Below are 144,179 nucleotides of genomic sequence, written 5' to 3'. Positions count from 1 at the left end.
GGCCGTGCAAAGTGCACTGATAGTATTGCTTCCAAGAGCCCATATTAACCACTTCGCATCCAGGCCAATTCTGACATTTCTCTCATACATGTAAAATTCATAATTTTTTTGCTAGAAAATTACATAGAACCCCCAAACATTATATATGTTTTTTTTAGCAAATACCCTAGAGAATACAATGACGGTCGTTGCAACTTTTTATCTCGCGCAGCAATTTTTCTAAAGCCGCGTACACACGGGCGGACTGTCTGGCCAACTTAGTCCTCCGAAACACATTTCAGCGGACAGTCCGCTCGTGTGTGGGCTTCAGCGAACTTTTTCAGCGTGCAGTCTGGCGGACTAAGTATTTCGGAATTTCCGTAATACTGTCCGTCAGACTTTGGTTTCAGCGGACAATCCGCTCGTGAGTAGGCTAGTTTGACGGACTAAGTATGGCGCATGCTCAGAAAGGATTTACACGGCGAAAGGTTGCATTGCAGTGTATTGGACTTCCTATTTCTAGTCCCGTCGTACGTGCTGTACACGTCATCGCGCAAACTTTCGACGGACTGTTTGTGCATCGTGTGTGGTCAAGTCCGTTCATTCGAAAGTATGACGGACTGTCCGTCGGATTGTCTGACGGACTAAGTTGGCCATACAGTCCGCCCGTGTGTACGCGGCTTAACACTTTTTTTTCAGAAAAAAAACAGTTTCATGCTTAAAAAAAAAAAAACAGTCCAATTTTTTTGCATAATGTGCAAGAGGAAGATACGCCGAGTAAATAGATACCCAACATGTCACGCTTCAAAATTGCACGCGCTTGTGGAATGGCACCAAACGTTGGTATTTAAAAATCCCCATAGGCGACGCTTTAAATTTTTTTACTGGTTACATGTTTTGGGTTACAGAGGAGGTCTAGGGCTAGAATTATTGCTCTCGCTCTAATGTTCGCGGCAATACCTCACATGTGCGGTTTGAACACCGTTTTCATATGTGGGCGGGACTTACGTATGCGTTCGCTTCTGCATACGAGCTCACGGGGACAGGGGCACTTTAAATGTTTTTTTTTATTGTTAATTTTATTTTTATTTCTTTAGTTTGACACTTAAAAAAAAAAAAAAATTTGATTACTTTTATTCCTATTACAAGGAATGTAAACATCCCTTGTAATAGGAATATGGCATGATCTAACCTATTTACAGTGCGATTTGGGGTCAATAAGACCCCACATCTCACCTCTAGGCTGGGAAGCCTAAAATAAAAAATAAAACGATTGGCTTCCCAGCCAAAGCGCGCCGTTAATTTGAATGCAGAGGCCAGGTGTGACGTCATAACATCGCACCCGGCCTCTGAATGATCATAGAGGCTGCCGGAAATCTCTATGGTATCATCCGGGGGCCGGTGGATCCTGTGTGCAACTCACCGATGGAAACGGTGAGTCAGTACAAGAATCGGAGGCCGGCTGGAGGGGGGGCGTCCCTTCCCGCCGCCCGTAAGAACGATCAAGCGGCGGAAAAAACAGCCACTATGAGCATTCTTATGGTATAGGGAATCGCCAGCTGAAAATGCCGATATCTGAATGATGTCTGTAACCTCCGGCATCATTCAGATATACCACCACAAAGCCCACAACGTCATATGACGTAGCTTGGGCGCCAAGTGGTTAAAAAAGAAAGGAAAATTGTAACTCATTATGATACAGCATTGAGAAATAATGTTTTTTTATTTTATTTAATTTTTTGCAGAATATTGCTTGATCCATGTAAAATTTTATTTAAATTTTGCTCCTTAAATTTGTCTGTCTGTATAACTTCTATCAAGCGAGTGCCTTGCTTCCCACCAAGCTGATTCCTTGATCATTTTAGCATACTTATGAGCAGCAAAAGGGAGCTGCTGTATATTATTGGTTAGGCGCTGGGTCTTGTATTGGATGGTCAGCAGTGGAGTAAAAGCCCACCCATGATAAGGATATAGACTCATTTAGAGCAGCATGTTATTGCCATCATCCCAAAATATACATAATATTGGAATACCTCAAGAGGGTGGGATTTTAAAGGAAATGTCATTGGAAGTTATATAAAAACAATATATTTATTGATACAAAACAAACCATTTTTTCAAAATACATACAAAAATGATACATAAATATTTAACACAATACACCATACATTATGTACAAAAATACTATTTTTGTACATAATGTATGGTGTATTGTGTAAGCCCTTGTACACACAGTCGTAAATTCCGACAACCAAATCCGTCGGATTTTTTCCGACGGATTTTGTCCGAAACTGTTGTTTTTGTTAATTATAAATTATGTACTTTATGCCTTTTTATTTAGAACCTTGAAGGTTTCTTGCTCCTTCCCTTTCACTTGGGATGTTGATAACATGTGTTATACATATCCTAGGTCCACGTACACTCTTTTTGGTAATGAGTCTTAGCCCTTGTACACACGGTCGGACAATCCGACAACAAAATCCGCTGGATTTTTTCCGACGGATTTTGTCCGAAACTGTTGCATACACACGGTCGGACCAAGTTGTCGGAAAATCCGATCGTTCAGAATGTGATGACGTTATTTCGTTACGACGGGACTACATTCAGGCTAGTAGCCAATAGCTTTGGTGTAGGAATTTGATCTGAGCATGCGTGGCACTTTATCCGATCGGAATTCTCTACACATGATCGGAGTATGTCCGATCGGACCAGTTTGTCGGAAAATATTTTCAACAAGTTGGAAAATTGGGTCCAACGGATATTCCGACGGAAACAGTCCGATGCATACCACACACAGTCGGATCATCCGACAAAACGGTCCGATAGGACACATTCCGTCTGAATCTCCGACCGTGTGTACAAGGGCTAATACTTATCCTAGGTCCACGTACACTCTTTTTGGTAATGAGTCTTAGCCATTGTACACACGGTCGGACATTCCGACAACAAAATCCGTCGGATTTTGTCTGACGGATTTTGTCCGAAACTTGTGTTGCATACACACGGTTGGACAAAGTTGTCCGAAAATCCGATCGTACGTAACGTGATGACGTAATTTTGTTACGACGGGACTACGTTCAGGCTAGTAGCCAATAGTTTTGGTCTAGGAATTTGATCTGAGCATGCGTGGCACTTTGTCCGATCTGAATTCTCTACACACAATCGGACAAAGTCCGATCGGATCATGTTGTCGGAAAGTTTTATAGCCCAGCTCTAAAACGTTCTCCGTCGGATATTCCGATGGAAACAGTCCGATGGAGCCCACACACGGTCGGATTATCCGACAACACGGTCCGATCGGACATTTTCCGTCCGAATGACCGACCGTGTGTACAAGGGCTTACGTATGCTTAAGTATATGTGTCAACAGCAATACAAGGCCTATACTACAATTATAACGTGATCTAGCTACTATTACAGGTTAATCATTAGTGTTGAGGCAATTACGATGTAACTGTAAAATGTATGAATACTATTTTGAATACATCTAATTGTAATATACCGTACTTAACAAATATAAATGAATTCATGGAATAACATTTTACATTTAAGGAACTTTGCCCTCTGAATAAACAAGCATTTCACACATTCTTTTCTACACATGCCACACTCCCCTTTCAAGAGCTTCAGTGTGATCTGTGTGATTTAAATGTTTTCAGTTTGTTTTTCAGAGAAGGTTTGTGTGGATTTATCTCTCTTTAATTGTGATTCACTGTAAAGGCAGCAGTTAGTCCCCACAGAGATCAAAGCACCAGGACATCAGATAAAGGACCAGAAAGTCCAGTTGTTCTTAGGTCATATCCATCCACTTACACAAAGATACAACATTAGCCAGCCAGACAGGCAGCCACCTCATCCTAAGTGCACTCCCTCCTCTTCCTCTGTCCCTCCTGAAACTATCACCCCATTCACACTTTCATTTGGATTTCAAAAGCTGGCCTCTCCTCTGTGTTGTGATGTTAATGGCACCACCCAATGTCCTGCTGTCATTAAAGGCTAGGGAAAACATTTTGGGTGAAGAGCAGTCTTGCTGGCTGTTGTAAGGTGAGAGCCAGCAGTGAATTAGACAACCTTTGGCCTAAGGCAAAGGGTTAGGTTTATGGGCCTGCCACAAACAAACAGGAAGTGACACCAATACATCTATTGTGCTTCATATCAATAGTCACCCACCTGCCTTGTTTGTTGTCTGTCTCTTTTTTTGCTCTCATGCCTCTGTTATATATATTTATTGCTATGTTCTCTGTATTGTATCAATGAAGCGACGTGGGCACTTACAAAATCTTTGTTTATAACACATTTCTATTGTGTTCTATAACAGATCTCTGTTGTAAGATCATACTCTCACATGATGATCGTAAGTGTTCATGGCTGTAAGAAACTGTAAGCCCTTGTACACACGGTCGGACATTCCCACAACAAAATCCGTCGGATTTTGTCCGACGGATTTTGTCCGAAACTGGTGTTGCATACACACGGTCGGACAAAGTTGTCGGACAATCCGATAGTTCAGAACGTGATGACGTAATTTTGTTACGACTGGACTACGTTCAGGCTAGTAGCCAATAGCTTTGGTCTCGTAATTTGATCTGAGCATGCATGGCACTTTGTCCGATCGGAATTCTCTACAAACGATCGGACAAAGTCCCATCGGATCATGTTGTCGGAAAATTTTATAGCCCAGCTCTAAAATTTTGTCGGTCGCATATTTTCCGACGGAAACAGTCCGATGGAGCCCACACACGGTCGAATTATCTGACAACACGGTCCGATCTGACATTTTTCGTCAGAATGTCCGACCGTGTGTACAAGGGCTTAGACAATTACTGTATTATTATCTAACTTGGTATTTGAGAAAATTGGCATCCATTTAAAAATGTAAGATTAAAAGCTATTTATCATGTAAAGTTTTCTAACTGTGGCTAAAATGTCTTTACGTAGTAGACAGAGGATGACATGCTCAACTGTATCATGATTAAAGCGGAGCTCCACCCTAAAGTGGAACTTCCACTCAGCAGATTCCTCCCCACCTCCAGTGCCACAATCGGCACCTTTCGGGGGGGGGGGGGGAGGTGGGTTGCAGATACCTGTATAATACAGGCATCTGCATCCACTTCCAGGCATAGCTAGCCGCAGAATAGCCGCAGATGTCTCCCCCCCCCCCCTTGTGTTCTGGGAAACACACAGTTCCCTTAACACAACGGGACCAGTGAAATCACGCAGAGTGACTCGCGCATGTGCAGTAGGGAGATGGGCAGTGAAGCCGCAATGCTTCACTTCCTGATTCCCTGACCAAGGATGGTGGCGGGGGCAGCCGAGAGATGAGTGATTGCTCGTCATCTTCTGCCGACACCGTGGGAACCCTGGACAGGTAAGTGTTCATTTATTAAAAGTCAGCAGCTGCAGTATTTGTAGCTGCTGACTTTTAATAATTTTTTTACAATCCTTCTTACATAGTTCCATGTCATAGGTTTTATATTGTACACCTAATCTCTTTAGCTGGTGTCAGTTTTGTTCATCATTATTAAAGGGGTGCTTCAGCCCTCCCATGGAAAAAATTTAAAGTCAGCAGCTACACATACTGTAGCTGCTGACTTTTAATATTAGGACACTTACCGGTCCTAGAATCCAGTGATGTTGGCACTCCAGCCGATGTTTCCATCGGCTCTCGGGTGCTGCCGCCACCAAAGCCTTGTGGCTTCACAGCCAATTTGCTACTGCACATGTGGGAAGCGCACTGCACTTTCTAAAAAGCCCAGAGGTGGGGAAGGAGGGGGGGGCGAACTTCTGATGTACCTCGTCGCGCCAAAGTCCAATGGAAGTGAGGGCAGGTACCTGTCAAAAACAGGTACCCACTCCCCCCTGAAAGGTGCTAAATGTGGCACCGGAGGGGGGGGAGGAGACAGATAAACGGAGTTTTCACTTTTGGGTGGAACACATTTTATACTAATCCATATTTAGCGAGTGCAATTGTCAATGTCAAAGAACTAAGTAGAAGTAGAACTATTGATACAACTTTTATATTTGGGATAGAGTAAGTTATAACCCCCCTGCCAGGGTTCTTTTTTTTCCATCTGTGTCCCATTGGGGAGATTTCCCTATACATCCTGTCCCATGGCCAAAAAAAGAAAGTGATAGAAATTCCCTTTAAAGTGAGGGAATGCCTTGTTGTCACCAGGGTCACCAGAACTACTGCCCCCATAGGAAGACATGCCCTCTTAACCCTTGTACACACGGTCGGACATTCTGCAAACCAAATCCGTTGGATTTTGTCCGACGGATTTTGTCCGACGGATTGTGTCCGAAACTGTTGCATACACACGGTCGGACCAAGTTGTCGGAAAATCCGATCATTCAGAACGTGATGACGTTATTTCGTTATGACGGGACTACGTTCAGGCTAGTAGCCAAAAGCTTTGGTGTAGGAATTTGATCTGAGCATGCGTGGCACTTTGTCCGATCAAAATTCTCTACACATGATCGGAGTATGTCTGATCGGACCAGTTTGTCGTAAAATATTTCCAACATGTTGGAAAATTTGGTCCGACGGATATTCTGATGGAATCAGTCCGATGCATACCACACACAGTCGGATTATCCGACAACACGGTCCGATAGGACACATTCCGATGGATTCTCCGACCGTGTGTACAAGGGCTAATACTATTCCAGTTGGGATTTTCGTTCACCTTTGATTATAACATTAACCTAGACAAATAGAGAGGGCAAATCTCCCCAACGGGGGGCATAGACAGCAATAAAACCTTGACAGGTGTTCTAATTCCTCTTCGCTCTATCCAAAACTTTAAAAAAAGCTTTGACTTTAGTTAGACTTTAACGACAATAGTAAATTTAATAAAAAAATAAAAAAATTGTTAAAAAAAAATATGGCTAACACAAATTTGCCCACAAAGGGGTGCCTGGGATTTAGAGTCATTATAGGATTCCCTGTATTTATACTGCATCAACATAATACACCAGACTTTACATAGTACAAACAACCAGTCACATTAGCCTCCAAAATCAAACTACAATTATTGGTATTCCTGCCAAGTACCCTTCTAGGTCCAATTTGGTAAGGGTTCCTTTAAATTAATCCTGTTTTGGGATTACAATAGAAAACCCACAAAGCACAAGTTCTAGGTGTACAGTGGGGAGAACCGAACCCAAGACCTGAGCACTTCCAGGTCACAGTCAGTAATAACCACTGAGCCGCATTGTATATCACCATCCTATCTGTAACCCTCACTTAATCGGCCAATATTGACATTCTACAATCTGTGACAATTCTGTAGAAAGTGGAAAGTCCACGGTAGCCTTCATGTTCTATTAATTATGCTGCAGCCTGGGTTCCATGTATCCTAAGGGGTAAGAAGCAACCTGCACCCATGGTAATTCTTGCAAGAGCTATGATAACATCTGGTAGGTCCTTCATTTACAATGGAGAGGTAATAAAGCTTAAGGAAGTTATATGTATGGATCAATACAGTCAACTAATGGTGTGGTCATTGTTATTCAACCATACTGTGACTGCAGATTGTTAGCCATAGACATCAAAGGACAATTGGATCTTTCTTTTGAAAATATCTTTTGAAAACCATGTACACATTGCTCACCTAAGCATACGTGTTTATGGCTACAGCGGATGGACAGGAGAGAGCAGAATGATTTCCCCAGCGATAATCTATATGAGGTAAAAACAAACAAACGTTAAGACAACAAAAAATATGAGCATACCCAGTTGCTATTTTCCCTCAACTCGGTTAGCCAGGGATGTCCACTGAGATCTGCTGGAGTCCCCTAGGCATTCAAATAATCAACAGCAGCTGCAATTGACCAAATTGGGCTGCCATCTCATGGGCACTTCATCCACTGTATACACATTCAGATGAATAACCTATTACAGGCCACAATTTGCCATCCGGTACATTATTGTTTAATAAACCTAATCCACCTAATCCTGCTAGTTTTTTTTCCGTTTAACCCAGTGGGTTGAACAAAACAAACAAACTGATAGCTCAGGTCAGAGCCACTGTACTAACAATCCGGTATTAGTACAGCAATCTCCCCTGCTGTTCTATTGTGTTCTGACAGGGGGACGGCCCGCCAGAACACACTGGTAGCTGGTTGGCAGACCTTTTTCAGTTAAGCCTTTTCAACAGAGGCGTTCAGCCGGCTCTGTCGGACCAGCTGCAGTACATAGGGCTGAATGTCTAGTTTATATTGAACTGGCTGATGCCACCCAACATCCGGCCAGTGAATACGGGGCTTAAGCATCAGATTGGATCATCAGATTGGTTACATTCAAACATTTTTTTTTTTTTTATAGTAGATACAGTTATGGAATAATTTAAAAAATAAATCCGCTTTTCTACAAATACATTTTTATTTAATATTATTATTATTAATATTATATTAATATTATTTTATACTTTCATTTCAGAAAAATAAAAGCTTATTTACAAAATACAGCATGTGAAGTTTAGTTTTACAGAAAATTGTATATAATACTTTACAGTGAATATCCATAATAAAGATTAAAACCAAAATGTACCTAAAGTTATGTTCAAGAAAAGAGCAATTATTCTCACCTTTCCTTCCTACCTGCACTGTAGCCCATGTCAGTTGCCTCAAATTATTATTTATTTTTTTATAGAATAAGGATGATCAGAATCCTTTATCAGGTTTTATTTTCTGAGATTTATATGCATTCAGTGTCCCCAGAGATACAACATAAAGTAAGGGGAAATTCAAAATAACATGAAGTGTGATAGTTCTCAGAAGATATTCGTTCTTCTCCTGTTTAGAAACTTAAAGCGGAGCTCCACCCGAATTACAACTCCTATGCCCTTAGGATTGTCTTGTTGTCTAATTGCAAGATATCCCCCTTACCTTGCTGCTGGCATCTTCTGTCTTTTTCTCTTTTTGAATTTCCTGGTCCTAGAGATTCCGGAAAGGGGCGGTGCGGCTGCGGATATGGGCGGGGCTTCAGCGGCAGGCCTGCGCTTCCTGTTGGCCGCACTGTCTCCTGGGATAGTTTTTTCAATTTCCCAGGAGTCTGTGCGGTGCCCTGAGTTGTTGTCAGCGCTCGATTTGTTTCATCTGCTCATGTGCGAGATCGGCGATTGAACGGGCAGTGCATGGTGGGACATCAGCATCACTGTGTCCCGGAAGACAATGCCTGTGGGCTTCACATGCCCACAGGCAAGATGGAAAACGTCAGGAGATGTTTTTATAAAGTGTTTACAATACGGAAAAACGGCAGCAGGAGCCTTAGAAAAAAGCAAAAGTAAGTAAAACAATTATAAAACGTACTCCTTGCCATTTCCCCCCCCCCAAAAAAAAAAAACGCGGTGGAACCCCGCTTTAACAGGTAACTTTATCTGTTCTATCCAAAGCCAGAAAAAAATATGGTGGCTGATAGTAGAAAGATTACATCATCAGTCTTTTGCTACTCTTTCACTGGCCAATCACAGACTGGGGGCAGGGAGGAGATCCAACTCTGTTACCAACTTAGAGATAAGTCAGATCACCAGGCTGGCTGTGCTGTGTGGCAGGACTTTCCACAATTTAGGACTGAAATATGAACAAAAATACAACTTTCTTGGCATGCATGACAATTTCCTTATAGGTGTTCATTTATCTGTTTGCCTGGAATTCAGCTTTATGCATGTGATAACATTGCTTTTATAACTTTAAATATCCTGTGGTACAAACAGCCCCACAGGTTGTTAAGATTTTTGATCACCTTTATCAAAAAAATAATAATTTGAAATACAATAATGAAAAACAATATTTTCACATTACAGCAATATTTCAGAAGGTGAATACTGTATATAATATTTCCAGCTAGAATCTGTTTGTTCAGTCATATGCTATTAACCTAGAGTGGTGCGAGGGGTCATTGAGGGGTACTATTCCCAGAAACCAACTGAAAAAGCAATCTAGAAATTTTTCATGAATAGAGAATATATAAACTCTCACTTCCTTTTTTAGCTTTGCTTTATGCCAGTTTATATGGAAAATGGATATATTATTTTCTGAGATAAACTACTGGCTTCTTTAGAAATCTCAATGTTAATTTTGCCACATTATATAGAATAATCATTTCTTATTTTTATGTTTTAATTATAGAGGGAGCACATGTGCAGATGCCAGAAACATCCCATTCTGGGGTAAATGGAGCTAAGTTAATGTGAAGATTTCTTTTGCATAGAGGATGTTTTGCTTTCTGTTGCCCAATTAAGAAGATCTTCTTGTCTGAGTGACAGCGTTGTTACCGGGACAGGAAGTGAGGGAATAGCTCTATAGAAAATTATTTATTATAACAGATGTTGATATACCTTTTTTTTTTGTCAATAATTTTTATGCAAATTTTCACAATAAAGAGTACAAAAGTGTTTGCAATGAATATGTACAATATCAAATATAAACATAATGTATAATTATCCAAACATTTGCAGATCAGAGTATCATCTCTTTTAATGTATGTTTCTTCAATTTGAGGTCTCGGCTGAAGATATTGTTGGTATTTTCCATATCTCTATGGGGTGACCCCTGTATTCATTTGTTATTCTAAATGTAACTTTATCAAAATGCTTCTCAATCTTCATGTATTTTTTATAAATAAACCATTATCTCATATAAATTCAAATTAATGATCAGCTTATGACACTCAGTAATGTACAGATATGCTGAATATCTATCAGATTTTTCCCTGAAAGGAATCTACCCCTTCAAATGAAGAGATCCCTTCCCTTGGCTTTCCGATTGAGGACCCCGGCTAGGGTTATAGTCCCCAATCTAGGCGTGTCAGGGAGTATGTAAGATGGCCCTCATTATTTTATATCAGAGTTCATATAGGGTTAAAGAGAGAAAGGATAAAGAATGAGAGAATAAAGAAGGAAGTAAAGAAGTAAAGAATGACCCTGCTCTCCAATTCCCGCCACCCTGAGGCCGCTCTACCTGGCATAGATCGGGGGTCCCCTGTCAGATACCGGACCCATGGGTCCCAGATTTTCTTGAACATCTGCATTCTATTGTTTAAGCTTGCTGCCATACATACATTCATTGAGCATAATCCAGGAAAGTTTGTATTTGAGCTGGTCGAATGGCACTACTGCCAATTTCCCAAATTTTGCTATTATAATTTTTGCTGCTATGAATGTAAACACTATGAGAAGTCTCTCTGGGGAGCAGTGCCTGTCTCGGAGACTTGATAAGGTTTATTTGGATGAGAGTGTAAATAAAGTAATACACCCTAATCCAGTACCGCTTCACCTTAGGGCACTGCCACTACACATGGTGCATCGTTCCCTCCTGCCCGCATCCACAGAAACATAAGGGAAATGCCCCCAGGGTAAAGGTAGCCAGTCTTGCCGGGACCATGTACCATCTAATATTACTTTATTAATTGCAGCAGCTTCCGGCTACAAGAGTGACAGGGGGCACGATGATGTCATGCCATTTGAAGCGCAGGTTCTGAAGGCCCGGCACTGTATGCCAGACCTTCATAGCACATGCGCCGGTGACATCACTGGCTCCACACTGCAAGTTTAGGAGATATTCACAGGACCTACATGTACCTACCTAAGGTAAGGGTTACCTGTAGGTATAAGTGGTAGAACAGCATTTTCTACAACATTGAAAAAAGGATATAGTTGTTTGGCCATATTGAAGGTCAATGGCTTCATAGATTATACATTGAGTAAATATTTTAAAATATTATACCCAAGGTATATAATTTTATATGAGGATATTTCTGTCCTTAAAAAAAAAATCAGCGTTCTATTAATATGTCCTATTAACCCCCCTAGCGGTATTCCCGTGTCTGGCTCTGGGTGAAAATTCAGTACCATTAGCGGTAACCCCAAGCCAGACTCGGGATCACATCTCTGGATCCAGGATGAGCTTACTTACCTTCTCCCCTGGATCCAGCGATGTCCCCCCGCTGTGCGAGCGGCTCGTCTTCCGCTTGATCTATCACGGAGTCGAGCTCTGTTCCCTGGGAGCGCTGTGACGCACGGGGACAGAGAACGGCGCCAAATTTAAAAAGTGAAAGCCCTTGTACACATGATCGGAGATTCCGACGGAATGTGTCCGATCGGACTGTTTTGTCGGATATTCCGACTGTGTGTGGTCTACATCGCACTGTTTCCGTCGGAGTATCCGATGGACCAAATTTTCCAACTTGTTGGTAAAAATTTCCGACAAAATGCTCCGATCGGACATACTCCGATCAAGTGTAGAGAATTCCGATCGGACAAAGTGCCACGCATGCTCAGATCAAATTCCTACACCAAAGCTATTGGCTACTAGCCTGAACGTAGTCCCGTCGTAACGAAATAACGTCATCACGTTCTGCACGATCGGATTTCCCGACCCCTTTGTCCGACCGTGTGTATGCAGTATACAGTTTCGGACAAAATCCGACGGACAGAATCCGACGGATTTGGTTGTCGGAATCTCCGACCGTGTGGACAAGGGCAAAGACACACATTACATATAGTATAATGTAATCTTACAGATTACATTACTGTATGTAATTATTTCACATCCCTTTTGTCCCTAGTGGTCTGTCCAGTGTCCTGCATGCAGTTTTCTAATATAAAAACTGTTCTTTCTGCCTGGAAACTGGAGATTGTCCATAGCAACCAAAATTGTCCCTTTACATCAAATAACAATTACAGCGATAATAAATTAGAATCACTCGCAGAAATTGAGCGATAGTAATTCGTGGGAAGATCCGTCATCAAATACTGAAAAGTAATGACAGCGACAGTTCTGCAACTGAGCAAATTTCTGTGTTTTTGATTTGATTACATTATTGAATATTTATTATTATTATTATTATTATTATTATTATATTATTATTTGGTATAATTATTTATAGTTATTTATTATATTGTAATTTATGATTTCATTTTTCAAACTTTATTATACCCGGGTTGTCTACTAGACTCTGGTTTGGACAGATTTAAGTGAGTTATTCCTAAGAATTACAGGACTACAATATAAAATGCCAAATTTCCATGCAAAATAATTGTACCGCTCTCAGCACCTAAAATCGGAAATAATCATACCGCCAGGGAGGTTAATATATATATATATATATATATATATATATATAAAAAATCTAAAAATATCAATTATGTCTAAACAGTCCCCTGAAAGACAATCTGTTCTGTAGTCTCACAGCTATACTATCTGCACCGAAAATGTAAGGTAAATGCAAGACTGCAAGTCTCTTGAGATATAGTGATGATGTTACTACTGCACTGTTTACTGTTCTTGCTAGGGAGAGGCTGTATCTAAGGATTTGGAGTGCAAGGATATCCCTTCTTCTGTTTCATAAATTCTGTGAATCTCCGCTTTTTTCCACCTCTCCTGTTACTTTTGATTATTCCTCCACCAGTCATCAGATCACCAGTCATCAGGGGAACCTCTTCCATGAGTAAACGAATTCCTGTCTCTACAAAGATGGAAATCAGTCCAAAAGAAGATATAATAGATTATAAACTTGGTAAAAGTTTCCATATCCAATTTCAGCTCACTCTCACCAGCCTGTTCATAAGACAATCAATCAACATCTGCACCTCTGTCCAATAAGCAGAAAGTTGATATGAGAGGCAGCAAGGTTGTCTGGATTAATGGTAAAACTTGTATTAGAAATATTTAAAGTGCTCATCAGACTTTCGATGAGGGCTCACTTCCACATTCTATGAATGAAGCAGTGATTATGGTGATCCCCAAACCCAGGAAGGAGTTGCTTCACCTAGACTCTTATCACCCAATCTCTCTTCTCCCTTTTGATAAAGATTTTGGCCTGGGCTCTAGCAAATAGACTGGCTAAACTTATCCACAAATTGATACACGTAGACAGATCTATTTTTTTATCTACGAGATTCACAGCAAATAATTTAGATGTCTCTTTCCCATACTTTATGTCAGGAACCATGAAACAGACAGAGACAGAAGTACAATCAAAACACACTTGTTTATTAATAAAAATAAAAAGGTAAATAATAAAAAAAAGCGTAGTCAAGCATAGCCAGAGTCCAGTAGCCAGATCGGGTAGTCAGCCAGTCCAAAGTTCATAAACCAGATTGGGTAATCAGCCAGTCCAGTTGTCAGGGATCCAAGGAGAGCAACTGCAAGCAGGATAGAAGCCAGGAGGGATGTCAGCAAGCCAGTCTTGAAACAAACAGCAGGGGATGGTTCCTAGTGATGTGACCAATGCGAAGGCAAAGGAAAGAATGAGCTGGAAGGCTTTAAATAGGTAGGTCAGACGAGCATCATCGGGAACAGCTGGTAACTGTGGAAAGAGAAGAAAGCTGGCAATTAGCCGACAGCTGAGCGGCCAGCCCAGAGGAGGAAGGGCTAAGCCAGCCCTGACACTTTAATCCTGTCAGATAACGCAGGCCAAATAACTATTTTATCATTAAATGCTGTTGAAGCATTCAATAGTGTTGAATAGCTGTATTCTTAGGAAGTGATCACTGCCTTAAGGCTGGGGCAGAGCTTTTACTAGATGGATTCAAATCTTGTATTCACCTCAAATCATGTGTATGAATTAATCATGTATCTGATTCCATTGCACTCCATCCAGGGTAAAAGGCAAGGGTGTCTGCTGTTCCCACCGTTTGTGCTGGCAAAGGAGCACTTTGCAGCAGCCATCAGTAAGACTTCTACCAATATGGCTTTACCTGAAATTGTTCACATTAATTGACTCACTAATTGACCTAATTTGAAAAACCTTTTTAAGAAACTATCCTTTTTTTTAGTTGCTTAAGGACTTGGGAGGACTCCAAAATGCAACATTTGGCAACATTTGGCAAGTTGGGGAGAAATGAATAGATGAGTTCCTTTTTAAGGCATATTGCTAGCACTCTCCTCTAACTACCCGCTTCCTTCTCCACTGAAGTACTACTTTTTTATTTGTATAGAATTTCTGAGTAGAACTGAAAGGTCTCATGCATGACAAATACAATTCATATACCCCATTCCAACACAATACCCAATTTTAAGATGTATACAAGCTGCATATATAGATATTATTTATATCATGTTTCTATATCTCTGGATCCCCCTATATGTGCATATATTTTGTGAAATTTGTATAGCTTGTGTCCGTTGGGCAGCCGAAATCCAATAGCTTACTACAGACAACTGAAGCCTAAGCTTTTCAACCTACCATGAAGATACAGAGCTTCTAAAGGCAAAGATGAGTTACTTTTTATAGTTCTATGCTTAAGTTGGTTTAAACGTAAATGCCATGGCAAGATGTATCTAACTTGTAAGTTATGGAATGACTGCCTACTGTTGTATGTTTTCTATACTGTAAAAACCACAATAGAAACAACTTTATATAAAAATAAAAAAAAGAACTAGCAGGGATTGGCTAGCTAAAATTAAAAATCCTATGGTATGTAAAACAGTAAACATATACACTATATTACCAAAAGTATTGGAATACCTGCCTTTACAGGTACGTGAACTTTAATGGCATCCCAGTCTTAGTCCGTAGGGTTCAATATCGAGTTGGCACACCCTTTGCAGCTATAACAGCCTCAACTCTTCTGGGAAGGCCGTCCACAAGGTTTAGGGGTGTGTCTATGGAAACGTGGATGAGAAGGCCTGGCTCGTAATCTCGGTTCTAATTCATCCCAAAGGTCTTCTATCAGGTTGACTGTGCAGGCCAGTCAAAATTCCTCCACCCCAAACTCGCATGCATGTCTTTATGGACCTTGCTTTGTACACTGGTGCGCAGTCATGCTGGAATAAGAAGGGCCAACCTCAAACTGTTCCAACAAAGTTGGGAGCATGAAATTGTCCAAAATGTCTTGGTATGCTGACGCCTCAAGAGTTCCCTTCACTGGAACTAAGGGGCCAAGCCCAGCCCCTGAAAAACAACCCCACACCATGATCCCCCCTCCACCAAATGATTTGGACCAGTGCACAAAGCAAGGTCCTCAAAGCAACAAACATATCTGCCTACTGCTTATTCATAATCTTCATTAGAATGTACAGTGAGCTGCTCATGCACAGTTCAGTGTACATTCTCTGCAAAACTTGGTGCCAGAAGGAATGAACTCCTGGTCACATGTTCCCAGAGTTATGTCATGCTGGCCCCTTCCAATAAAGATGGGCAAAGAAACTGAACCTGGAAGAAGGTTATAAACATGCCATTTTTCTTCTGCAATAAATAGCCTGTCTGCTTACAGGTTTTACATTTTTAAATTTGGTGCCACTTTACAATTCTGTTGTTTTAGTACTTACCTTAGTTAAAAAAAAAAAAAAAATAATAATACATATGTATAAAACAACTATACATTCATTTACTATAAATATGTGCTAGTGTGTACATTTAAGATGCAAAATTACATTAAAACAAAAGGTTAATAGAGATGCGGGTAAAGCAGCACCTGTGAAAATCTATTATAGCAGTATTTATTATTTTTCTGTAAAATTATCTTGCGATTACAAGGTACTGCTCCTAAGTTAATTACTTTGTAGCAGAGTCATCTCTTCCATTTGTACAAGGCTACAACTAAATCATGTCATGTAAAGTTCAGAAGATTAATCTCTTCTAAAGAATGTAATGGTTTGTGCAATTTAGAGTCAATTTAGATTTCTGTTTGTCCAATTTAGGGCAGGAAATGTTTTTTTTTTAACAAATAGCGAACACCTGCAGCCCCCCTTTTCCTTGGGAAATTAATCCCACTAGAAAAACTACATAACAATGTGTTGTATTCATAACGAAATAATTTTTAAGGGGTTTCATCTGGAAAACAGACATGGATGATGTAGCCTGTGTTGGCCCTGGAACTCAGTAATTTACAGGTGAAACATTCATACTCTAGCGTCTATCGGGTCAAACTTAGGGTTGCCACCTTTTGTTCAAGCCAAACCCGAACACTTTAGTGGCACATGGCAATTTATTTATTTTTATTTTTTACGGGGGAATGCTGTGGAAGTCTGATGTAAGGGGGATTCACCAAAGCCTCCACTTGCATCAGAATTGCTAGCATTCCCCCTTAAATCATGGTTCCCAAAGCCCCCCTTACATCAGAGTCCACAGAGCACCCCTTACATCAGAGTCCCCCTTACCATAGTGCACTCACTCGCTCAGAGGCAGGAGATAGAAGGGAGGAAGGCAGCCCATGCACTTGACGGTTGTCGTACTTGGTTAGTCAAGGAGCAAACTGTAGGTGTGTGCAACCCAGACAGCAGAGAGAACCACACTGGGTGATTAGGGTGTGCCCAGGCACGCCTAAGTTGGGGGCCCACAGTCTAGTCTGAATAATGTGTTCGGGTTTCAGGGAGTCTGAATCCTGGACAGGTGGCAACCCTAGTCAAACTGGCCATACACAGATCGAATTTTGGCTGATTTCTGCTGCATCATCCAAAATATGAGATTTAGGGGGGCCTTTTTCGGGCACTACTCGTCAAAGACACATTTGTAGGACTATTTTTCAATTTAACGTTTGTCAAAGGAGCTGGGCGGAAGATTGTTGGCCCAACAGTGACTGCATTCAGATGCAGTCCCTGTATGGGCATTCAGCAGGGCAGCCTGCAGGGGCGATTCCTTCATGCATCCCATTTTATCATAAATGGCAAAAATTATTAGATATCTCTCATTTTGGCCACACGCTAAACCTGGAAATCTAAATGTGCATGGCTAGCTTTACAGAGACAGAAATGGGACCTAGACATTCTTGAGGCCAAGTAAATAAATTTTCATTGTTGTGCAATAAAGTGAATTGTATCTGAATAATGTAACGGATCTGTTAAAAAAAAACTCCTAGGGCAAAATTTATAGAATTATTGTAATACTGAAACAACCTTAAACAAGCTGTATCGGCTTGATGCTATGAAATCTAAAGTGTACATAAATGAGTAGATCTTAACACTTCACATAAGTGTTGAGGTGCTGGAGGACTGGATGGTCGGTGCTAATGAGTCACACTAAACCATGCAAGGTAATAAAATGTATGATGGTAGCATATACCGATAGATCATCCAAATAGAAAAAAAAGGCTTTGAGTAGTATCTGCAGAAATAGTCATCCTTTCATGGGGCACATCATGGATTCCTGTATATTTATTAAATTATAAGTACTTTAAAGAAGCAGAAGAATAACAACTAGAAACTAAGATATTAATGTTCTAGTATATGGTCTCTCACTTACAATAACGTGTGCACAAGCTAAGCCCTTGTACTAGGCTTGTGCAATTCGTTTCGAAACTAATCGAAATTCGGCCGAAATTTGCATCTTTCGGACATTCGGATGCATCCGAATGTCCGAATAAAAAAATAACAAATAACAACGAATACGAAAGAAATATAACGAATGAATTCGACATGATTCGGTAATTCTTTAAAGATCTAATGAAACAAAAGGTCAGCTCAAAGTAAATCTTATAGTCCAATCAGCTAATAAATTTTGTGCTGGAGGTTGGATTACTGGCAAAGTACATTCCTGAGAACTGAGTGAGAAGGGTGTTGTATTGTATTTGAGCCGAGGAGAAGAGACGTTGTCATTGTGTGTGTTAAAAGATTCAATAAACAAACGACTTTCCAAACTACGAATCATTATCACGAATGTCTATACATACATAAATAGCGAATTTCAACTAATACGAACGAATGAATTTGACACTCTACGAATAATAACGAATTATCCAAAAATGTATTAACGTAACATAACGAATATAACAGAGCGAAATGATGTATTTTACGAATGACAACGAACCGAAACTAAACAAAATTTTCCATTGTGCACAAGTCTACCTTGTACACACGGTCGGAGATTCCGACGGAATGTGTCCGATCGGACCGTTTTGTCGGATATTCCGACTGTGTGTGGTCTCCATCGGACTGTTTCTGTCGGAGTATCCGACGGACCAAGTTTTCCAACTTGTTGGTAAAATTTTCCGACAAAATTCTCCGATCGGACATACTCTGATCATGTGTAGAGAATTCCGATCGGACAAAGTGCCACGCATGCTCAGATCAAATTCCTACACCAAAGCTGTTGGCTACTAGCCTTAACGTAGTCCCGTCGTAACGAAATTACGTCCTCACGTTCTGAACGATTGGATTTTCCGACAACTTCGTCCGACCGTGTGTATACAACAGTTTCAGACAAAATCCGTCGGACAAAATCCAACGGATTTGGTTGTCGGAATCTCCGACCGTGTGTACAAGGGCTAAGACTATACAAGAACCTATATTAGTATTATCATCATTATAATTTATTCAAATAATTGTCCTAGTTAAAATTTGTTTTTCAAAGTTCAGAAAATGTGAGTACTTTCAACACATTCTAATTCATTTAACTGCATATTATATGTACAGAGTAAATATCATCCATACAAGTTTTAAAAATCCATTCATATTACAGGAAAGCTTACAGCCTAAGATTAGACATTGCATATTTAGGTAAAAATTGCTAGAAATGGGAAGTGATCATTTGTGCTGGTCTATTTAAGTTGGCCAATCACAGAGATCACTATATTTGTGTACTATAAAAATATATAATAATTCATAACACCATAGGTAAATTATGCTCCTGTGCTGGTACTTAGGAAAGTTTAGGTGGCCGCTATGAATGAAAAAGTAATTTTTCAAGGTCATAGAGAAACAACATGTTTTATAGGTTATCTGCTTCAAAGACAAGCTTGAAATGGATGCTCACACTGGGCCCTCCTGCTAGGTCTTTGGTATTATGGGAGTCTGCCATGTAGCCGATCCTGGGGGGGTGGATAATTAAAGCGGCTGCAGTGGTTGTCCTTGTGACTATCATAACCTTTCTACATCAGTCATGACCTTGTGGTGACCTATGAGAGGAAACAGGGCTACTCTGCTTCACAATAAAAGAGGAGGAACCACTCCCCCAATTTCAATGCACCCTGATGTGAATAACAATTGAGAGTTGGGAACATTACTGGCTCCTTTCCCTCCCAGACATTGAACAGACATCAACACAAAGCTGCAGGATTTCCCTCCATACTTTAGACCTGCTTTACAACCTGACCATCCCATAGCTCCCAACATTTTAATATCATTTCAAGGGGAACCATTCTACTAAACAGGTGCATCGCAGTGCGGCAGGAGTGGTACAGACTAGACTGTACCTTAATTTAACAATTATACTGAATGGATTATTTATAGATCATGTCTTATTTGTTCATTTAATGAATTCTTAACAAATATTCAGTTTAAAGCACAGAGGGTAAAAAAAAAAAATCACAATTCAGTCTTATGACTCCTTAATTTTCTAACTTGTACTACAGAATCGACAGAATTGGTTCCTATGGCCAAAACTTTTCTTTTCAGAGGGTATTAGACCCTGTGTAAACGGACATTAAAGGTTTGTGCTCAATTTTACCTGCCTACAGGCATGTACTGGCCATCGGGACTACCGGGAGTTTCCCAGTGGGCCGATGGCTCAGTGGGCCGGTTTCAGTGTCAGCCTGTCAAATTAATGGCTGCGCGAATCGCGCAGCTATTAATTTGAGCACCACTGTATTGCCCACGGCTAGGTATTGAGCTTCCGAATGTAGCGCGGCGCACTTCGGCTCTTTCCGCAGCCGTTCGGCTTTTTCCGGACATGGCACACATCTTCGGCCACCTCCGGCCCATGCTTGTCCTTTTCCACCCCCGCTCAGCCACCTTCGGTCCACGCTCGTCCTTTTCCGCCCCATTCGGCTCTTTCCGGATACGGCATACATCTCCGGCCCGCGCTCGTCCTTTGCAAGTGCACAGCATATTGTTTTTGTGCGTGTTTGCAAAATTAGAGTGGGCCGGTCTGGATGAAGTCCAGGGCCAAATTTTTGTCCCAGTCCAGCCCTGCCTGCCTATTGTTTGAAAATCCCTGAACAAGATTGTATCAAATTGAATGGCTTGCATTTCCATACACTGTATCAACGTGAACATTGTCTACGGTATCTGTCCATGTTTGAAAGACAGACTCATTCATTTGATTGCCATCTTTGATGGATCCTCTAACTATATGTGCGTGTAAACCAAGGTATCCCCAGTTTTGATATAATAAAGATGACAGTCTAAATTTGCATCCCATCATTGGAGTTAAAGCAATATTAATCCCCCAAACAATCATGAATGTGAACCCCTACAGTCTTACTTTCACTATGTCCTATGATTGCCACAAAGTCACCTTTTTGGATGTGGTGGCTGAGGTTGATGACAATAAATTTTTAAAGAGTAATCTATATAGAAAACCGACAACTGGAAATACAATTCTGCAGGGCCCAGAGTTTCCATCCCAGACCTTTAATACACTCCATCCCTCAGTCGCAGTACTTGCGACTTAGTCGCAATTTCTACGATGAAGAAAAATTCTAATTGGCACCTGACCAACTCAAACTTTGTTTACTTGAAGGAGGCTACTCCAAATCATGTCTATGGAAAGCTTTCAATCGGGGGATTGAACAATCCAGACCGCAATTCGTTTTTGGCTCTTGTCTTACTTTTTGGTTCTTGTCCAACACATAAGGACAAGACTACTTTGTGAATTATTACACCCTACAATACACAACATAAAATGGTTTGTAAACATATAGGAAAATAATGGCATCTTTTGACATCTGATCCTCAAATAGCTGTTTGTGACTATCCCCAAATGAAATCAAGTGGGCACCCTCTTTGCGTGACAAGCTAGTATCCAGTAATTATATATCTGACAATCAATTTGTGGTTGGAGATGCCCAATTGGGTACTTTTCCTTGTGGCACTAAGTTTTGCCATTATATTCGCACTGATTGCACTCCTCTTCTCCCTAATGGATGTATCTTTAGGGCTAAACTATGTCAAACTATGGGCATTATCTACATCATGACTTGCCGTTGTGGTGCCTTCTACATAGGCAAGACCATCAGGGACAGGGCCAGTGCTGCCACTAGACAAACTAAGCAGCCGCCTAGGGCGCACTGCTGCCTAGGGTGCCTGGCCATTGGTGTGGCGACATGGGGGGGAGGATTATGTCTGTGTCCTGACTCCTGAATGAATGGAAGCAAGCAAAAATTCATTGATGGCCACTGGTAGGCTGCACTGATAGGTGCCGGTAGGCTGCATTTGATGGGCGCTGGTGATGCTGCATTTGATGGGCGCTGGGGAGGCTGCCTTGATGGGTGCTGATGAGGCTGCATTGGTGGGTGCTGGTGAGGCTGCATTGATGGGCGCTGGTAGGCCGCATTGATGGGTGCTTGTAGGCTGCATTGATGGGCGTTAGTGAGGCTGCATTTTATGGGTGCTGGTAGGCTGCATTTGATGGGCACGTCATTAAAAAGGTGGGATATATATGAGCAGGGCAAAGGGGGTAGAGTCAAGGGGGGGGGGGGGGGCGGGGGCTGCAAAATTAGGTTTTGCTGCTGAAATAGGCAATATATATTCCAATATAGAACGACACATCATCCAAGTACACAATTATCACGTTCCAAAGCTAACTTTTTGGGCTTTGGAGCATGTTGAACAAGTCGAGGATTCCCCCTGGCCTGAATGAAATTTTGGGCTATCGATCCTTTTTGGAGGGTTTTATCTCAGGCAAGACCAAACACTTAATGTAATACTTTATTTTTTTTTTTCTTTCTACTTCTTTCCCCTTGGTGGTTACACTGATGTATATATAATTTTTTGTGTTTATCTTATATAATTATTTTCATCTACTTTTGTTTTTGTAAATATTTTTTTTTTCATATTTTGTATTTCTGTGATTGCAGTTAGTTGACACTATTCAGATCCTTCAATCTGGCCCAGGAGACTATTTCCAGGACAGGTAGCCCCCCACACAGTATTCCTGGAGTGGGGGACCAACTTCTTTCCTTGGATGACTGTGGCTCAGTCTGCATCCACCTCTGGTTTAGGATAGTCAGTCCAGGAGGTTTTTTGTTGTGTGATTTCCATTTCCGGTGTCACGTCAGTGCTTCTAGGTGTGTGGATTGCACTGTATGTGCTGCTATCACTGCATCATCTTGATGCAAACACTTAGGCCGCGTACACACGCGGGGACTGTTTGCTCAACTTTGTCCGCTGAACAGTGTTTCAGCGGACAGTCCGCTCGTGTGTGGGCTTTCAGCGGACAGTTTCAGCGAACAGTCTGCTGAACAAGGTTTTTCGGAATTTCCGAAAAACTGTCCACTGAAACCTTGTTTCAGCGAACAGTCCCCTCGTGTGTAGGCTTGTTCGTCAAACAAAGTTCCGCGCATGCTCAGAAAGAATTTATACGCCGAAGGTTGCATTGCAGTGTATAGGACGTCGTTTTCTAGTCCCGTCGTACGTGCCGTTCACGTCATCGCGCACGGTTTCAGCAAACTGTTCGTACGTCGTGTGTGGCCATGTCCGTCCATGCTAATTTTGAGCGGACTGTCCGCTGAAACTGTTTGACGAACAAAGTTGAGCGAACAGTCCCCGCGTGTGTACGCGGCCTTACTGTTTTGCCTATGGGACAGCAAGTGAAGGAAAATTTCCCCAATGGACACATGAGAAGGATTTTTTTTTTGTATTTGGAGGCCTAAGCCCTTGTACACACGGTCGGACATTCCGACAACCAAATCCGTCTGATTTTTTCCAAAACTGGTGTTGCATACACACGGTCGGACAAAGTTGTTGGAAAATCCGATCGTTCAGAACGTTCAGGCTAGTAGCCAATAGCTTTGGTCTAGGAATTTGATCTGAGCACTTTGTCCGATCGGAATTCTCTACAAAGTCCGATCGGATCATGTTGTCGGAAAATTTTATAGCCCAGCTCTAAAACTTTGTTGGTCAGATATTCTGACGGAAACAGTCCAATGGAGCCCAAATACAGTCGGATTATCCGACAACACGGTCCGATCAGACATTTTCCGTCGGAATGTCTGACCGTGTGTACAAGGGCTTAGAGTAACTCAAGTTCTTTCAGATTGGACTGATGGATTTAAGTAAAAAGAAAAATGCTGTACGCAATATCAGTCAACGATTGTTATGTTATTTCATTTTTTGTATTAGCAGTGTCCTTTGTGTGTTCATAATAAGTAGGCCTTTTAATCCACTGATATTTTAGTTATAGATGGAGTCTGATGAGCTGAGACACATTTGGATGGACACATCAGATAGTCAGACAGTTTGACTGCCTAGCAACTTAAATATCAGTTTTAGGTGGATTGATCTTTTAAGTTTATCTAACATATGACTGGCAGTCTTTCCATAAACTCTAATGGGTCTTAGCAAGCCCACTTGATGATGCCCACAGTACCTGGTATTCATTTCTTAGGTGTGGTGTCATTTCATACACAATTATTTTCTTGTTCATTTGGAACATGGCCATGTAACAGAGGATTGACCTAAATTATTGGTTATGATATTTGTAAAAACCGCCTTGTAAGATCATAATCAATGCATACAGACTTTATGAATGTAAGTATTGACAGAGCGCCATTTGTCCTTCAAAGCACTTTTGTGGACTGTTGCTTTTGTAGAAATGGCTGGCTCTGGAGACACCGTGTTATAATTGGTTATATCTGTCACAGTGAGGAAACAATGTGACACTCTTATGGCCTTGGCTGTATCCTGTCCACCATTGTTTGTCTCCGCTCTGTTCCATTCCCATCTGTACACTCTGTCATTAACTGTATATCCCAGTAATGTGGTGGTGGCGGTGGGGGAGGGGATTTATTGCCCCTTGTTTTCAAATCTGCCCCAGGTCACTGCAACTAGGAAATGTATGGCAAGAATTCAGACTGAGGCCCATATGTCACACAGTATGTCACTCAGGAGATCAAAGCCTTAACCCTTTCACTACAGGCTCAGGCGATATTTATGACTAGCTGTGGGAAATTTGAATGCCTTTTGTCAACAATAGCAGTTTAACTTAAAAAAAAAGAGACTAATTTTGGATCATTGCCCCCAAGGGGATTTTATTTTGTAATGCATTATATATACATGGATGAGTAATGAATACACTAATAAAATACAGCTGTTAGGAGGAACGCATGTACAATCTACTTCTTACTGAATATACAAAATAACCAGATATGCCGCTATCCAAGGCCTCTGTTACTGGTTATATCCTAAATACAGTAACTTTACTAAATGAGTGACATACATAATGTTGAGTATGTTTATGACATTAACTACTTCACTCTTGCTGTACGCCTTTAAATGTTGAAATGGTGGGCAGCTATGTGATAAATAACACTGGATAGAGCACTGTTTCGCAGCCATTGCGCTTGCTGATGTCTGTGAAATGAACCGTCACCCCAAAAAAGCTGCATCTGTCTAAAAAAAAAAAAAAAAAAAAAAATATATATATATATATATATATATATATATATATATATATATATATATATACACATTTATTTGGGTACAGTGTTGCTTGACTTGATTAATTGTCAGTCAGAGTATGAAAGCACCGGAAATTTAAAAATGGCCTGGTAACTAAGGGGTAATAGAGGCTGGTGCTCAAGTGGTTAATAATAACAGCAGCATGAGACAGTATGGACACTTTTCTGGCGTTAATCTAGAGCTGGGTGATTTTCTCCAAAAATAAATCTGCGATAAAAAACAAACAAAAAAAAAAAAACTTGATTCGCGATTCTAATCGAGTTTTTCTTTTTTTGATGGACACCACGCCAGTCCTGAGTAGCTACGGGCATGAATTTTTAGGCGAGGCTGCAGCTTCAGACAAAATCCGACGGATTTGGTTGTCGGAATGTCTGCCCGTGTGTACAAGGGCTTAGGGTTTGTTCACACGTAAAACCCTGCGGTTGAGTTGCGGCTTTACCGCCCCCCAATCCCTACCCCTTTTGGCTGCTAAGGAAGCAGCCAAAAGTGTACACATGCCACAGCAGGAATTAAAGTGGAAGTAAACTCTCCTATCGTTTTCCTCCACGGAAGCTGCCATCTTTGCCACAGTGCTGCACATGTGATCCGTTATGACACCAGCCATTGGGTGGTTTGACAGTTTGGTTGAGAGCACAGCCAATGTGCAGTTAGCATTCCCGGCATGCTGTTTTTTGAAACTGTTTAAATCGATGGGTTTACTTTCACTTTAAGCCCCCTGTTGCTTTTGGTGCATGCTACCAAATGGGGCCACGCCACATGGGGCAGTAGCCAGCACTATAGGAGACATCAGCTTATGCTCCCTACTACAACTCTAAGTAGACCCTCTGCATTGCACTCTGTTTGATGCTTTGGGATGGCGGGTCAGCAAGTCCAGACTGCAATCTACTGGTTGCTGACCCCCGCTCTAGTGAGTCCCTATGATTGGGGGCTCTAGTATTTTCAGCTAAAGCACTTTTTGTTTCTCCCCTGATTATCAATTAAACACAATAACACAATAAACACAAAAACACAATAACACACAATGATACGATTTCCTATAACACACATTGATAAGATTTACAGCTAGTACAAAATAGCTTATGAAGTCTTAGCCCTTGTACACGCGGTCGGAGATTCCGACGGAATGTGTCCGATCGGACCGTTTTGTCGGATATTCCGACTGTGTGTGGTCTACATCGGACTGTTTCCGTCGGAGTATCCGACGGACCAAGTTTTCCAACTTGTTGGTAAAATTTTCTGACAAAATGCTCCGATTGGACATACTCCGATCATGTGTAGAGAATTCCGATCGGACAAAGTGCCACGCATGCTCAGATCAAATTCCTACACCAAAGCTATTGGCTACTAGCGTGAACGTAGTCCCGTGGTAACGAAATAACGTCATCACGTCAGATTTTCCGACAACTTTGTCCGACCGTGTGTATGCAACAGTTTCGCACAAAATCCGTCGGACAAAATCCAACGGATTTGGTTGTCGGAATCTCCGACCGTGTGTACAAGGGCTTACTAGGAAAAAAATTGGATTTTCATAAATTCTCTATTATAGTTTTGATAAAAGCAGACCATGGGTTTTCAAGTAAGGTGTGACCTTTTTTTCACCAGTGCTCTATATTCAGATGTGTGAGGTATGGGTTTTGATCCTGCTTGCATTGTCCTGTTGTTGCGATGCCTTGTTTGAAGCGGTATCAAGTGAGGCATCACTGTGTTGTAAACACGGGGGGTGGCCTAAAGGAGACAGACAAGTTTTAAAGGTGTCAATATTTCCTTATCTATGGAGTCACCATGCAGACAATAGGCAACATACTATAAGTCGGGTAAAATCACCCAACTGCATGATGACTGATTTGGAACTAAATTGCAGATAAGGTATGGAAGAACATAAAAGATTTAAAGCCCATTTTCAGCCAAAAACATTCTTTTTTTATTTGGATACAGTGGAGATGGGCTAGAACATCTGCTATTGCTGTATGTGACTCCTCTAGAAAGATTTACCGCCTCTCCCTGTTTAAAAAAATGAAAGAAACAGGTGTCACCAGGACGGTAAGACACAGACTGCAATAAAATCTTACAATTTTCCCAATCTACAAAAGGCATTTTTATTCCCTTATTTGTCCCCCTTGAAATGATTTACCATCACTTCCTGTCCCTCAGACCTCCTGTTGCTAGAGCAGGAAGTGACGGGAGATTTCCCCGAAAGAGACAAACACAACAATACAAATTGATAGAGGTTATAAAGCAAGCTATACATTTTTAGATTTCTCTTGTTCAGCCTGCTAAATAGCATGGACGGCGGAATCTGCAATGTCATCTATTGTATCTGGATAGCTGAAGCATCCTGATAGAATACAGGCCTGTTTAAGCTCATAAATTTCTACCTATGCCATGCTATTTAGCAGGCTGAGCAAGTTGAAAATTGTCCTGGGCAGAAAGGGGGTGAAAGTGCCCTGTAATGAAGTGGTCCATACCTCCCAACCTTTTGAGATGGGAATGAGGGACACTTATCAGCAAAAGCGTGCCGGCATAGGACACACCCCTTGCCACGCCCCCTTAAAGGAGAGTTTTTGAGAGAAGAAAAGTGCATTTTCTATACAACTATATAACTCAGACCAAAATGAGGGACAATTTAGGAGGAAAGAGGGACAATCCTCCAAATCTGGCACAGTCCCTCAAAATCGGGGACAGTTGGGAGCTATGGTGGTCTATCTGTGTACATCTTTCCAGTATTTATTGATGAGATATAAATGATAACCTTCAAGTATGTGAGCTGGTTTTATTTTTGGTTTTATTTTTGTTAGAAAACCAAGAGAGAATGCAAAGTTTAGGAAAATGTAATCTTGACAATCGTGTCACCCTTTTAACAATAGTGGATCAGTGCTGGAGCTTCCAGTGGCAGGGTCAGTGGTGACAGCAGGGCTCCGTCTGTGACTTCCTGTTGCCTCTGTTTGTTCTATACCTGTGTCCACTCAGTGGGAATTCCTCCTACTCCTGCTGTGCCTACAACCCTACCTTCCTCTTCACAGCAGTTCTGCCTCTGTAGTGTGCATAACAAGTCCTACTGTTTAGAGAAGCTACTGTTTGCAACAGAATGGAAGGGGGAGGGGTTGCAAACTATAGCTTTACACTTATGTGCAATTAAAGGCCTTCATAGAGGACAAATCAAAAATAGTTTGCTCGTGTTGTACTTTAAAAGCCTCTTATGCCGCGTACACACGACCGGACTTTTTGACAGCAAAGGTCTGACGGAACGACTCCGTCTGACAATTCGATCGTGTGTGGGCTCCATCGGACCTTTGCTTGCCAAAAATCCGGCAGACTTTAGAAATAGAACATGTTTTAAATTTTTCCACCGGAACTCCGCCAGACCGAGAAATCCGTTCATGCGTATGCTAGTCCGACGGACAAAAAACGACGCTAGGGCAGCTATTGGCTACTGGCTATGAACTTTCTTATTCTAGTCCGGTGGTACATCATCCCGTTCGAATCCGTCGGACTTTGGTGTGATTGTGTGTGGCCAAGTCCGTTCATTCGGAAAGTCCGTCGTAACTCCGCCGAAAGTCAGTTGGAAAAACCGTCGGACCTAGTCCCTCGAAAAGTCCGCTCGTGTGTACGCGGCATTAGGCTTAGAAGTAGTTGTCTACAAAAAGGTTGCCATTAGACTTGTGCACAATGGAAAATTTCGTTTAGTTTCGGTTCGTTGTCATTCGTAAAATACATAATTTCGTTCTGTTATATTCGTTATGTTACGTTAATACGTTTTTGGATAATTCGTTATTATTCGTAGTGGGTCGATATTTGTTATACTGAATCTCGAATCATGTTGAATTCATTCGTTATATGTGCTATAATTTCGTTCGTATTAGTTGAAATTCGATATTTATGTATGTATATATATTCGTGATAACGATTCGTAGTTTGGAATGTCTTTGTTTATTGAATCTTTTAACACACACAATGACAACGTCTCTTCTCCTCGGCTCAAATACAATACAACACCCTTCTCACTAAGTTCTCAGGAATGTATTTGCCAGTAATCCAACCTCCGGCACAAAATTAATCAGCTGACTGGACTATAAGATTTACTTTGAGCTGACCTTTTGTTTCATTAGATCTTTAAAGAATTACCGAATCATGTCGAATTAATTCGTTATATCCGCTATAATTTCTTCCGTATTCGTTGTAATTCGTTATTTTTTTATTCGGACATTCGGATGCATCTTGATTCGTTACGAAACGAATTGCACAAGCCTAGTTGCCATATAAGTCTATCAACAATGAATATTGACACCTTCATTATAAGGAACCTGAATAATATAAATAGTGAATTATGATATTTTATTCAACCACACATACATTTGAGGACATTGAAGGGCTTCTTGCAGCACAATGAGCATAATACTCGCACAATTTTTACAAGGTAACACCTGTTGAAGGGGTCCAATAGGATTGAAAGTTACTATGCATTTTGATGGCATGGTGAAAATCTAATTTCGACTCCATCTTCTTAACCACTTTCAGACCGGACCACTTTGCTGGCTTAAGACCAGACCACTTTTTGCGATTCGGCACTGCGTCGCTTCAACTGACAATTGCGCGGTCGTGCGATGTGGCTCCCAAACAAAATTGACGTCCTTTTTCCCAAAAATAGAGCTTTTTTTTGGTGGTATTTGATCACCCCTGCGGTTTTTATTTTTTGCGCTATAAACAAAAAAAGAGCTACAATTTAAAAAAAAAAACACATTATTTTTTTACTTTTTGCTATAATAAATATCCCCCAAATATATATATAAAAAAAAATGTCTCCTCAGTTTAGGCCGATATGTATTCTTCTACATATTTTTGGTAAAAAAATTTGCAATAATGTGTGGCCACTTGCCGCGCCCTGCAGTTCCCGGACACTCAATGTTTGCAGGTGGCCCGTGATCCTGGCATGGAGAGGCAGAACGGGGAGATGCCTATGTAAACAAGGCATTTCCCTGTTCTGCACAGTGACATGACAGGTATCTACTGCTCCGAGTGATCAGAAGCAGTGATCTCTATCATATTCTAGTGAGCCCATCCCCCCTCCAGTTACAACACACTGAGGGAACACACTTAACCCTTTTATTGTCCCCCTAGTGTTTAACACTTCCCTGCCAGTGCAATTTATACAGTAATCAGTGGCTATTTTTAGCTTTAACCGCTGTATAAATGACAATGGTCCCAAAATAGTGTCAAAAGTGTCCAATCTGTCTGCCTCAATGTCGCAGGCATGATAAAAATCGCAGATCGCCACCATTACTAATAAAAAATAATAAAAATGCCACAAATCTATCCCCTATTTTGTAGACGCTATAACTTTTGCCCAAACCAATCAATATACGCTTATTGCGATTTTTTTTTTTTACCAAAAATATGAATACATATCGGCCTAAACTGAGGAAGAAATTTGTTTTTTCATATATTTTTTGGGGATATTTATTATAGCAAAAAGTAAAAATTATTGTTTTTTTTTTTTTTTTAATTGTTGGGCTTTTTTGTTTATAGCGCAAAAAAAGAAAAAACGCAGAGGTGATAAAATACCACCAAAAGAAAGCTCTATTTGTGGGGAAAATAAGGAAATCAATTTTGTATGGGTGCAACATCACACGGACGCGCAATTGTCAGTTAAAGCAACGCAGTGCCGTATCGCAGAAAATGGTCTGGTCAATAAGGGGGTAAATTCTTCTGGAGCTGAAGTGGTTAATTTGGATAGAGCAGTGGAGGGTTTTAAATAGAGGTCGACCGATATGGGTTTTTCTCTGGCCGATGCCGATGCCGATATTTAGAAATCATGGCAGCCGATAGCCGATATATGATGCCGATTTTTTTGGGCCGATATGTTAGGCCGATTTTATTTTATTTATTTATTTATTTATTTTTAATCCCCCTTAATCTAACACACCTTTCCCACTGGGGCGTTTTTCAGGCGCTTTTGGGCTAAAAATAGCGCCTGTAAAGTGCCTGCAAAATGGCTCCCCTGCAGTCTGTGTGAAAGACAGAGTGCTTTCACACCGAGGCGATGCGCTGGCAGGATCTTAAAAAAAAGTCCTGCAAGCAGCACGTTTGGAGTGGTGTATACCGCTCCTCCACCACTCCTGCCCATTGATATGAATGGGCACCACTGCCGAAGCGCATGCAATGCGATTTGGCAGCGGTGCTTCATGGGTGCATTTAACCTCTTCCTTGGCCGCTAGCTGGGTTATATGTGCCCCACTAGCAGCCAAATAGCACCGCTAAAATGATGGTAAAGAGCCGCTAAAACTTGCGTTTTACCATCAACACCTGCCCGCTCCAGTGTGAAAGCGGCCTTCATAAGTGATACAGAAAATTTCTTACATTTAAACATTTATTAAACAAAACAAACCTCCAATCAGTTTACTTGTATGTATGATTTAGATAAAAAAAAAAAAACCTATATATTAAATAAAAACAGGTAGTCAAAACTTTTGGACAAAAAAAAAAAAAAATGGGCTAACTTTACTGTTTTTATTTTATTTTTATTTTTTTAAATAGTGTATTTTTTTCCCAAAAAAATGCATTTGAAAGACCTCTGTGCAAATGCCGTGTGACATAAAATATTGCAACAACCGCTATTTTATTCCCTAGGATCTCTGCTAAAAAAATATATATAATTTTTGGGGGGTCTAAGTGATTTTCTGGCAGAAAATACAGGATTTTTACTTGTAAGCAACAAGTGTCAGAAAAGATTTAGTCTTTAAATGGTTAAACTGAGAACTTCTACACACGGAGAGATGACTTCATTCATTCAGAAGTGTAAACATTGTATCTTTTTGCTCTTTTCTTGGCAGCCCAGAGAGGAGGAAGACGTTTCTATGACGACTCAGCAACTTACACTGACTTCTATTAATTACAGAAGTCATTTCAAAGTCCCGCTGTAATTCTAAATCGGCTTTTTATCAGCACAATCGGCCGATGCCGATTATTTAAAAAACGGCAAATATCGGCCGATATATCGGTCGACCTCTAGTTTTAAACACTGTAATTTATTTGTCAAATGTGAGGGAAAGTAGTCATGGGAACAGGTTTCCCCCATTGGGAGATTTCTACTCTATTTCTGTTGTGGTAGCAACTTGAAATGTCAGATTAACCTCACTTTTAGTCCCGATAAAAGTTGATAATCAGCATAATCAAACAGTAAAACAGAAATAAAAATGTGTCAGGGATCCTATCCTGCTCCCTCACCATGCTATCCAAGTATAAAAAGATTTGCCTTAGCCCTTGTACACACAGTCGGACATTCCGATGGACAATGTCCGATAGGACCGTGTTGTCGGATAATCCGGGCGTGTGTGGGCTCCATCGGACTGTTGCCGTCTGAATATCCGACGGACCAAGTTTTCCAGCTGGGCTATAAAATTTCCCGACAACATGATCCGATCGGACTTTGTCCGATCCTGTGCAGAGAATTCCGATCAGACAAAGTGCCACGCATGCTCAGATCAAATTCCTAGAGCAAAGCTATTGGCTACTAGCCTGAACGTAGTCCCGTCGTAACAAAAAATAACGTCATCACGTTAAGTACGATCCGACGGATTTGGTTGTCGGAATGTCCGACCGTGTGTACAAGGGCTTAAACTGACCTCACACTATTAGAATCTTGTGCAAAATGTTTTTTTTTGTGTTCGTTTGATTTTCCGATGGCTGGTGAGGTCACATCGACATTTGATTTTATTCAAAGTGACACAAAAATTTGAAAAGAAGCAGCTTGGGAATTTTAATGGAATGAATACAATTCTAACTGTGGATATGTCTGGGACTCAAATAGCAGGTCTGAACTAAATGTTAAGAGCTTTCAAAACAAATTAGTTGACTCAATGATGGCAAGAAAGGATGTTCTGATGAATTATTTTTCTATGAACGTTCAGACGAAAATGTATTGACCAGCAAAAGCGCCAATTAGGACATATTAAAGAGGAGGGCCACCTTAAAAATAAATATTAAAAGTCAGCAGCTACAAATATTGCAGCTGCTGACTTTTAATAAATGGACACTTACCTGTCCCAGGGTCCAGCGATGCCAGGAGCAGATGACGAGCAATCGCTCATCTCTCGGCTGCCCCTGCCGGCATCCTCTGTCAAGGAATCGGGAAGTGAAGCGTTGCAGCTTCACTACTGTGCATGCGCAAGTCGCACTGACCTTTAATAAATGGACACTTACCTATCCCAGGGGTCTAGCGATGCCGACGGCAGATGACGAGCAATCGCTTGTCTCTCGGCTGCCCCCGCCGGCATCCTCTGTCAAGGAATCGGGAAGTGAAGCGTTGCGGCTTCACTACTGTGCATGCGCAAGTCGCACTGACCTTTAATAAATGGACACTTACCTGTCCCAGGGTCCAGCGATGCCGGCAGCAGATGACGAGCAATCGCTTGTCTCTCGGCTGCCCCCGCCGGCATCCTCTGTCAAGGATTAGGGAAGTGAAGGATTGCGGCTTCACTACTGCGCATGCGCAAGTCGCACTGACTTTTAATAAATGGACACTTACCTGTCCCAGGGTCTAGCGATGCCGACGGCAGATGACGAGCAATCGCTTGTCTCTCGGCTGCCCCCGCCGGCATCCTCTGTCAAGGAATCGGGAAGTGAAGGATTGCGGCTTCACTACTGCGCATGCGCAAGTCGCGCTGCGCGTCTTCACTGGTCCCCGCTGTGTCCTTGGAACTGTGTGTTTCATCTGCGGCTAGCTATTTCCCAGAAGTGGGTGTAGATACCTGGATTATACAAGTATCTGCACCCCTGTCCCCCCCTGAAAGGTGCCAATTGTGGCACCGGAGGGGGGGGAGGGTTCCGATGAGCGGAACTTCCACTTGAGGGTGGAGGTCCGCTTTAAAATAACTTTCTAAAACACTCACTAACACATATAAAAACACAATTTTTGTAAACGCAGTGATATAAACGGGCTCTAAAGTCAAAAAGTGCAACTGTTCTGTTCAGAATAATACTACACAGACTTAAAGGAATATACAACAAAGACTACATTCAGTATAGTATAACACTTCACAATTCCCTATAATAATAATCATATACACATAGCAAGACAGAAGTTGACATATACACCAACAATAGACTGAAAGAAAGGGGAACCACTTCTGGTGCAAGCTTTGTGAACCACATTGCCTAGAAACACAGTATATATTGTCATTCACATTCCGGTATCGGGGCACATAGGTATAGGCCTTGGCATTGTTTGTAAAACGTTTCTACACAATTAAGCAATACAGACAGTAAATATACACATATCAAAGGGTACTTGTGAGTTGTTAACCTGCTCCAAGGTGTGTACACCAGCATTCACAAAGGGGTACATAGTGTAATAAAGTTTTAAAAACTGCTCTACTACTTATTTACAGCCAGGTTATCTGCATAAAGGTCTTAAACATGGATAATACAGGCTTTATAGCCTAAAAAACAAACAAAATCAAAACGGATAGGCTGACCATTAACACTACTAAGGTTATACAGCACCGATAGACAAATATCCTGCTGCAGCTATTGTATACTGACAGCTATCAGATTTTTCGAATAGCAGCTCCATCTGAATCTAGAACCCCACGCAATCAGAGTGCAATTAGTACATTTTAATAGTAGGATGGTATGGATTCTGGTTGGCTTGAGTGGAGCAATATGGCGGCAATGCAGTGTACATATAGGAGGTGATGGGCAGGGGCGGACTGACCATTGGGCCACTCGGGGGTTGCCCACTGCCCGAGGGGCCCCATGCCACTGGGGGTTGCCAGCCTCAGTAAAACCAGGTACAGTATGTAAAAATTTGTGTTTTTTTTTTACATCTGTCTCTGAAATGTCCCTTACTGACATCCTTTTGGTCTAAAAATATAGAGATTATAGCTGCCCCACCTCTCCAGTACCTTCTCAGCCAATAGAAACACGTCTGTGTATACTGTGTGATTGTATACTGTTTGTGTGTGTATACTGTGTGGCCCCATAATCTCTGATTGCCTGGGGGCCCCATAATCTCCTATTGCCCGGGGGCCCCATGAATTGTCAGTCTGCCCCTGGTGATGGGTCTGGGCATGTGACCCCTGATGACATCAGATGCTGCTGACAAAATGCGTTGGATGTGAGTTCCGAGAACACATCAGTTCCAGCCTTTGGAGCGCAAACCTGCGCTTTCAGTTTCTATTTTAATGCCCGAATACTTTTACTTGATGTACGGGCACTTTTTTTTTTTTCACTTTTATTTATTAAACTGGATTTACTACACTATGAGAAGCTCCTCTATCTTCCCCCTTGAGACACATACAGAGTCTCTTAAATGTGCAGGAGCACTATTAAGAATATGGTGTTTATATGTACGGGATGTCATAACAGATGGAGTGGAAAACTGATTAAGAATTTAACAGCCATGTGTTAGAGATTGTCAATTGGGGATACCCAAATGTGTGTTGCCACTTCCTTTGAATAAAAGGGGTCAAACATTTCCAGTAAGTGTAGTGTGCATTTGTCTGGTGAAGAGCACTACTATTTCTGGTGTCACTTTTTGGATTTATTTGCACAGAGCACCATGCTTGGACTGTTCACATGAACTCTTAAATATGTGCATAATATATATATATATATATGTTTTGGGACTTTTTGATAACACATTGATGCTACACTTACCTTTATGAGAACGTTAGCCCTTGTACACACGGTCGGACATTCTGACAACCAAATCCGTTGTATTTTGTCCGACGGATTTTGTCCGAAACTGTTGCATACACACGGTCGGACAAAGTTGTCGGAAAATCCAATCGTTCAGAACGTGATGACGTTATTTTGTTACGATGGGACTACGTTCAGGCTAGTAGCCAATATCTTTGGTGTAGGAATTTGATCTGAGCATGTGTGGCACTTTGTCCGATCGGAATTCTCTACACATGATCGGACAAAGTCCGATCGGAGCATGTTGTCCGAAATTTTTATAGCCCAGCTGGAAAACTTGGTCCGTCGGATATTGCGACGGAAACAGTCCGATGGAGCCCACACACGGTCGGAATATCCGACAACACGGTCCTATCGGACATTGTCTATCGGAATGTCCAACCGTGTGTACAAGGGCTTAAATATGTGCATTATATATATATATATATATATATATATATATATGTTTTGGGACTTTTTGATAACACATTGATGCTACACTTACCTTTATGAGAGCGTTGTCAAGTCCTTAGTCTTTCGCAGGATTTTTCTTAGCAGCTGCATCTGATTGGACAATTTTCCACCTGGCTACTTTGATTTTTCAGTTGGAGGGTGCAAACAGGGCCACCCACAAAGCTAACTTCATCCAGTTCATCAGAAATCCTCCAAAACCCGATTAGCGTATGGCAAGCTTTAAACTTACAAGTACCGTATTTATCGGCGTATAACACGCACTTTTTTCCTCTTAAAATCGGGGGCAAATCGTGGGTGCGTGTTATACGCCGATCCCCCCGCTGATCTGTGCTCTGTGGAGCGCCGCCGACATTTACCGAGCTTAGCCGAGTGTACTGTGTAATCGGCTCCGCTCTCAGTCACGCCCAGTCCCGCCTCCTAGCCTTTACGTCCCGCCACTGGCCCGGTGTTGTGTCCATCACAGGAGCCAGGACAAGGGGCGGGACGGGGGCGTTACTGCGAGCAGAGCCGAGTAGCCGAGTACCCTCGGCTCGGCTCGGCTCGGTCTATGTCGGCAGCGGGAGGAGCCGAAGATCTCGACGGCGGCGGCAGGAGGAGCCGAAGATCTCGGCGGCGGCGGCGGGAGGAGCCGAAGATCTCGGCGGCGGCGGCGGGAGTAGGCGAAGATCTCGACGGCAGCAGCGGGAGGAGCCGAAGATCGTTCCGGGAGGACCCGAAGAACTAACCATACTCCAATTTTGTGGAAGGCTGCAGGGGGACAGTGTAAGGCTGCAGGGGGACAGTGTAGGGCTGCAGGGGGACAGTGTAGGGCTGCAGGGGGACAGTGTAGGGCTGCAGGGGGACAGTGTAAGGCTGCAGGGGGACAGTGTAGGGCTGCAGGGGGACAGTGTAGGGCTGCAGGAGAACAGTGTAGGGCTGCAGGAGAACAGTGTAGGGCTGCAGGAGAACAGTGTAGGGCTGCAGGAGAACAGTGTAAGGCTGCAGGGGGACAGAGGAAGGCTACATTGATGGGCATTTAAAATGTAAGTTTTTTTCCTTAAACTTGCCTCCTAAAAGTTTTTTTCCTTAAACTTCCCTCCTAAACTTGGGGTGCGTGTTATACGCCGGCGCGTGTTATACGCCAATAAATACGGTATGTACTTTTGATATCAATTCACAATGAAAAGTTTTATTTAAAGGCCTGATTATTCACGATTCAGTTAATGCTTTATTCACATTTTCAATGTGTTTAGCTAAAGGGTACCAGTCAAGAAAGAAAAGTGGAAGCTGCCATTGCTGATATTTGGAAGAACAAGCGCTAAAGGTTGCCAAACACTGTCAAAGTTTCAACTAACTTTTGTCAAAAGAGCTGGGCCCAAAATTGTCAACCTAATGCCGAGTACACATGATCAGACTATCCGGCAGACTTAGTCTGGCGAACAAACCGCCGTAAAGTCCGCCGGACTGTCCGAACAAGCGGACCTGCCCACACACTTTTCCAGGCGGACTAAGTTCGGCGGACATAGTCCGCTGAACTATCCGCCGTACTTTTGAAATGAACGGACTTGCCCACACACGCAGCTCCAGGTAGGAAGGAAGCGTCGCTGGCCCCGTCACCTGGTATGGACTTAAAGGGGAAGCCCTACGCCGAAAAAACGGCATGGGGGCCCCCCCCAGGTCTATATCAGACCCTTATCTGAGCACGCAACCCGGCTGGTCAGGAAAGGGGGTGGGGATGAGCGAGCACGCCCCCCCTCCTGAGCCGTAACAGGCCGCGTGCCCTCAACATGGGGGGGGTGTTTTGGGGAAAGGGGAGCCGCGCTCCAAATGAACGGACTTTTCTCTGTGTGGGAAAAATCCATTAATTTCAAAAGTACGGCAGACTAGCACACACACGGCCGTATTGTCCGCCGTTTTGGTGCAAAACTACTTTCTTAGTCCGCCTTCAAAATAAAGTCAGCAGTATGTATATGTTATATTTATATATACCATTTATATCTTTTAATCGGATCTATTTCTTTGAATAGATAATATCACAGCAATGTTTGTGATTTGTTTATTCCCTTTGCTTTTTTTTTTGTGTTTTTTTTGCTGCATCATACCACATACTTTGGAAAGGAATGGCATGCACCTATGTTTCATTAATAATGTCAGAGCGCCCTCTAATGTTTAAAACACGTAAAGGAGAAGTAATGAAAACACAGTGAGAAAACCCGTGGCATTCCTTGGGTGTCCACAGATGACTTGATTATAACAAGTAATGCTCCTGATTCAAAGTCTGATTGTTGGAATGTCTATATATATAACCTCCCTAGGGGTGAGAATTAGCACCACTGACAGTTAGAGACCACTATTGCTGATTTTGGACACCATTACAGGCAAGGGATTGTTCTAACCGAATGTAAAGAAAGTCGTTAAACCAGAATGCGTGTGTGTGTGTGTGTGTTTGTCCCCAGGGAGACCAGTGGTGGAACTGGCCCTGATCACTGGCCCTAAAATGGGACACTTCGCACTCTGGAAATGCCATGGTAGCAGAAACGTGCCAGAAAAGAAAAGTGAATGCTACTAAGCAGTCAGTGGGAACAGACCAAATGTGGACAGGAGAACAGATATTCCCACTTCTATACAGTGGCTGACCACCGAGAAACTATCACCCACTCAGCTCAGTTGGAGGCAGTAAGGAGACTAGTGGATAGGTGGTCAGAGTTGTTTTCACAGGGGCACCATGACCTAGCCTGTTACAATGGGATTGAACACAAGGTGCCCACAGGAAAGAGTCCTTCTATCCAGAACACATACCAAAGTATACCTCCCAACCTCTGTCAAGAAGATGATCAAAGAAAGGCTTGAGGAAGGGGACTATGCCCCTGAAACATGTAGCCACGTCCACGCTACATGGCAGCACCCCCCAACCCCTCCGCCCGTGGCTCTGACAGACCCCCTGGCACTTACCACCAGGCAGCAGCTCCTCTTCAAGTGCACCAGAGCGGCGGCGACCTTCGCTCCAGCTTGTCTCCTCCGTTCCTCTTCCTAAGTGCCAGGCATCCAATAGGGTGGCCTGGCGCTTTGGCCAATCAGGAAACAGGTCTGATGCCCTGCCTCCTGATTGGCAGGGAGGAAAGTGTGAAAATAGCAAAAATTTATTTGCTATCGTCCCACAATCGGGTGGGATCAGGGCGCAATCTCTGTGCCCCGAGTCCACCCTATTTTGAAGCCTATTAGAGCATCTGGCTCTAATCAGGTGCTTCAAAAAGTACCACCCCCTCCCGCTCCAGCCATAGGAATCCATACATCCGGCATCCTGAAACAGGCCCGTGAGCCCAAAATGCACGGGCCGCCACTGCCCACTTCATGTACTGTGCCCATCATGTGCAGTGCAGTGACCACCATGTGATGTACTGTGCCCACCATGTGATGTAACTTAACTGTGCCCACCATGTGATGTACTGTGCCCTCAATGTCATGTACTGTGCCCACAACGTGCAGTGCAGCCCACCATGTCATATACTGTAACTGTTCCCACCATGTGATATACTGTGCCCACCTAGTCATGTACTGCAACTGTGCCCACCATGTGATGTACTGTACCCACCATGTGTAGTGCCCACCTAGTCATGTACTGTAACTGTGCCCACCATGTGATGCACTGTGCCCACCATGTCATGTACTGTAACTGCCCACCATGTCATGCACTGTGACCACCATGTGATGTACTGTGCCCACCATATGATGAACTGTGCCCCCAATATCATGTACTGTGCCCACAATGTGCAGTGCCCACCATGTCATATACTGTAACTGTTCCCACCATGTGATATACTGTGCCCACCATGTGTAGTACCCACCTAGTCATGTACTGTAATTTTGCCCACCATGTGATGTACCGTGCCCACCATGTGTTGTACTGTAACTATGCCCACCATGTGATGTACTGTACCCACCATGTGTAGTGCCCACCTAGTCATGTACTGTAACTGTGCCCACCATGTGATGTACTGTGCCCACTATGTGATGTACTGTAACTGTATCCACCATGCACAGTACAGTGCCCAGCATGTAATGCACTGTGCCCACCATGTCATCCACTGTGCCCACCATGTGCAGTGCCCACCATGTCATGTATTGTAACTGTGCCCACAATGTCATGTAATGTAACTGTGCCCACCATGTCATGCTGGACTGAAGGTGAGTATAGTTACTTTAATTTAATCTGTGCTATACAGTCTGTTTTGCATTAGAATCTTTCTGATACTCATGTATTCTGTGTTATGCTGCCACCTAGTGGTCAAGTGTGTAAACTATTCCTGAGCATTGCTGTTATAAAATTTATTTAAAGTAGGGATGGTCGAATGGTTCCGCCCGAGCATAAGATCGGCCGAACTTTGGTTGTTTCGGATGTTCTGCGAACACCGAACAATATGCTGTGTTCGGAGAAAATTCGAAAGCTGTCGTAACACCGTTAAAGTCTATTGGACACTAACACGAAAAATCAAAAGTGTTCATTTTAAAGGCTTATATGCAATTTATTGTCATAAAAGGTGTTTGGGGACCTGGGTCCTGCCCCAGGGGACATGTATGAATGAAATTTCGGGAGCAGTGATTTTTTTTTAATGCTTAAAGTGAAAAAATAAAAATGAAATTTTCCTTTAAATATCGTGCCTGGGGGGTGTCTATAGTATGCCTGTAAAGTGACGCATTTTTCCTGTGTTTAGAACAGTACCACAGCAAAACGACATTTCTAAAGGGAAACTTGTCATTTAGAACTGATTGCAGCTGTAATGAATTGTCGGGTCTTGGCAATATAGATAAAACTCTCTAAAAAAGAGCATGGGATCCCCCCCAGTCCATTACCGGGCCCTTTGGGTCTGGTATGAATGTTAAGGGGAAGCCCGAACCAAAATTTTAAAAAACAATTGCGTGGGGGTCACCCTAAAATCCATAGGCCCTTCAGGTCTGATATGGAAATTAAGGGCAACCCTGCGCCAAATAAAAAAAATGGGATGGGGTTCCCCTCCAAAATCCATACCAAACCCTTCAGGTCTGGTATGGATTTTAAGGGGAACCCTGCGCCAAAATCTTTTAAAAAAATGGCGTAGGCAATATCAGATATTATAGTGTCAAAAATGACTTGGCATTGCCGTAAATCAGATGGGGGGGTGTCACCCCTGTAAAAGCCACATTTTGAAGATGCACACAAATTGTCCAAATGGGTAACGTCAACATGTGCTATCTCCCATCATGGGGGATCAATGGACGTGTTTTGGGGGTGCAACCCCTTCACCTACTAGAGTTATGAGGAAGGGGTTGCACCCACAAAACGCGTACATTGAGATCCCCTGATGGCAGATAGCATATGTTGACACACCGTGTGCATCTTCAAAATTTGGCTTTTAACCACTTTCAGACCGGACCAATTTGCTGGTCAAAGACCAGACCACTTTTTGCGATTCAGCACTGCGTCGCTTTAACTGACAATTGCGCGGTTGTGCGACGTGGCTCCCAAACAAAATTGACGTCCTTTTTTTCCCACAAATAGAGCTTTCTTTTGGTGGTATTTGATCACCCCTGCGGTTTTTATTTTTTGCGCTATAAACAAAAATAGAGCGACAATTTTGAAAAAAACGCATTATTTTTTACTTTTTGTTATAATAAATATCCCCCAAAAATATATAAAAAAAACATTTTTTTCCCTCAGTTTAGGCCGATACGTATTCTTCTACATATTTTTGGTAAAAAAAAATCGCAATAAGCGATTATTGATTGATTTGCGCAAAAGTTATAGCGTTTACAAAATAGGGATAGTTTTATAGCATTTTTATTAATAATTAAGTAATAAATAAGTAATGGCGGCGATCAGCGATTTTTATTGTGACTGCGACATTGTGGGGGACCCATCGGACATTTTTGACACATTTTTGGGACCATTGTCATTTATACAGTAATCACTGCTATATAAATGCAGTGATTCCTGTGTAAATGACACTGGCAGTGAAGGGGTTAACCAGTGGGTGGCAGTGTAGGGGTTAAGTGTTCCTAGGGGTGTGTTACTAACTGTGGGGGGGTTGAGCTTTCATTTAGTGAACACTGATCTCTGCTCCAATCACATGGAGCAGAGATCAGCGTCACTAGTTGCTAGGCAGAATGGAGAAATGTTGTTTACAACGGCACTTCTCCATTTGGCTGCTCCGTGAGACGATCGCGGGGATGCCCGCGGCGATCGAGTCCGCGGGTCCCGCGACCGGACTCACGGAGGTCCCGACCAGCGCGGGAGCAGAGCGGCAAATTTAAAGGGACGTACATGTACGCCCATTTGCCTGCCCGTGCCATTCTGTCGACGTACATCGTCGTGCGCTGGTCGGCAAGTGGTTAAAATGTACAATCCAAATTTTCTTTTGGGGAGTCGAAAAAAAATAAAAAACAGCATGTGATTAGGGAAACATTTAGATTCTCGCCAACACATCTATCATGTTCTTCATTTTCTGTTCCATAATGTTCAGTCTATTTCGAATATTGTTAATTTCCCCATTTCATTGCATTATTTCCTGGATGAGCCTTTGGGCGCTGGCCCTAGTGAAAGGCTCTGCCGCTTTCTTTTCCACAACCAGCACATCACCTAAAGATTGTTTAAAAAAACATGTATTTAGAAATATGCAAGCATACATAGATTACCTGAAGCTGGGGTGTCAGACACTCACCTGTTGGGGTGTCCATCTCGCCCACTTCTTCCACCTCTACTTCCTCCAGATCCTCGAGGGGGCTTTGGCTTTTCTGCCAATCTGGTTGGCGATGTGGGGGGGTCCCTGCTATCCTCTGAGGGGTGTCCGAGTCTTTTCTCCCCTATGAGAATGAAGCAAAAGGTATACTTAGCACACAGATATTTGATTCCAGAAATAGGAATATGAAACATTGCTTTGAAGTGGTGTACAATTGTCTGTTTGGGCAGAGATCCAAGTTGAAGACATGATTAATTCCCTTTAACCAAGCTGGAATACTTACTTTTTTTGGCCAAGTTTCACAGATGGAGACACCCCAAGTATCCACTGGAGCACCTGTGTGGGTTACCCTAAAAAATGTGCTCTGGTGTCCCACACTAGTGCTCCTGAGTCCAGATGTATAAAAAGCTGCTGAGTGTCCTTGTCATGGTTATGCAGTGATCTTCCTGTTTGCTTACCTCCCCTCATGTGTTCAGACTAAGAGCCCAGCCACTTCCACCTGGTGGTTTTTATAACCTGTCCTCTAAGCATGGCTCCACCCCAGGCCCTATGAGGGAGCCCTATATTAACCTGTGCACTGCAGGCCATCAGTGCTGATCAACCATTGTGTATACCTTTGTGTGTTAGCTTCCTGTTTCCTGCCGTGTGCTCTTCTACTGTTTTCCGTTACCGACTTTGGCGTGTTTTTGACTATCCCTGTTTGCCTGTGATCCTGACCTTTTGGCGTGTCCCTGACTATTCTTGTCTGCTTGTGGCCCCGACCTTGGCTTTGTCCCTCACCATCCATATATTCCTGTTGCCTACTGTGGGTGTGAGCTAGGGGACCCTGGGGGTCGCGACCTGGAGCCAGTTGCAGCCAAGTCCATCCTCACCACTGGAGGCGCTGGTGAACACCTGCTGGCTCTTAGACTACACGCCCCAGGGAATCTTACTCTCTAACCCCAGTGGGATCTGTCCCCCGTCTGCAGCAGTCAGCCATAGGGTCCACAACCTTGCGGTGCACTCCTGATCCCTATGGTGTGCATCTGTCACCTCGCCTCAAGGTGACATGACAGTCCTCTCCTTACATTCCACCGAATTGTTTGCAATTCATTCAAGTTTCAAAGACATCTCGACAACAATGTCCTAAACTTTTTTTAATAAGACAAATTAGCATGACCAAAATGTAGTTAAAACCCTGTATCAGCTAAATACATCATATTTATTTGTAAACAAATAATGTTTCCTACGAACGATTACTGTGCCCATGAACATGAAGGTAGCCATTTAAAACTGTACAACAGTAAAGCACATGGAGCAGCATGCAAGTTAATAATCATAATAGGAACACACGACAAGTACTTACTTTTTTGAAGCACCTTCTTTATTCTTCCATACTGATCCGGCTCCCTCAAGTTAAGGTTCGGACCAGCGTTTCCTTAATTGGTCTTTGGAGCGTCGTACCCCAAAATTCCGCTCCAGAGTGTTCACAACTGTTGTATGGCCCATGTTTCCCATCATAATCCTTCCTCCGGAAGATGTCCACCATCTCCACCGTTTATTCAAAGGCTATGTTGGTGGCCTTAACCACTTCAGCTCCGGACCAATAAACACCTTAAGGACCAGAGGTCTTTTTGCAATTTCACACTGCGCTGCTTTAACTGGTAATTGCGCGGTCATGCAATATTGCACCCAAACGAAATTTGCGTCCTTTTCTTCCCACAAATAGAGCTTTCTTTTGATGGTATTTGATTGCCTCTGCGATTTTTTTTTTTGCGATATAAATGGAAAAAGAGCGAAAATTTTGAAAAAAAAAGATATTTTCTTCTTTTTGTTATAAGAAAAATCGAATAAACTAAATTTTAGTCATACATTGAGGGCAAAATTTATTTAGCCACATGTCTTTAGTAAAAAAAATGTCAATAAGCGTATATTTTTTGGTTTGCGCAAAAGTTATAGCGTCTACAAACTAGAGTACATTTTCTGGAATTTACACAGCTTTTAATTTATGACTGCCGATCTCATTTCTTGAGGTGCTAAAATGGCAGGGCAGTACAAATCCCCCCCAAATGACCCCATTTTGGAAAGTAGACACCCCAAGGAAATTGCTGATGGGTATGTTGAGCCCATTGAATATTTATTTTTTTTGTCCTAAGGGATTGAATAATGACAAAAAAAAAAAAAAAAAAATTTTTTTACAAAAAGTTGTCACTAAATGATATATTGCTCACACATGCCATGGTTATATGTGGAATTGCACCCCAAAATATATTCCGCTACTTCTCCCGAGTATGGCGATACCACGTGTGTGGGACTTTTTGGGAGTCTAGTCGCGCACGGCACCCCGAAAACCAATCACCACCTTCAGGATTTCTAAGGGTGCAAATTTTTGATTTAACTCCTCACTACCTATCACAGTTTCGAAGGCCATAAAATGCCAAAATAGCACAAAACCCCCCCAAATGACCCCATTTTGGAAAGTAGACACCCCAAGCTATTTACTGAGAGGCATGTTGAGTCCATGGAATATTTTATATTTTGCCAAAAGTTGCGGGAATATTACAAACTTTTTTTTTTTTGCACAAAGTTGTCACTAAATGATATATTGCTCACACATGCTATGTGCAGAAGTCAAATTACACCCCAAAATAAATTCTGCTGCTTCTCCCGAGTACGGGGATACCACATGTGGGGGACTTTTTGGGAGCCTAGCCACGTACGGGACCCCGAAAACCAATCACTGCCTTCCGGATTTGAATATAAAATGCTATAAAAAACAAACTAACCAGAGTCACCCGTAACACTTATACGGTGATCAGTGGTGAAAGGGTTAACTAGGGGCAATCAGGGGGTTCAAATTTTTATTAGGTAGTATATGGGGGTCCCTGGCGCTATATAAAAACCTGACGGGGAACCTAAATAACTAACTGGCTAACCAGCGTCACCAGTGACACTTATACTGTGATCGCTGGTGAAAGGGGGTGAAAGGGTTAACTAGCAGCAATCAGGGGGTTAAAACCATTATTGGGTAGTATATCGGGGTACCTAGCGCTATAAAAACCTGGCGGTGAACCTAAAAAAATAACTAGCTACCTAGCGACACTAGCGACACTGATGCAGCGTTCAGAAAAATTATCGCTTAGTGACACTGGCAAAAGGGGGTGAAAGGGTTAACTAGCGGAAATCAGGGGGTTAAAACCATTATTGGGTAGTATATCGGGGTACCTAGCGCTATAAAAACCTGGCGGTGAACCTAAAAAAATAACTAGCTACCTAGCGACTGTAGCGACACTAATGCAGCGATCAGAAAAACGATCGCTTAGTGACACTGGCAAAAGGGGGTGAAAGGGTTAACTAGCGGCAATCAGGGGGTTAAAACCATTATTGGGTAGTATATCGGGGTACCTAGCGATATAAAAACCTGGCGGTGAACCTAAAAAAATAACTAGCTACCTAGCGACACATGCAGCGATCAGAAAAATGATCGCTTAGTGACACTGGCAAAAGGGGGTGAAAGGGTTAACTAGCGGCAATCAGGGGGTTAAAAACATTATTGGGTAGTATATCGGGGTACCTAGCGCTATAAAAACCTGGCGGTGAACCTAAAAAAATAACTAGCTACCTAGCGACTGTAGCGACACTAATGCAGCGATCAGAAAAACGATCGCTTAGTGACACTGGCAAAAGGGGGTGAAAGGGTTAACTAGCGGCAATCAGGGGGTTAAAAACATTATTGGGTAGTATATCGGGGTACCTAGCGCTATAAAAACCTGGCGGTGAACCTAAAAAAATAACTAGCTACCTAGCGACACTAGCGACACATGCAGCGATCAGAAAAATGATCGCTTAGTGACACTGGCAAAAGGGGGTGAAAGGGTTAACTCTAGGGGCAATCAGGGGGTTAAATCTTTATTGGGGGGTGATAGGGGGCTACCCTGGACCTAACACTAACTGTCCTGACAGTTTTTACTGTCACAACTGACACTGAATGCATTGATCAGTAAAGAAATGATCAATGCAATCAGTGACACTGTGACTGGGGGGGGAGGGGGGGAGGGGGGGCGGGGGGGGGGATCGGGGGACGATCGGGGGGGGGATCGGGGGGGGTTTGTGTGCCTGTGTGTACCTACATGTCAGTGTAGTGTTGGTGCACACTTACTTTTACTGTTCTCCTCGTAGTCCGGTCAAAAAGACCGCCCCGAGGAGAATGACATCACTTCCTCCTTCCTGTGTAAACAATACACAGGGGAGGAAGCTTCTCATTGGCCAGGAGCGATCCAGAGGGGGTGGCCGAAAACCAACGGCCATCCCCTCATCACGGAGTGCTCCTGGACCGAATCGGACCGCCGTAACCAGCGGGAGGGGGTCCGATCGGACCCCCCACCCGCTGGAAGGCAATCACGTGGATGTACGTGATTATGCCTGCCTGTGCCATTGTGCTGACGTACAATGGCAATACGGCGGTCCTCAAGTGGTTAAAGTGGCTGTAAACCCTTACAAACCACTTTGACCTACAGGTAAGACTAGATTAAGGCTTACCTGTAGGTCCAAGCAATATCTCCTAAACCTACACAGTTTAGGAGATATTTACAAAAAGACAGGCACTGCTGTCTACGGCGCATGCGCCGTAGACAGCGGCGCACAGGCGCACTGAGCAGGCCGCAGATCACAGTGATATGCCGCTCGTGTCGGCTCCCGTGCGCATGCGCGGAAGTGATGTCATCGCTGCTCCGGCGAATCACGCCGCAGTGAGACCCGGAAGTCACTCCGGGATACATGGCAGCGGTGAAGATGAAGACGGAGGACCGCTTCGGGGGCTTTGTTCTCAGGTAAGTTATTCATAATGAGCTAGTATGCTATGCATACTAGCTCATTGTGCCTTTGCCTTGCAGGTTTCATTTTTTTTTTTTAAATAGCCTTTACTTCCTCTTTAAATTTCCTGCTCCTGGATCCGGACGTTTGGGGATCCGAGCTTTCCTCCTCGCTAGTGCAAGAATTTGCAACCACCTGTGTCTCCTCCATGTTGGTCCTACTGCGCACCGAAGAGAGAAGGGGCGGGGAATATTCGTGAAAAAAGAACGTTGGGGTGGGCGACGCATTGGCAGTGTATATAAAGCTAACACCCATGTGTCGTACGTATGGTCTGTGTGTGTAGGACGAACGGAAGTGGCGAGCATGCTAAACGAAGGTAAAATTTGAACTTGGTCCATCACAGAGGCCCATATTGGGATAAGATAATGAGAGTTTAGGCTGGTATATGATTATCTGCCACAGTGTCCGAACAATGTGTTGTATCAATTCGTTTTGTTTATCCACTTGGCTATGCACTTTATTGGATGTTTTAAATGTTTAACCACTTGCCGACCGCCGCACGACGATGTACGTCCTATTTTTGAAGAGGGATATCTCTGTAACAGCAGCAGCTGCTGCCACAAACGAGATATCCATCTCTTCAGGCGGCGGTCGGCTGTACGATAACGGTGGTCTCCGCGGCAGATTCGCCGCGAGATCACCGCTATCCCCCTCCCGCCACCCTCCCGCCGCCGGAGGCGATTGGGTCCTTTCATCTGCTGGGCATAGAGACAAGTGAGGCTAAGATGGCCCCCACTCATCTCTATACCATAGGAGGGCGGAAGCGACGTCAAAACGTCACTTCCGCCCATACCTCTTAAAGGTATATTTTTTTTAAATGTCAGATTTTCTTTTTTTTTTTTTCTTTTGTTGCATTTTAGCCCAAATATGAGATCTGAGGACTTTTTGACCCCAGATCTCATATTTAAGAGGACCTGTCATGCTTTTTTCTATTACAAGGGATGTTTACATTCCTTGTAATAGGAATAAAAGTGATCCATTTTTTTTTTTTTTTAAAACAGTGTAAAAATAAATAAAATCAATTAAAATAAATAAGAAAAAAAAAATGTAAAACACCCCGTCACGACGAGCTTGCGCACAGAAGCGAGCGCATACGTGAGTAGCGCCCGCATATGAAAACGGTGGTCAAACCACACATGTAAAGTATCGCCGCGATCGGTAGAGCGAGAGCAATAATTCTAGCCCTAGATCTCCTCTGTAACGCAAAAAATGCAACCTGTAGAATTTTTTAAATGTCGCTTATGGAGATTTTTGAGGCTAAAAGTTTGACGCCATTCCACGAGCGGGCGCAATTTTGAAGCGTGACATGTTGGGTATCAATTTACTCGGCATACTATTATCTTTCACAATATAAAAAAAAATTGGGCTAATTTTACTGTTGTCTTATTTTTTTATTCAAAAAAGTGAATTTTTTCAAAAAAAAAGTGCGCTTCTAAGACCGCTGCGCAAATACGGTGTGAAAAAAAGTATTCCAATGACCGCCATTTTATTCTCTAGGGTGTTAAAAAAAAAACAATATAAAATGTTTGGGGGTTCTAAGTAATTTTCTAGCAAAAAAAACTGTTTTAAACATGAAAACACCAAGTCTGAAAAAGAGGCCTGGTCCTTAACCACTTGCCGACCGCCGCACGACGATATACGTCGGCAGAATGGCACGGGCAGGCATATGGGCGTATATATAAGTCCCTGCCTGCCCGCGGGTGGGGGGCCCGATCGGGCCCCCCCCCGGTGCCTGCGGCGGTCGGCATTCCGTCGAGAGCGATCCGGGATGAGGGGGCGGCCATTCATTCATGGCCACCCCCTCGCGATCGCTCTCGACGAATGGAAATCCCCGGTGACATCACTTCCTCTCCTGTAATGTAAACACAGGAGAGGAAGTGATGTATTCTCTCCTCCGTGTCGGTATTTTTCGTTCCGACACGGAGGAGAGCGGATCGGTGAGTTGCACCAACACTCTACACACACAGTAGAACATGCCAGGCACACTCACACCCCCCCGATCACCCCCCCAATTACCCCTGCCCCCCAGTCACAGTGACACCAATGTCATTTTTTTTTTTTTTTTTTTTGCATTGGTGTCATTTGTGACTGTAATAACTGTTAGGGCAGTTAGAGTTAGCCCCCTTTAGTTCTAATGTGCCCCCCTAACCCCCCCCAATAAAGGTTTAACCCCGTGATCACCCCCCGTCACCAGTGTCACTAAGGCTGGGTTCACATTGCAGCGGTTTATGAGAACGAATGTGATTCGCACCGCACTGCAGTGCAAATCACATCCGATCTCTGTGCGATTCGAGTTCAGCCATTCGCCGCACCCGCCGCACCCGCCGCAAATTCGCACGGGACCCTTTTTTTGGCCCGCAGCAGAATCGGATCGCATGGGTGTTCACACCATGCGATCCGAGTTTGCAGATCGCACTGCGATATGCGAACTGATCTGGGGGTGTCAGTAACATTTCACTGACACTCCCAGCAGTTCGCATAGGGCAGTGTGAACTGCCGCCGGGAGGCATGCGATGCGGGAACCCGCCGCGGATTCGCGGCGTTTCCGCATCGCTCCAGTGTGAACCCAGCCTAATAAGCGATCATTTTTCTGATCGCCGTATTAGTGTCACAGGTGACGCTAGTTAGGCAGGTAGGTATTTAGGTTCGCCGCAGCTTTTTATAGCGCCAGGGACCCCCATATACTACCGCATAAAGCCCCCTGATTGCCCCCTAGTTAACCCTTTCACCTGTGATCACCATATAACTGTTACAGGTGACGCTGGTTGGTTAGTTATTTTTTTATAGTTTCAGGGCACCCGCCATTTATTACCTAATAAAGGTTTAACCCCCTGATCACCCGGCGGGTGTCATTTGTGACTAATAACTGTTAGGGCAGTTAGGGTTAGCCCCCTTTAGTTCTAAGGTACCCCCCTAACCCCCCCAATAAAGGTTTAACCCCGTGATCACCCCCCGTCGCCAGTGTCACTAAGGCTGGGTTCACATTGCAGCGGTTTGAGAACGGATGTGATTCGCACTGCACTGCAGTGCAAATCACATCCGATCTCTGTGCAATTCGAGTTCAGCCATTCGCCGCACCCGCCGCACCCGCCGCAAATTCGCACGGGACCCTTTTTTTGGCCCGCAGCAGAATCGGATCGCATGGGTGTTCACACTATGCGATCCGAGTTTGCAGATCGCACTGCGATATGCGAACTGATCTGGGGGTGTCAGTAACATTTCACTGACACTCCCAGCAGTTCGCATAGGGCAGTGTGAACTGCCGCCGGGAGGCATGCGATGCGGGAACCCGCCGCGCATTCGTGGCGTTCCCGCATCGCTCCAGTGTGAACCCAGCCTAATAAGCGATCGTTTTTCTGATCGCTGTATTAGTGTCACAGGTGACGCTAGTTAGGCAGGTAGGTATTTAGGTTCGCCGCAGCTTTTTATAGCGCCAGGGACCACCATATACTACCGCATAAAGCCCCCTGATTGCCCCCTAGTTAACCCTTTCACCAGTGATCACCATATAACTGTTACAGGTGACGCTGGTTGGTTAGTTATTTTTTTATAGTTTCAGGGCACCCGCCATTTATTACCTAGTCTCACTAGTGTACCCCTAAATTTAGGGGTGTCTACTTTCCAAAATGGGGTCATTTGGGGGGGGTTTGTGCCATCTTGGCATTTTATGGCCTTCAAAACTGTAACGCCCTTAGAAAGCCTGAAGGCGGTGCTTGGTTTTTCGGGGCCCCGTACGCGGCTAGGCTCCCAAAAAGTCCCACATATGTGGTATCCCCGTACTCAGGAGAAGCAGCAGAATTTATTTTGGGGTGTCATTTCACATATGCCCATGGCATGCGTGAGCAATATATCATTTAGTGACAACTTTGTGAAAAAAAAAAAAAAAAAAAAAAAGTTTGTAATTTTCCCGCAACTTGTGGCAAAATATAAAATATTCCATGGACTCAACATGCCTCTCAGCAAATAGCTTGGGGTGTCTACTTTCTAAAATGGGGTCATTTGTGGGGGTTTTGTGCCATCTTGGCATTTTATGGCCTTCAAAACTGTAATAGGTAGTGAGAAGTGAACTCAAAAATTTACGCCCTTAGAAAGCCTGAAGGCGGTGCTTGGTTTTCGGGGCCCCGTACGCGGCTAGGCTCCCAAAAAGTCCCACATATGTAGTATCCCCGTACTCAGGAGAAGCAGCAGAATTTATTTTGGGGTGTCATTTCACATATGCCCATGGCATGTGTGAGCAATATATCATTTAGTGACAACTTTGTGAAAAAAAAAAAAAAAAAAAAAGTTTGTAATTTTCCCGCAACTTGTGGCAAAATATAAAATATTCCATGAACTCAACATGCCTCTCAGCAAATAGCTTGGGGTGTCTACTTTCTAAAATGGGGTCATTTGTGGGGGTTTTGTGCCATCTTGGCATTTTATGGCCTTCAAAACTGTGATAGGTAGTGAGAAGTGAACTCAAAAAATTAACGCCCTTAGAAAGCCTGAAGGCGGTGCTTGGTTTTCGGGGCCCCGTACGCGGCTAGGCTCCCAAAAAGTCCCACATATGTGGTATCCCCGTACTCAGGAGAAGCAGCAGAATTTATTTTGGGGTGTCATTTCACATATGCCCATGGCATGCGTGAGCAATATATCATTTAGTGACAACTTTGTGAAAAAAAAAAAAAAAAAAAAAAGTTTGTAATTTTCCCGCAACTTGTGGCAAAATATAAAATATTCCATGAACTCAACATGCCTCTCAGCAAATAGCTTGGGGTGTCTACTTTCTAAAATGGGGTCATTTGTGGGGGTTTTGTGCCATCTTGGCATTTTATGGCCTTCAAAACTGTGATAGGTAGTGAGAAGTGAACTCAAAAAATTAACGCCCTTAGAAAGCCTGAAGGCGGTGCTTGGTTTTCGGGGCCCCGTACGCGGCTAGGCTCCCAAAAAGTCCCACATATGTGGTATCCCCGTACTCAGGAGAAGCAGCAGAATTTATTTTGGGGTGTCATTTCACATACGCCCATAGCATGTGTGAGCAATATATCATTTAGTGACAACTTTGTGTAAAAAAAAAAAAAAAAAAAATTTTTTTGTCATTATTCAATCGCTTGAGGCAAAAAAATAAAATATTCAATGGGCTCAACATGCCTCTTATCAATTTCCTTAGGGGGTCTACTTTCCAAAATGGGGTCATTTGGGGGGGTTTTGTACTGCCCTGCCATTTTAGCACCTCAAGAAATGAGATAGGCAGTCGTAAACTAAAAGCTGCGTAAATTCCAGAAAACGTACCTTAGTTTGTAGATGTGACAACTTTTGCGCAAACCAATAAATATACAATTATTGACTTTTTTTTTACCAAAGACATGTGGCTGAATACATTTTGGCCTAAATGTATGACTAAAATTGAGTTTATTGGATTTTTCTAATAACAAAAAGTAGAAAATATCATTTTTTTTCAAAATTTGCGGTCTTTTTACGTTTATATCGCAAAAAATAAAAATCGCAGAGGCAATCAAATACCATCAAAAGAAAGCTCTATTTGTGGGAAGAAAAGGACGCAAATTTTGTTTGGGTACAACATTGCATGACCGCGCAATTACCAGTTAAAGCAGCGCAGTGCCAAAGTGTAAAAAGACCTCTGGTCATTTACCAGCAAAATGGTCCGGTCTGAAAGTGGTTAAGTGGTTAAGGCACTTATGCACTTTAGAAGAGTAATATATATGAAGCAGTCACAATTAGTATTGTAGCACATTTTGCACTATATATATATTTTTTTTAAAGGGTATTTCTTAGGTTATAGGCACAATATAATAATAATTATATTCTTTGAGTATTGATATGATTACTTAGTAGCGATATTGATTATATATTTGGAGCGCAACACCATATATTGATTTTTTTAAATATACACACATAGTATGCACACACAGAATACACACACACACACACTGAAAAGGTACTGGAGAGGCAAAGCAGCTATAATCTTGTGATTTTTTTAAAAAACACAGATTTTTACATACTGTCTCTGTTTTTTTTGAGGCTGGCAACCCTGATGGGGCCCCTTAGTGGCATGGGGCCCTCGGGCAGGTGCATTGCACTAACACCATTCTGCAGATCACAAAGGAAGTGTGTTGTGAAGGCAATGCAGCAACCGTGCAAGGAACTTGGGTTTCCCATATAGCACTCTGGTGTGAACTGACTTAAAGCAGGGAGCTAAGTGATCACTCTGAGACCCGGGCCCTTAAACAAGTCAGCAGTGGCAGCTGACATATTTCTGTCCTCACAAGTTACATTTAAACTCTTTGAAAATGTACTCAGGTCAAGAAAATGTTATCTAAAATATAAAAATAGATGGTATTATGCTTATTTGAGGCATTATAAAAGGTGCAGCAAACAAATTTCATTTTTACTTTTCAATGAACAAAATAAAATGACCACACTTAATTCTTCTTATGCATCAATCATTTTTTTTTTTTACTTTTTTTTACTTTTTAGCCATGTAGAAATGACTCTGATTGCTGTGTTATTTGTGATGTCCCTTGAGCTATTTACATGTTTTTGTGCTGACTGCACAAGTTACATTTGTGTGTTCCAAGGATTCAGATTTGTATAGGAATGCAGATCACGCAGAAAAATGTTCATATCACGCAGTCATGAGATTTTTCATTTATAGAATCGTATCGAAATATCATGCTGACTGGTTTTATACCTTCAACTTCCTTTCAGTAGAACTGGTGCATTTACAAAAGATTTTGTTGGTCTATGAAAGGTATTAGTATAGGGAAAGTTTTTTTTTTCATTCTTCTCTGTAAATATAGTGCTGTGATATTATGGAACAATTATTGTCCACCATGGATAAAGCCAGGTTTGTAGTTAAAGCAGAGTTCCACCCTATTTTTGCGCTTTGGCCCTAGGCATTGCTTACCGCTATGCCATCAATGTTTGAGAATTTTTTTTCCCCAATGTTTAAAGCGGAGGTCCACCCTAAAGTGGAGCTTCCGCTCATTGGAATCCCCCCCCCCTCCGGCGCCACAATTGGCACCTTTTAGGGGGGAGGGGGGTGCAGGTACCTGTACAGTACAGGTATCTGCACCCACTTCCGGCGTAGATTCTGCAGAATCTACGCCCCTTTCCGAAGGTCCCCCGCTGCCTGCTGGGAAACACACGGATCCCAGAGACAGCAGGGACCATCCTTATTGTGCAGCGCGACTCTCGCATGCGCAGTAGGGAACCGGGAAATGAAGCCGCAAGGCTCCACTTCCTGATTCCCATACCCAAGATGGCGACGGCAGTACCCGAGAGACGATCGAGAAATCGGCTTCGGGTGTCGACATCGCGGGCGCGCTGGGCGGCTAAGTGTCATTATTTTAAAAGTCAGCAGCTGCAGTATTTGTAGCTGCTGGCTTTTAAAAAAAAACGGCGGACTCCCGCTTTAAATACCTTAGGCATCCAGACACGCTGCACTTCCATATTACCTTGCAACGACGAGGCACATCATATCCTCCCGCCTGTTGGCTACTTAGATAGATAGATAAGAGTGCATTGCCGAGTGCACCTTGCTTTCTTCACACTGTGCAGGTGATATAAGGAGGTGCATGCTGCGTAGCTCGGAAAAAAGTCCACCCGGGCTTCAGATGCCCACACTGGTGATGGATGCTTAAAGAATCAAGAGAAGACAGTGAATCACATTGCATTTGCAAGCAAAACAAACAATTTCATATGCAGCTAATGCCAGTTTGCATGGCATAAGCTGCAACTATCACAGGGGTACCATAGCCCCCAACTGTCCCTGATTTCGATGGACTGTCCCTCTTTCCTTTTCATTTGTCCCTCATTTTGGTCTGGTCTATATAGTTGTATCTAAAATGCACTATGCATATATCAAAAAGTCTTTTAAGCCCCATACACACTATCAGATTGTCTGCTGATTTTTTCCATCAGATTTACCAAAACCATATAATATGAGGTCAAACCTTAGGGGTTTCAATTTGTATGCAATCAGGCAGGGCCTTCTACTACATGGTTTTGGTAAACCTGAAGGAAAAAATCAGCAGAAAATCTGATAGTGTGTATGGGGCTTTACAGTACCTTTCATTAAATTTCTGAATTGCTGCATTTGTACATTTGTATTTTTACATTCCAAAAGCCAATATAAAGGCATAGTATTGGTAAAAAAAGCACTTGTGGATTTAACCAATCATTTGTTTTTTTGTACAATTCTCCTTTAAGGAGAGCATGGCAGGGGAAGGTGTCCTATGCCTAAATACTTTTGCTAATAGGTATCCCTCATTCCCATCTGAGAAAGTTGGGAGGTATGGGAGTACTTTAAAAAGAAAAAAAAAAATGACTGTAACGCTGTCTTAAATATAGAGTTCTCCAATAACGCGGTGGTTACAAGCCTCCCTAGCTCCCCATCTACCATCTCTTATGCCGCGTACACACAATCGGAATTCCGGCCAGAAAAAGAGAGCTTTTCATCGGAAAATGCGACCGTGTGTATGCTCCATCGGAATTTAGCTGTGAATTTCCGCCAGCCAAAAATTGATAGCATGTTCTCAATTTTCTATCGGTAATTCCGATCGTGTGTATGCAATTCCGACACGCCAAAAATCACGCATGCTCAGATTCAATTATGAGACAGAAGCTATTGGCTACTGGCTATTAAACTTCCTTTTTCTAGTCACGTCGTACGTGTTGTACCTCACCGCGTTATAAACGATCGAAATTTGATGTGACCGTGTGTAGGCAAGACAGCTTCAGGCGAATTCCATCGGGAAAACCATCAGAGCTTTTTCCGACGAGAATTCCGATTGTGTGTACACGACATAAGTAATTCAATAGCTAAATATAAGAAATAACTCTAAAGGCAGCTATATGTCATACAGGTGATGGCAACCATTATCTCAGTCTATCACCCAGATATTCTAAACTTCCCCTTTCAACAAAAAAAATTAGTATAATACTGGCCCCAAAACTAAAATGCAGGGATGCAATGATGTCTGAAAATCTGTTTAAATGTGTTCTGAAGTACCTCCCCCAGGACCCTCATATTCTTTAATATACTCATTTTGAAATTTCCTAGAAGTATGTGAAGCAGGTCTACGGCACCTCTTGCAAGTTCCTGTTGAACAGTAAGGCCTCTCTTCACAGTAATGGATCAAAAAGAAAGTGACAGGAGATGATCAGCTCTTATCACAGTTAGGCAGGTTCATTATTTGCATGTTAGTGCCAGGACCGTTTTTTAAGGCAGGGCAAAGGGGGCAGCTGCCCTGGGCCCCATCATTATTGTGGGGCCCAAAGCAGCTTCCTCATACTTTCCAACTAACCTGGTTTAAATTCCCTTATCCCTTAAAGTTTTAGTCCCGTGCTGTGTCCCCATATCTCAGTGTGAAGTTCTGTTACTAATGCTGCCCAGCTTTGCTCTACATGATTCAGAATTTGCCACAGTGTTCTGCCTCCTAACTAATTCCACCCCCCCTCTCCACTGCCACTGATCACAACCACCCTCCCCCAGCACTGCCACTGATCCCAGGATTCCTAGGAGTTTTCTGTCTATTGATAAGTCCCCTCACCTCCCCAGTCCACGGTGTGCAGGCAGTAAGGAGATGATGTGCTGTAACCTCTAGCACTCTAGCAACCAATCATTGAGCGGTAAGGATATGCAGTAACCTCTAGGAACCAATCAGTGAGCAGTAATAATATGCAGTAACCTCTAGCAACCAAGTAATGAGTGGTATAGATGTCTAGCAACCGCTAGAAACCAATCAGTGAGTGGTATAGATGTGCAGTAACCTCTAGCAACCAATCAGTGAGCAGTATTGATGTACAGTAATCTCTAGCAACCAATCATCAAGCAGAAGTTATGTGCTGTAACCTCTAGAAAATAAACAGTGACCCATAATGTGTGCTGTAACCTCTAGCAGCCAGTCAGTGAGCGGTAATGATACACTGTAACCTCTGGCAACCAATCGCAATGCATGTAGGGAGGGCCCCAAGAAAATGTTTGCTCAGGGTCCAATCAATATTAAAGACGGCCCTGGTTAGTGCAACTTGGGGCTGCCAGGGTGCTCAAGAAGAAATCTAAAAAGGTATGTGTGCGCACTGCTAGATGCCTAAATTTTTGTCATGGGGGCCAGTTGAGCATATTTTAATAGTGACAGCTGTAGTTGACAAGGAATGATTGAAGTACAGTGCAGATCTCCCTATGGCAACTAATATAGATTATCAAACGCATAAAAATGTGAAGGTCACATGAAAAGTTACTTGAAGGTAAACCTTATGACAATAACTCAAACAATGTGCTCACAAAAAAACAAAACAAAAACAATAGTTCTCCACGAAAGACCTGATGGATATCAGCATTATTTCAATGGGTATATAAAATAAATAGTTCCATCCCACGCACATTGTCAGTGTGTTGTTGGTGCGCAGAGAGCCCTACAATATCTTTTAGATGATTCTTGTCATTGGGGGAGGGGAAGTGTTGCATGAACCGTTTTTTTTTTTAAAGATATTCTATTAAAAAAAAAAACTTTCTGTCTTAGGTGAATCTGTACTCTAGATATTTTCCCTGTCTTGTAAATTGTACTCCTGCACATGATATCTTTATGAACTGTCCTGGGAAGCAATGTTACTTTATCAGAACATCCTGTGCTCTCACATTCGTATCACATCTAGAACTGTCCAGCATGCTGTATTTATCTGCTCAGTTCATACTGAAAGTTTTAATTGTTAGCTAATAGTTGACTCTTATCCAGGTCTTCAAATGTACTTCATTTCTATAGAATTAATTCATGGAAACCTGTATAAATCACATACCCCAATGTCATATATTTGTAAGATTTTATTTTCACCACGGTTGTAAAAGTTATACTTGCCATACTAGAGAATGCAGTCACAACTAGCGACGGTCAAACTTGATTGGGTTCAATGTGCGTCTGTGTGTTCTGCGACGTCACCAAAAAATGTGCCGATTATGAGCTTTAGTGCAAACTTTATTGAAGTCATAAAGAGGGGAATTTTGAAAATCAATTTCTCTCCATTTTTAAGGCTAATAGGCAAAGGATTATCAAACAATGGACATGAAGAGCTAGGCCTTGCCAAGACATGTTGCAGCTCATGTATTTTTGAAAGGATTGGAGGTTAACACCTTCCACTTCAACTTTACCCATGTAATGGCAAAAACTATTACTTTTTTAGATCTAACAATCGCCACCGAAAATAATGGCCAACTTCCTAGCTCCCTCTCTACAGAAAAGTAACAGCGGGTAACACTATTATGACAGCAGGTAGTGTCAATCTGAGGCCATTAGTGCGGAGCATTCACTATGGACAATACGTCTGTTTAAGGAGGAATTGTTCAAATATACAAGGAAATAAAAGCTTCACCGCGGCAGGGGGCTGCGGTGGTGCAAAAAGGAAGAAATGTACAAGGCTTGAAAAAGAGGCTTTAGAGTTAACATCATTTTCAGAAACTGTGCCCCAACAAATGCAGCCACTGTGCCCATCAAATGCGGCCACTGTGCCCATCAAATGCAGCCACTGTGCCCATCAAATGCAGCCACTGTGCCCATCAAATGCGGCCACTGTGCCCATCAATTGCAGCCACTGTGCCATTATTTTCAGAAACTGTGCCCCAACAAATGCAGCCACTGTGCCCATCAAATGCGGCCACTGTGCCCATCAATTGCAGCCACTGTGCCATTATTTTCAGAAACTGTGCCCCAACAAATGCGGCCACTGTGCCCATCAAATGCGGCCACTGTGCCCAAATGCAGCCATTGTGCCCATCAAATGCAGCCACTGTGCCCATCAAATGCAGCCACTGTGCCCATCATATCCTGCCATTGTACTGCATTAAATGCAGCCACTGTGACTCCCGCCCACCATCTGACTTGGCACTTACTCCATCTTGGTAGCAGGTCCTGCTAGGCGTCCAATAGCAGTGCCTGTCCCTTCAGCCAATCAGGTGATGGGTATTAGACCTGCACTTCCTGATTGGCTGAGAGGCGGTTCAGTGTTTGAAAGGCAAATATTCATTTGCTTTGCTAACACACCTGGGTAGGCTCCGAGCACATTGCTCTGCGCTCCGAGTACATCTTTTGTTTTCAAAAGAAGGTCCGCTTCAATCACCCCTGGCTAATTATATTTCTCAGATGTTACAGTGGTGCCATATTGAATTTTTTATGAGTTACAAAAGGTTGATCACCACTGAAGTGGGGGGGCTGTGCGTTGGCAGTAATTCATTTACTTCTATGTAAAGAATGTAACATTCCTGTTTACATTTATTTGGTGGTAAGTGTAGCTTTTGACTGTAGTAGAGCAGGTCCATGGGATGAATATTGCCATTGCTCGCAATATGTACTATTTTAGATGTGGTTTCCTGACTTTCCCACTCTATACACTCTGGTATGCAATATATATTCCTGACTGCCCTACTCTGTACACTGTGCTACAAAGTATATATTCCTGACTGCCCTACTCTGTACACTGTGCTACAAAGTATATACTCCTGACTGCTCCACTGTGTACACTGTGCTGTATTTTCCTGATGGCCGCACTGTGTACACTGTGCTGCATTTTCCTGATGGCCGCACTGTGTACACTGTGCTGTGCATTATATAATCCTGATGCCCCCACTCTGTACACTGGTGTTCAGTATGTATTACTAACGGCCAAACTCTTTACCCTGTAAATATTTCTAACTGGTCATGGCCACTTGATAAACTTCCACAGCTTCCAGTATCATATCTATGCTGAGGACACCCAAATCGATCTCTCTACTCCTTACGTCACTCCAGTAGAACATATTAACTAGGCCAGCGTCTGACCAAACCAGCTATATTCTACAATGCCTGCAGTCTCCTGCACACGTCTGCTCTCCTCCCCTTCTAGTTCCTGACCCAAAAACGACGTCACACGTTGACGATTTCCCTGGCCATCAAGGCTGGGAAAGAATGTAATGCAATGCGATGTGCACTGCATGTCATTCAGTGGAGCACAGGGGAGCCAGGCAGGGTCTCTTAGACCATAAATGTCATTAAAGAGAACCTGTCACCAAAAAAAAGAGCATCACATAGGGCAATGTTTCTCAACTCCAGTCCTCAAGTACCCCCAACAGGTCATGTTTTCAGGCTTTTCATTATTTTGAAAGGTGATTTGACCAGTTTTACTGCCTAAAGCCGCGTACACACGAACAGAATTCTCGTCGGAAAAAGCTCTGATGGTTTTCCAGACGGAATTCCGACAGAATTCGGCTCAAGCTGTCTTGCCTACACACGGTCACATCAAATTCCGATCATTTATAATGCGGTGACGTACAACACGTACGACGGGACTAGAAAAAGGAAGTTCAATAGCCAGTAGCCAATAGCTTCTGTCTCGTAGTTGAATCTGAGCATGCGTGATTTTTGGCGTGTCGGAATTGCATACACACGATCGGAATTACCGATAGAGAGTTTTTCCGTCGGGAAAATTGAGAACATGCTATCAATTTTTGGCTGGCAGAAATTCAGACAGCTAAATTCCGATGGAGCATACACACGGTCGCATTTTCTGATGAAAAGCTCTCATTGGTCTTTTTCTGGCCAGAATTCCTATCGTGTGTACGCGGCATTAGTCATTACCACAGCCGTTTCATCTGAGGGCAATCCTGAAAACATTTTTGGGGGTACCTGAGCACTAGAGTTGAGAAACATTGACATAGGGAACATAGTTAAGAAAAAAAAAAATAATAATTAAAAAAATAAATTGAGGCCTCCCATCCCCACATATAGGCATGTACAAACATAAACGCAGTGGCGGGGCGTCTACATCTGAAAATGACTATTGCAGTACACATGTTGCATATCGCCGCGCACACTGGAATGAGAGCAATAATTCTAGCACCAGAGCTCCTTTGTATTGCTAAACTGATGACTTATAGAGGGTTTTTTAATGCATCGCCTATGGAAAATAAAGGGTACTGACATGTTTAACCGCTTGCCGACCAGCTCGTGCTGATATAAGTCGGCAGAAGGGCACATACAGGCAGATTAATGTACCTGTACTTTGCCCTTTAAGAAGCAGTTTGAAGGCGTGCCCACCGCGAGTGTGACATCGAGTCCGCGGGACATCCCGCAGGGAGACCCGCAATCGTCTCACCGAGAGGAAGAACGGGGAAGTGCTAATGTAAACAAGCATTTCCCCGTTCTGCCTAGTGTAATCCTGTAATTGGGATTACTGCCTGTAATCAGGAGAGGTGATCAGTGTCGTGTCACACATAGCCCCTCCCCCCCACAGTTTTTTTGAGAAATAATTTTTATTGAGGTGTTTAGATACAAACATATTAACATTGACAAAGGAGGGACCCTGACAATCCGCCAGGGCACACCGAGACCAACATGGTCAACACTGACACAACAATTCAATCTACCTAACATAGGCATCTGACTATGTGTAGAGCCCTTACCCCACCCCCCAACAACCCCCAACTCAGTTCACTACCAACCTCAAATAGAAAGTTTACCCTTCACCTTCAAGGGAGTACCCAGGATTTATACAACAGCCATATTATAGTGGCTGAGGCCATGGCCAGTTACTGCACCTCTAGAACTGACAGTCTAGCTTAAAACCCAGAGAGCTTAGTTGCCATTCTGTAGACCTAATTCTAGCATAGCAGGAATGCATTAAAGGACTTTAGACAAGGTTTTCAATTGTTAAGAACCAGAGATGAGACAGTAAACATTTCTATCCAACCATTGTATCCGAGTTAAACCATGCTTGCCATACTTTGTTAAACCTTTTTCCACATCCCCTGGACTGGTATGTTGCCTTATAGTAGGGTATCATGGAGTTCACGATCCCCTTCCAGAAGGGTATGCCAGGAGGCGTGGAGGACCTCCATTTCAATAGAATGGCCTTCCTCCCATAGAAAAATAGAATGTTCAGTAACGTTCTAAGAGCTGCTGAAGGAACCACCTCCCCAACCAGACCCAATAGACATACCCTGATTGATATTGGAATAGGTACCTGTAGAATATCTTCAATGCATGAGGCCACCCCCTCCCAGAAGATTTATTTGAGGACATTCCCAGAAGATGTGTTTAGGAAAAGCCACATCTCCTCCAGTTTGGGGAGACCGACAGGGAAGATTGCTGCAAGTCTGGCAGGAGTGAAATAAATTCTATGCAAAAATTTTAATTTAATTAATCTATCTCATGTAGAGACCAAGTGTTTGAAGGGATGGTCCCACATGTCGTCCCATTCCTCCCAATCTATGTCAAGGACTCCCAGCGCTCTCTACACCTTATCAGTGCTGCCGGACTCTTCTTTATACATGACCAACAGTGTTTTAGGAAGGTCTTCCCCCATACGCATGTCTTCCATAGTTGACAGGAAGGATTCCTAAGTTGTATGAATCTGAAAAAGCAAGAGTTAGGGAGATCATGCCTGGCCTTTAAATTGATCAAACGTCAGGAGAGTCCCTTCTCTCGTGATGTCCTTCAGAAGCTTTATGCCACCCACACCATTAGGGACTCTGTATGCGTGTTCCACCACATATGTGGGGGTTAAATTGCCCAACTGCAGAATTTGCTTGAAAAATTGCTTAGCAAAAGTGGCGGTTTTTACCTCCTCAGCCCCTTCAGGCAATCCATCCACCCAGACATTATTTCTTCTCTGCCTGTCTTTGGCATCTTCAGCTCTGTGTTGGTGGGACCTCACCATCTCCTGCAGCTCATGCAGTTGTGAGCCCTGTGAATGTCACGTCCTCCACTTCGGATATCCTGTCTTCTGCTGTGGTTAGTCTGCCTCAGATTTTATCCAAATCATGCCTAATCAGCGTACATTCTGTGGCCAGATGGTCAATTCTTACCATCACTGCCGCATCTATGGCCTCCAGGATGGGTCTTGTGATTGCATCCGAGGCTGCCCTTTGTTCTGTGGATGCCGGAGGGGCATCCTCCTGACCATGTCCCACTGCAGCTGCTGCCTTCTCCGCTTGGCCGGTCTCTTAGTGCCGTTAGTGGATCGCTGAGGAGTCAAGATGACGGCAGTGAGTCCTGGTTCAGGGCCTCGTGCAGAGTGCTTCTGTCTCTGGGATTGCTGGGATGGCTGCCCTTGCTTGCGCTGTTTTTTTTGCATTTCCGGGACATCCTGATCACAGCCCAGTTATGGATCAGCCCAGATAACTGCAGAAAATGCTCCGAAAAGAGAATTATTTCCAGGATGATCAAGGAGCTCCCGAGGAACACTACTTGCCTCTTTCACATCCGGCCACGCCCCCCTCCCCCCACAGTTAGAATCATTCCCTAGGATGCACTTAAACCCTACAGCCCCACCTAGTGGTTAACCCCTTCACTGCCGGTCACATTTACACAGTAATTAATGCATTTTAATTGCACTGATCGCTGTGTAAATGTGAATGGTCCCAAAATTGCGCCAAAAGAGTGCGATCTGTCCACCATAATGCCACAGTTACGATAAAAATTGCTGATCGCCACCATTACTAGTAAAAAAAAAAAAAATAATAAAAATGCCATAAAACTATCCCCTATTTTGTAGATGTTATAACTTTTGCGCAAACCAAACGCTTATTGGGTTTTTTTTTACCAAAAAATATGTAGAAGAATAATTATTGGCCTAAACTGAGAAAAAAGTTTTTTTCTTATATTTTTTGGGGATATTTATTATAGCAGAAAGTAAAAAAACTATGAGTTTTTTCAAAATTGTCGCAATTTTTTTGTTAATAGTGCAAAAAATAAAAACAACAGAGGTGATCAAATACCACCAAAAGAAAGCTCTATTTGTGGGAATAAAAAAAAGACGTAAATTTTGTTTGGGAGCCACGTCGCATGACTGCGCAATTGTCAGTTAAAGCAACGCAGTGCCGAATCGCAAAAAGTGCTCTGGTCTTTGGGCAGCCAAATGGTCCGGGGCTTAAGTGGTTAAGGTTTGACATATTGGGTATCTATTTACTCATTGAAACCTCGGCTTTCATATTTTAGCAAACAATTGGGCAATTTATTGCATTTTCCTACCCCCTAAAGTTAACTTTTAATGTGTTTTTTACTGAAATTTTGTATTTCTTAGACCTTTGTTCTAATATCGTGTGACATAAAAATATTGGAGCTACCACTATTCTATTCTCTAGGGCAGGGGTAGGCAACCTCGGCCCTCCAGCTGTTTTGAAACTATAAGTCCCAGACATTGCAAGTCCCTGACAATCACAGGCATGATGGGATTTGTAGTTTCACCACAGGTGGAGGGCTCAGGTTGCCTACCCCTGCTCTAGGGTGTCTGCTTTCAGAAAAAAAATATATGTTTCGGGGTTTTATGTAATTTTCAGCCCTAAAAACTTCTCTGGCTGTGAAAGGGTTAAAGGACAAGTTCACCTTCGGGAACATGTTACATGTTCCACTCGTAAGATTTGTTAAATAAAAAAAAAAATCACAACTGTCTCCTAACTTTTTTAGCTGCCTCCATAATTTAAAGCAACTTTATCAAGCCCTGGCTTATAGGCTCCGGGGACCCCCTAACCCGCCACATGGACAGAGGGGATGATACTGATTCAACAATCAATTAGCTAGCTGGAGGTGGAGAGGTGATATAGGACTCTTTATTGGGAGTGACAGAAGATGGCAAGTACTTTGGCACGTAAAATAAATCATATGTATTTGACAGTTTACTTGGCGTTCCACTTTACAATAAAAACAGATATAAGTCAGTGTCTTTCAGCTTTCAAAACACCACTGACATATTTATGATTTCAGATGCTGAGATTGCCAGCGCAAGATCAAATGACTGCAATTTTTAAGGAATGAATAGCTGAGATGCATGTCTAGGGAGTGAAAGCACACCAAGCTGTGTACACTAAAAGCATACCTGGCGTGCAGGCTCTCCATATACAGGTGTCTTCTTTCATCGCGTCAGACAGGGCTCAAGTCCTGCGGGAACGCATGGGAACGGAGTTCCTGTACTTTTACCACAACAGGAACTCAGTTCCCATTAGCAGCCTTCCAGACTTTGAATCTATATGTGTCGGGGCTGGCTTAGCTCTTCCTTCTCTGGGCTGCTTGCTCAGCTGTCGGCTAATTGCCAGCTCTCATCTCTCTCCACAGTTACCCCAGCTGTTCCTGATCATGCTCGTCTGACCTGCTGTCCAGCTCACTTCATCTCTGCCTTCGCCTTGGTCACATCACAAGAAACCATCTCCTGTGTTCCTGTTTAACCACTTAACAACCGGCCCATAGCTGAATGACGGCTACAGGGCGGTTGCTTAACTCTCTGGGGCGCGCACTCGAGAGCATCCGTGACCGCCGGGCTCATTGCGGCCGTTTACCACGTGATCGCTCCGTGAAATGACGGAGCGAACACTTGTAAACAAACAACAACATGACATGATGCCGGTACCTCCCTACTCTCTCTGTACCGCTCAGTACGGTGGAGGGGAGAGATTGGTGACAGCAGCGCTATGGGCTGGATCTGTAGTGCTCACAGCGCTGCTTACCGACAATTAACCCCGCAAAGCCCTGCCAATACTCTGCAATGCCCTGCCAATACTCTGCAATACCCAGCAATGACCTGCAAATACTCTGCAATACCCATCAATACTCTGCAATATCCAGCAATGCCCTGCCAATACTCTGCAATGCCCTGCCAATACTCTGCAATACCCAGCAATGCCCTGCCAATACTCTGCAATACCCAGCAATGCCCTGCCAATACTCTGCAATACCCTGCCAATACTCTGCAATACCCAGCAATGCCCTGCCAATACTCTGCAATACCTTGCCAATACTCTGCAATGCCCTGCCAATACTCTGCAATACCCAGCAAAGCCCTGCCAATACTCTGCAATACCCAGCAATGCCCTGCCAATACTCTGCAATACCCTGCCAATATTCTGCAATGCCCTGCCAATACTCTGCAATGCCCTGCCAATACTCTGCCAATACTCTGTAATACCCAGCAATAATCTGCAATAGCCTGCAATACCCTGCCATAAACTGCCATACCCAGCAATACCCTGCCATACCCAGCAATACCCAGCCATACTCGGTGATACCCTGCAATACCCAGCCATACTCTGCAATACCCAGCCATAACCTGCAAAACCCAGCCATACCCGGTGATACTCTGCAATATCCAGCCATACTCAGCCATACTCTGTGATACCCTGCAATACTCGGTGATACCCAGCCATACCCAGCCATGCTTGGCCATGCTCAGCCATTCAGCCAGGAGGAGTAGGAGAATCTATTTTGGGGTGTCATTTTTAATATGTAGGTATGTACATGCTATGTGTTAGAAATATTGTATAAGTGGATAACTTTGTGTTAAAAAAAAATCTTTTAACCACTTCCTGCCCGCCGGCTGTTATATGACGTCCTTGAATTTGTGCGGGGATATCTGAATGCTGCCTGTAGCTACAGGCATCATTCAGATATCAGCTTTTTCAGCCGGCGATTCCCTACATCATAAGAATGATCATAGCGGCTGGCCGCTGCTTGATCGTTCTTACAGGAGGCGAGAGGGGACATCCCCCCTCCCGCCGCCCTCCGGTGCTTCTACCGACTCGCCAATATGATCAAAGCCAGAATAATTTTTTTATTTTTTTTTATTTCAGGCTTCCCAGCCTAGAGGTAAGATGTGGGCTCTTATTGACCCCATATCTCACTGTAAAAAGGACCTGTAATGCCATATTCCTATTACAAGGGATGTTTACATTCCTTGTAATAGGAATAAAAGTGATCAAAAAAAAAAAAAAATTGGGGGAAAAAAGTGTCAAACTAAAATAAATAAAGTAAAATGAACAATACATTTTTTTTTTTTTTTTAAAGCGGACCCTGTCCCCATGCAGAAGCGAACGCATACGTAAGTCAGGCTCACATATGAAAACGGTGTTCAAACCACACATGTGAGGTATCGCTGTGAATGTTACAGCGAGAGCAATAATTTTGGCCCTAGACCTCCTCTGTAACTCAAAACATGTAACCAGTAAAATCTTTTAAAGCATCGCCTATGGGGATTTTTAAGTAGCGACGTTTGCCACCATTCCACGAGTGTGTGTAATTTTGAAGGGTGACACGTTAGGTATCTATTTATTCTGCGTAACTTCATCTTTCACATTATGCATTGGGCTAACTTTACTGTTTTTGTTTTTCCCAAAAAAATGCGTTCGAAAAATTGCTGCACAAATACCGTGCGAGATAAAACGACCACCATTGTATTCTCTAGGGTATAATGTTTTGGGATTCGATGTAATTTTCTAGCAAACAAATTATGATTTTTACATGTAGGAGAGAAATGTCAGAATTGTCCTGGGTGCTCCAGAACTCCTGATGGTGCTCCCTGCATGTTGGGCCTCTGTATGTGGCCACACTGTGTAAAAGTCTCACACATGTGGTATCACCGTACTCGGGAGTAATAGCAGAATGTATTTTGAGGTGTAATTTGTGGTATGCATATGCTGTGTGTGAGAAATAACCTGATAACATGACAATTTTGTGGGGAAAAAAAAGGAAAAAAAATCTTGATTTTGCAAAGAATTGTGGGAAAAAATTACAACTTCAAAAAACTCATCATGCCTCTTACTAAGTAACTTGGAATGTCTTCTTTCCAAAAAGGGGTCATTCGGTACTTTTATGGCATGTTAAGGTCTCAAGAAATGAGATAGGCCGTCAGTACATCAGGTGTGATCAATTTTCACATATTGGCACCATAGTTTGTGGACTCTATAACTTTCACACAGACCAAATAATATACACCAATTTGTACTTATTTTTACCAAAGATATGTAATAAAATACATTATGGCCAAAATTTATGAAGAAAAATTACTAATCTGCTAAATTTTATAACAGAAACAAAGAAAAATTCATTTTTTTCTTTTATAGCACAAAAAATAAAAAACCCAGCAGTGATTAAATACCACCAAAAGAAAGCTCCATTTGTGTGAAAAAAGGACAAAAATTTCATATAGGTACAGTGTTGCATGATTGAGTAATTGTCATTCAAAATGTGAGAGCACCGAAAGCTGAAAATTGGTCTGGTTATTAAGGGGGTTTAAGTGCCCAGTGGTCAAGTGGTTAAAGACTGGCTTGCTGACATCCCTTTTGGCTCCTTATACTGCTTGCTTGCTGTTCCTCTACCTGGATCCCTGACTTCTGGCCTGGCTGACTACTCAATCCGGTTACTGGACTCTGGCTATGCTTTGATTGCGCTTACTCCATTTACCTTTTTATTAATAAACAAGTGTGATTTGATTGTACTTCTGTCTCGTTCTGGTTCATGGTTTCTGACAATATGCTTATCAATGGGCAATATTCAGCTTTTGCATCAATTTTGCATTAACATTTTTTTAAAGTTTCAAATAGTTATTTTTTTAAAATTAAAACAAGCTACATAGTTACATAGTAGGTGAGGTTGAAAAAAGTCCATCAATTCCAACCTATGTGTGTGTGATTATATGTCAGTATTACATTGTATATCCCTGTATGAGGTCGTTCAGGTGCTTATCTAATATTTTCTTGAAACTATCAATGCTCCCCGTTGAGACCAACGCCTGTGGAAGGGAATTCCAAATCCCTCACGCTCTTACAGTAAAGAACCCTCTACGTAGTTTAAGGTTAAACCTCTTTTCTTCTAATTTTAATGAGTGGCCACGAGTCTTGTTAAACTCCCTTTTGCGAAAAAGTTTTATCCCTATTGTGGGGTCACCAGTATGGTATTTGTATATTGAAATCATATCCCCTCTCAAGCGTCTCTTCTCCAGAGAGAATAAGTTCAGTGCTCGCAACCTTTCCTTATAACTAATATCTTCCAGACCCTTTATTAGCTTTATTGCCCTTCTTTGTACTCGCTCCATTTCCAGTACATCCTTCCTGAGGACCGGTGCCCAGAACTGGACAGCATACTCCAGGTGCGGCCGGACCAGAGTCTTGTAGAGCAGGAGAATTATCGTTTTATCTCTAGAGTTGATCCCCTTTTTAATGCATGCCAATATTCTGTTTGCTTTATTAGCAGCAGCTTGGCATTGCATGCCATTACTGAGCCTATCTACTAGGACCCCCAGGTCCTTTTCCATCCTAGATTCCCCCAGAGGTTTTCCCCCCAGTTTATAGATTGCATTCATATTTTTACCACCCAAAAGCATTATTTTACATTTTTCTACACTGAACCTCATTTGCCATGTAGTTGCCCACTCCATTAATTTGTTCATATCTTTTTGCAAGGTTTCCACATCCTGCGGAGAAGTTATTGCCCTGCTTAGCTTAGTATCTTCTGCAAATACAGAGATTGAACTGTTTACCCCATCCTCCAGGTCATTTATGAATAAATTAAACAGGATTGGTCCGAGCACAGTACCCTGGGGTACCCCGCTACCCACCCCTGGCCATTCTGAGTACTCCCCATTTATCACCACCCTCTGAACTCTCCCTTGTAGCCAGGTTTCAATCCATGTACTCACCCTATGGTCCATGCCAACGGACCTTATTTTGTACAGTAAACGTTTATGGAGAACTGTGTCAAATGCTTTTGCAAAATCCAGATACACCACGTCTACTGGCCTTCCTTTATCCAGCTGGCAACTCACCTCCTTATAGAAGGTTAATAGATTGTTTTGGCAAGAACGATTCTTCATAAATCCATGCTGATTACTGCTAACGATACCGTTCTCATTACTAAAATCTTGTATATAGTCCCTTATCCTCCCCTCCCCTTACTTAATATGCTCTTAAAGCAAATCCATCTCTCCTCCATCTTGTTCCTAAGATTTTATCCCAATTTATGCCTTCTAGTCATTTAGGGAAGTTGGCTCTTTTGAAATTCAGTGTCTTTGTATTCCCCTTATGTTTCCCATTTGTGTGATTTTCCCTCCGCCCAGTCTATGTCTGGATAATTAAAATCCCCCATTATGATAACACTTCCCATCCTTGCTGCTAATCCAAATTGTGATTGGAGATCTGTCTCCCCTTCCTCCCTCAGGTTAGGGGGTTTATAGCATACTCCCAGTACCATTTTCCCCTTAGCTTCATCCCTTTGGAGCTCTACCCATAAGGATTCCACCTCCTCCCTAGCTCCCTTAGTGATGTCATCTCTCACATTCACTTGTACATTATTCTTGATATATAGGCATACCCCTCCCCCTTTTTTACCCTCTCTATCCTTGTGATAAAGGGTATACCCTTAAATGTTTGCCAACCAATCATGAGAGCTGTTGAACCAGGTCTCTGGAATTCCCACAAAATCCAAATCCTCCTCGTAGAATAGTATCTCTAGTTCACCCATCTTGTCCGACAGGATCCTGGCATTGGTGAACATGCCACGCAGTTTAGACTGGTCGCATATTATTCTCTTATTGGGTGTTCCAAGATTGCAACTAGGACTTGCTATTATACTTACCTTAGGTTTATGTGCTTTGGTCAACCTACCACTAATGCCCCAATACTACCCTCTGGAATATGTTCCACGCTGACTATCTCTACCTCTGTGCCCTCCCCTCCATCGCCTAGTTTAAAAACCCCACTTTTCAGCCATCTTCATTCCCAGCTGATCTGCCCCCTCCTCATTTAGGGGCAGTCCGTCCCTTCTATAGTACAGGTTATCGACTGAGAAGTCGTCCCAGTCCTCCAGGAACCCAAACCCCTCCTTACTACACCAGCTCTTCAGCCACTTGTTTACTTCCCTTATCTCCCTCTGCCTTTCTGGTGTGGCTCAACGTACCGGTAGTATTCCTGAGAATACTACCTTAGAGGTCCTTTTCCTCAATTTAGCTCCTAAGTCCCTAAAATCGTTCTTTAGGACACTCCATCTGCCTCTGTCATTGGTGCCAACATGCAGCATGACAGCTGGGTCTTCCCCAGCCCCTCCCAGTAATCTGTTCACCCGATCCATGATGTGCCGAACCCGAGCGCCTGGTAGACAACATACTGTTGGGCGCTTCAGGTCTTTGTTACAGATTGGCCTCTCTGTCCTAAGAATTGAGTCCCCTACCACCAGAATCTGTCTGTCCTTTCCCTTCGCTCTCCCCCACCCTCACTGGAGGAGTTCTTCCCCCAGCAGCTAAGAGAGTCACTCAATGGAGCGTGTGCTGCTCCCTGACTGGTTTCACCAATGTCACTAAATGGAGCGTACTTATTGGGATGCTACAGCCCTGGATCGGACTCCCTGGCACTTCCCCCTCTACCCTTCCTGACTGTCACCCATCCACTCTTTGCTAGTGCCTGCACCTCTGTCTCCACCTGCCTCTGTGCTGCCCCCTGTCGTGTACGTTCCTGGCTCTCCTTTAGTATGGAGGGACTTCTCAGTGCTGGCAGTTGCTTCCCCAGATTCAGAACCTGGGCTTCCAGGGAAACAATGTGCTAACATTTTGCACAGCAGTATTCACCCTCGATCGGATGGTCAAGGAACGCATAAATGCCGCAATATGTTCAAGTTGCCTCTCCACACCCACCGGGCATTGTACCTATTAAATTTAATGAGGACTGGGAATTATACCCTGCCTAAATTACCACAACTAGCTTCCTGACACTAATACTCAAGACAATACACAGGTACTCGCAGACCTCCGTGCACTCGCAGACCTCCGTGCACTCACAATACACAAGTACACAATGCACAAGTACTAACGATCCACACACACACTACTCAGACAACACTCAGATACTCACACGACACAGGTACTATGACCCCTGTTATAACCTCCTGTTTTAAACTCTGGTTTTTAACTCACCACTTTAACCAGTTCCACTTGGACAGAGTTCCAGCAGACTCAAACGATGAATAGGCTCACAATGAGTTCTGCACAAGGTTATATAGGCATCAAGCACCTGTGACCAATTAACCACTCCCCTTAATTATTAGGCTGAAGGAAGCAAAGAAAAAAAAAAAGACGTACGAGGGCTCATTGTACAAACTATAATTTTATATGATTTTTAACACTGTGAACACTGTGTATATATTATGTAATTTCTTCTTTTCAATAAATAATACCTATTTTCTCTACTTCTCCATTGTTTCCATACCTTTACAGTCCGATTCGATGTTTCTCCTCTCCAATTTATGGATGTGACATTGTGAGTGCTCCCCTCCCCCTTTTCTCATATTTAACCAAAAAAACTCTTACATAACGGGTGACCCCGCCCCCCTCTGACATCACGGGGAAAGCCATAGGGAAGTCCCCATCAAGTCCCCGTGCGTCAGAGGGGGGTGGGGTCACTGGGTGGCCCTGCCGTCTGTTATATAAGAAGTGTCAAAAGAAGAGAAGCGTCACACAGCGAGAGCCTCCCATGGATGCAGAGCGGCCCAAGAACTAAGCTGGGAAGAAGACGCCCGGAGGCAGATGCCTGACGAGAACACCGGAGCAAGAAAAAGATGGAGGAAGAAATCGAAGGAAGAAGGAAGAAGGAAGGAAGAAGACCTGAAGAAGATGAAAAGAAGAAGACTTTAAATAAAGGAATTGTCAAAACCTGTCTCTTGTCATTTTTAACACTTTTTTGTGAAATGGTAGGGGTACGTTTGTACCCCATTACCATTTCACATGGGGGGAGGGATCTGGGGGTCCCCTTATTAAAGGGGGCTTCCAGATTCCAATAAGCCCCCCACCCGCTGACCCCCACAACCACCGGGCAAGGGTTGTGGGGATAAGGCTCTTGTCCCTATCAACATGGGGACAAGGTGCATTGGGGGGCTACTCCAAAGCACCCTCCCTTTTTCGGTCCGTTGTAGCGCGAGCAGAAGAAGAAGACTCTGTGGGACAGTGTTATTTTTTTTTAATAAAGGACTTGTCCCAAAGTATGTAGTGTATTTTTTTTTACCATTTTCACACACCATTTTTTGTGAAATGGTAGGGGTACATTTGTACCCCATTAACATTTCACATGGGGGGCAGGATCTGGGGGTCCCCTTGTTAAAGGGGGACTCAAGATTCTGATAAGCTCCCCGGCCGCAAACCCCCACAACCACCGGGCAAAGGTTGTGGGGATGAGGCCCTTCTCCCCATCAACACAAGGTGCTTTGGAGGGGTCACTACCCCAAAGCACCCTAACAATGTTGAGGGCATGTGGCCTGGTACGGTTCAGGAGGGGGGGGCGCTCTCTCTTGGATAAGGGTCTGGTATGTATTTTTAGGGGGACCCCCACACCATTTTTTTAAAAATTTGGCGCTGGGTTTCCCTTAAAATTCATATTTTGAGAGGGACCCCAATGCCATTTTCTTTTTTACATTTTGGTGCGGGGTTTCCCTTAATATCCATACCAGACCTGAAGGGCCTGGTATGGAATTTCAGAGGGACACCCAAGCATTTATTTTTCTTAATTTTGGTTCGGGGTTCACCCGTGGGGAAATCCCAATGCCATTTTTATGAACTTTTATGTGTATTGTCGGACCCCACAATTCATTGTAGCTGCGAGTAGTTTTAAATTAGTTTTTTTCCTTTAGAAATGTAATTTTGCTGTCAGACTGTTCTAAAGATGGGAAACATGCGACCCTTTACAGGCATACTATACACACCCCCAGGTACAAAATTTAAAGGAATATTACACTTTTATTGTTTCACTTTAAGCATTATTAAAATCACTGCTCCCGAAAAAACACAGTTTTATAAAACTTTTTTTGCATTGATACATGTCCCCTGGGGCAGGACCCGGGTCCCCAAACACTTTTTATGACAATAACTTGCATATAAGCCTTTAAAATTAGCACTTTTGATTATTCATGTTCAAGTCCCATTGACTTTAACAGTGTTTGCGCGTTCAAACTAATTTTTTGCCTGTTTGCATGTTCTGGTGCGAACCGAACAGGGGGGTGTTCAGCTCATCCCTACTGAAGGCATTCAATGTATTCCCACCCCAACTCAGTGAACAAGCTATACAAAAAGATGACAACCACCCTAATTTATAAGGTGCACATGGAAAGGCAACGCCCATTGCAAGCAAACTAAAGTTTCCCAGCACACTTACACACAATGGCAGCTGAAGGCTGCTGATCTGTTAGACAGAGTCATTTTGGTTTGTTTGCATTCTAGCTGGTGAGTGTGCTGGGATATTTTTGCTGGTTATAAATTGGGGTGGTTGCCATTTTTATGTATAGCTTGTTTGCTGATTTGGGGTGGGGGCATATTGTATGTCCTCACATGTCATTGTACTATTACTGGGGGTCCAATGTGTCCCCATACCATTAAGGAGGGATGGGCTCCCTCCAGGCACACCTGCCCTTCATTTATCCACTGCTATATGTGCTCCGACTTGGAGACTCTCAATAGTATAGAGTTAGGACCGTAGTGTACAGATAAGCCTTGACGTGGGCACTGTGGGTTTCACATATGCCATTCCTGAGCTCCTTCTAAAAATGCTAGGTACCAGACTGCTATGCTGATCCAATGACTTCAATATTTTCCAAATGTTCAGTCACTGAGGAAGAACAAGTATGCAGTCACAAAAGTCATAGAACTTGACACCTGACTTTCAGATATGGAATGGTTAGCGATTCCGCGAACATTTGCATTTCTGGATTAGTCTTTAATCACTCCACATTTGCTGGTAGGGCTTCCTGTACATATCACCTGTAAAGTTGGCAAAATCAGAACTTGAAAAATATTAGACCCCTTTCACACTGAAGGCGTTTTGCAGGCGCTATAGCTTTAAAAATAATGCCTGCAAAACGCCCTAAAACAGCTGCTTCATTCACTCCAGTGTGAAAGCCGGAGGCCTTTCACACTGGAGCGTTGCGCTGGCAGGGCGTCAGAAAAAGTCCTGCCAGCAGCTTCTTTGAAATAAATGGGGCAGCACTGCAATACCAGCGGCGTTTTGCAGGTGGATTTAACCCCTTTTTGGCCGCTAGCGGGGGGTTAAAACCGCCCCGCTAGCGGCCGAATAGCGCCACTAAAACGGAGCTGAAAATAGTGTGAAAGGGGTCAGTGTGAAAGGGGTCTAAGCCCTTGTACACACGGTCGGAGATTCAGACAATCAAATCCGTCGGAGTAATTCCGACGGATTAATTCCGGAAGAGGTCCGGAAGTAATGTTGCATACACACGGTCGGACTAAGTTGTCAGAAAATCCGATTGTACATAACGTGATGACGTTATTTTGTTACGACGGGACTACGTTCAGGCTAGTAGCCAATAGCTTTGGTCTAGGAATTTGATCTGAGCATGCGTGGCACTTTGTCCGTCGGAGTAGGCTACACATGATCGGAGTATGTCCGATCGAAGCATTTTGTCGGAAAATTTTACCGGCAAGTTGGAAAAATTGGTCCGTCGGATATTCCGACGGAAACGGTCCGATGCAGACCACACACAGTCGGAATATCCGACAAAACGGTCCGATATGAAACATTCCGAACATTCCGGAATCTCCGACCGTGTGTACAAGGGCTAAGGGAGTGCGGAGGCATCAGAAGCAGTGGGTTTGTAGAAAATCTGTGGTAAATGTCTGCTAGATCCTTAATCTTTAGATAACATAACAAGGTTCATCAGCTCAGGGTATGGAAATAATTTATAGTAAATCCTATAGGAAGTGATGGGAGTTTATAGTTGTGGCAAACACAACACAGTAGATAAATGGTGAGCCAAAGGCATTAATGGGGCAAACCATCACTGAGTGTGATCATTCATACATAGGCCTCTGAATAAATCAGGGGATTTCCAACATATTAAGAAAACTTGGTTGTTTTTTTAAGTGCTTGCAATGCCCTTCTCAGTCCAGATATCCTACTCAGGAAAAGAGAATATGGAAAAACAGGCATAAATGGTTTTGCATTGCATAAAACAACAAATACAAGCATCATATAAAATAGATTTTTGTTTAATACAAACTAGGCAGTCATTTCCAATTCCATTTGCAAATATAAAAATAGGTACATCACACTTACTGCTACAATGATTCAATATAGTAATTCTACAAATGCTCATCAATTCCTGACCTATAGCCATCTCCACTGTACTTCCTTACCTGGAATCCAGCACGATCTAATGTTATTTATTGGCCTCTGCCAGGAGGCTTCTTTGTGCATCCACTACTTATAAAGTAAATTACCAGCATTCATAAAATGTATGTAAATCTGTGCAAGAATACATGAATTGCTTCCATTATTTATGGGCAGTGAAAACAGATGTGTGTGCTTAAAGGATAGTAACACACTACACGCTAAGGACATGTCAAGTGGATTAATCTGGCACACTTTCCAGAATCTTAGTGTAGATTCCAATGTTCAACTCAATATGAACCTTATATCCTTGTGGCAACAACATCATAAACTCCATGTGTTACTAAGGCCCCTTTTACACTGGGGCAGCGTCGGCAGTAAAGCGCCGCTATTTTTAGCGGCGCTGTACCGTTGTATTTGCGGAGGTATTCGGCCGCATTTAACCCCCGCTAGCGCTGAAAAAGGGTTAAAATCACCCACAAAGCACTGCTGTAGCAGCGCTTTGCTGGCGGTATAGCCATGCTGCCCCATTGATTTCAATGGGCAGGTGTGTATACACACCGCTCTAAAGATGCTGCTAGCAGATCTTTTTTTAGCGTCCTGCCAGCACACCGCTCCAGCGTGAAAGCCCTCGGGGCTTTGATCCCCCGCATCGCTGGACCCTGGGACGGGTAAGTCTCAGATTATTAAAAGTCAGCAGCTGCAGTATTTGTAGCTGCTGACTTTTATTTTATTTTTTTAAGCGGAACACCACTTTAAATATTGGTACATAAATACACAGTGATATAAAAATCAATCCAAATTAGCTATGTAAAACCAAAGAGCTAATTTAAAAGGGGTGTGTAGTTTAAACAGGCAAACCACACCTGCTTTTGACTTCCCTGTAGTGTTAAGCCTCATACACACGGTCGGACTTTGTACAAACTTTTCCGTGGACTTTTGTACAAAGGGCGTGGTCCACAAGTTTGTATTGCATACACACGGTCGGACTTTTTGACAACAAACACGAACGTAATGACGTCACAACGTACTGACGCCACTTCAAAAGAGGACGTTCAATGACTCCAGCGCCACCTTTGGTCAACTTCTGTATTGTAGTCTGATCTTTTGCATTGGTTCTGAGCATGCGTGTTTGTACCTTGTACAAAAGTCTGATGCTTTTGCGTACACACGGTCGGACTTTGCTCCATCGGACTTTTGTTGCCAGAAAGTTTGTCTGTTCGCACAAGCCAACAAAAGTCCGATGAAAACAGAAAAAGTTTGTCCGATGGAGCGTACACACAGTCGGATGTTGCTCCAAAACAGCTAATTTGCATGTTTGTTGTCAAAAAGTCCGACCGTGTGTACGGGCCTTAACAATAGCACATTTGTGCTAACGCTCTTTTTTTTACCATTGCTATCACTGGCAGAAGGTACTGTTTGTACTGCAATAACAGCAGAAGGGGCTGCAGGCAGAATCTCAAATCATCTTAAGCCTCATACACACGGTCGGACTTTGTACAAACTTTTCCGTGGACTTTTGTACAAAGGGCGTGGTCCACAAGTTTGTAATGCATACACACGGTCGGACTTTTTGACAACAAACACGAACGTAGTGACATCACAACGTACTGACGCCACTTCAAAAGAGGACGTTCAATGACTCCAGCGCCACCTTTGGTCAACTTCTGTATTGTAGTCTGATCTTTTGCATTGGTTCTGAGCATGCGTGTTTGTACCTTGTACAAAAGTCCGATGCTTTTGCGTACACACGGTCGGACTTTGCTCCATCAGACTTTTGTTGCCAGAAAGTTTGTCCGTTCGCACAAGCCAACAAAAGTCCGATGAAAACAGAAAACGTTTGTCCGATGGAGCGTACACACAGGCGGATGTTGCTCCAAAACAGCTAATTTGCATATTTGTTGTCAAAAAGTCCGACCGTGTGTACGGGCCTTTACAGTTTGACCATCACAGATTTGAAGAAAGCATGCAGGGGTAGACAATTAAAGCCGAGCTCCAGGCTGGAACAAAAAAAGTCCCCCACAGTGCTAGAGTGATAGGATTGTCATGTCTAAGGATTAGAGGAAGAGACTGTATTACTTACCCTGTTCCCTGTTCCAGCAGGATATACAGTGCCTTGAAAAAGTATTTATCTTTCACATTTTGTCATGTTACAACCAAAAAAGTAAATGTATTTAATTGGGATTTTATGTGGCAGACCAACACAAAGTGGCACATAATTGTGAAGTGGAAGGAAAATGATAAATGGTTTTCAAAAATCTTTACAAATAAAATTCTGAAAAGTGTACGTGCATTTGTATTCAGCCCCCTTTACTCTGCTACCAATAACTAAAATATAGTGGAATCAATTGCCTTTAGAAGTCACCTAATTAGTAAATATAGTTCACCTGTGTGTAATTTAATCTCAGTATAAATACAGCTGTTCTGTGAAGCCCTTGGAGGTTTGTTAGAGAACCTTAGTGAACAAACAGCATCGTGAAGGCCAAGGAACACACCAAGCAGGTCAGGCATAAAGTTGTGAAGAAGCAGGGTTAGGTTATAAAAAGATATATCACAAGTTTTGAACATCTCACGGGGCTCTGTTCAATCCATCATCCGAAAATGGAAAGAGTATGGCACAACTGCAAACCTATCAAGTCCACCTAAACTGAAAGGCTGGTCAAGAAGCGCATTAATGAGAGAAGCAGCCAAAAGGCCAAAAGGCCCATGGCAACTCTGGAGGTGCTGCAGAGAGCCATAGCTCAAGCGGGAGAATCTGTCCACAGGACAACTATTAGTTGTGCACTCTACAAATCTGGTCTTTATGGAAGAGTGGCAAGAAGAAAGCCATTGTTGAAAGAAAGCCATAAGAAGTCCTGTTTGCATTTTGTGTGAAGCCATGTGGGGGACACGTGTGGAAGAAGGTGCTCTCGTCAGATGAGACCAAAATTTAACTTTTTGGCCTAAAAGCAAAACGCTATGTATGGTAGAAAACTTACACTGCACATCACCCTGAACGCACCATCCCCACTGTGAAACATGGTGGTGGCAGCATCATGTTGTGGGGATGCTTTTCTTCAGCAGGGACAAGGAAGCTGGTCAGAGTTGATGGGAAGATGGATGGAGCCAAATACAGGGCAATCTTAAAAGAAAACCTGTTAGTCTGAAAAAGACTTGAGACTGGGGCAGAGGTTCACCTTCCAACAGGACAATGATCCTAAACATACAGCCAGAGCTACAATGGAATGGTTTAACCACCTCCAGCCCAAGGACGTTATATGATGTCTTTGACTTTCAGTCGCAATATCTGAATGATGCCTGCAGCTACAAAAAAAAAACGCGTTTGAAAAATTGTTGCGCAAATACTGCGCAAGATAAAGTTGCACCTCCGGCCATTTTATTCCCTAGGGTGTCTGTTAAAAAAACATATATAATGTTTGGGGGTTCTGAGTAATTTTCTAGCAAAAAAATTACGATTTTTACATGTAGGAGAGGAGTGCCAGAATAGGCCTGGTATGGAAGTGGTTAAATCACTGTTCATGTGTTAGAATGGCTCAGTCAAAGTCCAGACCTAAATCCAATTGAGAATCTGTGGCAATATTTGAAAATTGCTGTTCCTAGATGCTCTCCATCCAATCTGACAGAGCTTGAACTATTTTGCAAAGAAGAATGGGCAAAAATGTCACTCTCTAGATGTGCAAAGCTGGTAGAGACATACCAAAAAGACTTGCAGCTGAAAGGTGGCTCTACAAAGTATTGACTCGAGGGGGGGGGGGCTGAATACACACTTTTCAGATATTTATTTGTAAAAAAAATTAAAAACCATTTCTAATTTTCCATCCACTTCACAATTATGTGCCACTTAAAATCCCAATAAAATACATTTACGTTTTGGTTGTAACAAGAAAAATGTGGAAAATGTCAATGGGGTATGAATACTTTTTCAAGGCAGTGTAGCTCTGTCCTCTGTTCCCTGAAGCTCTCGTCTGTGGGCAGTCCCCCCAACATCATCACCTAAAATACATGACAATTGTATGTGGAGGGGACAAGCGTGCGACCATAGCCATGAGCAGCTTTTAGACAGATAATGGGCATTTTACCTTGCAGCGCAAGGGGGAGGGGCACTACAAGGGTATTTTTTGCAGCCAAAAGTTCAGCTTTAGACCCCTTTCACACTGGGGCGTTTTTGGGGATGTTTTTCAGGCTCTTTAGCATTAAAAAAAGCGCCTGTAAAGTGCCTGAAAGAAGCCGCAACTGCAATCCCAATGTAAAAGCCCGAGTGCTTTCACACTGAGGCGCTGCGCTGGCAGGGCGTCAAAAAAAGTCCTGCAAGCAGCTTTTTTGCAGCGCTTTTGGAGCGACGAATACAACGCTCCTAAAGCGCCACTTCCCATTGAAATCAATGGGAAGCGCCTGTAAAACACCTGAAAAACGCTATTGGCAGCAGCGTTTTGTGGGTGCTTTTAACCCTTTAAGTGGCCACTAGCAGGGGGTTAAAAGCGCCCCAATAACGCTCGAAAAACGCTGGTAAAGCGCTGCTAGTTTAAGCGGCATTTTACGAGCGTTTTTCGGGCGCTGACATTGTGAAAGGGCTCTTAAAGCACTTGGGCTTTCACATTGGGACTGCAGATGAGGCTTCTTTCAAGCGCTTTACAGGCACTTTTTTTAACACTAAAGAGCCTGAAAAACGCCCCAGTGTGAAAGGGGTCTTAAGGTAAATTTACAAACAGATGATGCCTTTAAAAACGAAAAATCCCATTAAATATTGCTACTAATATTATACATTTTAAAGGCTTTAAAATGCTAATTAGCATTTCCAGATCAGCAATAAGATTGAATGTGACCTCAGCACAATTATATAGGAAAATGTTGCACTGTGTCAAGTCTACAATGTCATAGAAAACATTAGCGGCAACTTATTTCATTAGTCAAGTTAGTAAATCCATGCATTACTCTCTATTTCATAAATGGTCCTGCTGTTTTATTAAAGCCTTATTGAAATTGTATGTGTCTATAAATTCACAGTCTTGAGCATTTTTTTGATACTTAAAAAAAAAGTCAGATAATAAAAGCATTGAATAACAGAGGCCAGGCCACCATAGCAGTCTTTTGAACCACCCACATGGGTCAAAGCCATTGAAAGATCTTATACTTGGAGATACTGACATTTATTTTTTTCCCTGAATGTGGATGTGCATGTACCCGACACCCTTGCTATTATTAATAATTCTGCCATAGAGATAATCAGCCACATTCTTCTTGGTAGAACCTCCTTTAAAATGTTGATAGCTCCATTGTGTTTGACAACGTTTGATGTCTTAGCCCTTGTACACACGGTCGGAGATTTCAGGGATTCTGCCCGTCTGATTTTGTCCGTCGGATCTTGTCCGAAACTGTTGCATACACACGGTCGGACAAAGTTGGCGAAAAATCCGATCTTTCAGAACGTGATGACGTAATTTCGTTACGATGGCACTATATTCCGGCTAGTAGCCAATAGCTTTGATGTAGGAATTTGATCTGAGCATGCGTGGCACTTGGTCCGATCAAAATTCTCTACACATGATCGGAGTATGTCCGATCGGCCCAGTTGGTCGGGAAATATTTCCAACATGTTGGAAAATTGGGTCTCTGATGGATATTCCGACGGAATCAGTCCGATACATACCACACACAGTCGGATTATCCGACAACACGGTCCGATAGGACACATTCCGACGGATTCTCCGACCGTGTGTACAAGGGCTTAGCCCTTGTACACACGGTTGGTCATTCCGACGGACCATGTTGTCAGATAATCCGACTGTGTGTGGGCTCCATCGGACTGTTTCCGTCGGAATATCCGACCGACAAAGTTTTAGAGCTGGGCTATAAAATTTTCCGACAACATGATCCGATGGGACTTTGTCCGATCATTTGTAGAGAATTCCGATCGGACAAAGTGCCACGCATGCTCAGATCAAATTCCTACACCAAAGCTATTGGCTACTAGCCTGAACGTAGTCCCATCGTAACGAAATAAGGTCATCACGTTACGAACTATCGGATTTTCCGACAACTTTGTCCAACCGTGTGTATGCAACACCAGTTTCGGACAAAATCCGTCGGACAAAATCTGACGGATTTTGTTGTCGGAATGTCCGACCGTGTGTACAAGGGCTTATAGACAGTGAAGTTAAGATCCAGACATGACAAAAATCAAATAGGCATGAATGCCATTAGACACTTTTAGCAACAGAATATATGCAGTTTGGCCAAATGGGTACCAGCGCAATTTGGGCCAATAAACTTTTAAAGAATAACTGAATGTTTTAAATGTAGGCAAATAAAAAGGATAAAGACTGAACAAAATACACTTCGCAAAAGCTTCTGATGAAAGCATCCATGTTTTCAGGCACTGTACATGTAGTCACTACACTGAAACTAATATATAATTCACGTTGATGAATGGAAGCCGCCATAGGTGGCCTGAGATAAGTATTTTCCTTTGTGACAGCCTCCTTTAGATCCAAACCACTCTTGCAAAACCAGAAGTGGTCAAAGGGTGGTGGTGGACTTCACTTTGGAAGACAACACCTGTTTAAAACGTCTTTTCAGGTCTTGCATGTTAGGAGATCTGGGGCGCACAAGATGGAGTCCTCTTCTCTTCTCCCCATTGCAGCTGAAGATCATCTTTCCAACCTCCTGGCACAGCTGGTAGAAAGCTCCATATACCCCTTCATAGTTTTCTCTAGCAGATACTTCAGCATATGTACCAGACAGTTCATTAGCAAGCTGGAGACCTTCATCGGATTCCACTTGTCGGGCTCTTAAAAGATCAGCTTTATTTCCTACCAGAAGAAGCGGAATTTTGGTGTTTGGGTGGATTTTCCTTAAGTGCTGGTACAAAGGCCTAATCATACGGTAGCTATTATAGTCTGTGATTGAAAAGACAAACACAAAGCCATCTGCCCAATAAATGGATCGATTAATTTGTTCCTGGCAGGAAATGCTGTCTGTTTCCTCCTGTAACAAAAAAAAAAGAGAGAGAAGAAGATAAAAGTTTAACTAATCTTTGTTGAAAGTGTTAGCAAGTTGCATCAATGGTAATTTTATTTTTCACTTTTTGACCTGAAGAGGGATGTTCTATATGTAAGGCAAGGTGACAATCTCACATGATGAGGAACCAGCTACAGACCTAACAAGAACTTTTAACGTTTTCCTCCAGGCAGCTAAAAACCCTACAAATGTAAATAATTATTGTCTTCATTGCAGGATTGAAATCAGGGCCGTCTTTAAGGCAGGGCAAAAGGGGCAGCTGCCCTGGGCCCTGTCATTGTTGTGGGGCCCAAAGCAGCTGCCTCATACTTGCCAACTATCCCAGTTTAAATTCCATTGTCCCTTGAAGATTTAGTCCTGTGCTGTGTCCCGATATCTCAGTGTGAAGTGCTGCTACTAATGCTGCCCAGCTCTGCCCTATTGTTGTGTACAGATGACTCACCTGTAGACCCTGTGTTTACATTCATATAGAAATAGAGGTGGCCGGCAGCATTGATATGTAAATAAAGGTGGCATTTATATGTATAGTATGCTCCCCTGTAGTGAGCAGATGATGTGCTGTAAGCTCTAGCAACTAATCAGTGAGCCGTAATGTATGCCGCAACCTCTAGGAACGAGTCAGTAAGCAGTAATGATATGCTGCAACTGCTGGCAACCAATCGCAATTGCTGCCTGATCTGATACAGTAAACTGATTTTAAGGGGGGCCCAAGAATTTTTTTTGCCCAGGGTCCAATCAATATTAAAGTGGTTGTAAACCCTTACAAACCACTTTGACCTACGGGTAAGCCTAGATTAAGGCTTACCTGTAGGTCCAAGAAATATCTCCTAAACCTATACAGTTTAGGAGATATTTACAAAAAGACAGGCACATGCGCCGTAGAAAGCGGCGTGCAGGCGCACTGAGCAGGCCGCAGATCACGGCGATATGCCGCTTGTGTCGGCTCCCATGCGCATGCGCGGGAGTGACGTCATTGCGGCTCCGGCGAATCACAGAGCCGGAGCAGTGAGACCCGGAAGTCACTCCGGGATACATGGCAGCGGCAAAGATGAAGACGGAGGACCGCTTCGGGGGCTTCGTTCTCAGGTAAGTTATTCATAATGAGCTAGTATGCTATGCATACTAGCTCATTATGCCTTTGCCTTGCAGGTTGCATTTTTTTTTCAAATAGCCTTTACTTCCTCTTTAATGCATGTTGATCCTTCAAGTTTTATGAACTACATTATGGTGATCAACTAGAAAAACAGATGTGAGTACCTATTACCACTGTAACAAAGGTGCGGAAATAATGGACCTTCTGTGCAGATAGAGAACATTTACAGCACTAAACACCCCTGGAGCTGAACTGTTCTAGTCATAAGAACTTATCTGATTATAGGTACTTTGTACCTCATTATATGTCCTGTGAGTACATGGACTGAACATTTGCTCAGAAGATAGCTGCCTCAGAATAAAGAGTCAAGCTAAATAACACAAAAAAAATACATCTACTGCTAAATCATATGCTTATTCCCTGTGTGAGTATTCGAAAACCACTATATACAGTATCTCACAAAAGTGAGTACACCCCTCACATTTTTTTGTAAATATTTTATTATATATTTTAACGTGACAACACTGAAGAAATGACACTTTGCTACAATGTAAAGTAGTGAGTGTACAGCTTGTATAACAGTGTAAATTTGCTGTCCCCTCAAAATAACTCAACACACAGCCATTAATATCTAAACCAATGGCAACAAATTTGAGTACACCCCTAAGTGAAAATGTCCAAGTCTAGCCATTTTCCATTCCCCGATGTCATGTGACTCGTTAGTGTTACAAGGTCTCAGATGTGAATGGGGAGCAGGTGTGTTAAATTAGGTGTTATCGCTCTTACTCTCTCATGCTGGTCAGTGGAAGTTCAACATGGCACCTTATGGCAAAGAGGATCTGAAAAAATAAATTATTGTTCTACATAAAGATGGCCTAGGCTATAAGATTGCCAAGATTGACCATGCAGTGGTTTAACATGACAGGTTCCACTCAGAATAGGCCTCGCCGTGGTCAACTAAAGAAGTTGAGTGCACGTGCTCAGCATCATATCCAGAGGTTGTCTTGGGGAAATAGCCGTATGAGTGCTGCCAGCATTGCTGTAGAGGTTGAAGGGGTGGGGGGGACGGCCTGTCAGACCATATGCCGCACATTGCATCAAATTTTTTTTGCATGGCTGAAGTCCCAGAAGGAAGCCTTTTCTAAAGATGCGACTATGTTTCAAAAAAAGAAGTAGAACAGGGTGGGGCTTTAATTGTGCCCCAACCCCTACACACACTCTTCTAAAGATGATGCACAAGAAAGCCAGCAAACAGTTTGCTGAAGACAAGCAGACTAAGGACATGGATTACTGGAACCATGTTCTGTGGTCTGATTAGACAAAGATAAACTTATTTGGTTCAGATGGTGTCAAGCGTGTGTGGCAGCAACCAAGTGAGGAGTAAAAAGTCAACTGTGTCTAGCCTACAGTCAAGCATGGTGGTGGGAGTGCCATATTCTGGGGCTGCATGAGTGCTGCCGGCACTGGGGAGCTACAGTTCATTGAGGGAACCATGAATGCCAACATGTACCGCGACATACTGAAGCAGAACATGATCCCCTCCCTTCGGAGGCTGGGCCACAGGGCAGTATTCCAACATAACAACCCCAACACACACCTCCAAGACGACCATTGCCTTGCTAAAGAAGCTGAGGGTAAAGGTGATGGACTGGCAAAGCATGTCTCTAGACCTAAACCCTATTGAGAATCTGTGGGGCACCCTCATATGGAAGGTGGAGGGCCACAAGGTCTCTTAACATCCACCAGCTACGTGATGTCATCATGGAGGAGTAGAAGACTCCAGTGGCAACCTGTGAAGCTCTGGTGAACTCCATGCCCAAGAGGGTTAAGGCAGTGCTGGAAAATAATGGCGGCCACACAAAATATTGACACTTTGGGCCCAATTTGGACATTTTCACTTAGGGGTGTACTCACTTTTGTTGCCAGTGGTTTGGACATTAATGGCTGTGAGTTGAGTTATTTTGAGGGGACAGCAAATATGCACTGCTATACAAGCTGCACACTCACTACTTTACATTGTAGCAAAGTGTAATTTCTTCAGTGTTGTCACATGAAAAGATGTGAGGGGTGTACTTACTTTTGTGAGATATTGTATATGGTCATACGGAAGGCCAAATAAGAATTTCATTCAATTATCCAATAGCAAACATAATTTACATTGTTCCAATGGTTGGCAAATGAGCAGACAGTGGTTACACACTGAATTTCAACTTTCTGTTTTTGTTATTAAGAAGCTCAAAGAGGAGGTGAAAGTTTGACTTAATCTGTTCAGAAGAATGAGGTGTGAATATATTTAGGGAAGCAATACTTCATCATATGTTGCGAACAGCATATTCCAAGTAAGAATAGAGACTTGTTTTTTTTTTTTTTATTAGCTCATTTGGCCGTCACTCAAAATTAAATCTTGTAGGTCAGCAAGAAATAAATGCATCGCTACTACACTGCTCATAGGAATTTCACATATTTATAAGAGAAGTATGGCTTTCTTTTTTATTTTTGATTCGTACTTACCTAGGTGGATGCAGCATTGGTCCAATGCTGCATCTGCCCCCTGGCGCCTCTGCACTGAAAACCGAGAGATCGAACATCGTCGATCACTCGGTTTTCAGAGCTTCATGAGCAGAGAGCTGCAGACTGTCAGTCACAGCTATCTGCTCAGCTCCCTCCTAGCTGATTGGAGCGCTGAGCTGTGGAGGGGCGGGGAGCGACCGTCTCAGGCTCTCTGAGGCTCGCTAGGAGGCTGAGACGCAGTGCCGGGACAAGGTCATCCAGCGCCCAGGGCAAAGATGCCAAACCGTGCCCCCCTTTCCCTTAGGGTTAGGGTCAGGGTGCCCCCTACCCCTGCAATAGACCATTGCGCCAGGGGCAGCCGCCCCTCCTGCCCACCGCTTTTCCCGGCCCTGCTGAGATGGGTATCAGTCCAGGCATCTGGTGGATCCAGGCATCCATTGTCAAGATGACGCGGATCATGGACTGATTTCTGTGACGTCAGCAGAGAGTGGACTTCAGTCCGCTCTCCACTGAAAACAGGTCACGGGAGTGTAAAACAAACTGCACTCCTGTGATCCATAGGGGAAGTACAGCTAAATAGTGAGAATCATTTACAGTACAGAACTGAAAACTAAAAACTTTTCAAATTCAGGAGCATGTACCCTTGATTTATCTTGCTGAAGACTTTTCATTCATTAGTATTAGAAAAGAAAAATATGTGGTCCCCTTAAACCAGAGCAACCTGGATACGATTCAGTCCTTAAATTAAAGCGGTTCTTCACCCTAATGGGGAAGTTCCGCTAATCTGATCCATCCCCCCCTCCGGTGCCACAATCGGCACCTTTCAGTGGGGAGGGGGGTGCAGTTACCTGGATAATCCAGGTATCTGCACCCACTTCCGGGCAGACCGCCGCAGACCCCCGCAGACGCCCCCCTCCCCCCCCCCCGTTGTGTTCTGGGAAACACACAGTTCCCAGGACACAGCGGGGACCAGAAGAGACGCGCAGCGCGACTCGCGCATGCGCAATAGGGAACCGGGCAGTGAAGCCGCAATGCTTCACTTCCCGATTCCCTGACAGAGGATGGCGGCAGGGGCAGCAGAGAGACGAGCGATCGCTCGTCATCTGTCGCCGACATCGCTGGACCCTGGGACAGGTAAGTGTGATTTTATTAAAAGTCAGCAGCTGCAATATTAGTAGCTGCTGGCTTTTAATATTTTTTTTTTAGGTGCAGAACCACTTTAATGTTTGTGAAAGCGCCATCATCAGAACACTGCTTAAAAAAATGCACCTGAAGATGTTCCCCCATACTAACATAGCATTACACCAATCATAAAATATTTCTACTCTGTAGCAATATGTACATTATATGTTATATTCGGAGCTATTAGGTCGCCAGAGTCACGCTACTCTTTATTAGACCACCCAATATACATAGTCGGACATAGAAGATCATCAATAAATGTCTTTCTCCATAAAGAGGAACATGTGTAAGATATGTTTTTTGAATACAATTATATTTTTACTAAATCTATACGTCTCTTAAAGTCCCTTGGGCACTCCAGTTTTGTGTTTGAGCTGTGTCTCAGAATCTGTTCCGGGCTAGCAACAATAAATGCTGGAACTTGTAGTTCTACAAAGTGACACAGTTAAAGTTTCCCAGACATCTGTCTCCACGACCTTCTCAAACCACGCTGACAGACATCCCTCTATCAGGACCCTTCTCGCTGACAAAAATCTCTTCCAATGGAACCCACCTGGCTGACAGTCATCTCTTCCCATGGACCCCAGCCACTGGCATTCCCCCTTGCCAAAATAAAAAGGTAGCAGTGCTCTACCTCCCAATGTTTATGGGACTGGAAACATTTATTCCCATGGACCCCCCCAGCGGACACACATTCTCCCCCGATACAAATCGCTCCACAACCTATTGACATTCTTACCTGCCCAAAACTATCCTTAGCCACCTCACTCCCTTTACGCACATTCATTCCTGGCCTTCGAACCTTCATGTAAGTACACGTCTGTACCACCTATCCCTATTTCTAGTCCACGCCACAAAAATTACACTCCTTTTTTGAGCATATTGCACACTGTATTATCTTGTGCACTTCTTTACTGCACATTCTGTCTGCTCTCATATCCTCCACCATTCTTTCCTGAAAGTGCTACTCATGGTCATACTCTGCGCACTCATCTGCAGATTATGTTGCTCAATGTCATATCATCTGCACTCTTCTCCTGCATATACTGTCTTTTGTCTTACTCTCGGCACTTGTCTTCTACATGTTTTGCCCGCTGTCATAACCTTTGCATACCTTTCTTGCACATATTGCCTGCTGTAATATCCTGCACATTCCTCTCCTGCTCAGTGTTATACCCTAAACACCCTTCTCCTGCACATACTGTCTGCTCTCATAACCTCTCTATACACGCTATTCAGGGTCATATCCTCCACACTCCTCTCCTGCACATACTGCCCTACATTATAATTTGCACACTCCTGCACATACTGCATTATGCCATACTTTACACATCCCTCTACTGCACATACTCCCCTTAGTCATACCATCTGTACTCCTATTTTGTACATACTGCCTGCTGTTATACCATTCAACTCAGTGGCGGCTGGTGGTAACTTTCTTTGTGGGGGGTGGCAAATAGTGCATCCACAGCCATCCCATCAGTCGGGTCATCAGTCGGGTCCAGAGCACTTACCCCATCTATGGTAGGGACATCAATCACAGGCAGCAGGCATCACAGGCAGCTTCCCCTTCTCTCCTCCACGGGCATCACAGGCGACGAGCATCACGGGCAGCTTTCCCTTCCCCTGTTCAGCGGCTTCCATCTCCTCCCTCCTCATCAGGGGCCACTTGGTACATTTCTCCTTTCAGCCAATCAGGAAACGGGTCTCAGTCCCGCTTCCTGATTAGCGGGGATGAGATTCAGTGTGAAAATAGCGAATATTCATTTGGTTCGCAGTGCTCTGCGCCCCAAGTCCACCCTATTTTGAAGCCTATTAGAGCCTCTGGCTCTAATCACGTGTTTCAAAACCCCCCATTGGAATTCATGCATCCAGCATCCTGGAAGGGGCCAGACGCATGGATGGGGGTGGGGGGGGAGGGCGGTGCCCTGTTTAAACTGCTTTACAGCACATTCTGCCAACTATCACACCCTGCACACTCCTCTCCTGCCTGATGTCATACCCAACACACTCCTCTCCTTTACATACTATCTGCTTACATATTCTCTCCACTCCTCTCCTGAACATGCTATTCACAGCCATACACTTCATATTACTCTTCTGCACATCCTGCCTGCCATCATACCTCCCAGATTTCATTCTTGTATATTTTGCCTACTGTCATACCCTACATACTCCTCTCCTGCACATACTGCCTGCAGTCATACCCTCTGCTTTGCTCTTACACATACTTACCATGCTCCTATCCTCTGTACTCCTCTCCACCACACATACTGCTTGCTCTCATACCCTATGCCAGTGATGGCGTACCTTGGCACCCCAGATGTTTTGGAAGTACATTTCCCATGATGCTCATGCACTCTGCAATGTAGTTGAGCATCAAGGGAAATGTAGTTCCAAAACATCTGGAGTGCCAAGGTTCACCTTCACTGCCCTATGCACGCCTTTCCTGTATGTACCACTCTAATACTCTCTGCACACCTCTATTGATCATACTAGCCACACTGCTGCCCTCTGCACATCCTCTAGCCATTATGCCCAACATATTAATTTCCCCAACCTTATCCATTCTAGAACAAGCACAAGTTTGCTAGTATTCATTAAAAAAAAACCTGGTGTCTAAATACTACTTTGTAGTAGACTCTTATGCCTTGTACACACGGTCGGACATTTCAGCAAAATCCATCTGATTTTTTCCTGACGGATTTTGTGCCAAACTTGTCTTGCATACACACAGTCGCACAAAGTTGTCGGAAAATCCAATCGTTCGGAATGAGGTGAAGTTCATTACTTTAGCACATTAATGCTCTGAAGATGCTAGTAAACATTCAATAATGTGTCCAAATATACACAAATGAATATAAAAAAATATATCATAATGTGCTAGTATAAAAATAAATGTCCCAAGGATCTTCTCCAAAATCTGTGAACAATGTTACCAAGTGCAGAAAAGAGCACTTGCAGTCCGTCACCAGAGGTATAAAGATCCTCCACCTTTATGCACTCACCAGACAGCTGAAATACATCGGCGTGTATAATAACTTATCCTGTGTATCCATGCACTCTCCTCTGCACTCCAGCCTCAAGCCATGAGAGCAAACTCCTAGACAAAAAAGCTCACACGGAGCTCAGAGATTAAGTAAATGGTGAAGTAATTGAATTAATAAAACCGCCAGCACAAATATCTAAAACATCCATGTGTTAAAATAAACAGTCCGGACTCACAACGATGTCAGAAACGGCAGCGTGACACCAGCACATAAGGTCCCTCCCAATGCGTTTTGTGAACATGTAAGTCCTCAGGAGATACGTCTACAGCTAACATTAGTGCTACATCTCTAAATAACCTGTCAGCACAGAAAAAGACAATAATTACTGGTACTATTTTGCTGTAGATACCACAATTAGGTACGGGCGCCATTTTCCTGTAGACCCCCAGCAAAAGAAAAGCACCAGGGCCATTTTGTTCTAGGTCACACAACTGGCTACAGGCACCATTTTACTGTAGATGCCCAACATAAAAGAAGATAATAAAAATCAGCACCATTTTCGCCATTTTCATATATGAATAACATAACTAACCATAGATGCCGATTTACTGTAAACCAAAATAGTCACAATTTTACTATAAAAATACAACTCAAAAGAAGCTATGCCAATCAGCTTTCTATTTACTATGAACCATAAAAGCGGTTGTTAATTAACTCAAAATCGATTAGAATAAGAACAAAATAGAAGGGCAAAATTTATAACAAATATCAGCATACATAGGTTGTCGGACAAAAGCCAAAACCATAATGCCAATTCATCCAAGGAAAGCAGGTTATTTGCAGAAATAAAAAGTAAAAAAACATGCCATACATATGAATAAATATAAACAATAAAAAATATCAAATAGCTGATAATAAGAAAGATATAAAAAATAAATGAACTATTATCAAAGCAATTGATATCATTGTCAATATTGAGACCTCCAGGTACCAATGTACCCATCACATATATCCACATAGTCTCCAACATTGACACTGTCCTATGTTTGTTACACCCCCCCCCCCCCCCCTCCAGTGTGGCCAGATCTTATCAATCCCAACAAATTTGATAGCTTTGGTATCCTTGCAGTGATATTCCCTAAAATGTGCTGAGAGTTAATGATCTTTAAACCTTTCCTAATGTTGTAAAGGTGATCTCTCAAACGGTCTCCTTCACGAACACGCCAGCAGGTAAGCTACATATTTAGTAATGCAGGTAATGAAGGAATTCATTTGTTAAGAAATTCCTGTAGCTGCTGATAGGAATCAATCCTATTGAGTCGAAAACTCCCTAATTTGCAAATCATACATTTGTTATTGGAAAAAAACAAAAACTTTCATATTGGAACATAAAGAAATCTCCTTTAGGGGATAAATAATCTTAGGGGCTATTTTGTTTCTTTAGGAGGGTGCTTTACATAAAATAACCTGGGGATTCTTAGGCAATTACTTACCTAGAATCCACTCACTTCTCAAGCTACATCAGTGTTCTTTGATAATCCCCCTGACCTGCATATGTTGTATGGAAAAGGTTGTGATAAAAGGGCAAGTAACATCAATACTCAGTATATTTCTCCAAGTACCTAAAAGCCCTTCCCTACTGATACCAGCTACTTGCTGTATTGTGGTATTCAAAGTGATCTCATCATACCCCTTCTCCAAAAACCTGTTTTTTAGAACATCTGCTTGAGCAAAATGATCGTCCATGTTGTTACAATTATGCCTCATTCTTACAAACTGTCCCTTTATGTGTAGCATAGAGTTAATGTACACCACTCTAAATATATATTCCAAATAATTGAAATGTGCTATCATGCAATTACAAAATGTATATAATATGATAGCACGCTGCATGTATGTGAAATATATATTTAGAGTGTTTGATGTACATTACCTATGTTACACGTAAGTGCTGTGAGTATATATACATATGAGTAGCTGCATTGCTTACCTGTTAAAAAAAAAAGTCAGGTCAATCTTAAAGAGGAAGTAAACCCTGATGAGTTTACTTCCTCTTTCATTCCCTGCAAAGGCAAAGCATAATGGACAACTATGCATCACATAGAGCCCATTATGTGTCACTTACCTGACACAGGAGCCAGCGAAGTCGCCGCTGTCCCCTGTAGTCCGCTGCATCCATCTTGCTGGTAGCGTCTCGCAGCTCCGCCGCTGTCATTCGGCGAAGCCGCGATGACGTCACTCCCGCGCATGCGCACGGGAGTCGACACGCGCGGCAGCTCCATTCTTGGAAATGCCGCGCTCAGTGCGCCTTAATCTAGGCTTACCTGTAGGTCAAAGTGGTTTGTAAGAGTTTACAACCACTTTAAGCCCATGTGGAGATAATTGAGAATCTGTCTGCAGGTAAAACAGCATATGTTTCACGTGTATGTATTGCTTTGTCTAGGGTTCAGCTTTACCCAGTGTTTCTTATAAATAGAAGTTGCAGCATATATAGCAGTATATCTATAGCCCCATACACACTATCAGATTATCTGCTGATTTTTTCCATCAGATTTACCAAACACATATAATATGAGGTCAAACCTTGGGAGTTTCAATGTGTATGCAATCAGGCAGGCCCTTCTACTACATGGTTTTGGTAAAGCTGAAGGAAAAAATCAGCAGACAATCTGAGCCCCAGTGTGTATGGGGCTTATGACCACACTAACTGCCAGGGTAACTAAACTTGTGATCCCAAGGCTACCATCCAATACTTAGTGTTGAAATCACTGCAGAAATATCCTCTGCAGTATGCTCAGAAAACCATTTTCTCTCCAGCTGTATCCTCTCATGTTTAGCTAATGTGTTGTAATTAGCATATATGAAATGTTTATGGAATAATTTGATGGATTAGAACAGCCTCTTTCACTAGTGAGCAGTTATTCTTTCCTTTATCGTGAACAAGTTCTGTAAAGCTATTAAAGTCCATGTTTGGGTTGAGGATTAAAATGTTAAATCACAAAATCAGAGAGAAAAGCCTTAAAGGAAGACTTTAACAAGCATAAATCAAGTATATATATATACACAAGCATGGATGCAATGACTGTTTTGTTCTCCTAAATCAATCTAAAAGAATCCCTGAACATAATAATTGTTGTTTGTTTGTTACATGGTATAGAACAGCCAAGCAATGAACACCGCATCTGTATATATATATATATATATATATATATATATATATATATATATATATATATATATATATATATATATATATATTACACTTTTCATAGCGTGCCCAAATTTGATCATCAACACCAAAGCACAATAAAGCTCTGCTCAAGATTTGATTTTTTTATGCTCTGTGCTTCACTTTAGTAAATACAGGGATGGCATATGCAAGTTGAAACCTGCCCACATCAATTTTAAGCATCTCATGGTTTTAAGTGTCTTTTACGTATTTCAATATTCATTGGTTATCTATAAGGATAAATGTTACATGTTTTTATTTCACATTTTTTCTTAATTTTTTTTTGCTAAGATAGTAGCAGATAAAACAGATTTTGGCATATTTATAAATAAAGGCAACATCTTGGCACAGTGCTTCCCACACGTTTGGTAGTTTAGTCCTGGTTGGTGGCATAGGTACAAGGTGGAAAACATTTTTTTCATCCAGACCCTTTCCATTGGGGGTTGAAAAGGCTACCTAGAAATATCCAAATTCATTGTCACTGTCACCTTAAGCAAGTGTTAGGCTAAATAATTTATCCAGGTGAAGAGGAGAGGGGATATACTGGGAAAGCCAGATAAGTTATAGTAATTCGGGATTTGTTGTGAAAATGGGCTTATGAGTCCAGGTGAGGGATGCACCCCGTTGGGGTCAGGAATGCACCACAAGGTAGTGGACCTTGACTGCTGTGGATGGAGCACTAGGTGATTTAGGAAAGCAAGTATTCTGGAGCACCAACACAGATCACACTGGGAGCTAGAGCATGAGATTTCCCAGGGCACGGAATCTAAGTGCCAGAGGGTGGTCACCAGAGGCCCCTAGTGGTGGGGATGGATTTAGCTGCAGTCTAGCTCCAGGTCGCAACCCCCAGGGCCCCCCAGCGCAGGCTAACGGTACACTACAAGAAGGTAGAGGGGAAGCAGCAGACTGCGACAACAAAGAATAGTCAAGATTGCCAAAGGCCGAGGCAAAGAGCAAGTAAGGATAGTCGAGGAACACACCAAAGTTGGGATATGATTCAGACAAAGATAGTCAAGAACAAGCCAAGATTGGTAACTAGAATCAGAGGTAGAACACACAGCAAGGAGCACAACACACACAATATTGATCGGCAGGGCTGACTAGCAGTGCACAGGTTAATATAGTGACCCCTGATAGGGCCTGGGGTGGAGTCATGCTTTGAGGAGAGATTACTTAGGCAGCCAGGTGAAGGGCGGCTGGTCTCTAAGCTGAACACATGGAGAGGTAAGCTGACAGACAATCATTACTGCGGATCCATGGCAGAGTTTAGGGGCATTAAGGTATAGAAGGTACTGAGATTGGCATATGTTAACTGTAGGAACGGTTATATGAACTGAAGAAGTCTGCAGCAGTGGGTACATGAATAGGGATCAGGGCCTGGGTGATATCTTGTACCAGCGCTCAGATGTCTACTTTAGAGGCTGTCTAAGCTGGCTTTTGTTTGCTTCAAGTGGGTTTTGCATTCCCATATAAGTCTATATGGAAGGTTGGTTATTGTCTCACTTCTTCCGAAAGACATTCTGGCTTCAGTAGATGTTTGTGATACCTACTTGCATATTTCTATGTTTCTTCCCTATCAATGCTATCTGCATTTTGCAGTGGGTGATCAGCATTACCAATTTGACATCCTTTCTTTTTGCCTGTCCACGGCCCCCAGGGTTTTCCTAAAGTTGCTTGCCCTGGTCTTATCTCTGCTCCATGCTCGAGGGATTCATGTTTTCAGGTAACTAGACAATCTCTTGCTGAAAGGAAGGTTCCCCCTTTCCCTGTCAGCCACTGTCCATGATCAACCAGCAGAAGTCATTGCTGAAACCGTTTCAGAGATTGGAGTACTTGGACCTAACATTAAAGGCAGCCCTATTCAGGATCTTTCCACCCTGGAAAAAACTTTTGCCCCTCAGCTCTTATACCTGGGCTCCCAGGGACTTAAAAGAAGACCATCACTTTGTGCCTGCATGAGGTCTTGGGTCTTGCAGTTTGAGGCTATGCCATATGCCCAGTTTAGCTGCAGGCTAATGCAACCTAACTCTCTGACAGTGAGGGACAAACAGACCCAGTCCTTGGAGCGTCCCAGTGGGTCTGACCAATTGCAACAAACTAGACCAAGAGTTTACGATTCGAAGCAGATTCCTGGCAGACTGTTTGTTATTCCTTCTGCATTCTCTGTTTAATTGTCTGGTCCACCATTCCTGCTGCTTAGGTGCATGGCTTTTGAAATCCAGGTCTTAAAAGGGGGGGGGGGGAAGCAGGTTAGGAAGTCAACTTCTTGCAAAGTTTACCACTGAACCTGCATGAAGCAAGCATGGGAAATTTCATCCTAAGAAGAACTCTGTGGGAATATCCTGTTCTTCCTCCAGTCTGGTCTTGTTCAGCATTTGGCCTTGATTACCACCAAAGGGCATTTCTGAGTCCTAGTCACTCTATTTCCAAGATTGTTGGCCTCTTATTTCTTAGCTATGGCCTTTGTACAGGATGTAGTCTCTGTGTGACCTTAACCTGTTTTAATCGACTCTTCAGAAGACCATTGAGAGGGGGGACTCAAACAGTATCAGTCTAGGCAAAGAGGCCATGCAGCTGCAGAAATGGCCACTTGGGTGCCAAAATTTTAATCTGGTGCCGTTCCTTTTTTACGTCACCAACAGTGTCACAGCCAGTGCCCAGTAATTTAAACTTACAGGGAAACTGTGACAAATAAGCACCAGCCCTACTCACTAAAGCTGAGGTTCTCGGAAGATGGTTCCCAACAGACACACATGGGAATAGATACAAAATTTAGAAATGTGCAGCGCTCTCATACAGTATTGCAAATAAATGTATGTTGTATTCTTTGAAATGACAAAAAATAAAGTCCAACAAAATAACCAATATCAATTTACATCCCAAAATTGTCCATACATAAAAAAAAAAAATTTAAATTCTTCCAATGGTGTATTAGTATCCACACATAATTCTCTGTGCTCATAGACACGATATATGAATCGAAATCCACACTCGATCCTCAGTGCTCTAAACGTGTTGCTTACAGACTACCACCATCACTTCCACACTGTGCACAATATATAATCTCAACAGGTTCGGGACCTCTAAATGATGAGAGTTTGCATGAGCTCATATTCAACCACACCATACACTGGCTTAGTGCTCCCGGAATGAAACTCTGAAGGCTATATACCTTTTCCCTCAATGCAGACATAGAGAAACAGACCTGATCTAAATGTTCTCCGCACATGGGAATAGAGAGGCAAGATCCAGGGAATATGCTGCTTTGCTAGTCTTCATCAATTCGGTGGGCATACCCCTGACCTTGAACCAGTAAAAACTCTTCAGTTAACTCAAAGCATTGCATATCAGTGCCTAGGTGAGTGCCTTTAGCAGAGTCCAGTGTTACACTTTTGGTAGGTAAAGAGTGCATTTTTTATCTATCCATCAGACCATAAAGAGGGACAACTGAGGAGGCAAAAGGGACAGGGGGATTGGATTTCAAAACAGGAACAATCCTTCCAAACAAGGGACAGTTGGGAGTTATGTGACCCTGGTTGATGCCTAAACAAAGATGATGCTGTTCTGGAGAGAAAATCAGATGAAGACATTGGGGGTTATTTACGAAAGGAAACTCCACTTTGCACTACAAGTGCACTTGGAAGTGCAATCGCTGTAAATCGGAGGGGGATATGCAAGGAAAATATAAAACAGCATTTTAGCTTGCACATGATTGGATGATAAAAAATTCAGCAGAGCTTCCCCTCATTTCAGATCTAACCCTCCGATTTACAGCGACTGCACTTCCAAGTGCACTTGCAGTGCCCTTGTAGTGCAAATTGGATTTGCCTTTCGTAAATAACCCCCAATGTTAGGGAGAGTATTGTGACCTCTGTAATGTTCTTGTAAGAGTAATGTTCTTTAGCAAGGAACGTTCATTCCAAATGAATAATTATGCTACCAAAATTAGTGTGTGCTATAAATTTCTTCCAGCACTGCTCCTGTTTCTTCTTGCTGGAGGCTGCCAATTTGCTGAAGCCCAGAACCCCTGAACAGCGGCAAATCATAAAGTGGGACTAAACCCATCAATTTAATGGTTTCAAAAAACAGCAACATTCCAGGAATGTCAAGATTGCTAACTGTCACATTTGCTTGTGTCCTCAACCAAGCTGTCAAACCATCAAATGGCTGGTGTCATAACTGATTAGCATGGCATTTGCAGATTGCCAAAAAAACAAAAACAAACAGAAGCAGCTTCCTTGGCTGTAAAGGATAGGAGGGTTTAAAGCATCAGAGTGGCCTCTGCAAACTATGGCAGTGCCTAAAAGTGCCAAAAAATGCAGACCAACTGAGCATGTGTCCGCTGTGTACTGCGCATGCGCCGCGAGTCCAGGTTCTAGCCCCACCATCCAAGTGGACATAGAGTTGGAATAAAAAGAGCCGAGCGCAGCGAGGCCATGCCCGAAGCGTGGCGAGTGGCCCTCTAATATCGGCAGCCCTATGTCCGCTTGGATGGTGGGGCTACCAACTCGACGCACGGTGCAGGCGCCGTTCATCTTCGGAGATTTTCCGAAGCTCCTTCTACTTCGTATTGCGCAAGCGCTGCGCCTGCGCAGTACGGGGCGGACAGTAACCGATGGCCGGACGCTATATGCCAGAACACCGGCAGACATTGAGTCCACCGGACCCGCTGATTGGCTCCCCCCGCTGGCCAATGGGAGCGAGCACCCACAAAAGCGATTTCCCGAGCCAACGTACAGCTACGGCAATTTGCAGAATCGCGCCACCTTGCCGCAGTATAATGTCGGTGGTCAGTGGTTAAACAGCATAAACATTTATTTTTAATGTTTTACATAGCTATACCTGCAAAAGGGGCCAGCATGAAATGATCTAGCAGGACTTGGTTTTCTGACCAAAGTTCCGTTTTAACTGTGAAAATATTAAATATACTAACAGAAATATCTCCTAAACCTATACGGTTTAGGAGATATTTGCCCGAAGACAGGCACCGTTGTCTACGGCGCATGCGCCGTAGACAGCGGTGCGCAGGCGCACTGAGCGCGGCATTTTCAACGACGGAGCTGCCGTGCGTGTCGGCTCCCGTGCGCATGCGCGGGAGTGACGTCATCGCGGCTTCGCCAAATGACAGCGGCGGAGCTGCGAGACCCATCGAGAAGATGGATGCGCTGGACTACAGGGGGACAGCAGTGACTTCGCTGGCTCCTGTGTCAGGTAAGTGACACATAATGGACTACTTTGCGATGCATAGTAGTCCATTATGCTTTGCCTTTGCAGGGAATGAAAGAGGAAGTAAACTCATCAGGGTTTACTTCCTCTTTAATACTATAATAGTGACATACTGTATGTTTCAGTGTCCTGTGAAGTGACCTTGACAAGACAGTAAGGATTGCATTAGTAAGAGATCATGGAAATGTGAGTGGCTGACAATCCAACGATCCAAGTCTTCCTGTCCTAATTTGTCCATTTCCTTTCCCGCACTAGCCTAGCTCAGTAAACATTATAGTTAGCTCCAGACTGTCAGCAGCTGTTCTTTTTAGCCTGAGATGGTTCTTGGAGTCAGTCGTGAGAACATAAAGTTTTCATTCCTATGGCAATGATGTCAGGGAAAACTCACCCGTTAAGGGTTATTGCCTTCAGTGTCACAGACACTTCGAAGTTGCAAGATCTTTGTTCCCTCTGTCCTAATGACTCTTGAAATAACTGAAGATAACCAAACATCTGCATAGTTTATCCCAGTTACATATTTAACCTTCATTAAAAGGCAATTATTTAAATGCCAAAAACAAAGCAAGTCATAAAAAATGAAATGTGTTATTGCAGGATAATGTCTTTTATTTTATCTTTACACAGATATATATGTTAAAAAAAAGTAAAAAAAATATATATGTTAAAAAAAAAAGAAAAAATTTGTGGGTACATAATGGGGTTGATTTACTATAACCGAAGAGTGCAAAATCTGGTACAGCTGTGCATGGTAGCCAATCAGCTTCTAACGTCAGCTTATTCAATTAAGCTTTGACAAAATAAAGTGGACGCTTATTAGTTTCTATGCAGAGCTGCACCAGATTTTGCACTCTTCAGTTTCACAAGGCCCCTTTCACACATGCGGACATTATGTCCGTATTTCATCCATCCGTTTGCGGATGAAATACGGACATACATGCATTCCTATGGGATAGCGGGTGTCTGCGGATGAACATCCGCAGACACCTGATATCGTCCGCCTCCGCTACTGTCCGATTCTGCAGACGGAGGAAAATCCTATTTTTCTATCCGTCTGCAGAGCAGATTGGATGAACACGGACAGACGGTCCGTGTTCATCCGATCCCCCATAAAGGAGAACGGAGAGCTGACAGGGCGGTCCCTGCACGGTGTGCAGAGACCGCCCTGTCCGCCGCCAGCTCAGCGGGGACAACGGAGCGATCCCCGCTGAGCAAGCGGATCATTACAGGGGGCGGATCATTACTGATCCAGATCGCTCCGTTGTTCCCGCTGAGCCGGTGGCGGACAGGGTGGTCTCTGCACACTGTGCAGGGACCGCCCTGTCAGCTCTCCGTTCTCCTCTATGGGGGATCGGATGAACGCGGACCGTCTGTCAGTGTTCATCCGATCTGCTCTGCAGACGGATAGAAAAATAGGATTTTCCTCAGTCTACAGAATCGGACAATAGCGGAGGCGGACGATAGCGGCTGTCTGCGGATGTTTATCCGCAGACACTCGCTATCCCATAGGAATGCATGTATGCCCGTATTTCATCTGCAAACGGATGGATGAAATACGGACATAATGTCCGCATGTGTGAAAGGGGCCTAAAGGGAGCAAATTTTTAAATCAGCAAATCTGACATACAACAAATATTGATTGCAGGTAAATCATCCCACTGTATGCACTTTAAAACAACAGTAACTGATTCATCAGCAGTGAATGTTTAGTGAAAGTGACATTTACTGCTTTATAAACAAGTTCCTAAATGAAAACACCAAAGGGTCTATTAAAAAAAAATTTATTCATCCTGCAAAACTACATGCACATTCAATCTTGGTGAATGACAGCAAAATCAAATGTAACTAGGCTATGTTCTCTCCAGATCAGATGTTATTCATTCATAATAAGAAGAACTTATATCAGGAAAATAGTGTATTAGATAGAGCTGATGATCATAGTACTTTCTATGATCATAAGCTCCATCAAGTGGCCATATTGCTGTATTTTCCTGATTCATTCTATTCCTATGAATGAATACCATCCTGGAGAGAAACAAGAAGAATTAATTGTTAGCATTTGCACAGAACAAACGTACATACAGCTTTGCAGAACAAATATCTCTGCATTTTTTTAATAAATACACCCTTAAGTTGGCACCATTATTTCATGAAATGAACAAGCATTTTAGGTACTGGATAATGATATTACCAAAACATGTAATCATAATATATGACAATACAAAAAAAGTAAAATGTAGCTAATTAAGTCATACCAAGTATTTGAAGTAACAGAAAAATCAACATACTATTTTTTTTTTCTAAAGGCCGGTTTTTCCAACCATACCTGGCAAGTCTCTAATATACCCAGGCCTGCTATAGCCAATATGTAGGATCTCCTGCATTGCTCAGACCTCGCTGGCATTTACAGCAACCAACTCTGCATAATCTGCTTTTTTAGTACTAGGAATGTGAGTGAACATAGCACCAATTACTCTGCAGAAGTTGGTGCAGACAGGGAGTGCTTACTATTTTACAAAGAACTATCTTTGATAGGTTCATAGGGCCATTTTTGAAGAGCTGAAAGAACCAGGTTTAGGTCCCAGAGAGTCTATAAGCAACACCTTGTATAAAGGCTTCCACCAAGGAAAGAGGCACGTGCTAGGGCTGAAATCAGGCCTTGCTAGCACTCAAGGCCAACTGATATTGCAGACCCTCTTAAGGAAAAGGCAGGATGCATCCCAATTAAAATTTCCTAGGATGAGATGTTTGTGCCTCACACCATGTGAAGGAAGTGCTCTCAGAACAATGGTAGATCTGGCAACAGATGGATTTCCTAGCTTTTAAAAGCATAGGAATTTTGCCTGGGCTTCAATAGTCATGCTGTTAAAGTCAGTGACCGTGAACCAGAGAGGTAAACCAGTCTTTGGGGTAAAGATCCAGGTGATGGTGAAGAGCACATGGAGTGTCTACCAGACGTCTGATGAGGTTTGAGTACAACATCTTCCTGGGTTTCACCAGAGAATCCACTGCTATCCTTTGGATGTAGAGACAAACTTAATCAGTTTGTTAATATATATGGAAGCCAGGAGATTGACATCTAGTGTTCCCCACCTGTGAAAAAGATCTTCAAACACCTCTGATTGAAGAGACCATTTTCCTAAGTCCAGACGTTGTTGAATAAATAGTGGTGGAACGTGATGTTCTGTCCAAGCCAGAATCTTGTCGGCTTTTCATTGAGCGAGAATTCTGATTCCTCCCTGATGGTAGATGCATGCCATCTGACTTAATATGGTTTTGTATTTGAAAGGTCGTCCAGCATTGACAAGATAACCAAATTGCTTTATAACTCCAGTATGTTGTTAAGGAAACAAGCTACATGCAGAGACCAAGTTGCCTGGAACTGAGAATACAGAAGTACTTTGACGGACTCTACCATGAACTCCCGAATCTTCATGCAAAAGGGGAGAGGGCTCCTGGACTACAGAGTCTGAACATGGAAAAAAAAGTCAGATTTGTGTCTTGTAGAAGAAAAACCCTGGATTGAGCAATACCTAGAAGGAGACCTAGATACTTCAAGCAAAGATCCAGTTCCTGTGCAGACTTATGGGGATTCATGATCCAACCCAATGTCAGTAGAGACTGAATAGTATGTTGAGCATTGACTGATTGTCTGTTCCGTCTGTTTCCTCAGTAAGAGGTCATCTAGGTATTTCACTACGAGAATTTACTGTGAGGGTACCAAGGCTAGCATAAACCAACCAAAAATGCAAAAAAGAAAGTGCAGCACAAACCACCATATGATAAACTAAATGTCATAAAACAACATACATTAATAATAATATACCGATAGACTGTGCATTAATAGCCCAAATCAATAAGACATGTACATAACACCAGATGTATGGCATAAATGCGTGATAAACCCAAACTATAACTCAAAATATAACAAAATGAATCATAAATGCATATCATATGTTAATCCATGCATAAAGTCCATAAAGTAAAAAGAGAAAAATCTATACAGAAAGGCTAGCACAGGTGGACTGGACATGCAAGGTGAAGTGCACAGAGCAAGCGTAAGGGCAACGAACAGGTAGAGATGCGTGCCCACAGCAAAGCGAAAGTAACACTGATGCATTGAACAGAGAGCGGCATGCAAGTAGGTATGCTAGATGTCCACAGAGGCCAGAAAGTCTCCTGGATAGATGGAGAACAATGATTAATTTGGTAGTTTCTATGTATAGCTTTGGGAACTTAAATAGAGGCATTGAAAACTTTGAGGTACCGAATGGGTCATATTTCCCCATTTTTTTGAGAACTGGAAACGGGCTTGAGCAGAAATCTTGAAACCATTCCTTTTCTAGAAACATTGCCACGATTCCCTGGGAGGGGAGTTGTGCCACAACTGCTTGAAGGTCTGTTAGTGTCTGTGGAGACGTTGGTAGCTTTAACCATATGAAGTGGGACAGAGGTAGAAAGGGAAATTCCAGCTTGTAGCCCCTGGACATAGCAGCCAAGATGCTTTCAGCCCAGTAAGTCAACTGGCATCAACCCCTTGTGAGTGGTGGTGGCGTTCTCTCAGTAGAAGGACTTTGCTCGCAGGCTTAGAAGATTTTGGTGTCCAAATTTTGGGATGGACCTACGGCCTAGATTTGGAAATAGACTGAAGCTGGCCATGCAGTAGTAGAATTTAATGTATAATTGTTTGTTTTAGGAATATTAATTTTCTAATTGTGGGGTCAAATTGATGAGTCATTAAAAAAAAAAAATGTGAAGAAACAGGACAGAACATTTTTCTTGGGCTTGAAGAAAATGTCCAGTCACTTATCAACCAGAATCCTAAATAATGAAATGTCCTTCACAGGAACAGTCAGAGTTTTCTTAAGACAGAAAAATGGTGCTGTGCACAATGGAAAGGGCCTTAAAAGGGTATTGTTTAGCAAAATGCCTGGGAGGAAAAAATAACTTGTTGGTAATAAACCAGTCACCATACAAAACCAAGTGCAGTAGCGAGTGTACTGAGAAAATGTTAACAAGTTGGGGACTTAAGAGAGCCCAGACTGGTAACCACTGAGAGAATTCAGACAAAGGTTTCTTCATATCTAGACGTGCATCTTTAAGCCTAGGAGTTATGTCAAAAGACTGAGCCTCCCCATGCACAAAGTATCCAAAAAAAGACAGATTACACTCCTCATCAATCTCTGGGGAGTGTACGCAAGCATCTGCTGGTTCATTAGACTCTGGAGGGAAAGGCATAGAACTATGCTTATGGCCCCTCTGTTCTGAGTCAGCTATCATGGTGGTGATTTTATTGATAAAATCAGACATTAAAGCGGAAAGTAAACCCATCGATCTAACAGTCTGAAAAAACAGTTACATTCCCGGCATGCCGGAAATGTTAACTGTCACATTGGTTGTGCTCTCAACCAAACTGTCAAACCATCCAATGGCTGGTGTCATAACTGATCACATGTGCAGCTTCATGGCAGTTAAAGATTAAAGGGAGGCCAAGATGGCAGCTTCCTTGGCTGAAAACGATAGTAGGGTTTACTTCCACTTTAATAGCAAAAAGAAAAGTGCATGGATCTTGTGCAATAAAATAAGGTAACATTTATTAAATAAAAGCAAACTGGTAGACTTGTGCACAACGGAAAATTTAGTTTAGTTTTGGTTCGTTGTCATTCGTAAAAATACATCATTTCGTTCTGTTATATTCGTTATGTTACGTTAATACGTTTTCGGATAATTCGTTATTATTCGTAGAGTGTCGAATTCATTAGTTCGTATTCGTTGAAATTTGCTATTTATGTATGTATAGACATTCGTGATAATGATTCGTAGTTTGGAAAATTTGTTTGTTTATTGAATCTTTTAACACACACAATGACAACGTCTCTTCTCCTCGGCTCAAATACAATACAAAAATACAACACCCTTCTCACTCAGTTCTCAGGGATGCACTTTGCCAGTAATCCATCCTCCGGCACAAAATTAAATTAGCTGATTGGACTATAAGATTTACTTTGAGCTGACCTTTTGTTTCATTAGATCTTTAAAGAATTACCGAATCATGTCGAATTAATTTGTTATATTTCTTTCGTATTCGTTGTTATTCGTTATTTTTTATTCGGACATTCGGATGCATCCGAATGATGCAAAATTCGGCCGCATTTCGATTCGTTACGAAACGAATTGCACAAGCCTACAAACTGGCAACGCAAAAGGGGAACGGTGCAAAAGGAGTTGAAGCCCACGTGCCACAGATAGTGGCAGGGCTAAGAAGTTGTTCTTCATCATGTGGCTGTTATTCCTGTAGAGCAACACCTGCCCCACTGTGCTGCTTCTACATTATAACGTTTATGTTATGGCCCCTCCCTCTAGTGGCCACTTCCTGGTATCTGTATTTTTATGAATGAAAATGTCAGTATGTAAAAGGTTTTTTGTTTTTGTTTGGATCAATCCTTACCAATAATTGTTTACAAGTAACCTTCCAGTTTGCTTATTTTGTTGATCTTTTTATGAAATAGTAGATAGTTTACTGCGGTACCCCAGTGGAGGCCACTGAAATTTTGTTTTTTAAATAAAGGACTTATCAAAAACTGTCAAAAACTGCCTACTGTCTTTTTTACACTACACTTTTTTTGGTGAATGAGTAGGAGTATTATGTACCCCATACTCATTCACATAGGGGGAGGGGGTATCTGGGGTGCCCCCTTTGTTAAAGGGGGCTACCAGATTCCCATTAGGCCCCTGCTTGCAGACCCTGGCCAGTGGTTGTGGGGAAGAAGCCTTTGTCCCCATCAACATGTAAACAAGGTGCATTAGGGGCCCCCCTACCCCAACATCCCCCTTGATGTTGAGGGCATGTGGCCTGGTATGTTTCAGGAAGGGGGGGGGGCTCGCTTGTCCCCTGCTAGGCTGCATGCTCGGATAAAGGTCCGTCAGGAATTAGAATTTTGGCGTGGGGTTTCCCTTAAAATGCACCCCTAGGGGCACCCGTTGCATCTTATTATATCAATACAGTTCTGCTCTTTTTTGATACAAGACTGACAGACCAGAGTGTTTCTTTTTTTTTCACCAGTATCCCATCTGTCAGGCTATGCCTAACCATCAACTTTTGTGTTTCTAGTTTTATCTACTCTGTTCTGTATATTGTACTGTCCCATACTGACTGTATCACTTTGTATCTGTTCATTCATACTTGCTGAATAAAATCTTTATGGGAAAAAAAATTAAATAAATGCACACCAGACTCAAAAGGCTGTTTAAAAAAAAAAAAAAGAATAATTTATTGCTAGCAATGTTTTTTTTTACATTTAGCTGTCAGCGGGGAACGCAGCTGACAGCTGATGACTCATATGTTGTTAAGGATGTGGCAGCTGGCTTCCTGGCTTGCTCCTTAACAAACATATATTCACTGGTTGTTAAGGACACTGGCAGCCCCGCTCCTTAACTGCTTGTCGACCGCCTCACGCCAATATACGTCGGCAGAAAGGCTCATACAGGCAAACTAACGTACCTGTATGTGGCCCTTTAAGAGGTGGCCAGCAGGCGCTCGCGGCAAGCTCTGTGGGCCGGGTCTCGGGTCCCGCGGACTTGATCACCACGGGAATACCCGCGATCGCCTCACGGAGAGGAAGAATGGGGAGATGCTAATGTAAACAAGCATCTCCTCGTTCTGCCTAGTGACAGTGTCCATAATCTCTGCTCCCTGTGATCGGGAGCAGAGATCAGTGATGTGTCACACGTAGCCACGCCCCCCACAGTTAGAAACACTCCCCAGGACACACTTAACCCTTACATTGCCCCCTAGTGGTTAACCCCTTCACTGCCAGTGTCATTTACACAGGAATCAGTGCATTTGTATAGCAGTGATTGCTGTATAAATGACAATGGTCCCAAAAATGTGTCAAAAATGTCCGATGTGTCCGCCATAATGTCGCAGTCATGATAAAAATCGATGATCGCCGCCATTACTAGTTAAAAAATAAATAATGAATAAAAATGCCATAAAACTATTCCCTATATTGTAAACGCTATAACTTTTACGCAAACCAATCAATAAACGCTTATTGCGATTTTTTTTTTTACCAAAAATATGTAGAAGAATACGTATCGGCCTAAACCGAAAAAAAAAATGTATATATTTTTAGGGGATATTTATTATAGCAAAATGTAAAAAATGATCTGTTTTTTTAAATTGTCGCTTTTTTTTGTTTATAGCACAAAAAATAAAAACTGCAGGGGTGATCAAATACCACCAAAATAACGCTCTATTTGTGGGGGGAAAAAAGGAAGTAAATTTTGTTTGGGAGCCACATCGCACGACCACAATTGTCAGTTAAAGCGACGCTCTGGTCAGGAAGGGGGTAAATTCTTCCGGGGCTGAAGTGGTTAAAATGGATGTAAACCTGAAAAAAAAATGTTTTAATGAAGACTTCTACCTTGTACTGTAGAGGATGTCAAGTCATCTGTGCTCAATCTTTTCAGGAAGAGTTAATCCAACTCTGAGCAAGTTTATGTTGCCACATCCCACTCTGCTGTGACTGACATCTGGTTTCTTTATCTCATGCACAGCATGAGAGCAGAGAGTGTAAACAATTCCAGCTTCACATTCCTCCTCCTTTCTTCACCAGCTCTCCCAGGATTGGCTGCTCCATACCTCAGCATGATTAGGCATGCTGAAGTCATGTGTTGCCTTTCCTGAGTTTTAACTGGATGTTACTCATCATGGGGAATGATCAGCGTGACTGAGGATTTACATGGTGAAGTCAGCTCCCAGAGCCAGCAGAAAGAGTAGGAGAGTTTAGAGGTAGCCGGGGAGTCTTGCGGGGCTCCTACTTCTGAAGGGGGGTGACATTTGCATGGTAGGGATACATGCAGGAGGCTGGCATGTATATATATACATTAACCACTTGCCGCCCGCCATATAGCAAAATGACGGCGGCAAAGTGGTTTTAATAACCTGACTGGACGTCATATGACGTGATCAGGATATTAAGCCGCTGCGCACCCCCAGGGTGTCTGACACACCGCAACTACGATCTCGGTAAAGAGTCTCTGATGGAGACTCTTTACCATGTGATCAGCCTTGTCCAATCACGGCTGATCACAGTGTAAATAGGAAGAGCCATTGATCGGCTTTTCCTCACTCGCGTCTGTCCTGCCAGACCCTTATCCGAGCATGCAGCCTAGCTGCTCCTCTGACAGGGGGGCCTGTGCTGATCGATTATCAGCGCAGCCCCCCTCCCCCCTCCCGAGGATGCCCACACTGGACTACCAGTCACGCCACCAGGGATGCCCAGCACCAGGTATGCCCCCTAGACCACCAGGGATGCCAGTCAGTGCCCACAATGGATGCCAATCAGTGCCCACAATGGATGCCAATCAGTGCCCACAATGGGCATCACTGATTGGCATGCATTATTGTTTGGCACTGATTGGCATCTATCCCTACAATACTGTACACTACAATGCCGCCTATCAGTGCCCATCCATGCCGCCTATCAGTGCCCATCCGTGCCCATACATGCCGCCTATCCATGCCCATCCGTTCCGCCTGTCCATGCCAATCCGCGCCACCTATCCATGCCAATCCCTGCCACCTATCAGTGCCTATTTGTGCCAGCTATCAGTGTCTGTGTCACATATCAGTGCCGCCTATCAGTGCCACTTCATTGGTGCCACATCATGGGTGCCCATTAGTGCCGCCTTATCAGTGCCTGTCACTGCAGCCCCTTCAGTGTCCATCTGTGAAGGAGAAAACGTACTTATTTACAAAGTTTTGTAACTGAAACAAAAAAAAAAACATGTTTTTTTCAAAATTTTCTGTATTTTTTTATTTGTTTAGCAGAAAATAAAAACTGTAGAGGCGATCAAATACCACCAAAAGAAAGCACTATTTGTGGGAACAAAATGATAAAAATTTAGTTAGGGTGCAGTGTAGCATGACCGCGCAATTGTCATTCAAAGTGCGACAGCGCTGAAAGCTCAAAATTCGTCTGGGCAGGAAGGTGTATAAGTGCCTGGCATTGAAGTGGTTAATACTGTGCCATTAGTTTATACTGGATGAGTGGTGGGTTTACATACACTTTAACGCTACAGCTACTGTGCACTACAACATAGCTTACACACTAGGCTAAACACTGGTAAACGCTGGCAAAAAAATGCTAAAACATTAGCGTTTTTTTGTCCAGCGCTTCTAAAGCAGTTTTTAGCTTTCTAGCGTGCATGAAGCCTAAAAGGGTGTTCCATTCAGTGTAAGAAAACAGTCTAGAATGTGATTATGTTGTAACCAATGTTTATTAATTCCATAACTCCCTAAAAAAAAAAAAAAAAAAAAATAAAAAAAAAAACACATGGTTTAGTTCTTATTTACCAAATGTTTGAAAGTTTTATATATCATTCCTCCTTCCTATATTTACAGTGGCCTTCCTGGAAAATTTCACAACATGTTTCATTGGATATGCAGTAATAGTGTACAAGCATATACTGTATACTGTATTAAAATTAGCATCTAAGCCCTTGTACACACGGTTGGACATTCTGACAACCAAATCCGTCGGATTTTGTCCGTCGGATTTTGTCAGACGGATTTTGCCCGAAACTGTTGCATACACACGGTCGGACAAAGTTGTCGGAAAATCCGATCGTTCAGAACGTGATGGCGTTATTTCGTTACGTCGGGACTATGTTCACGCTAGTAGCCAATAGCTTTGGTGTAGGAATTTGATCTGAGCATGCGTGGCACTTTGTCCAATCAGAATTCTCTACACATGATCGGAGTATGTCCGATCGGAGCATTTTGTCAGAAAATTTTACCAACAAGTTGGAAAACTTGGTCCGACGGATAATCCGACGGAAACAGTCCGATGTAGACCACACACAGTTGGAATATCCAACAAAACGGTCCGATTGGACACATTACGTCTGAATCTCCGACCGTGTGTACAAGGGCTTAGTGAATATTTATTTTAACAAAAGTCCAGCTTGACTTGCAGACATATGACTAGGACCTATCAACAGCATCTGTCACAAACGAACTAAAAACAGTGTAGTGAAAATCAACATGAAAATCAACATGTGGCTAAATTCAGCAAGAGAATTGCCAGGAGAAGGGGGTGCAGGGTCTTTTTTAGTTCAAGGAATATAAAACTTATGTTTGGTGGCCTTTTCAACCTAAAAAAAACACCTTGTGCAAATGTTGATGAGGATAAGGGCCTTTTCCCCACAACCCTGGCCCAGTGACTGTGGGGGTTCTGCAGGTGGGGAGCTTATCAGAACCTAGAAGATAAGTCTCCTTTCCCTTCTTTGCTCTAGACGCCTATGGGGTTCTACTGCATACACGTAAGCAGCAGGACATAGACAGCATGCCAACCACATCTGTTTCAGTGTCAGAACATTGGGAATATCTATGGGGAAAGGGGAGTGTGTTGGATCAGCACAGTGGGAGGGTGGAAAATAGTAAGGACATTTTACACGACTCATAATATTAAACTTTGAACTGCTTTAAAACATATTTTATTCAGGATCTCTAAAATATTATATAGCAGCTGAGATTTAATAGGCTGTTTCCTAAAACATATGGAAAGAGCATACTGCCTTCCATTTTCCTCACAGTTCAGACATTAAATGGCTAGCAGAGCAGAACAAAATATCAAGGCCCCATTCATGCATGTTCCATTAAAGTGGTTGTAAACCCTTACAAACCACTTTGACCTACAGGTAAGCCTAGATTAAGGCTTACCTGTAGGTACAAGTAATATCTCCTAAACCTATACGGTTTAGGAGATATTTACAAAAAAAGACAGGCACCGCTGTCTACGACACATGCGCCGTAGACAACGGCGCGCAGGCGCACTGAGCAGTCCACAGATCACGGGAGTAACGTCATCACAGTGCCGGAGCAGCGAGACCCGGAAGTCACTCCGGGATCCATGGCAGCGGCGAAGATAAAGACGGAGGACCACTTCGGGGGCTTCGTTCTCAGGTAAGTTATTCATAATGAGCTAGTATGCCTTTGCCTTGCAGGTTGCTTTTTCTTTTTTTTTAAATAGCCTTTACTTCCTCTTTAAAGCGGTTGTATACCCACTGATGTGTTTTTTTTTTCTACCTGCAAAGGAAAAGGCATAATGAGCTAGTATGCACCGCATTATGAAATACTTACCTTAGAACGAGGCCCCGACATCTGGTCCGATCCTGCGTTTCTTCCGGGTATCGCGGCTCCAGCGATGTGAGTGGCCGGAGCCGCGATATCGTCACTCCCACGCATGCGCGCGGGAGATTTCTTCCCGGCAGCGTCCGTAGTCTGCCGGGCTTTCAGCCGGGATTCCCCTGTGCGCATGCGCCGCTGCAGTCAGCGGCGCATTGCGAGGGGAACCTACAGGTAAGCCTTATTATAGGCTTTCCTGTTGGTAAAAGTTGGTAAAAGTCCCAAAAATGACTATACAACCACTTTAAGGCAGCCATTTCATCACAAACTGGCTGTCAATGCATGCATTGGAAAAAGAATGCCAAATCTACACCTTTGTTTCATAGAATCTATTTAAACAATCTGTTAGCTTGCTATTCAATATTGTTATACCTACATTGATATACCTATAGAGGAAAAGATATAATATTTTTTCACAAAAATAGTACAGTACCACAGTACATTCAACACATCTAAAGTGAAAAACTCTGCTGTAATGTCTTAGCATCAAATATCACTTATGCAGAATAATACTCTCATTTAGAAGCCAACACTCAGTGAAAGTGGCAATGTGCTGTGGGCATCACTATTGTACTTCATTAATCTTTTTCATCTATGCTGTATGACCCCATAAAATACAAAATAATGTCTGGAGACCACGTGTATCCTATTCAGCCTACTTTCAGCTTCTTCAACTCATTTTATCCTTAACAGATGTCTACTCTAGGAGGATATTTAGTTATATAGCTCACCAAAAGATTTTGGCATGTCATTCATAAGCTTGGCCAGATCACATAGTTAAAATATCACACAAAGTCATTGTCCAAACTTATCACACACACAATAGAATAAAGCTCCATACACACGATCGGACTTTGTACAAAAGTCCACGGGAAAGTTTGTACAAAGGGCGTAGTCCACAAGTTTGTATTGCATACACACGGCAGGACTTTTTAGGCAACAAACACGAACGTAGTGACGTTTCAACGTACTGATGACACTTCAAAAGAGGATGTTCAATGACTCCAGCGCCACCTTTGGTCAACTTCTGTATTGTAGTCTGATCTTTTGCATTGGTTCTGAGCATGCGTGTTTGTACCTTGTACAAAAGTCCGATGCTTTTGCGTACACACGATCGGACTTTGCTCCATCGGACTTATGTTGTCAAAAAGTTTGTCCGTTCGCCCAGCCAACAAAAGTCTGATGAAAACAGAAAAAGTTTGTCCAATGGAGCGTACACACAGTCGGATGTTGCTCCAAAACAGCTAATTTGCATGTTTGTTGTCAAAAAGTCCGACCGTGTGTACGGGCCTTTAGCCAAACGTGCCGTATATTAACAAGATGTTGCTACCACTGTGTCCACACAAAATAGTGTTTGTGTAGTCAAGCATCCTTGGCACTGACTGCACAGATTATGAAATACAAGTCTGTTTATACAGATATTGTTCAATTTTTTCCTCCATGGAAAGAGAACAAAACCTTCACTATTTATGCTGTGTACCTAAAAAACTACACTACAGGAATAGGTCTGTAATGAGCCTTATGGATATGGGTAGATATCAGATCAGAAATCTGCCTATATATGGAACCTATTTAACAACACTAACCTAGTAATAGTGTACTAGGGGATGTTTGGGGGGGGGGGGGGGGGCTTTTTGTAAGCTTCCCAGGAACATACAAAGTTTTCCTGAAAACAAATGGTTTGTGCAGGCTTCATCTAATGCCTGATACACATGGTGGGACATTCCGACCACAAAATCCGATGGATGTTGGCCGAAATTTGTCTTGCATACACACAGTCGCACAAAGTTGTTGGAAAATCCGATCGTTCAGAACGAGGTGACGTAAACCACGTATGACGGGACTATAAAGAGGCCAGTAGCCAATAGTAGCCAATAGTAGCCAATAGCTTTTCGTCTCCAATTTGTCGGATCCAATTTTAGATCCAGCTCTCAAACTTTTTCAGTCAGAAATTCAGACAGAAAAAGTCCGATAGAGCCCACACGTGATCGGATTTTCCGACAACATAATCCGATCGGACTTTTTCCGTATGAATTTCCGACCGCGTGTATGGGGCATTAGAGAGCAACATCCCATCCCAGCGACCTGCTCTAGATGTGCTCTTCCATTTGATCTTTGGACTCTGGGTGCAGCTTAAAGAAGCCCGTCCTTGCATATTATCAGATGAAAATAAAGAATAAGAGCTGCACTCCAAACTGTACTCTTCTGAGTTTTGTGATTACGGGTTAAGGAGGAGTTGGTTTCCTTGGGTGGAGACACTATGGCTGTGTATCTATTATGGATGATCCAATAAAGTAACTCAAAAAAGAACAGTTTGGAGCACAGTTCTTATCCTTTATTTTATCTTGGGAAGTTATATTTTACATGTTTATGCTAAGTTGCCTTTAAAAATGTCCTTAGACTTTAAGGGAGCCTGTTGGGTCCCTAAACAAATCCAAATACCAGTACATTGCAAGAAAAGCATAGTTATGCACTCCTCTCTGGCAGTCTTTGTCTCCTACTTTGCCGCAGTTCCAGCATTGCAGCCTCCGTCTTTGGCATTCAATGGTACCTAAGTGTTGTACACCCATTTTCTGTCACCTTTTGTGCACCATTGTCCTTTCATCCATCCCCACTTTACTGCTGAACCCTCCAGTATTTATTAAACTATATCTGAAAGCTTTCTTTTTTAATATCATTTTAGATAGGAAAGTTTTTTTTTTCCCCATCTGTGTCCCATGGGGGGCATTTTACTTCCTGCCTTGCAAACAAACCTCTCCGAAGTGGGAAAAATACTCTCTTAGCCCCCGTACACACGGTCGGACATTCTGACGGAAAATGTCCGATCGGACCGTGTTGTCGGATAATCCACCCGCGTTTGGGCTTCATCTGATTTTTTCCGTCGGAATGTCCGACCAACAAAGTTTGAGAGCTGGATATGAAAAATTTCCAACAACATAATCCAATCGGACTTTGTCCGATTGTTTGTACAGAATTCCGATCGGACAAAGTGCCATGCATGATCAGATCAAATTCCTAGACCCAAGCTATTGGCTACTAGCCTGAACGTCGTCCCGTTGTAACTAAATAAAGTCATCACGTTACGAACGATCGGATTTTCCGACAACTTTGTCCGACCGCGTGTATGCAACACCAGTTTCGGACAAAATCCGTCTGACAAAATCCGACAGATTTTGTTGTCGGAATGTCCGACCGTGTGTACAAGGGCTCAGTGTGTACTAGCCTTTAGATTGACAGCATTGTGGAATGAAGTAAATACTGACTACCTCACACTGCTATCCCCTTTTCCTCCAATCAGAGTGCTTGTGGGCAGGGAATTTCAAGAAGCTAATATAAATTTAGATTTCTGTACTAAAAGTATTTAAAAATATACCTAAATGTATATGCTATACATAGTATATTCTATACATAGACATTGCATAAATGCAGTATATGGATATGATTTACTTCCAGATGAATCAGCATTTTCACAAAATGCACACATACACAAGGACGGTCAGGCCATTACCCACTATAAACAAGTATCCCAGTGACTCATGTCTGCCCGATTGTGATTAAGATATGGCCCTCTGTGTGTTGTGGGAATTTATGTGGGTTATTCAAGTTGGATGTTCTCCCAAAACAAGTTTAATATGGCATTAACCTTGACAGCAGGGCTTGAAATGTTCTATCTGATGGGACTAAAGAATCATTTCCATGTACTATTAAAGGACTCACAAGCACCACTTCTTTTATCTGGTTTCTAAACGGTACAAGAAGTGCACAGTGTACCAGGTCTCTGCACCCGCAATAATTGCAAGAATTTCTGATAATGCTTTCATATAGACACTTTCGCCATGGCAGTCTGCTTGACTTTAGCAGGTCATTAAATCACTGAATTTGCAAACAGAAAATGGGCCAATAATTTAGTACATTTAGTTCAACCACAAAAAACAATATGATGGTCAAAGCTTAATGAAAATATTAAGAAAAAAAGTTACCCATACATGTAAAAATATTGCATGGTATGTCTGCACATGCACTGGAAGTTCGGCTCATACACAGACCCACTGCAGGGATCTGCCAGGTCCCTCTGACCTGGCAAAGATCCCTGTGGTGTTTCTCCACATGCACTAGATGAGAATTCAAGATGGCAGCACAAGGAAGGAGCAGTGTAGGGAGAACTTTCCCTACAAGCTAGACAACGCTGGACTCCATTGGCTAGTAAGCATGGTTTTTCTTACTTTTATACAGGGCCACATTTTATGATTTAAACATATTATTTTCCGTAGTAACGGTGGAGTTCCCCTTCAAAGTGCTGGTAGTGAGTACTACCTGAATTTGTTGCACATATCGGTAATGTTAATGACACTGGCTCAAATGCTTGCCTGAATTAGGTGCAGGTACATCTTAAGGGAACTACCACCAGAAAAACATAATTGGGTCCTATTTGAATTCCCGTGACTGTATTTGAAGCAGAGTGGAGTCTGCAAATCACAGGACAACTTTGCAAATTACAGCTTCTATCTATGGAAGTTAAAATTATATATAAGGTATTAACAACAATTAAGAAAAAAAATTATATTCTTTATAGCCACCAGACATTCAAACATTGCATAACCAGACAGTGTTTAAACTACAACCCGTTGACTTTTGAATAGCACTTGTAGCGACCAGCCAATACCACCAACTCTCTGTTTTCCACAACACTCTAAAGTATCTTCACTCCAGTCTTCTTTTTTAGGTTTTGCTCTGGCAAGCTACTTAAGGCAATTGTACATTAAAGTAGTCTACTCTAACAGTAAAATCTCTAAATCTACAGGCAGCCACACTCTAATGTCACGTACACACAATCGGACTATCCAGCAGACTTGGCGGCACAGTGGTGTAGTGGTTAGCACTCTTACCCAGCAGTAAAAAGGGTCACTGGTTCAAATCCCAACCACAACACTACCTGCCTGGAGTTTACATGTTCTCCCTGTGCCTGTGTGGGTTTCCTCCAGGTACTCCGGTTTCTTCCCACACTCCAAAGACATGCAGGTAGGTTAATTGGCTTCTGTCCAAAATTGGCCCTAGTATATGAATGGGGACCTTGGATTGAGGCCTCCTTGAGGGTAGGAACCGATGTGAGTGTGCAATGTACAGGGACTACGGTTGAACTGGATGGACTGGTGTCTTTATTCAACCTAACTAACTATGTAACTATGTAACCAGAGTCCGCCGGACAATTCGACCGTGTGTGGGCCCCGGCAGACTTTTTCTTCCCAAAAATCCAGTGGACTTTGAAAGAAGACTTGACTCAAAATTGTCTGTCGGACTCGGCTTTCGGGCGGACAATCCGCTCGTCTGTGTGCTAGCCCGCCAGACTTTTCAAATGAACGGACTTGCCCAGTCCCCCGGGACTGTGACATCATAAGGGGCGGGGTCACATGTGACATCAACTGGTGACCCCACCCCTTATGCCTATATGAGTTGCCACACAACGTGTCCCTGGCATTACAGCCGGAGAGAGCGTCGTGTCAACATTGGAAGAAGAGAAGAAGGAGGAAGAAGAAGAAGAAGAAGAAGAAGAAGAAGAAGAAGAAGAAGGAGGAAGAAGAAGAAGAAGAAGAAGGAGGAGAAGAAGGAGGAAGAAGAAGAAGAAGAAGAAGGAGGAAGAAGAAGAAGAAGAAGAAGAAGGAGGAAGAAGAAGAAGAAGAAGAAGGAGGAAGAAGAAGAAGAAGAAGGAGGAAGAAGAAGAAGGAGGAAGAAGAAGAAGAAGGAGGAAGAAGAAGAAGAAGAAGAAGGAGGAGAAGAAGAAGAAGGAGGAAGAAGAAGAAGAAGAAGAAGGAGGAAGAAGAAGAAGAAGAAGAAGGAGGAAGAAGAAGGAGGAAGAAGAAGAAGAAGGAGGAAGAAGAAGAAGAAGAAGAAGAAGAAGAAGGAGGAAGAAGAAGAAGAAGAAGGAGGAAGAAGAAGAAGAAGAAGAAGAAGAAGAAGAAGAAGGAGGAAGAAGAAGAAGGAGGAAGAAGAAGAAGGAGGAAGAAGAAGAAGAAAGAAGAAAGAAGAAAGAAGAAGAAGAAGAAAGAAGAAAGAAGAAAGAAGAAAGAAGAAAGAAGAAAGAAGAAAGAAGAAAGAAGAAAGAAGAAAGAAGAAAGAAGAAAGAAGAAAGAAGAAAGAAGAAAGAAGAAAGAAGAAAGAAGAAAGAAGAAAGAAGAAAGAAAGAAGAAAGAAAGAAGAAGATGGCGGCGGTGACGAAGATAGCGGAGGATCCCGGCAGAAGAACCAAATAGCGGGAGAAGTGGCCGGAAAGAGCAGAGAAGTCGGAAGAAGACCCCCGGACTGCGACGACGAAGGAGAAAGCCAGGCTCCTCCACTAGCAAAAGAGCAGAAGATAGTGGAGTAGCCCGGCAGAAAGACCCCCGAAGTTGGAAGAAGACCCCCGGAGCTGCCCAATAAACCACTTTAAAAACCTGGGCTGTGTGTTTTTTTATTTACACTTTTTTCCCCCCAGGTGAATGGGTAGGGGTACGATGTGCCCCATACTCATTCACATAGGGTGGGGGGCCAGTATCTGGGGGCCCCCTTATTAAAGGGGGCTCCCAGATTCCAATAAGCCCCCCCACCCGCAGACCCCGACAACCAACGGCCGGGTTGCGTGCTCGGATAAGGGTCTTATGTGGACCTTGGGGGGGCTTTCGGCGTAGGGCTTCCCCTTTAAGTCCACACCAGGTGACGGGGCCAGCGACGTGTCAATCTCGCCGCCGAAGGTGGTGACATTGACCTCCTGCGCTAGTCCCGGCTACCTGGAGCCACGTTCAAAATGAACGGACTTTTCTCCGTGTGCGGAAAAGTCTGTTCATTTCAAAAGTTCAAAAGTCCAGTGGACTAGCACACACACGGCCGGATTGACAATTTTTGAGTCAAAACTACTTTCTAAGGCCCCTTTCACACTAACGTCCCGTTCAGGCCCGCCTGTCAGTTTTTCAGGCGGACCTGAACGGGTGCTCCATAGAGGTCTATGGAGCGTCGGATGTCAGCGGTGACATGTCCGCTGACATCCGACCCGCTCCGATCCGAAAAAGTGTGACGGAGGAAAAAGCTATTTTTCCATCCGTCTGCGGATCGGATCGGATGACGACGGGCACTGCGGTCCGTCGTCATCCGATCTCCCATAGGGGAGAGCGGCGCTGTGACAGGTCCGTCCCTGCACAGTGTGCGGAGACAGACCTGTCATCTCCCTGCTCAGCGGGGATCGGCGGAGTGATCCCCGCTGAGCAAACGGACATCCACGGGGCGGATCAGAACTGATCCGCCCCGTGTGAAAGGACCCTAAGTCCGCTGGACTTTTGGGGAAAAAAAGTCAGCCGGAGCCCACACATGGGCGGATTGTCCGATGGACTCTGGTCTGCCGGACCAAGTCCGCCAGATAGTTTGATCGTGTTCCCTGATTTTATGTCCATTTTTCATGTGCTATAGGGGGCTCCCCCATCTAAATTTATATAAATCCTGATGAAAACTCTCTGAATTGTTAAGGTATATGAGATACCTGAACAATTGTCACGCCAGGAGGTGGTCAATTTATGGCTAAATGCTCTCTCTACCCATTCATTTTTTTCAGCTATCTCACAAGAATGCTACCACTTTTATAGAACTTTTGCACACTATGCGGTTGAATTACTAAAGGCAAATCCACTTTGCACTACAGGGGAAGATCTGAAATTTGGGGAAGCTCTGCTGATTTCTATCATCCAATCAGGCGCAAGCAAAAATTCTGTTATTTATTTTCCCTGCATGTCTCCCTCAGATCTACAGAGACTGCACTTCCAACTGCACTTGTTGTGCAAAGTGGATTTGCCTTTAGTAAATCAACCCCTATATGTCCTTTGTATCATTCTTGTTAAATTTTGAAGAAAAATAATAATAATAATAATAATTAAAAAAAACAGACAATAATAGGTCCAGTATGTATAAAGTTATAAACAAAGCAGGTTACACGGTTGAACTTCCTTCTTTAGTAAATTACCATAATTAAATTATATTTAAATGTCGAAACAAAAATTTCAATATTTTGCAGCTTGCTCATCACTATATGTGGTGGCTGCATTCGTTTTTTTAGGCAAAGAATATTTTTAGCAAGTACAGAAAATACTTGTTGATCTTGCCAGGCTTTGTCACTTCCTTTGAGCGGAACTAAAATCACAAACAATGTTTTCTTTCTTCCGTAAACTACTAATCCCCACTCCAAGTATAGATGATAAAGAAGGCAAGCATGTTTGAAGTACAGCCGGGATGACCATGAGTTAAAGGGGTTGTAAACTCTTGTGTTTTATCATCTTAATGCATCCTATGCATTAAGGTGAAAAAACACCTGGTAGTGACTGGCCCCCCAGCCCCCCCGTTTTACTTAGCCCTGGAACTTCACCCGATGGGGACGAGCTGTCCCTCTGCCCGGGGTTCTCGGCTCTTGATTGGATAGATTGACAGCAGTGCAGCCATTGGCTCCCGCTGCTGTCAATCAAATCCAATGACGCGGGCGCTGGGGCCGAGTCATATATTTGGTGGCTATGGCTGCTGCATGATGGAGTGGGGAGCGCGCCTGCAAGGTAACCCCCCAGGAGAGTGATTCCAGTTTAAAATAAAGGGAAAAACCTAAATAAAACAAATGCATCTAAAAATAGGTTACCTACAATATACATATACAATATATATATATATATATATATATATATATATATATATATATATATATATATATATATATGTTTTTTTTGTTTTTGTTTTTTAGATACACTTAATTTAGTTTACATACATTTTCACAGGATTATGCCTTTTCTGTTTTAACATGCATATATTGCAGATAAAAAGCTTACCTCCATTGATACATAAGGTGTATCTTGCACTTGGAGTGAAATTTGCTCCCCATCAATTGTGACTTTTCTTGAATATAATGCACCTGCACAGTAACAAAGCAAGTTTAAAATTAAATTGTGTCTCTGTCCCTGCACATTTGTATTTCTAAGATATTCTTTTCCAATGATTTTTAATAAAAAAAGTTTTAGGGAAGCAATGAGGTGCAAAATAGTACAAGTACTGTATACATTAAACCATGGTGTTACAGTGAAAGTTATCAAAATCAACACATTCTAGTTGTTATAGAAATTTAATATATCATAATACTGTCTACAGCCATCTGTGGTTGCAATGGTCAAGAGAATCTACACTACAGACATAGGATGTTAAAGCAGTTGTATAGGTTTTTTTACTTTTACCTACAGGTAAGCCTATAATAAAAAGAAATATCTCCTAAACCTGTATGGTTTAGGAGATATTCCCCTCGCAATGAGCCGCTAACTGCAGTGGCACATAGGCACAGGGGATCTTCGGCTGAAAGCCTGGCAGATGCCGGACCTTGCTGGAAAGAAATCTCCCACGCGCATGCGCGGCAGTGACGATATCGCGGCTCCAGAGCTGTGAGGGGCCGGAGCCGCGATACCCAGAAGACACGCCGAGGGAACATGTCAGCTCACTCTGTGTGTATCGGGCGAGATGTCGGGGGCTCGTTCTAAGGTAAGTATTAGAACGAGACATCAGTAAGTAAGGTAAGTATTTCATAATGAGCTAGTATGCGGTGTACCCAGTACATTGTAGCGCGCTGCAATCGTGGCAAACTGCATTTCGCGAACAAAATGAAGTAACTGCTCCAGATGTGGATAACTGAACTGCTGATGAATGAACACACATCAGATGGGTTGCACACCCTGTCACTGCTGCAGATGAGTGGATATACTGTACAAAAATAGGATGGCAGCACTCCCATATTAGATGCAAAAATAGAAAAGTTTATTGAGGAGATAAAATCATCATGAGAAAAAAAAGCAATGACATAGGCAATGGCAGGGGCAAAAGGTGACGCATTTCACACGGCTGGCGTGCTTCGTCTAAACCATTCAGAATGCAATCACCAACATAATAATATACAAAAAGACATATCACATGATTACTTAACATAATTGATTCAAAACAAATTCAAAACAGATGGGATTCTTCCAGTGATTGGATCCCTGTGTTCTATTCTTTGCTCCCAAAACTAAAAACATTTTTCCAGATGAATGGCTTGGGTAATGCTATTAAAATATCCATTGTACAACATTAACATTAATGATAAACAATTACCACAATACAAAAAATATTCCACAGCCCTCAAGCCCAATGCATGGGGAATTGAGGAATTCAAGCTGGACAGATCACAAGTAATCCATACACCCCCTCCCCCCCTTTACCCATTGAATCCTGTCACATAGATTTAATAGTTGTTTTGTGTCTCTCAAATAACTAGGGAGTAACTTGACCAATGGTTGAAGCTGACAATCGACCCAAAAAAAACAATTTTTGTTTAATGAGACAATTTCAGCCACTATGGGATGCCCCACCAAAGGATCAAGTCCCTTGTGGGTTTCGGGGAGATGGTGAAAAATAGGAAATTCAGGTATCAATGCTTCACCTTTTTTTTTTTTTGGACAGCACAGCTAAACGCACACCCTTCTGAACTAGAATGCACAAGATGTCTTTGTATTCCTAGTTGGCGTTTCCCCTATACATAAAGTAGGTGTTTGAGTCTGACAATTGTCGGATTGCCTCCTTTAGCCAATACATTATCTCCAAGTGATTTGTATCTCCAGCTTGAGTACACCCCAAATTGGGCCCAATTAACCATTTTCCCTCCCCGGTGTCACTCGTTAGTGTTACAAGTTTTCAGGTATGAATAAGGAGCAGGTATGTTAAAATTTGGTGTTATTGCTCTCATACCGGTCACTGGAAGTTCAACATGGCACCTAATGGCAAATAACTCTCTGAGGATCTGAAAAAAAAGACTTAGCCTAAGCCAGTGATGGTGAACCTCGGCACCCCAGATGTTTTGGACCTACATTTCCCATGATGCTCAACTACACTGCAGAGTGCATGAGCATCATGGGAAGCGTAGTTCCAAAACATCTGGCCAAGGTTCGCCATCACTGGCCTAGGCTATAAGAAGATTGGCAAGACCCTGAAGCTGAGCTGCAGCACGGTGGCCAAGACAGTACAGCAGATTAACAGGACAGGTTCCACTCAGAACAGGCCTCGCCATGGTCGACCAAAGAAGTAGAGTGCACATGCTCAGCATATCCAGAGGTTGTTTTTGGGAAATAGACGTATGAGTGCTGCCAGCATTCCTGCAGAGTTTGAAGGGGTGGGGGGTCAGCCTGTCGGTGCTTAGACCATACGGCGCACACTGCATCAAATTGGTCTGCATGGCTGTCGTCCCAGAAGGAAGCCTCTTCTAAAGATGATGCACAAGAAGTCCCGCAAACAGTTTACTGAAGACAAGCATGTGTGGCAGCAGCCAGGTGAGGAGTACAAAGATAAGTGTGTCTTGCCTACAGTCAAGCATGGTGGTGGGAGTGTCATGGTCTGGTGCTGCATGAGTGCTGCCGGCACTGGGGAGCTACAGTTTATTGAGGGAACCATGAATACCAATATGTACAGTGACATATTGAAGCAGAACATGATCCCCTCCCTTTGCATAGACTGGGCCGCAGGGCAGTATTCCAACATAAGGACCCCAAACACACACCCAAGACGACCACTGCCTTGCTAAAGAAGCTGAGGGTAAAGGTGATGGACTGGCCAAGCATGTCTCCAGACCTATTTAGCATCTGTGGGGCATCCTCAAACCAAAGTTGGAGGCGCGCAAGGTCTCTAACATCCACCACTCCATGATGTCATGGAGGAGTGGAAGAGGACTCCAGTGGCAACCTGTGACTCTCTGGTGAACTTCATGCCCAAGAGGGTTAAGGCAGTGCTGGAAAATAATGATGGCCACACAAAATATTGACACTTTGGGCCCAATTTGGACATTTTGACTTAGGGGGGTACTCACTTTTGTTGCCAGCTGTTTAGACATTAACGGCTGTGTGTGGAGTTATTTTGAGAACACAGCAAATTTACACTGTTATATGCATGCAGTTGCTCCTGCTTAGTAAATGAGGGGGAGCTCATCTGGTTTCCATTATCCAATCATATGCAAGCAAAAATGCTGTTTTTTTTATTTTCCTTGCATGTGATTGGGTATTCTTTGCAAAGTGAAGCTTTACCTCATTTACTAAGCTCTGGAGCAACTGCACTTGCAAAGTGCACAATCCATTTGCCTTTAGTAAATCGCCCCCAGTGCATCTGTATCCCAGGCTCATCATTAAGGGCTACTTAATTTAGGATATCGATACACTCACCTTTGGTAAGTGCGCACAGCAGCCCACATATGTTATGTTGTGACTGCACAATATGCTTAGCTTAAAGTGGTTGTAAACCCCATTCATGAAATCTGACCTGGGCACATACTGTATATCTGTAGTGTTTACTTATCTCTCTCCAAAGCTGTAAGTCCAGTGTCTTTCTGCTGCACCGTTCTTCTGTTATCAGTATGATAACATCTGACAAGTTCTCTGACACAGGAGATAAAAGCAGCTGGAAATTTGTGTCGGGGAGGGTGCTTAGAAGTAGATAAGCAGAAAGCTGGTCTATTCACAGTACAGCTCTGCAAGTTTCTTCGTTCCTCTAACTATGTGGAGGGGGGGGGGGGGTGTGCCTTTCCGCCAATCAGCTCTCACACAATTTATACCCAGACCTCCCTACCACTGCTGAATGAGGAAATGTGATTTGTAACATGATCTGCACTTTCTAAAGAGTGTAGAAAGCAGATATACAAGTAAAACTTATGTAGAAGGATTTGTTTCATCTCTGTGTATCATCTGAGGCTGTTCACTTCACCGGGTATATGTGAGGGTTTACATTAGGGATGGGCCGAACAGCCCCCCGTTCGGTTCGCACCAGAACATGCAAAAAATTTGTTTGAACACGCGAACACCATTAAAGTCTATGGGACACAAACATGAAAAATCAAAAGTGCTAATTTTAAAGGCTTATATGCATGGAATTGTCTCAAAAAGTGTTTGGGGACCCAGGTCCTGCCCCAGGGGACATGTTTTAATGCAAAAAAAAGTTTTAAAAACTGCAGTTTTTTTGGGAGCAGTGACTTTAACCACTTGCAGACCGGACCAATTTGCTGGTCAAAGACCAAACCCCTTTTTGCGATTCGGCACTGCGTCGTTTTAACTGACAATTGCGCAGTCGTGCGACGTGGCTCCCAAACAAAATTGACGTCCTTTTTTTCCCACAAATAGAGCTTTCTTTTGGTGGTATTTGATCACCCCTGCGGTTTTTATTTTTTGCGCTATAACCAAAAATAGAGCGACAATTTTGAAAAAAACGCATTATTTTTTACTTTTTGTTATAATAAATATCCCCCAAAAATATATAAAAAAACATTTTTTCCCTCAGTTTAGGCCGATACGTATTCTTCTACATATTTTTGGTAAAAAAAAATCACAATAAGCGATTATTTATTGGTTTGCGCAAAAGTTATAGCGTTTACAAAATAGGGATAGTTTTATAGCATTTTTATTAATAATTTTTTATTATTTTTTTTTACTAGTAATGGCGGCGATCAGCGATTTTTATTGTGACTGCGACATTGTGGGGGACCCATCGGACATTTTTGACACATTTTTGGGACCATTGTCATTTATACAGTAATCACTGCTATACAAATGCAGTGATTCCTGTGTAAATGACACTGGCAGTGAAGGGGTTAACCAGTGGGTGGCAGTGTAGGGGTTAAGTGTTCCTAGGGGTGTGTTACTAACTGTGGGGGGGTTGGGCTTTCATTTAGTGAACACTGATCTCTGCTCCAATCACATGGAGCAGAGATCAGCGTCACTAGTTGCTAGGCAGAATGGAGAAATGTTGTTTACACAGCATTTCCTCCATTCGGCCGCTCAGTGAGACGATCGCGGGGATGCCCGCGGCGATCGAGTCCGCGGGTCCCGCGACCGGACTCACGGAGGTCCCGACCAGCGCGGGAGCGCGCCGCCGCCGGCGCGCTCCCGATGGCAGGGCGGCATTGAATATTGGACGTACCTGTATGCCAATATGCCTGCCCGTGCCATTCTGTCGACGTACATCGTCGTGTGCTGGTCGGGAAGTGGTTAATAATGCTTAAAGTGAAACAATAAAAGTGTAATATTCCTTTAAATTTAATACCTGGGGGGTGTCTATAGTATGCCTGTAAAGTGGCACGTTTCCCGTGCTTAGAACTGTCTGACATCGGTCTGCCACACGGTTACGTAACCGAGTGACCCCGCCCCATCTGATGCTACCGGAAAACCATAGGGATGTCCCCGTGCGTCAGAGAGGGGCGGGGTCACCCAGCAATGTCATTGTGTGGCCCCGCCCTCAGTTCTAAAAGAACTGTCACCTCAGAGACCCGTCATTACGGCGGGTGCCTCCCGAGGCAGATCGTAGGCGGCTTGCGGCTTTTTTTTCTTTTTCGGTCCGTCGGAGCGCGAGAAGAAGAAGAAGAAGAAGACGACTCTGTGGGACATTGTTATTTTTTTATTTTTTTAATAAAGGACTTATCCCAAGGCGTGTAGTGTATTTTTTTTTACCATTTTCACACACCATTTTTTGTGAAATGGTAGGGGTACATTTGTACCCCATTAACATTTCACATGGGGGGCAGGATCTGGGGGTCCCCTTGTTAAAGGGGGCTTCAAGATTCTGATAAGCTCCCCGCCCGCAAACCTCCACAACCGCCGGACAAGGGTTGTGGGGATGAGGCCCTTCTCCCCATCAACACAAGGTGCTTTGGAGGGGCCACTACCCCAAAGCACCCTCCCAATGTTGAGGGCATGTGGCCTGGTACAGTTCAGGTGGGGGGGGGGCGCTCTCTCGCCCCCCCTCTTTTCCTGTGGCCTGTCAGGTTGCGTGCTTGGATAAGGGTCTGGTATGGATTTTGAGGGGGACCCCCTTTAGCACAGGGTTCCCCTTAATATCCATACCAGACCTGAAGGGCCTGGTATGGAATTCGGGGGGACCCCCATGCATTTTTTTTTAAAATTTTGGTTCGGGGTTCCCTTGTGGGGGGAATCCCATGCCATTTTTATCCATGAACTTTTATGTGTATTGCCGGACCGACAATTCATTATAGCCGTGAGTAGTTTTAAATTACTTTTTCTTCCTTTAGAAATTTCATTTTGCTGTCACACTGTTGTAAACACGGGAAACATGCCCCACTTTACAGGCATACTATAGACACCCCCCCCAGGTACGAAATTTAAAGGAATATTACACTTTTATTGTTTCACTTTAAGCATTAATAAAATCACTGCTCTCGAAAAAACATCTGTTTTTAAAACTTTTTTTTTGCATTGATATATGTCCCCTGGGGCAGGACCTGGGTCCTGAAACACTTTTTATAACAATGCCATGCATATAAGCCTTTAAAATTAGCACTTTTGATTTCTCACATAGACTTTTAAAGGGTGTTTCACGGCTTTCGAATTTGCCCTGAACACCCCAAATCGTTCGACTTCGAACATCGGGACCATCCCTAATTTACATCCACTTTGAGTTGAACAGTGTAAAAATGGAATTTGATACAATAAAACTTTTAAATGATTGTTTGAAAGAAGAGATTGTAAAGTGGGTTACAAATTAAGTCAGACACACATTACAACCTGACTGCGCAATCTTCCTAGATATACTAGCTATGCAAAATTTACAAGGTGGAGTGCATAGCGGCTCTTTGTACAGCCGACAGAGTAGCGGCAGCTTTCTATGAGAGCTGTTGATATGTGCCTACAAATGTGAGTGCAACATTTTATCTTATGTAAGAAAGTACAGTTTTTATGATTTTACACGATGAATTCTCATCTTTGTTCTCTCTCATGAGTGGAGTAAATCTGGATAAAGACATAATACATCTAAATGCACTTTTTGACCTTTTGTTGCAAAGCATAAATCCATGTGTTTTGGTGAGTTCAGGCTGACCAAGGGAATGTGCACCATTGGTGTGGGGAATCTAAATCACAGCCGTAGAGTTGAGCACATTTACTGATTTAAAGCAGAGCACTGTTTTAGCTTTTACTTATGGACTGATGGTGGAATGGACACTTATTTATTATATTCGATTACTCTCTTTCATATTTGTTTTCTGCACTTAAAAATGCATATATAAAATATTTTCTTTTATATCTTACTTGTTATAGCAAAATTAGCACTGCCTATGGTTTATGCTAGATTTTCACTTATTTATATATTTTTTTTCAGCTTTTATTTTGTATTTTGTGTATTTTTTTTTCTGTGTGCACATTATTTGGCTTAGTGCTGTTTTTTTAACTCTGAAAATGTACTTTCAACTAAGTAGACCTTTATACTACATAGACCTACATGGAGAGAAGAAAAGCTCAACACTGGGGACTATTCCGGTATCAAAAAAATGGTAGGCAGAGAAATTTTTTAAAAATTTCATTAAGATTTATTAGATTACATTAAAAAAGAAAAAGGACACATACAAACAAGCAATTATCATAGAAACAAATTGATAATAATCAATCTATATAAGAAATATAATGTTTTACAATATTTGCTAAGAACCCCACATGGAGGGGTTTTACATTGATGTAAAGTGGACGTATGGCTCGACCGGTTTCGCGACTAAAAGCCGCGTCCTCAGGAGACGTCACTTACAGTATCTAACACACAAAGAAAAAGTCGTTTTATTTTTTTTTTTTCTTTGTGTGTTAGATACTATAAGTGACGTCTCCTGAGGAAGCGGCTTTTAGTCACGAAACCGGTCGAGCCATACGTCCACTTTACATCAATGTAAAACCCCTCCATGTGGGGTTCTTAGCAAATATTGTAAAACATTATATTTCTTGTATAGATTGATTATTATCAATTTGTTTCTATGATAATTGCTTGTTTGTATGTGTCCTTTTTCTTTTTTAATGTAATCTAATAAATCTTAATGAAATTTTTTAAAAATGTCTCTGCCTACCATTTTTTGATACCGCAATAGTCCCCAGTGTCCTTTATGCTCTTAGGATTTCTTTGGAGTATTCCTCTTTGTTGAGCTTTTCTTCTCTCCATATATTAATATGCAGGGCCGTCTTTAATATTGATTGGACCCTGGGCAAAAAAATTCTTGGGGCCCCCCCATGCAATTTCTACATGTTCTGAGACAATACAATAGCAGCTAGACTTAAAATCAGTTTACTGTATCAGATCAGGCAGCAATTGTACTTGGTTGCCAGTGGTTACTGCATCTCATTACTGCTTAATGACTGGTTGCTAGAGGTTACAGCACACATTACGGCTCACTGATTAGTTGCTAGAGGTTACAGCAAAAAGATTTCTGCTTGTTAATTGGTTGCTAGAAATTACTGTATAGTAAAAATGCTCACCGATTGGTTGCTAGAAGTTACAGTGCATCATTTCCTCACTGCAGGGGAGCATGATACACATATGAATGCCACCTTTATTTACATATCAATGCAGCCCGCCGCAGCTATTTATTAGTAATGCTGCCGCTATTTACATATGAATGCCAGTTATTTACATGTAAACACAGGGCCTGCCGGTGAGTCATCTGCACACACCAATAGGGCAGAGCTGGGCAGAATTAGTACCAGCACTTCACACTGAGATATTGGGACACAGCACAGGACTAAAACTTCAAGGGACAAGGGAATTTAAACTGGAATAGTTGGCAAGTATGAAGCAGCTGCTTTGGGCCCCACAACAATGATAGGGCCCAGGGCAGCTGCCCCTTTTGCCCTGCCTTAAAGACGGCCCTGTTAATATGGGACAAAGGTATCTTGTTTAATATTTACCCATTGAGGCGACCTCTATCTACCTAGACCTACATACCTGTCAGCCTGTGGACAGTCTTTCACTAAGGTAAATGGAAACTGTGGCATGGTTGCACAGATAGCAGTGTGCTGAAAGGACAAATAAGAAGCTAGACTAGACTATGGTACAAAAAAAAAAAAGAATGCATACACCCTAGAGTCCATTATTAAATACAGCCTTTTTTTTGTGTACGGTGCTTTCGGTCTTAAAAAAACACAAACAAATGTAGGGCCAGGTAAATGACAGGCTAGGTCGGTGCGTCTTTTCAGTAATTAATCTTGTGCATTTCAACTGTTAACACAAAGAAGAATTTGCAGTGTTCTCATTGTGTAAGCACATGCTGGGTAATTAATCTTCCGCTCCACCCGCTTTTCAAACTTACCGGTGTTTGCTTCGTAGTCTCCAATAAACCTTTTTGTCAGAAATCTTACAACCAAAGCTAGGACAAAAGAAAAAGGAAAAGCTGTGTTATTGTGACTTCAGAAGGCTGAAGGATTACATATATATTGAGTCTACTGCCTCACTGCATTTTTTTCACAAAGTCAACGTAGGATTGCTCAATAACATTGACAAGTGTGGTGCAAAATGTAATGCGATGCATTGTTGTCTGACTTGACAGGTTTCAGCAGAGCAAGGTTGTAGTTCACACAAAACTATGCAGCTGATAATTCATTAATTGATGATTGTTAATTATTAATTGCCAAAGAACGTTAAAATTTTGATGTCTAGAAACGAGGATATACTTTAACTGGTCATTTTTTTCCCCATCCCTGAGCAATCAAAAAAGGCGAATAACAGTCTTTCATACTTTTATTGGACTTGGGAGAACAAAGTCCAATAAAACTGTAAAGAAAAACTTCAAATGAACTACAGAATGTACTACAATGTGGAAGTGGTCTCTTACACTTTATGTATGGTATATTACAATATGTCCTAAACTGGAGGAAAACCATAAATGTTTGCGCAACACAGCTTGATTCAATTAGAATTGGATGCTTTGGAAACATACTATGCAAAAATTCTCTAAAATCCTGCAAATAATACAACACTTTCATCCACATTACATTTCAGGCTTATAAACTGAAGGCAGAGATGTTCTTCCAGATTCCAAGTATAAGTGTGCCATTATTTGAGGTCACCAATGAGTTTCTATTCACAAACCCACAACTATCAATATATGTCACACTTCTGAGACCTCTGTGATAATGCACCATCCATTGTCCAGTACAATGGGTGATGCATCTAATAATATTTATACCCACAGAAAACACCTATGCAGTTTACTTTTGATCAGTTTCTGCAGCACTTTTTGTGGTGCTTTTTGCCACATGTTTTTGACGCACTTTTCTTTTTTCATGTGTTTATTTTTTTGCCCAGTTTGGTGGATTAAAAAATTTAAATTGTGGCAACAATGCACTACATGCTTTTCTGCAGCTTCTCTGCTGAAGTCTATGGCCGCGTACACACGGGCGGACTGTCCGCCCAACTAGGTTCGTCCAACAGTTTGACAAACAGTCCGTTCAAAATTAGCATGAACGGACTTGACCACACACGACGAACGAACAGTCCGCTGAAAACTTGCGCGATGACGTGAACGGCACGTACGACGGGACGAGAGATTCGAAGTCCAATACACTGCAATGCAACCTTCGCCGTGTAAATTCTTTCTGAGCATGCGCGAGACTTAGTTTCTCGAACAAGCCTACACACGAGCGGACTGTCCGCTCAAACCAAGTTTCAGCGGACAGTCTTACGGAAATTCCGAAAAACTTTGTTCGTCAGACTGTCCGCTGAAACTGTCCGCTGAAGCCCACACACGAGCGGACTGTCCGCTGAAACACTGTTCAGCGGACAAAGTTGGGCGAACAGTCCGCCCGTGTGTACGCGGCCTATTGAAGCAAAAACACACCGTTTTGCTTTTAAAGTCCGTGACCCTTTCCAAAAAATGCAGCGGCTGAAAAAAAGCATAGATGTGAATTTGTCCCATAGGAAACCATGGTAAACGAATTCTTACATATGTAAATTAATCTTGCCTATCTCACTGCACCTTCAGTGTCACTTACAACTCTACTTCCTACTCCTCTTACCATTGGGGTCCCCAAAGGTTCTGTCATTGGACCTCTCTGATTCTTGATCTACACCTCCTCCCCGAGTCAGGTGATAGCCTCCCATGGCTTCCACTACCATTTCTATGCTGATGACACCCAAATCTCTCTACCTCTTAGCTCACCCCATCAGTCTCCTCACGCATCATTGATTTATTAACAGAAATCTCAGCCTGGATGTCTTAACACTTCTTCAAACTCAATGAAGCTAAAACCAAGCTCATAATATCATCCCCCCCCCCCCCCCCACATGGCCCTTCCCCTGACTTCTCTGTCAAGATCGATGACACAACTATCAGTCTGTCCCCACATGCCAGGGTGCTAGGTGTAACCCTGGACCCTGAACTGTCCCTCCAGGCCCACATCCAATCCCTGTCCAAATCATGCCGCCTTAACCTCCGCAACATCTCCAGAATACGCTCCTTTATAACCAATGACACCACCAAACTTCTAATTCACTCCCTGGTTATCTTTTGCCTCAACTACTGCAACTCCTGCCTCATTGGATTACCTTTACATAGGCTATCCCCCTTCAGTCCATCATGAATGCTGCTGCAAGACTCATCTACCTTAAAAATCGTTCAGTGTCCTCCGCTCCTCTCTGCCAATCACTCCACTGGCTTCCACTCACCCAATGATTAAAATTCAAAGTACTAACAATAACTTACAAAGCCACCCACAACTCTGCCCCCAGCTACATCACTAGCCTGATCTCAAATGATCAACCAAGCCGCTCTCTTCGGTCTTCCCAAGATCTCCTACTCTCTAGCTCTCTTGTCACCACCTCCCATGCTCGCCTCCAGGATTTCTGCAGAGCTTCTCCCATCCTTTAGAACTCCCTACCCCAACCTGACTGTCTCCTAATCTATACATCTTTAGACGATCCCTGAAAAGCTCATTATTTAAAGAAGCCTATTCTGCTTCTAACTAATACACTGTTTTACTCTCTCCCTCAGCTCATCCCCCACAGCTATTAGACCCCTTTCACACCACACCGCCCATAGTGTGGGCGGTAAAACGGCGCTATTTTTAGCTGCGTTTTACCGCCGGATTTGCGGCGCATTTCGGCCGCTAGCGGGGTGCTTTTACCCCCTGCTAGCGGCCGAGAAAGGGTTAAAACTGCCAGCAATACGCTGCAATAGCGGCATTTTGCCAGCGGTATTACAGCGCTGCCCCATTGAATTCAATGGGGAGCAGCGGTGGAGGAGCGGTAAACACACCGCTCCTTCACCGCTCCAAAGAAGCTGCTGGCAGGACTTTTCCCTGACATCCTGCCAGCACACCGCTCGGGCTTTCACACTACAGACAATGGTGCAGCTTTTTTAGGGCAGATTGCAGGCCCTATTTCTAACCCTATAGCGCCTGCAAAACGCCCTGGTGTGAAAGGGGTCTTAGATTTTGTATCAATTGTCCCTCGCTCTTAGATTGTAAGCTCTAACGAGTAGGGCCCTCTGATTCCTCTTGTACCAAATTGTATTGTAACTGTAATGTCTGCCTTCATTTTGTAAAGTGCTGTGCGAACTGTTGGCGCTATATAAATCTCGTATAATAATAAATGGACTGCAGTGCGTTTCTGAAAAAAGCAATAAAAAACGCACAGGTGTGAACCGAGTCTAAGGCTGGGTTCACACTGCTGCGGGGGGAGATCCGGATGTGATTCGCACAGCAAATCACATCCGATCTCCGTAGCACTGCGAGTTCAGCCATACAGATAGTATGGCTGAACTCGCAGCTGTCCCGCAGCAAACTCGCACAGGACCCTTTTTTGGGTCCGCAACGGAATCGGATCGCATGGGGGTTCACACCATGCGATCCGATTCCTGTGCGAGTCGGCAGATCGCACTGCGATTTGCCGACGGATCTGGGGGTGTCATTAACATAACATTGACACCCCCAGCCGTCCGCATAGGGCAGTGTGAACTGCCGGCGGGAGGTGAGCGATGCGGGAAAACGCCGCGGATTCGCGGCGTTCCCGCATCGCAATAGTGTGAACCTAGCCTAAAGGACAATTAAAATGGCCTGTAATGCCCCGTACACACGATCTGAAAATCGTACGGAAAATACCGCTTTCAAAGCGATCGTATGATAATCAAGTCGTTAGTACAGAGCTTTCGAGAGCCGATTAGGACAGTTCATCCGATATTATTCTATCGGACATGCACGGAAAAATTTTTCGTACGATTTTCGTTTAATCAGTACAGCTATCGTTCGAAAATGCAATACAAATGCATTACAACACATGACATCACTTCCAAAAATTTTTTCTGTCGTGCGGGAATTTTCGTGACTTTAGTAAACTCATCAGATTTGATCTGAGATTAGCATGCAATAAAAAACGGACGATCATTCGTCCGATAATCTCATCGTGTGTATGGGGCATTAGGCTGTATTTAAATTAGGCCTGAAGTTCTGAGAATTTACAGGCATAGAGTATCCGGTGTGTGAGATGTAATATGCATTTAATTGACCCATCTGTCTGTGCATGAGGAAATCACATGGTTTGGATAGATTAGGAAAGTTTGCAGGTCATGTCCTCACTGAGGACTCCAGCTATATAATGTTTATCAGCTGTTGGCGGACATGCAGGTTGATCAACATTTGCCTGGAAAAGACATCTTCATATTGTATTAACATGCCACAAGTGCTCTGTTATGTTCTACAACCTCAGACCAATGACAAAGTAAAAAAACAAAGACAAAGTACAAACACACATGGATATTGTATATAAACTATCTATTTATGTAAACACTTGAAAGTGTTTTTAAACCCTTATATCAGGGATATGCAATTAGCGGACCTCCAGCTGTTGCAGAACTACAGGTCCCATTAGGCATAACAAGCCACAAGCATGACACCCAGAGACACAAGCATGATGGGACTTGTAGTTTTGCAACAGCTGGGAGGTCCGTTAATTGCATATCCCTGCCTTATATATACCGAGTGAAGGGACTATTCTCCGGTACTACACAAAGATGAAACAAATCCTCCTACCTACATTGGACCTGTTTATCTGCAGTATCCTCTTCTATACATCTGTTCAAAGTCCAGAATTTATAAAACTTGTCTGAGCTGTCAGAAAAAAAGGAGAGCTATGAATGCACTCTGCAGAGCTCAGTGCGGAGAGCTCTGAGTGCTGATTGGAGGGAAAGGACACACCCAGCTTCACACAGTGCACAGGAACAAAGCTAAGGCTGACAATCTGCTGTAGCTCCCTCCCCTGTCCCCTTTTTTCTCTTGATGTCAGGAAAAGTTGTCAGAAGTGACTCATGCTGATAGCAGAAGAACAGAGCACTAGACAGAAATGTCACTTAGACTGGATTCACACTAGTGCGAATTGAATGTGGGTTTCCCCACATCCAATTTGCATGACAGGAGAGTGTGCCCGCATGCGCAGTACACAGCACACACAGATTCCGAAAATAGCCGAGGATGAACGGCGCCTGCGACGTGAGTCCAGGTTCTAGCCCCACCATCCAAGTAGACATAGAGCAGGAATATAAAAGAGCCGAGTGCAGCGAGGCCGAGCCCGAAGCGTGGCGAGCGAAGCTCGCCCTCGAGGGGCCCTCTAATTTTCCCAACCCTATGTCCGCTTAGATGGTGGGGCTACCACCTCCACTCACGGCGCAGGCGCCGTTCATCTCCCGGAGATTTTTCAAAGCTTCTTCTGCCCCGTACTGCGCATGCGCAGTACGGGGCGGACACTATCTGCCAGAACACCGGTTCACACATCTCCGTGGCGGCTGTGGAGTGAATTGCACAGGGGTCCTGTGTGTCTTTGGCTCAGTTTCAGGTCCGAATTCAGGCGAATATTTGGGCCTGATTCATCTCTGAAACAGAGAACAGGGGCGCACTGGACCCCTGCTGTGAGCCACATGCGAATTAAGTGTGAACCCAGCCTTAGGGGTTGATTTAATAAAACTGCAGAGTGCAAAATCTGGTGCAGCTTGTGCATGGTAGCCAATCAGCTTCTAACTTCAGCTTGTTCAATTAAGCCTTGACAAAAAAAAAAACCCTGGAAACTGATTGGTTTCTATGCAGAGCTTCACCAGATTTTGCACTCTCCAGTTTTAGTAAATCAACCCCACAGTGCCCTTAATTGAGACAAGTACACACTATAGAGGGATATGCTTTGCTCATATTTAAGATCTAATGCCCTGTACACACGACCGATTTTCCCGTCGGAATAAACAGAATTCCACTGAACCGATCGTCAAGAACGCGGCGACGTACAGCACGTGTGACAGGACTAGAAAAAGGAAGTTCAATAGCCAGTAGCCAATAGCTTCCGTCTCATACTTGCTTCAGAGCATGCGCCGTTTTTGGTCCGTCGGAACAGCATACAGACGAGCGGTTTTCCCGATAGGAATTGGTTCCATCAGAAATATTTAGAACATGTTCTATTTCTAGGTCTGTCAGAATTTTCGAGAAAAAAAAAAAGTCAGCCGAGGCATACACATGATCGGAATATACGATGAAAAGCTTCCGTCTGACTTTTTCTGTCGGACATTCCGCTCGTGTGTACGCGACATAAGGGTTTAGAACCACTTTATTCAACCCATGTGACATTTACTTGGGTACTCTTTTCAGAAGCAGTATGTGCTGGACTTCCAATGTATTGGCCAGTAAGAGGAACAACTACAAGCTTGTGTAGACATTTTCCATTTATATCCCATTCATGTACCTTTTACCAAAGGTACAACATAGTTATTTGATATCAAAGCTATGTATTAATAAAATAGTTATTAATATAACTACTGTAGTTTAGATTGTAAATTCTGTTTTATATTTACTGAAACCAAAGGACATTTTTTAATTTAGCATTATCTTATACTGTGTACTGCATAGATTTCTATTCCTGTTTTCTAACTGATTTTGTTTATTTATATCATGCTTTTCAGAATAATAAAGACACAAAACACATGTTTGAAATCATAACCATATGCATTGTCTTCTACCACCCATAACAATGCTGTTATATTTATTTAAAATGGCTTCATGTCAGTCACTAATGTGTACATAAATTGGCCCATAAATGTGTGTATATTATATATATTCTCTCTCTCTCTCTCCTATATATATATATATATATATATATATATATATATATATATATATATATATATATATATAGAGAGAGAGAGAGAGAGAGAGAGAGAGATACACACATACATACATACACACATACATACATATATATATATATATATATATATATATATATATATATATATATATATATATATACACAGACCATTAGTATAGTGTGCACAGAAATAGTTTTTATTTTAATCTCTAAGCCCTTGTACACACGGTCGGACATTCCGACAACAAAATCCGTCGGATTTTGTCCCGAAACTGGTGTTGCATACACACAGTCGGACAAAGTTGTCGGAAAATCCGATCGTACGTAATGTGATGACGTTATTTATTTACAATGCTACTACGTTCAGGCTAGTAGCCAATAGCTTTGGTCTAGGAATTTGATCTGAGCATGCCTTGCACTTTGTCCAATCGGAATTCTCTACAAACGGTTGGACAAAGTTCGATCGGGTCATGTTGTCGGAAAATGTTTATATCCAGCTCTCAAACTTTGTTGGTCGGACATTCCGATGGAAAAAGTCAGATGAAGCCCACACACGGTCGGATTATCCGACAACACGGTCCGATCTGACATTTTCCGTCGGAATATCTGACCCTGTGTACAAGGGCTTAGACTGAAATGTCTTTACTTCAACTCTAATTTAAGCAGGTATAAAAAAAGATTTATCAAGGTGTATGAAGCCAACAATATAGATCATCAGAAAGCGTCCATTAAAAAGAGATGCACATTCATCTATGTAAATATAAAACCGTCACAATATTAAAGTCATCAAAAATAGTTCTTCAGGAATCAATGATTGTCTTCCATGGTTTACAATTATGAGCTTTTATATCACTTTGCTTGACTTCTAGAATAAGGAACATAGATATATTTGCAATCTAAACATTTTAAAGAGGAAGTAAACCCTGATGGGTTTACTTCCTCTTTGATTCCCTGCAAATGTAAAGCATAATGGACGACTATGCATCGCATAGTAGTCTATTATGTGTCACTTACCTGACACAGGAGCCAGCGAAGTCACCGCTGTCCCCTGTAGTTCCGAGCGTCCATCTTCTTGGTAAGTCTCGCTGCTCCGGCACTGTGAGTCGCCGGAGCTGCGATGACGATGACGCACGGGAGCCGACACTTGCGGCATATCGCCGCGATCTGCGGCCTGCCTAGTGCGCGGTGGCTGTCTTCGGGTAAATATCTCCTAAACCGTATAGGTTTAGGAGATATTTCCTGGACCTACGGGTAAGCCTTAATCTAGGTTTACCTGTAGGTCAAAGTGGTTTGTAAGGGTTTACAACCACTTTAAACAAACAGCTTGCACTGTTTTGGTATAAAATGCACCATCCATTTGTACGACAGTGGTGTAATTGTGATTAATGCAATATTATTTTCCTGGAGCTCATAAAAAAACTGCTGCAGACAGATTTTGCAAAAATGTTTCTCATGTGTTCCAAAAGTTGTGCAGCATGCAACAAACTCATATACCGGTGTAGAACGTGTACTTGAATTTGGTGCATTGCTGTGTGAGACACTTTGGCAAAATCCGTGTGCACCAGTTTCTGTACTTCAAAAGAGAAGTAATTAAATCCATTTTTGTAAGATATAAACGGTCGATATTTTAAATTTTGAATTTGGCGCATTCAATGCACCACAATGTAGAAGTGGTGCAATTTAGAACTACCTGAATTTGGTAGTCGCTGTCAGAAATAAGTTGCAGATGCTTCATGAATTTGGTGCAATGCATTACCAAGAAGGGTTGATGGCAGAAAAGTCTTGTAGCAGCTTTACTAAATTCCCCTTTGCGTGTTAATATTGGGTCAACTATACCCTATTGCCCTATTCAAATACCTTTCACAAACCAAAATATAGATAATGGACAGGTGAAAGTAAGGTCTTCATAGAGTAAACAATAATAATAATAATATTAAATTATAATGTGTTCCTTGAAGTTTGGTACTACATCCGAACCCCCAAGACATCCAACTCTACATTGCCTCCTTACTACAGTGTTTGATCATAACTGATCACGTAAAATACCTAACTTTGCAGAGAGATGTAAAGTAATCTGATCTGAATAAAATTTCGAATTTGCTCAGAATATAATAAATGTACTTCTTTACCTGTTTTTCCAACACCACTGCCCCCCAGTACCACAATCTTGATGTTCCTGTTAGGGTCACAGTCCAGGAGAGGATATTCAGGGATAGGAACCAGCAGATAGTTGTGAGAATACTGGGACATAGTCTGTCAGAAATATCACAGGCAATTATCCAGCTATGGCGGTTATGTGTTACTATTAAGTTCCACGGCTTCTTGATGCCAACACCATGATTTAAAAAAGTAAGCGAAACTGGTAGAGACTTCCCTGGGAAAATCCAACTGTCCCCACTGAGGGTCTCCTTCAGAAGCAGAAGAAAACTTCTCTCTCCCAGCAGAGTGAAAACCGATTCCTGCAGCCGCCAGCCAATCAGGATACACGCTTTGACATTCCAAGGGGAGGGGTTTTGGGAAATGGTGATTTTAACTGTATCTTCCCAGATAAGTTATTCTTTAGATAACCTTCTATCCATTCTGCATCTTTTCTAAAAACTCTCCAGAACTGCTACAAAGAAGAAGAACAAGCGCACACAAAGAAACGATATAAACGATTAAAATAAATATCACTCTTCTATTTTTCCTTGCTGTTTCTTTAAATTAATTCAATTATTAAAATGAATACATTCAATTCAATTAATACATTTAATGAAATTATTGATGCACATTAAAAAAAAGTGTGGTATATATTTATGTGTATTTTTTTTCTAATATAACACTACTAAACTTTATTTAAATATAAATACATTTTTTTTTTTTTTTTTAATATATATTTTATTAGTTTTCAACAATGGGGCAAGGGCCCGTTTAACATACAGCGGTAGCATAAAAATGGAGGTCGCAGCCTCCTAGTCACACATCTTGATAAATACGGTACATTTTTTAGATTGCAAGCTCTAACGAGCAGGGCCCTCTGATTCCTCTTGTACCAAATTGTAATGTAACTGTAATGTCTGCCCTCATGTTGTAAAGCACTGAGCAAACTGTTGGCGCTTTATAAAACCTGTATAATAATAATAATATTACGTTAGAGCCCTGCAAATTGCCATGAACATCCGCCACTATACTAAAATACCATATACCATTGGGTGATGCAAACTGGTGTAGGAAGTCAGTTTTTGGCTGCATGGTGGATTATAATAGATTGGTATAAAGTCTGCAATTCTGTACAGAAATGGTTAAATAAAACTGTTCTCTTCAGTTGGAGAAAGAGTTCAAGCTTCAGTGATTTAATCCTTATTCTTCTGAGACGCCCTGCTAGAGGGAGACACAGAAGAATAAGGACTCCTACTCTGTGAGTCAATTGTAAAACATGCAGCCTTTCATCCACTGCTACAAAACTCACTATTAACCGCTTGTCCGGATCCCAATGATGATCAACTTTCCAAAACATCTGCCCTATCAGTTTGTACTCATATAATGTGCTGTACTTAAGATTTTAGAGACACTAGCACAGCTCTATATTGGGAAATAAGCAAAAGGGCCAGGGCATCTTTAAAGTGTATACATAGGCAAAACTTTTTTTTTTTTTTTTGATAGGGTAAGGAAGTGTTATAAACCATTTCAATAAATTTTGTTGCCGTCCAGATCTCCCTTAAAGCGGAGCTCCACCCTAAAGTGGAGCTTCCGCTCATTGGAACCCTCCCCCCCCTCCGGCACCACAATTGGCACCTTTCAGGGGGGAGGGGGGGGAGGGGGGGGGCAGGTACCTGTACAGTTCAGGTATCTGCACCCACTTCCGGCATAGATACCCGCAGAAGCTACGCCCCTTTCTGCAGAATCTACGCCCCTTTCCGAAGGTCCCCCGCTGTCTGCTGGGAAACACACGGATCCCAGAGACAGCGGGGACCATCCTTATTGCACAGCGCGACTCGCGCATGCGCAGTAGGGAACCGGGAAATGAAGCCGCAAGGCTCCACTTCCTGATTCCCATACGCAAGATGGCGGCGGCAGCACCCGAGAGACGATCGAGAGATCGGCTTCGGGTGCCGACATCGCGGGCGCGCTGGGTGGGTAAGTGTCATTATTTTAAAAGTCAGCAGCTGCAGTATTTGTAGCTGCTGGCTTTAAAAAAAACAAAAACAAATGGCAGACTCCCGCTTTAACCTTCTGCCCTGAAGACACAAGTGAGACAAAACGAGTGGAATGCCCCGATTAGACACTAGCAAGTCACCGTAGCAAATTCATCAGTTGGAAGATTCACCCTGGTGACAGCAATTTGGATTTTTCTTCACTTAATATTTCGGTGACAGTGGTCCCCAGGGCAAATAGAGTGGGCGAATTAACCCAGCAGGCCAGGGACACAGACAGCAATAAAAACCTCGTCAGTTGGCTAATCCCTCCACATTCTGTCTGAAACAAAAAAAAAAAAAAAAAATACTGTAGTTTTGGCTAAATTTACACATTTACACAAGGAAACTCATACTGAATAAAATATGGCCCCTTCATTGCTGGCCACCATTTGAAAAATGCTAATTTCTGACCCCTTCTGCCTCTAGTACTCCAATTGCCCTGGAACAAGCATGCAGAAATCAAAATCACAATGAAGTCAGAAATTGTGCGTTTGCATATTTGTGCAGGCCCTCAGAAAGTTTTAAAGGCACTGAATAAGCAAGCCTGCCAGGCAACTAACATTTTCAGAAAGTAAGGTTAGTAATGGAAAATGTTTCTTGTTACACAATAGCATCACATGACTGTGGAACAGCAGAGCCTGTGCTGTCACACCAATAAGCAAACAAGTATGTAAAATTTGAAAAGTTTACACTGTGGTGAACACAGTTCAAATATTGCCCTGGTCTTTAACAGTAATGGTCAGAAGCATAAAAGATGACCCTGTCTTACTTGTCTACAACACTAGACAGTATATGTTCTCCAGGCTTCGCCTCTCATTGTTGGCATACTTCCAAAGGGGTCTTTAAAGACTAGTTTCAACAGGAATGGACCACGACCATGAACCTGTATAGCAATCTGTGGCTGACCAAATGTGTTGCACTAAGTGCTTCATTTATACAAGAAGTACTGTCAGAGGTCCTTGCTCCATTACTGAAGAGCACTCACATAATGACATGCAAGCTTCTTTCAAACAGTCATTTTTCAAACAGCTAAATAACGTGGTTCCCAGGGGGCAGGTCTTTCATGCCCTGGACCAGTGATGGTGAACCTTGGCACCCCAGATGTTCTGGAACAACATTTCCCATGATGCTCATGCACTCTGCAGTGTAGTTGAGCATCATGGGAAATGTAGTTCCATATCATTCAAACATAGAGTAACGCAAGCCATGATTCACGCTAAAATAGAGGCAACCGTACTAGATAAAGTTCCCATGTTCGAATCATTATGGCTTCCTTGGATTGAACACTACTTACCACATGGTCTAGACCAGTGATGGCGAACCTTGGCACTCCAGATGTTTTAGAACTACATTTCCCATGATGCTCAACTACACTGCAGAGTGCATGAGCATCATGGGAAATGTAGTTCCAAAACATCAGGGGTGCCAAGGTTCGCCATCACTGGTCTAGACCAATCTCTTATATTCTCATGAAACAACTAGTCAAACATATATCTTACCCCATATGTTACATGTAGAATTTATTAACATATCATTTTCTTTCGTGGTCTCCTCCCTCCACAACCCTTATATATGCTTCCCCCACCCTTGCTTTCCCCACACCCTCTCCTTTTACTATATATAGATGTACAAGCGAAATGAATCAGTTATATATTTCCTAATGTTATTACTATAGAGGAGATTTTAGGGATGGTTTAATTAAGTATCTTTTATTCAGGGAATAACCAAGCCACATGGTTGGATCTTGGCCCTGAATTATCTACTTACCTCTCTATACCTTCCTGGTAACAACCTTTCTTTTACCCTATATTATACCAAATCTCCTCCAACCCTAAACTTTGAAATTATAATTTTTACTGATGTATCTAATCCAGTTATCAAACGTTATACATGTTTATTTTTAGCTAAAATGTGTTAAACTAATATATCCCAAATTACATGACTATTATTATAGTATTCACCTCCTGTTAATATAATGAGAAGCCTCATTTCACACTTTTATACATTCTACTTAAAGAGGAAGTAAACCCTGATGGGTTTACTTCCTCTTTGATTCCCTGCAAAGATAAAGCATAATGGACTACTATGCATCATTATGTGTCACTTACCTGACACAGGAGCCAGCGAAGTCACCGCTGTCCCCTGTAGTTCCGAGCGTCCATCTTCTTGGTGGGTCTCGCTGCTCCAGCGCTGTGATTCGCCGGAGCCGCGATTACGTCACTCCCGCGCATGCGCACGGGAGCCGACACTTGCGGCATATCACCGCGATCTGCGGCCTGCCCAGTGCGCCTGCGCGCCGCAATGTGCGGCGCATGCGCTGTAGACAGCGGTGGCTGTCGTCGGGTAAATATCTCCTAAACCGTATAGGTTTAGGAGATATTTCTTGGACGTACAGGTAAGCCTTAATCTAGGTTTACCTGTAGGTCAAAGTGGTTTTAACTATAAATCTAATCTGTAGGTCAAAGTGGTTTTAACTATAAATCTATTGTATGACTCTTTTTATTGCATTATATTCAATATAATATTTGAAAAGAGAAATGTAGTTCCAAAACATCTGGGGTGCCAAGGTTCGCCATCACTGCCCTGGACTCAAAGACTGTGGGCTGAATGATACTTTTTGTCAATCAAACCTAAAGACCAATAGCAGCAGCAGCAGCAGAGGAAGAGTGATGAGTCTTTGGGGAACAGTGCAGAAGAAGAGGTAAATATTGTAGTGAAAGCTGCATCTTTTTGT

The 144,179-nt window shown here is 42.9% G+C and overlaps 1 protein-coding gene across 1 annotated transcript; it reads right to left on the bottom strand.

Moving 5' to 3' along the window:
• Positions 1-76,762: 76,762 nt before the first annotated feature.
• On the bottom strand, positions 76,763-139,833 carry LOC143966048 (ras-like protein family member 11A-like). The gene is made up of 4 exons (XM_077474348.1): positions 139,400-139,833; positions 130,465-130,521; positions 121,166-121,248; positions 76,763-83,883 (listed from the first exon to the last, which is right to left on the bottom strand). Exons 1-4 carry the CDS (start codon positions 139,518-139,520, stop codon positions 83,416-83,418), a joined length of 729 nt encoding a protein of 242 aa, XP_077330474.1. The 5' UTR covers positions 139,521-139,833; the 3' UTR covers positions 76,763-83,415.
• Positions 139,834-144,179: the final 4,346 nt, after the last annotated feature.

This window comes from Lithobates pipiens, unplaced genomic scaffold (assembly GCF_037356315.1).
Source record: "Lithobates pipiens isolate NorthernLeopardFrog02 unplaced genomic scaffold, aLitPip1_a1.2 Scaffold_1, whole genome shotgun sequence".
Classification (NCBI taxonomy): Eukaryota; Metazoa; Chordata; class Amphibia; order Anura; family Ranidae; genus Lithobates; species Lithobates pipiens.
The sequence above is the reverse complement of the archived record's forward strand: the minus strand, read 5'-3'. Positions and strand labels throughout refer to the sequence as shown.

Bases quoted from the DNA above. Each gene is read 5' to 3' on its own strand.
- LOC143966048 (XM_077474348.1), bottom strand. From the start codon at position 139,520: ATGTCCCAGTATTCTCACAACTATCTGCTGGTTCCTATCCCTGAATAT. The intron at 121,249-130,464 runs GTAAGTTTGAAA...GTTACTGTGCAG, and splicing joins AGACTACGAAGCAAACACCG to GTGCATTATATTCAAGAAAA. The intron at 83,884-121,165 runs GTAAGCTTTTTA...TTTTTGTTACAG, and splicing joins CACCTTATGTATCAATGGAG to GAGGAAACAGACAGCATTTC.